The 144,179-nt window shown below is 45.1% G+C and overlaps 1 protein-coding gene and 1 pseudogene across 2 annotated transcripts in view; both read right to left on the reverse strand.

Moving 5' to 3' along the window:
- Window positions 1-36,830: 36,830 nt before the first annotated feature.
- On the reverse strand, window positions 36,831-104,494 carry BARX2 (BARX homeobox 2; the record flags this gene model as incomplete). The annotated part of the gene is made up of 4 exons (XM_082844495.1): window positions 36,831-37,097; window positions 42,265-42,349; window positions 47,332-47,629; window positions 104,308-104,494. The coding sequence occupies 4 exons, from the start codon at window positions 104,492-104,494 to the stop codon at window positions 36,831-36,833; spliced, it is 837 nt and encodes a 278-aa protein (XP_082700621.1).
- A 38,515-nt stretch (window positions 104,495-143,009) lies between these two features.
- LOC309964891 (membrane protein BRI3-like) overlaps window positions 143,010-144,179 on the reverse strand; it is a 5,575-nt pseudogene continuing 4,405 nt past the window's right edge. The window contains exon 2 of the transcript in view: window positions 143,010-143,507. The product of the transcript in view is annotated as a membrane protein BRI3-like (transcript). The remainder of the gene's footprint in view (window positions 143,508-144,179) is intronic.

Here is a 144,179-nt window from a genome sequence, read left to right on the forward strand (position 1 = left end):
ATCCATATATGCATGGGTTTATTTCTGAACTCTCTGTTCTGTTCCATTGATCTATGCGTCTGCAATCAGGAATTGTGAAGCCTCCAGCTTTGTTCTTCTTTCTCAAGATTGTTTTAGCTATTTGGGGGATCTTTTGTGGTTCCATACGAATTTTAGGATTGTTTGTTTTATTTCTGTGAAAAGATACCATTGTTTTCATAGGGATTGCATTGAATCTGTAGATTGCTTTGGGTATTACGGACTTTTTTTTTTAAAGATACTTTTTTTTTTTAAATTTATTTTTGGCTGTGTTGGGTCTTTGTTGCTGCGCGCGGGCTTTCTCTAGTTGTGGCGAGTGGGGGCTACTCTTCTTTGCGGTGTGCGGGCCTCTCATTGTGGTGGCTTCTCTTGTTGCAGAGCACGGGCTCTAGGCACCTGGGCTTCAGTGGTTGTGGTCTGCGGGCTCAGTAGTTGTGGCGCATGGGCTTAGTTGCACTGTGGTAAAGATTCTTTTTTTTTAATTTTTAAAATTTTTGTTTATTTATTTATTTATTTTTGGCTGCATTGGGTCTTCGTTGCTGCACACGGGCTTTTTCTAGTTGCAGTGAGTGGGGACTACTCTTCGTTGCGGTGTGCGGGCTTCTCGTTGTGGTGGCTTTTCTTGTTGCAGAGCATGGGCTCTAGGCACACAGGCTTCAGTAATTGTGGCTCATGGGCTCTAGAGTGCAGGCTCAGTAGTTGTGGCACATGGGCTTAGTCGCTCTGCGGCATGTGGGATCTTCCCAGACCAAGGATTGAACCCATGTCCCCTGCATTGGCAGGTAGATTCTTAACCCCTGCGCCACCAGGGAAGTCCCAGTACGGACATTTTAACAATATTAATTCTTCCCATCCATAAACATGGGATATATTTCCATTAATTTGTGTCTTCATTTTCTTTCTTCAGTGTGTTATAGTTTTCCTTGTACAGGTCTTTTATTTCCTGGGTTAAAGTTATTCCTAGTTATTTTAATCTTTGTGATGCAATTGTGAGTGAGATTGTTTCCTTACCTTCTCTTTCTGATAGTTCATTGTTAGCATATAGAAATGCAACTGGTTTTTGTATATTGGCATTTATTCTGCAACTTTACTGAATTTATCAGTTCCAACAGTTGTTTTGGTAGAGTCCTCAGGGTTTTCGTCATATAATATCATTTTATCTGCAAATAGAGACAACTCTGCCTCTCTTGAATTCATGCCCTTTCAACGTGTGTTTGTATCCTCAATGCCTGGCATACAGCAAGTCCCTAATAGATGTTTGCTAAATCATATCCACCATCACTGGTATCATCTTTATAAATGCAAGGCAAAGTATATCACTTTTATCAAGTGAATATATATTGAAGATAATGCATATTAAAAAGTCTTTGTAAACCTCAGTTACTAAGGGATTAGATCAAACAACATAGAGTAATCAAATTACTGAAATGCGTAAATAAATTTGCAATTTGATTATATGGATTTCTGCGGAAGATTAAACCCAAACAAATGTTTCAAAAGTTATTGTTGATATTGCTTCTGAAATATGTAAAACTACCTTGTTCGAGAAGAAGATGCAGCTTAGGATGGGGATGTGTTGAGAGAGAGACCTAGAAAAAGAATCCAGAGTGTCAGAGAAAGCAACAAGAGCAGAAAACATTGTTCTCACTTATCTAAACGTGGTTCGTATTCTAGGATAAATCAAATACCTACCCGGTCTCTTCGGGAAAGAGGTTTTTTAAAAAAATTAATTTGAGGGAGGAAAAATCAATTAAGCACATAAAAAATCTTGAGATTGAAAGTTGTGCTGTTCGAACTTTTACCTTTTTCATCTATTATACTTATCTATGTGAATCAGGCATTTCCTTATACCATGTGACAACAGCAAAGTACAAAAGCAAGTGTAGGCTTCTGCTCCGAGAAGATGAAGTAGGTGTACTTTTCCCTATTACTCCTGCTAAGCCCAACTAAAACCCCTGGGCAGTATGTTAAGACAACCACAAGAAGACTCTAATTAAAAGGTAGAGAAGAGAAGACAAACCGGTGGAAACCTTGGGGACGGAGGAATGGGCTCCCGATTGTTTTGTTCTGCCTCATATGTTCCAGACTTGGAGCTAAAGAAGCCAGCAACCTGGAGATGCCAAAAGATACAGATTTAAAAAAAAAAAAAGCCTCAGCAGAAGCCTATTCTCTCAGGCCGAAGGACCAGGAAAGGGGTAGCCTGTCAAGACAGAAACTTTTAGCCCATAACCGCTATACTCCGGTCAAACCCCCCCCCCACACAAAACTCCATTGGTACCACCTCACACTGACTCCAGCAAAGAGTAACACTTAGAAGAATGGAAATGTGTTTACACCAGAACCCACACATGAATGTTTATTGCAGCTCTACTTATAATTGCCAACAAAATGGAGACAATCCAAATGTTCTTCAGTGAGGGAATGGACAAACTGCAGTAGAGCCATAAGATACAATAATACCCAACAAACAAAGGGAATGATATCGATGCGTGCAACAGTTTGGTTGAATCTCAAAGGTATTTTACTGAGTGAAAGAAGCCAGTCTCAAAAGTTTACATACTATATGATTGCATGTATATGACGTTTTTGAGAAGACAAAGCTATAATGACAAAGAAAGCGGAGGAGGAGGGAACGGGTGCAGCTCCTGAGTGTGGTGTATTCTGAGTGTGGTCATGGTTACCTAAATTTATATGGGTGTTAAAATTAAGAGAACTGTACCTTGCAAAGAAGTTGCTCTTTACTACATGTTAACTTGAAAAACCAAAATTTAAAAAGAGGAACGAAGCTGAAAGACAAACTTTCTGACTTAAGGCTTATTGTGGAGCCATGATAATCCGGACTGTGGGCTACAGTCATAATGATAAACAGATAGATCAATAAAACAATGTAGAGAGCCCTGATATAGACCCACATTTATATGGTAATTTGATTTTCAAAAAGATGCCGAAACCAACCCAACAGGAAAGAAAAGTCTTTCAATAAATAATGCTGGAACAACTGTATATCTACATGGAAAATAATTACACCCTCCTACATGTCATACATAATGATTGATTCAAAATGGATCATAGACTTAAATATAAAAAGTTAAAACTATAACACTTGTAGAATAAAACTTAAGAGAATATCTTTGTGACCAAAAGACACGTAAAGATTTCTTCAAGAAGACTCAGAAAGCAATAAGCATAAAGGAAATATTTGATAAGCTAGACTTCATCAAAATTAAAAACTTCTATTCCACAAGAGATACATTTAGAAAATGAATAAGCAAGGCACAGGCTAGGAAAAAATGTTTCGCGAGACATGTATATCTGACAAAAGAATTATATCCAGCATCTCTCTCTGATGGTGGATGACCTTGCAGAGCCTCAGTGAATGTCTGTTGTCACTGGAAGCCCAGTTTATGGAGATGGCCTGAAAATCTGTGTGAAGTATCTACTGAATCCAGAACATACTGGAGGAATGTGATTCTTTTCCAGGCAATGAAAAGCTCCGTATTGCCAACCCTACAGTGCATTTGTTTTCTGAGGATCTTCGCTTCCTCCCTCCCTCCCTTTCCTTTCCTTTCCTTTCTTTCTTTCCCTCTCTCTCTCTCTCTCTTTCTCCCTCCCCCCTCCCCGGCCTTTCTTTTCCTTTTTTTTCTTCCTTACTGTGGAAGCCATAAAGCTGGTTCCTACTGTGGAAGCCATAAAGCTGGTTCCACTGAGAGGCCTGTTTAAAATGTATAACCGAGGGTTCGAGGGTTCGTTGTATCAGTCAGGGTTTGTGTTTGCAAACAATAGGATCCACCCTGGCCAGCTGATACAGGAAAGGAATGTGTGGAGTTGTTAAAGGGTATTAGGGAGCTCACCAAATTTCCAGGAGAGCCAGAAAGACAGAATCTGGGCCAGATGCTGCTTGGCACCCGTAATGCCTGGAACCAAACGCCACAAAGGCTACCACTGTGACCTGTGAAGAATCAGCTCCCTTCCCCAAGCATGCATTTCAGATAAGCCTTCCCCCACATTGTAGCCACCTCCTTATGTGACTCACTTCTGAATTCAAGTCCCAGCAGAGTGGATGGGTTGATAGAATCTAGATCACATTCCTCCAGGCACCTCAGTTGGTTTCTTCCTTAGAATAGTAGGTCTTAAAATAAAGGAAATTAGCAAAATAGTGGAAGACGTTTTAAAGTGCTGGCTGCTAAAACAGTCTCTCCTCTAAACAAAGCAAACAGTTAAGTGGGGACATAATAGGAATCACTACACCTACATTTTTAAAGTCTTTAAAGTGACACAAATCTCTGTGATGCCCTTGGGGATGTAGAATTGCTTGTATTTCAAGCTGTGAGAACTGGGAATTTGGTAAGGTCCCCTGACACTCTATTGTAATTGCTAAAGACACACCTCTTTTCATCAGACCTAGGACTTGTTTTCTCTTCAGGAGATCAAATAGAACAGGAATGGACTGACCGCTTATTTCAGCCCTTGAGAACCTATGATCAGTTAGTCACTGCTAATCATCATTCTAGGTACTCCTTTAGCCCTGATAAATCATGCTACTTATTATGGTGGCTATACATTTCACCTCCTTCTTGTACAACAGAGGCTGAAAAGCTAAAAAAACCAAACAAACCAAAAAACAACCTTTCTCAGACACCTTTGCAGATATGGAGTGTGTTCTGGGCTCCTTCAAGGGTATAGGTTAGGGTTTGCGAGTGGGTCAGATATGATAAATCCACTCCAACATTCCTTTCCTTCCTGAAGTCTTAGGATTTCTTTCTCTCTACATTTTCCTTAACAATGTCTAGCATCTCAACTTCCATTTGCTGTAGATCCCTGCTGAGACTAAATTCTAACCAACCAAATGAACCAGTAAAATTACTCCCAGCTATTTCAGCTAGCAAATTCAACCCAGAATGTCCACTCAGTGAACCCATATTAGTGAATTTGGCCCAATCTAAAATTCATTTCTACCCCCATCTTCATCCAGCCCCTTATTATCCATTTTTATGTATATTTCCCAGTTTTTAACCATATAAATTAGCAAAATCTTGTCATTATTTTTGTCATGTAAGATTTCACTTCTCCAGATTGACTTTGTAATCCCTGGCATATCCTGGGATCTGACTTTAGTTACAAGTCTAAAGGCAATAAGGGGTGGTTAGCATAGTACATGAGGACAAAATGTTACCTCTAAGGCAATATCCTTCACCAAGGTCATTACAGGTATTTAATCAAGGCAGGAACAGCCTCAATGAAGAAGGGAGAAAAGGCCTCTCCTCTCCTGCTGAGATTTTGGGAATTGAGATATTCTCAGATGTCCCATACCAATTCTCCACGTCTCACTCTTTCTCAATCGATGTCCTAATTTCCACATAAGAATCCTCTTAAAACTGTTAATTCAACCAATTCCATAATTCAGCATCCCAGTGTGAGTTTGATTTTCAGCTACAAGAGATAGCTTCAAGAGATAGCATAAAATTACCTGGCTTCAAGAGATAGCATAAAAGCCAGGTAATTGTAAGATAGTTTCAGGAGCTAAAAATTCTAACTTTTGACTTCACGTTTTCTTTCTTTAAAATGTCCAACAGAGTCAGAAGCAGCAAGCTCAGCCCATGGTACTTGCATTCCCCGAGCCTCCATCATGTAGGCCACCAGAGCCTTGAGCAGGCAGGTCAGGTGATAATTTAAATAATTGTTTCATGACTGTCCATCATGGACTACCAGAACCCATCCTCTAAAGCTAACTCAATAATCATTGCCTTGCCTTCAGATCCAACCACTTCACATAACCAACCATCATGCCCCCATTTTCTTGACAGTCTGTTGTTGGTAACCATTCCAAGTACCAATCAGTGCATCTGTCAGGGTCTTCTAGATGCCAACAGCAGAAGCTGTTGTGGCACTTTAAGCTAAAAATATGGTTTAAGAATTTTAGGTAACTCATCTAATCTTCTGGAGGCCAAGAGAACCAGACACAGAACAAGGTCCAGCCAGTTGTTCTCGTAACAGTTTACAGCCGGAAACCAGCACTGCCACTGCAAAAGATCTGGTATCTTCTGCTACCGCACCTTCTTTGTACGCGGGCCTCTCACTGTTGTGGCCTCTCCTGTTGCGGAGCACAGGCTCCGGACGCGCAGGCTCAGTGGCCATGGCTCACGGGCCCAGCCGCTCCTCGGCATGTGGGATCTTCCTGGACCGGGGCACGAACCCGTGTCCCCTGCATCGGCAGGCAGACTCTCAACCACTCCGCCACCAGGGGAGCCCTGCTGCACCTTCTTGAAGAATGGTTGCTCATGTGTGGCTGTCTCCTCGTATTTGTTACTTCTGAATACAGATCTCATGAGGATGTGTCTGATCGCCAGAACATCGATCATATGACTGTACTGTAGTTGGGTGAGGTATGCAGTTGTGAATTTTCTGGCTTCTACCTTGAGAAGAGAGGATTCATAAAATAGTAAGTTACCAGAATCTAAGGAGGAATTGAAAGTTGTAGGATGACCACTATACTATGTGATCATTCATATTATATATCCATTTGTAAACACCATTACCATAGCGCACACTTATGAGTTAATAGACACAGACACACACACACACACAATTTCAGTTGCCTGGAGGTCTCTGAGCTTTGGGGATCAGTAAAGACCTCAATTTAAGATTTTGTGTCCAGGGCTTCCCTGGTGGCACAGTGGTTAAGAATGCCTGCCAGTGCGGGGGACACGGGTTTGAGCCCTGGTCCGGGAAGATCCCACATACCGCAGGGAAACTAAGCCCATGCGCCACAACTACCGAGGCTGCGCTCTAGAGCCCACGAGCCACAACTACTGAAGCCCACGTGCCTAGAGCCCGTGCTCCGCAACAAGAGAAGCCACTTCAATGAGAAGCCCACGCGCTGCAATGAAGAGTAGCCCCCACTTGCCAACTAGAGAAAGCCCGTGTGCAGCAACGAAGACTGAATGCAGCCAAAAATTTAAATAAAAAATAAAATAAAAAGATTTTGTATGCAAATACTACTTTCCTCCAGTAAAATGGAAATGCAGGTGAGATAAAGAAGCCAAATTAGCCCACAGTGCAATCTTGCCTGAGACAGGAAGGCTAGATGTGTTGTCAAGAATGTCCCTCCTCCTGGAAATTCCATCGCTCTGTCACCATGCAGCATGCCTCAGTGACCCTTTGTCGCCGCAGTCTTGCATACTGGTTCCTCTATTTATAAAGCAGAAGTTCTGGGTAGAGGAGCCTTGGCGAATATTGGGCTGCCTCTATGCCAAACTAGGATTAGGATTCTCTACATCTTGATCACACCAATTGCTCCCAGAATAGATAGAGTCAGGCTGTGGCTTAAATTACAGTGTCCAGCCCCGCCTGACCCCCAGTAGCCAGTCCGTCGTGCCCACTTCTGGAACAGCTAATGTTCCCTGCCCCTTCTGGGGATTAGGTAGCTGGGGACTGCAACCAGGGCTGTTCCGCATGGTGATGGGGACTCCAGGGTTTGCAGCAGAAGCAGTATCACCTGGGATTAAGGGATTGCCGCTTCTTTAAATCTGATCTCTCTGAGTCATTAGTAAGGCTGTTCTTTGGCCCATTTTCTCCTACCATCGTTCATTCAGGACTATAATTTGATCCAGAGAGATAGATCTCTGGGTTCAGGAGGATCTTTTCAAGCCAGGAGGGTTGTGTGGGAAGATCATCATTAGCAAGATAAATCAGATACCATATTACCAGGTGGTCTGCCAGGACTCTGCGCAACGAGAAGCATGAGGCACACCCCCTGCCTCGGGGGCATATGGCTCGGTGCAGACATGAGGGCTTGGACAGGTCTGTAAAGGACAGACACGTGATGGAGAAGAGCAGGGAGCAGCTGACTCATAGCCAGACCACAAAATATGGTGCTGACATCGAACCCACTGCTGTTCACCTCCTGCAGGTCCTCATTACCTCATCCTGGAGCTATTTGAGTGGCCTCCTCACTGGTGTCTCCACCTTTAACAGTTTCCTTCCTTAGTTCACCCTGAACGTCCATCACGCTTCTGCTCAAACCCCCCCAGGACTGCCTTTTCATATTGTTAATTGTTTCTGCTATGCAGAAGCTTTTAAGTTTGATGTCCCATTTGTTGTTTTTTGCTTTTCTTTGTGCTTTTGGTGTCATATCCAAAAAATCATTGCCAAGACCAATGTCAAGGAGCTTTTCCCCTATGTTTTCTTCCAGGAGTTTTATGGTATCAGGTCTTATGTTTAAGTCTTTGATCTATTCTGAGTTACTTTTGTGAGTGGTGTAAGATAGGGGTCCAATTTCAACGTTCTGCATGTGGTTAACCAGTTTTCCCAACACCATTCATTGAAGAGACTATCCTTTCCCCACTGGGTGTTCTTGGTTCCCTTGTTGAATATTAGCTGACTGTATATGCCGAAGTTTAACTCTGGGCTCTGTATTCTGTCCCGTTGGTTTCTGTGTCTATTTTTATGCCAGTACCTTAGTGTTTTTATTACTGTAGCTTTGTAGTATAGTTTGAAATCAAGAAGTATGATGCCTCCAGTTTTGTTCTTTTTCCTCAAGGTTGCTTTGGCTATTCAAAGACATGTCTGCACCCCCATGTTCATAGCAGCATTATTTATAGTTGCTAAGTTATGGAAACAACCTAAGTGCTCATCACCAGATGTTGGATAGAGTCGATATGGAAGTGTGTCTGTGTGTCTGTGTGTGTGTGTGTGTGTGTGTGTGTGTGTGTGTGTGTGTGTGTATAAGACAGAATACTACTCAGCCTGAGAAAGAAGGACATCATGCAATTTGCAACAACATAGATGGACCTTGAGCACATCATGCTAAGTGAGATAAGTTAGACAGAGAAAGACAAGTACTGTATGATATCACTTATATGTGGAATCTAAAAAAGCCAGAGTTGTAAAGCAGAGAGTCAAATGGTTGTTACCAGGAGATGGGGGGTGAGAGGAAAGGCCAGATGCTGTTTAAGGGTACAAATTTGCAACAAGTACTACATAAGTCCTGCACATTATAATCATCAAACTTGCTAAGAGACTAGAACTTAATTATTCCAACCATCAAAAAAAAGGATAATGATGTAACACAATAGAGGTGCTAATTATTGCTACAATGGCAATCATATTACAGTGTAAAAATGTATCAAGTTAACATGTTGCACACATATTTATATGTAAAATATATTTCAACAAAACAATTCATAAAAGAATGATACCACCCAAACAGGTGAACAGATCTCCAGGGGCTCCCCCTGAGTCCACAGGCCCTTCTTAATCTTTTGGTTAAAAGAATTCATAGCCTCCCACATTATGGAAATTGTACTGTATGATCTGCTAAAAATAACCAAACGCTACTTATAATTCAGGAAATCTTTCATGTATATTATGTTTTGTTAATCCAAACAGTATCCGTTTGAAGTAGTACACAGAATGTTACTTTATTCTTCCCAAAGACAGCGATTGTTGCGTATAAGGATTTCAGTCGTTTTCCTTTCCTTGCCCTGTTCTCCCTTGGAGGTTCTACCGTTCTCGGTAAAGGCTCAGTCTGGCACAGTTTGACCACCACCTACCTTTCGGCCAGCACGCCCTCTGCTCCCTTTCATGGGCCATCTAATCCGTGTGCTCCACCAGCCACTCAAAAAGCTTGCTCTCCATTTCTCCACCTTTGCTCACCCGTTTGCTATGAAGGCCTCTTCCTGCCAATACCTCCCTCCAACATCAGCTGTCCAAACTCTCCCAATTGTTTGAGGCATAATTTAAATGCCACCCACTATCAAAATAATCTGCATCTTTTTTTTTTTTTTAAAGCACAGCTTCCCTGGACTCTCATTTTCTAGTTCCTTAGTTCTGGGACAAGGTCCAGGAATCTATTTTTTATTGTCCTAAATGATTCTTAAGTCCCGCAGACTCAGGACCCACCCACTAGGGCTACAGATCCAAGACTTTTGGATTTCACATAAAACCAGCAGAGTTTACATATGCATGTACGTACACACACACACACACACACACACAAAATCAAGGGACTCAATGCAGGTGCCATATATTTTGCTCAATAAGGATATTATAAAACATCAGGAGGAAAGCACATTGCCATTTATGTCTCCTGGATAAAACTATGACCCCATCAGCACTACTTGGTGGAGCCCCTGAGTGTGGGCTCAGCCCTGGCCCAGGTCCTGGTGGGAGGTGGGGGACACTGCAAGACGATCCCTGCCTGAGGGGCCTATAGCCTGGGAAAGGTGGGGCACGGGGTAAGAGTCACTGACTAAAGAACAGTTCACGTCTGTTTCAGTGACAGGGAAGGTCGGAGCAGAAGGTGGCTCTACCAGGCCAGGACCACAGGGCAGGACTTCACAGCTGAGCCTTTCACAGCTGAATGGGAACCTGGGAGGGGAGAGGAAGGGGTGATGTGAGGGTGAGGAGGCGGCCTGGATGAGCATCACCAGCCCAAAGAGCCTTGTGTCCTCAAGAGAGAACTTAACTAGCCTCGTCCCCCAAAAGAACTTAAATAACCCAATGGGAAGGGAACTAAAGGCAGATACCAGCTGAGCCCTAAAATTGGGCTCTGTAACTCTGCTGTGTATCTATAATTTAGCAACTGTGTATGCTTCGTATAAGTATAGTAGAGCATAAAGCGCTGTGGGCCTGGATTCAACGGCCAGCTCTGCTTGGACAGGTCACACGACTTCACTGAGTCTGCTTCCTTCTCCAAACGATGGAAATAATATCCGCCTCCCAGGGATGTTGTCAGAATTAGATGAGTGACTCAGGTCAACCATGACCCTTTCTGTGAAACTTCTCTGTTCTCAGCCTCCTGATCCCCTAGTTGGAAATAATCATTGACACTTTGTGCTCTATTGTACTTCGTAGAGATTTCTAACACATTTTGTAACATGTTTGTATCTCTCTACTAGACTAAGAGCTCCTTGAGGAAAGAATTTTATCTTACTCATGTAATCCCCAGTGCCTAATGCACTGTCTGTTACAACTAAAAACTCAATAAATATCTGTTGAAAGATAGAAAGAATGAATATGCTTTATAATACATACATATTTATAATGCATATGGATATTATTATATAATATAATATGTATAGTATAAAACATTATAAAAATGGTAGAAACTACTTCCATTCCATGTATGAACTTGCCCCTTTTGCAGTATTTCTGTGCTTCTAATGACCAAGTGGTATAATGACTAAGTTTTCACATGACAAAGGAAGTTTGCTAAAAGAGAATTCAGGGTAAGGACTATAACTTTAAAGCTCCCCCCACCCCATAGGGAAGAGCAGCCCCTTGAATCTTTGGGGTGGTGAGAGATAATCTTTTTGTGAGACCCCCCCTGACGTTTTGTAATTAAGGGTTAGTATAAAGACTTCTGTATTAAGGCAGCTATGAGTCAGAGTGTGTTGTTAATGCCATGGCTAAGGATTCAACAAACACTAGTAATTAGTAAGTGTGTTCATTGTACTTTAGTTTATAATTTCATCACCAGAGGCAACTATTCACTTAAGTAAATATTTTGGCCTGATTATAGGTAATAATACACAAAAGTATACTCACATTTCCTCAAGTATGCCTGAAATTCAGAAATCTATCCAGGTTCACCAAACATTTGTCATCACCTCTAATCACAGTGCAAGCCTTACATAAACAGCTAATTGGCCTTAAGAATAGAAAGGCAAATGGAGCCACTATTTGCTAACACGTTAATTATCTTTTATGGTTATGGCTATTAGTTGACCTTTAGTTTTCTCTGAGGCTACCAATATGTAACCACCTCTCCTCCATCAGATGGACCCCAAGAACTTCCAGTGACAGTGTGCTCTCCTTTTCAGATAGGTATAGTCATCGTGAAAATCATCCTTGTTTTGGCAAAGACTGGCTAAATGTCAGCAAACCTATTTCCTCTTCTCCCTTTGAACACAGCTAGACTGTATTTCCTGGGTCCCCTTCAATTAGATACAGCATGTGACTAAGTTCTAGCCGCTCTAGGTACAGGAACGTATCCCGTTTGTAGGCTGGAACTTCCACTGTGTTCTCTGCCCCTCATTTGCCAGCTGGATGCAGAGGAGTCAGAGAGACATTAAGAGATGACAGAGCCCCTGGAATGAGGTCCCTGAGGCTCAGCTTGGAGGCTACATCAGTAGATGTAATCTACTTAGGCTAGGTGGGGAATTCATGAATATTTATCATGTTTTATAATTTACGTAAACGTTACATTTTATTTTTTGCACATACCTTGGTTAATAATGATAGTTAAGTACACACTTTCATCATTGGTTCATACAATTCATTTCTCAAAGAAGAAAAAGAAGTCAGGTGCCAGGGTACTTGCTGGCTTGAAAAAGGAGAGATATTGGAAGCAAGATAACCACTAGAAGGGTGATTAAAACAGTCCAAGTGAGAGAGGATAGGGGCCAGAACCAGAGCAATGCCCTGGGAATGAGAAAATTGTTGGGTCTGAGGGTCATTGAAGTCAGGACCCAGAAAACATGGAGAAAATGTCCACATTTGGTAATCAGACTCACAGTAGCAAATTCTGAGGCCTATGTTGTAGTTAATGGATAGCTAAAGAAATGTAATCAAAGCTAATTCTATACTTCTACTACTTAGAAAACTGTTCTTAAACATTAATGGTCCAACTTATTGAGTTAGTTGATATTAATGACAGACCAGAACACCACATCTACTTCCTAACTACCCTCCAAAACACTTCTATAGTACATGGAACAACAATTTCTATTTCACATGCAATAACGTTAAGCCTATTTAAAAAATAAATATCAAAATGAATAATATCTAAAATATAATTATAGAAACGCTCATATTTAAATATTTATGCTCAAAATTTAAAACTGACTTAGGGCACAATCACAGACCACATCTTTAGAATTACAAGTCCACAAAAATAACCAGCTTTGTTCTATCGTATGAAAAATTCAACATATTCTCACATTACTCTAATTGTGTTTTGTTGAATAATTTCAACCTGAAGTTCTAGCATCAAATAAGAAATAAAGCATATTCTTCCCTGGGAAACTTCTTAAATTAGTTTGCGGACCTAAGAAATATTGATGTTAAAGAAAGACAACTGAATAATGTTTTTAAAAATTATTTATATATATGAATATATATTCTTTATAAGAACACACCAGAATCATAAGGACACAAAAAGTGAAATTAACACTTACTGGAAAATCTATATTAGACAAATACTTTCGTATTAATTACACATACAGTATTTCTAAAAACTGACTACTCCTATACTGCAGAGCAAATCTTAACAAATATCGAAAGAATTGATATCACAAATGATATTCTCTGACCATAGTAAAAGTATTTTTTTAATATTTAAAACATACTCCTGAGTGCATCGCATGTCAAAGAAAAAACAAAGATTGAAATTATAAAATAATTAAAACTAAATCATAAGAAAAACAAGATAGGAACTTATAGGATGCTGTTAAAGCAGTAAGACAGGAAAATTCATAGCCTAACGTGTATGTATTATAGTGAAAGATATTCTAAACATTAATAAGATAAATAGACAAAGAGTTAGAAATAATGCAAAGGACTAAACACACACACATAGGCATACAGAGGGGGAAAAGAAAAAAGTATAATAAAGGAAAGAGCAAAACTTGAAAAAATGTTTAAATACAATAAGGAATAACAGGAATTTTAAAAGTGAAAATAAATACAAATAAAATAAAATTTCTTTCTAAATTTAGGAGAATGCTGTGAAAACAATAGGCCAGGGACTTCCCTGGTGGTACAGTGGTTAAGAATCTGCCTGCCAATGCAGGGGACATGGGTTTGAGACCTGTTCTGGGATGATTCCACATGCTGCAGAGCAACTAAGCCCATGCGTCACAACTACTGAGCCTGTGCTCTAGAGCCCGCGAGCCACAACTACTGAGCTCACGTGCCACAACTACTGAAGCCCGTGCACCTAGAGCCCGTGCTCTGCAACAAGAGAAGCCACCACAATGAGAAACCCGCATACCACAACAAAGAGTAGCCCCTGCTCACCGCAACTGGAGAAAGCCCACACGTAGCAACGAAGACCCAATGCAACCAAAAATAAATAAATAAAAATTAAAAAACCCAAAAAACAATAGGTCAATCAGTTTTTAAAAAGGCTTAGCCATTCTTGACATTGGTCTTGGTGATGACCTTTTAGATCTGATACCAATAGTAAAGGCAACAAAGAGAAGCATAAAGAAATGAAACTACATCAAACTAAAAAGCTGCTACGCTGCAAAGGAAACCACCAACAAAATGAAAAGGCAACCTACTGAATGGGAGAAAATATTTGCAAGTCATCTATCTGGTAAGGGATTAATATACAAAGTATATAAAGAACTCATACAGTAGGAAGAAAGAAAGGAGATTGGAAAGGCTAAAACGAAACTGCCATTGTTTCCAGAGGATATAATTGTCTACTGAGAATACTTGAGAATGTCTACAATCCCAATATTAGTACTAATGAAAGAATTTTAGCAAAGTTGTATATAAAATCAATATATAAAAATCATCAATGTTCTTATAGGCCAACAATTATCAAATGGAAAATATAATTTTGAAAAGAAATAACATTTGTAACATCAACAAAAACTATAACGTACCTAGGAATAATTCTAACAATGATGCATAAGACATTTGTGGAGACAGTTATTTTAAAAATTATTAAAAGAAACTTAAAGAACTTCAAAGAACGTAAAAACAACTTTAAATAGACTATATGTCTTCCATATTAATGTACAAATTCAATGAAAAAAATAAAATTACCAGTAGGGTTTTCTTTTCACATGATTTGGTCATCTAATTCTAAATTTAATATTTAAAAATATCCAAAACAATTGTGTAGATGAAGAGACTGTGGAGAAGAATTAATCTTATCTTACCAAATAAACTCACTAGAAAGTAAAGTAATTAAATGAGCATGGTATTGTAACATGGATAGACAGAAGACAAATGGGGAGAACAGAGAAACACAGATCTAAGTATATACATATATAAGCTTGGTGTCATTGTAAGCCAGTGGAAAATGGCTAGTTAAGGAATGATGCCTATCCGTATAGGAGGAAAACTGTGTCCCTACCCTACATGATGCACAAAAAAGGCATAATCCAGAGGTGTTAATGGTTTAAAAAGAAACATTCAAACCTTATAGGAGAAACTATAGAAAACATTAAAAACACAGTGGAAAGAAAAGCTACAAAATGGGAAACTATTTTTGCAACACATTATAATTTTAAAACGATTAATATCTATAATATAAACAACTACTGAAATTAGAAAGAAAAATTAACAAAGGATATTTACAAACAATTCACAGAGAAATATATCTGAACAATAAATACGTGAAAATATGCCCCACCTCACTAATAAATAGAAAAATGCAAATTAAAATGATAATTAAATACTATTTCATACCAATTAGATTGCAAAACATTAAGTCTGATAACAGTCCGTTCACTGCTGTCACTTGGTACATCTAGGAGAGTGATTTGGTTGGTGATGTGCAGCCTAGCAGACACTAGAAGGTCTAGGTGTCTGTTCTTAAGATACTGGCAAACATGCTCCAGGAGACATACACAAGCATCTTTTCCCAATTCTTGGTGTTCCAAACTTTCATGACAGTTGCTTTGATGTGGGTCTTTTTTCATTCATGTGCTAAGCACATGGTAGACTTTTTTTTCCCTTAATTTATTCATTTATTTTTGGCTGCGTTGGGTCTTCAGTTGCTGTGCGCGGGCTTTCTCTAGTTGCGGTGAGTCGGGGCTACTCTTTGTTGCAGAGCATGGGCTCTAGGTGCATGGGCTTCAGTAGTTGTGGCACATGGGCTCAGTAGTTGTGGCACATGGGCTTAGTTGATCCGAGGCATGTGGGATCTTCCTGGACCAACGATCGAACCCGTGTCCCCTGCATTGGCAGGTGGATTCTTAACCACTACGCCACCAAGGAAGTCCCAGTAGACTTTCTTCATCTAGAAATTAACATACTTAAATTCTTGGAAATGTTAGCACATTTATTTCTTTGATAAATTCCTTCATTCCAAACAGCTTACAAACGTAGTTTCCCCCCAAAAGAGGCCAGGTCCATGCCTGCAAACCCTACAATAAATAAATCCCACCAGTTGATAACTCTGTCTGCAGTTTCCCTCAACTACCTCGTGCATCATGTATATAGTTAGGCAAGGATTATGGGTGAGGCAAGTCTCCAACATGAAAGACAGAGACAAAGCAAACAAAGAAAAGAGACAATGCAGGGCAGGGAAGCAAGCTCTTCCCTTGCAGCCTATGAATTAGGGGCTGTACACGGGACTTGGGGTCAGTGTTACTCAAGAATCTCCAGAGAAACAGAACCAATGGGAGATATAGATAATCTATAGATAGAGATGATAGAAACAAAGATAGAGATACGATCTGGCTCATGCAACTGTGGACTGGCAAGTCCTAAAACTTCGAGGCAGACTCGGGCTGGAAATTCCAGCAAGAGTTGATTTCAGTGGAGTCTGAAGGAAGCCCCGAGGCAGAATTTCTTCCTTTTGGGGGGGCTCAGTGTTTTTATTTACGGCCCCCAACTGATTGGGTGAAGCCCACCCGTATTATAGAGGATAATCTGCTTTACTCAAGGTCCGCTGCTGATGGTAAATTTTTTTTTTAGTTTGCCTATTTTTAAATTCAGATAGAGTTGACATATAACATTGCTTCAGGTGTACAGCATAATGATTTGATATTTGTGTATATTGCAAAATGATCACTCAAGTAAGTCTTATTAACATCCATTGTCATATATAGTCACAAGGTGTTTTTTGTTGTGGTGAGAACTTTTTTGATCTGCTCTTTTAGAGACTTTGAAATATGCAATACAGTATTATTAACTGTAGTCACCATGCTGCACCTTACATCCCCAGGACTTATTTATTTTATAACTGGGCATTTGTATCTTTTGGCCACATTCACCCATTTTGCCCACTCCCACCCTCCCACCTCTGGCAACCATCAATCTGTTCTTTGTATCCTTGAGTTCAGTTTTTTGGTTTTTTGGGTGTGTGTGTGTATGTGTGGGTTTTTTTTTTTTTTTTTTTTAGATTCCGGATATAAGTGAGGGCATATGATATTTCTTTTTCTGTCTGACTTATTTCACTTAGCACAGTGCCCTCAAGGTCCATCCATGTTGTCACAGATGGCAAGATTTCATTCTTTTTTGTGGCTGAATAATATTTCATTGTGTATATATGATATGTATACCACATTTTCTTTATTCATCCATCCATCAATGGACTTAGGTTGGACTTAGGTTGCTTCCATATCTTGGTTAGCGTAAATAACACTGCAATGAATATGGGGGTGCAGATATCTTTTTCTGAATTAGTGTTTTGGTTTCTTCAGATAAATACCCAGAAGTGGAATTGCTGGGTCCTATGGTAGTTCTATTTTTATTTTTTTGAGGAGACTTCATACAGTTTTCCAATGATTGTAAATGTTATTCATACCTAACCATCTTCACAGCAGCATGTAAACTGGTTTTTGACCAAACAGCTGGGCACTGTAGCTTAGCTAAGTTGACACATAAAATTAATCATTACAGGGTCTCACTGTTGTTCATGTCCCACATATCAAACATTTATGTAGCACTTACTTTGGGTTTTTTTGTTGTGCTTTTTAATTTTTAAAAGAATTTTATTGAAGTATAGTTGATTTACAATGTTGTATTAATTTCTGCTGTACAGCAAAGTGACTCAGTTATACATATATATTCTTTTCCACAGTCTTTTCCATTATGGTTTATCACAGAACTTTTTGTCATATTTTTGGACATTGCATATTTCAAGAAAAATTTATTGCTCCTTTTATTGAGTTTTTAAAAAATTTTTATTTTATATCGGAGTAGAGTTGATTAACAATGTTGTGTTAGTGTCAGGTGTACAGCAAAGTGATTCAGTTCTACATATACATGTATCTGTTCTTTTTCAAATTCTTTTCCCAGTCAGGTTATTACAGAGTATTGAGCAGAGTTCCCTGTGCTATACTGGAGGTCCTTGTTGGTTATCTATTTTAAATATAGCAGTGTGTACATGTCACTCCCAAACTCCCAGCACTTACTTTGCATTAGGCACTTTTCTAAGCACTTTACAAATCTTCATAACAATCACTGAAGTATTTACTATCATTATCCCACTTTTCAGGTGAAGAAAGAGTGCCCAGAGTGTTCAGGTTGTACAGCTAGGTATGCCAAAGATCCCCCACCCCTTCCTCTTTCTTCTTCTCAACCCCTTGAAAAAATAAAGCCATTCTTAGCTTGCAGTCTGTAAACGGATGTCCAGGCTTCCCCCTCCAAAGATTTTAATCTATAGGTGTGGGTACCTGACTGTGACATGTGCTTTAACTTGCCCCTTGGCAAGTTAAAGCACACCCAGGAGCATCCCAAAAGTTGCAGGGCAGCAAGAAGTCATTCCTTCTTTCCTTCAGTCGTTCAACATGTATCTATTGAGCTTCTGTTTGGGACACACAGAGTGAGCAAGGCAGACATGATTTCTGATAGGCAGAGCTTACAGCCTAGCTAGAGACACAGACGAACCAGTGCCTTAAGTTCAGAGAAACCTGGAGGGCCTTATTTAGTGAATAGACCTGGAGCTTCTCGAGAACAGTCATGGGAGAGGAAGGCTTTGTCCAAGCAGGTTGCATTTCTAAGGTGTGCAGATCATCTCCAGGCCAAAGGGATTCCCTGTCTTCCTGTTCTCTGCATATGGACCCTTCCGGCTTTCTGCTGCTCTCCCATTGGCTTCATAATGATTTGAATCTACTATTTTAATACATTTTTTCCTTTCAACTTTTCTCTTCGACTTAATTTCAATTCCTGCCGTAAGCTTGAAAGTATCATGGTATAATTTGAAAAGAATTCACTAGGAAGGAAAAATAGTGAAATGGCTATCCCAGTGAAATCATAGAAAATTTAGAATTGGAAATGCCGCATTTCTCGTCCTGCAACTGTGTTCACTTCTGTGCCTTTGAAAGTCCTTATATTCTCATTCCTTTTCTTCTGGTTTTGAACAAACCGGGTAAAAAGACACACCCCAAAGCTCTGGGAGGGCCTCGTAAACTGGTATCTAGGCAGAGTAAAGCAGTTCTGCTTTCCGGGTATCTGGTTATGAGTTTCTAAAGCTCTTGCTTCACCGGTCTACTCTGATGCTCAGGTCTCTAGAGGCAAGCTTTGAAAATGATCTGCTCCTTTTATAGTACGTGGCCCGTTTTTAATCAGGTTGCTTTTTTTCTTATTACTGAGTTTTAAGAGTTCGTTGTATATGTCGGATAGCAATTCCTTATCAGGTATGTGTTCTGCAAATATTTTCTCACAGCCTGTGACTTGTATTCTCATTTTCTTGGCCACGTCTTTTGTAGAGCAGAAGTTTTAAATCTTAACGAAGTCCAGCTTATCAATTATTTCTTTCATGGATCATGTCATTGGTGGTGTATCTAAAAAGTCATCATCAAACCCAAGGTTATCTAGATTTTCTCCTATGTTTGGAATACTTCTCAGCAATAAAAAAGAATAAAATATTTATGCCGAACATGGATGGACCTCAAAACAATTACCTGAGTGGAAGACAGGCAAAAGCAGAGTACATCTTTTTTTTTTTTTAACATCTTTATTGGAGTATAATTGCTTTACAGTGATGTGTTAGTTTCTGCTTATAACAAAGTGAATCAGCTATATAGTACATCTTGTATGATGCCAGCTATATAAATCTTTAGAAAACACAAACTAATCTACAGTGATCGAAGACAGATTGTGGTTGCCTGGGGAAGAGAGTTGGGGGGGGGGAAGGGACTGGAGGAGAGGATTAGAAAGGGGGTGAGGAGACCTTTTGCGGGGTTGGATGTGTTCACTATCTTGATTGTGGTGATCGTTTTACATGTATATACATATGCCAACACTTGTCAAATTATCTAGTTTAAATAGGTGATGTTTATTGCATGTCAATTATACCTCAATAAAGTTATTAAAATAATACTTATGTGATAGATGCAGGGTTTAAAGAAGAGGGAATGAGAAGGTCTGATCTCTATGGTAAATTTTTCTAAAAGTTGGAGGTGGGGCATCTAAAACACAGGTCAAAGCAGTTTTATATACAGGTAGGGACACCCCTTTGGTTCCAGGAGGGAGAAAAGAGAGGCTGGGGAGAGATGCCATTTCCCGCATCGTGAATCTCTTCAGCTCCTCAGTTACTTCTTCTTCCTCTTGTCTCTCTTCGTCCTTTCTCTGGGCCTCCAATTCCATCAGGTCTTCATTAGTAAGCCCCTCATGTTACACAGCAAGGGGTTCAATGAAGTCATCCTCTTGCAGATCTAGCTTGAAATAAAGATACTGTACTTCTGTACTCTACACAGTACTGCACAGTGAAGTGCACAAAAGCACAACCACTTGTAGAGGATGCACGCGTGTGACAAGGTACGCCAGACACGTGAACTAACTTACGTGATTGGACATGCGAACACACGTTCGCATCTTTGAAAGTTCGCAACTTGAAGGTTCATATGTAGGGAGCTTACTGTAGTTGAATTAAGAATGGGAGGAATTGAAAGCAGTGATCAGAGAGCAGAGAGTAAACGCTTGAACTAGTCACGTTCACGGTAGATAAGCTTTGGATGGTAACTAAGTTCATGGTGTGATTGTTGAGCTGGACACTGGGGGCCTTGAAGTGGGAACTTAAGGAAGTCTATGTGGATGTACTATTGGGAAGATTGTTTGGATTTTGCTGATTGCCATCACTGGAGCATCATTCAACATGTCCTCTCTTCCTTTATTTTCTGTAAATTGATATTTTGATGTAGAAACTTAATCATGTTCAGGTTTGTTTGTTTGCTTTTGTTTCTTCGTTTTTTTCTTTTTTTGCAAGGCTCCTTCACAGGTAGGGTTGTGTACTTTTATCAGGACATATGTGGTGTCTGGTTGTGTCTCTTTCTGTGACACTAGCATACGTTGGTGATCTTCACCGAGATTTGCTTATTTTGAATGGTGACGTTCTAAATCAGTCATTCCTTGTTCACTTACTATCTTCCATAAAGAGAAAACTCCCCTCATCAATTATTTAGTTACCTGAAGATTCAGTTCATAAGGGGTAAATGCTTGATGTTTTCCCTTTATTTACTAATTTTCAAAATCATGAGTTGCCTTCCTGGCATCCCTCCAAAGGTGATGAATTAGTTTTACTTTTAAAATTCTGAAGACGTGGATTTATACATATTTGACGTGCTTCAACCCATTGTAATTTTTATTCTTACCAACACTTGCTTGTCCCGCTTCCGGTCAGTGGAAGCCTCTTCAAGTTAGCTCCTGTGTCCCTTATATCCTTGTCACATGACCTAGTGGCGTTTAATAGTTCCACTGCCTTCTGCAACAAGCAGACATTCCAAGACAGACTTATGTAGTTCCCGCCTCACACCTGGAATGAGCCGTCTCCAAGGAGTCCTGATTCCTTTCAGTGGGAAATAAAATATAGAGACCATCATCTAGGTGCCTGGAGTTTCCATTGCCACTGGGTTAACCACTGTTTCTTGGTCTTTTCCGAAGGCAGAGCTAGGAAACACTTTTTTTTTTTTTTAAGATAAAATTCATCATGAATTCATACTGATGTCAGTCACTTTAACATTCATGGAAACAAAGCATCCAATTTACAAATAAATTGCAAGTTTGAAAAAAGAGATGGAAGGGAAACCTATAGATACAAAAAGACTTAAGGGATATGCCAGCTATGAGAATGTCACCCCAAATAACTTTAAATTAGTGCTTTTTGTTTCAGCATATGTAAAATAATATGTAAAAATGTAAAAGATACACGGAGCATTTTTTGTAAATCTTGAAAGTAAAAAATGCGGTAAATTGAACATTGGAAACTCATCTGAATTGAGTGCATATATTCTCTTATGCTATTTTTGTGAATACTTTTTTTCACCTTTATGAATAAAGCTAGCTTTGAAGCAAACTCTGTGTCAACCAGTGTTTTAAACAGTTAGAACCTGACACTGGGTCTAAAACTGGCTTGATTCTAGAAAGTAAGTCTTGTACAGCTACCTCTGTGTGAAGAAGGTTTTTTTTTTTTTTTTTCCGGTACGCGGGCCTCTCACCGCCGTGGCCTCTCCCGTTGCGGAGCACAGGCTCCGGACGCGCAGGCTCAGCGGCCATGGCTCACGGGCCCAGCCGCTCCGCGACATGTGGGATCCTCCCGGACGGGGGCACGAACCCGCGTCACCTGCATCGGCAGGCGGACTCTCAACCACTGCGCCACCAGGGAAGCCCGTGAAGAAGTTTTTTAAAGAAATACGCACTCATTGAATTCTTTGATTGCCATGACGATACACTGGTGTTCCAAGGTCCAGACAGGCACATAGCCTTGATAGTGAAAGCAAGTATTTGACAATCCTTAGAAAGCAATACAAAACAACCAGCTCCAGCGCATCTCAGGCGTTCGTGTGTGTGCACGAATACTCCTTCTTGCATGTTGAACGTCTGCTTTGATTGTCCTTGTATCTCTGTAGCTATGCTTTGATTCACAGTGACTTTCTCAAATAATGGAATTTATTTGCATTGAACACATACTGCAAATAAAAAGGAATAAATGGCTGAAGGAGAAGCCAAGGAAGAGGATAGGGGGGAACAGGAAAAGGAAGGCTAGCTCTGGGACCTCTGAGGGCCGAAGCATGATGATCTGGGTCCAGAACCGGAGCTCCAAGGCTGGCCCAGACCTCAGGGTTCACCCAAGACTGCCAAGAAAGAGCAGCGCCCACGTCCGGAGCTCAGCACCGCAGGCAGCTCCTACCGAGGGTCTCCCAGCTTCTCTGTACCACTCCCACTTCTCTGCTTGCCACTCCATAGCGAGGACCGGTGCTGTCACTGTGCCTCAGATGTGACCCCTCCCACCGAGCTTCCTCCAAATGCTAGAACCCCTTTCCAAGGTCACTGCTAATGACAACAGACCCCCAAATCCCTACTATTCCCAAGCTTCTGGAAACACAGTAGAAGAGGTGGGAGGAGGACTGGCTCTTTCCCAGAACAGGTGGGTGGATGGAGGGCGTGATCGTTCACACTCGAGGGGCAGACTGAGCTCTGCTGTCTGCACCCCATGCTGCGAGGGCATGCTGAGACAGGTACCCCGGTGCCAGCTGTGGGAGGCGGGGCAAGGGCGCCAGCAGGGGGGCTGAGGACACGGGGCTCTGCCCACCTCCGATCAGGCCCAGTCACCTCGGCCCTCTCGGCAGCAAGCCCAGTTTGCGGGGGGAGAAGGACCCACAGCTGGGTTAGGGAGACCTCACCGCGCTGGCCCAGCTCCCCTGTCTCTGAGCAGAGCTGCTAACAGTGCCAGCTTCACGGGCTGCTGAGGTGTTAGGTGTGATGATGTAAGTGGTCCTCACTGCGGGGCCCGGCGTCTGGTCAGAGTGCATAGAGACTCGGACCAGGGTCTGCTATCTCAGCAGACCTACCTGTGTGTTCAAGGAGCTGGGTGCTTGGGAAGGGATGCCGCCCGGAGGAGGGGAGCCCCGGCAGCACCGGCACGTCGACCGAGGATCCCCGAGGGGCAAGGACTCGCCCGACAGGCCTTGGGGTTCTTGGAACCACTTGGGGCAAGTGCACGCAGCCGAGACAAAGGGGTGAACGCCAGACCCCGCAGTCCTGCCGGCCAGATGACACCCGTCTTGACGGACAGGGTGAACGTGAGGCAGCTCCCAGGCCCTGGCTGCATTCTTGAGCTGCAGGAGAGGCCGCCTTTGGGTTTCGGGTCGTTCACTGACCCGGGGCCCTACTTCCTCGTCCTCTCCTCCCCCAGTCCCTCCCCACCTTCTTGTTAAAACTGTTTCAAGGGTTCTGTCAGTGAATGATCTTATTCATAAAGCAGGGGTGATGACAGTTTGCAGAGCTAAATGGGCACTTAACTGTGTGTCTAATAAATCTGCAACCAAAGTAAACAGAGGGAAGAGGGTTTGGGAAGGAAAGGAGGTCGGGTATGAAAAGAGCCTGTCACAGTGATTTACCAGCCCTCGCAGCAGGCAGCGTCCACCCTGCACCCTCCTGGCCACCGCGGGCCCGGAGCAGCAAGGGACGGATGGTGCACGCGGCTGGACGGGCACACACGGCTGGACGGGGGAGGAGGTGGGGAGGGCGCACATCCACCACCCACTGGAGAGGCAAGTGCAGGAGCAGACCGGGAGGCCGAAACATGCTGGTGCCGAGCCCCATCCTTTTCAGGATCCGCACCCGGATTACAGCTGTTGTTACCAGGACCTTTCTGCTGCCCCAAACCACCCTCCACCCAGGATTTGGGTGACAGTCTGGGATTAGAGGCACAATTCAGGTGACTTACCAAACACCTGTTGTTCCAGCGCTAATCACCCTCCCAGGTGCACAAGGGGCCAGCTTAACCCTCTCGTAGCGGCCCAGCCTGGGGAGGACATCGTGCGGATGCATCTTCCATGAGTCACCTTCCTTGCCCAGAAAGAACACCAGCTCACAGGGTAGGGGCAGGGGCAAACACCACAGAAATCTACCTGGAACCCCTGCCTTCGCTCTGAAACTCACTGAAGTATAAGTGTCTCCAGCAAGATGTTCGTTTATTTGAGGGCAGAGGCATATTCCTTGGCCCCCTCCTGCCTCCCCTGCCCTGGGCAGGCACAGGGGAGACACTGAGGAAGCACCTGCTGACGCTGGTGGTGGCCCTAGAAGCCCGGGCACCCGGCTTTCTGAGGGCAGAGGATGCCCCTGGCTTCCCACCTGGCTGCTGGAGCCTCTCTCAAAGGGCTGCTGTCTTCCCCAGCCCCCCCCAGCCCCTGCCTACTAGTAGGAAGGGTGTGTCAGGCTGCTGCCCACCCGAGGCTTTAGAAGGAGGCGCCATGCTTGGAGCTGAGCCCCGGGTGCAGCTGTCACCTTCTGCCCTTGACCTGCCCCAGCCCTGCCCCATCCTCCAGGACCCACTCAGCCCCCTTCAGCCATCTCTGCACAGCACCTGTGCGCCAGGTGAAGCCGCCTCTCACCCACCCACCACCAGCTACAAATATGATTTTGGTCTAAATAGGATTTAATTTACTTGTTTATTTCACATTTCACATTATTTTTTACTGTGTATAAAATATTTATGTTACAACTAACTGCTGAACAATTATCGACAAGAAGACACTGGAACTCACCAAAAAAGATACCCCACATCTAAAGACAAAGGAGAAGCCACAATGAGACGGGATGAGGGGCACAATCACAATAAAATCAAATCCCATAACCACTGGGTAGTTGAGTCACAAACTGGAGAACACTTATACCACAGAAGTCCATCCACTGGAGTGAAGGTTCTGAGCCCCATGTCAGGCTTCCCAACCTGGGGGTCTGGCAATTGGAGGAGGAACTCCCAGAGAATCAGACTTTGAAGCCTAGCGGGATTTGATTGCAGGACTTTGACAGGACTGGGGGAAACAGAGACTCCATTCTTGGAGGGCACACACAAAGTAGTGTGTGCATCGGGACCCAGGGGAAGAAGCAGTGACCCCATACGAGACTGAACCAGACCTACCTGCTAGTGTTGGAGGGTCTCCTGCAGGGACGGGGTGACTCACTGCGGGGACAAGGACACTGGCAGCAGAGGTTCTGGAAAGTACTCTTTGGCATGAGTCCTCCCGGAGTCAGCCATTAGCCCCACCAAAGAGCTTGCAGGCTCCAGTGCTGGGTCGCCTCAGGCCAAACAACCAACCCGGAGAGAACCCAGCCCCACCCATCAGCAGTCAAGTGGATGAAAGTTTTACTGAGCTCTGCCCACCAGAGCAACTCCCAGCTCTACCCACCCCCAGTCCCTCCCATCAGGAAACTTGCACAAGCCTCTTAGATAACCTCATCCACCAGAGGGCAGACAGCAGAAGCAAGAAGAATTATAATCCTGCAGCCTGTAGGACGAAAACCACATTCACAGAAAGATAAACAAAATGAAAAGGCAGAGGACTATGTACCAGATGAAGGAAAAGATAAAACCCCAGAAAAACAACTAAATGAAGTGGAGATCAGCAACCTTCCAGAAAAAGAATTCAGAATAATGATAGTGAAGATGATCCAGGACCTCAAAAAAGAATGGAGGCAAAGATCGAGAAGATGCAAGGAATGTTTAACAAAGACCTAGGAGAATTAAAGAACAAGCACCTAGAAGAATTAAAGAACAAACAAACAGAGATGGACAATACAATAAGTAAAATGAAAAATACTCTAGAAGGAATCAATAGCAGAATAACTGAGGCAGAAGAATGGATGTGACCTGGAAGACAGAATGGTGGAATTCACTGCCACAGAACAGATAAAGAAAAAAGAATGAAAAGAAATGAAGACAAGAGACCTAAGAGACCTCTGGGACAACGTTAAACGCACCAACATTTGCATTATCGGGGTCCCAGAAGGACAAGAGAGAGAGAAAGGACCTGAGAAAATATTTGAAGAGGTTATAGTCAAAAACTTCCCTAACATGGGAAAGGAATTAGCCATCCATGTCCAGGAAGTGAATAGAGTCCCAGGCAGGATAAACCCAAGGAGAAACATGCCAAGACACATAGTAATCAAACTGACAAAAATTAAAGGCAAAGAAAGATTATTAAAAGCAACAAGAGAAAAATGACAAATAACATACAAGGGAAATCCCATAAAGTTAACAGCTGATTTCTCAGCAGAAACTCTACAGGCCAGAAGGGGGTGGCATGACATATTTAAAGTGATGAAAGGGAAGAACGTACAACCAAGATTACTCTACCAGGCAAGGATCTCATTCAGATTCGATGGAGACAAGCAAGAGCTAAGAGAATTCAGCACCACCGAACCAGCTCTACAACAAATGCAAAGGAACATCTCTAAGTGGGAAACACAAGAGAAGAAAAGGACTTACAAAAACAAATCCAAAACAATTAAGAAAGTGGTAATAGGAACATACATATCGATAATTATCTTAATGTTAATGGATTAAATGCTCCAAAAAAAGACATAGGCTCACTGAATGGACACAAAAACAAGACCCATATATATGCGGTCTACAAGAGACCCACTTCAGACCTAGGGACACATACAGACTGAAAGTGAGGGGATGGAAAAAGATACTCCATGCAAACGGAAATCAGAAGAAAGCTGGAGTAGCAATACTCATATCAGATAAAATAGACTTTAAGGGCTTCCCTGGTGGCGCAGTGGTTGAGAGTCTGCCTGCCGAAGCAGGGGACACGGGTTCGTGCCCCAGTCTGGGAAGATCCCACATGCCACGGAGCGGCTGGGCCTGTGAGCCATGGCTGCTGAGCCTGCGCATCTGGAGCCTGTGCTCCGCAATGGGAGAGGCCACAGCAGTGAGAGGCCCGCGTACCACACACACAAAAAAGGAAAATAGACTTTAAAATAAAGAATGTTACAAGTGACAAGGAAGGACACTACATAATGAACAAGGGATCAATCCAAGAAGAAGATATAACAATTATAAATATATATGCACCCAACATAGGAGCACCTCAATACATAGCTATAAAAGAGGAAATCGATAGTAACACAATAATACTGGGAGACTTTTACAGCTCACACCAATGGACAGATCATCCAGACAAAAAATTAATAAGAAAATACAAGCTTTAAATGACACAATAGACCAGATACATTTAATTGATATTTATTGGAGATTCCATTCAAAAACAGCAGATTACACTTTCTTCTCAAGTGCACATGGCACATTCTCCAGGATAGATCACATCTTGGGTCACAAATCAAGCTCAGTAAATTTAAGAAAATCGAAATTGTATCAAGCGTTGTTTCTGACCACAGCACTATGAGATTAGAAATAAATTACAGGGAAAAAATGTAAAAACACAAACAAATGGAGGCTAAACAATACGTTACTAAATAACCAAGAGATCGCTGAAGAAATCAAAGAGGAAATCAAAAACTACCTAAAGACAAATGACAAAAAAAATGATGATCCAAAACCTATGGGATGCAGCAAAAGCAGTTCTAAGAGGGAAGTTTATAGCAATACAATCCTACCTCAAGAAACAAGAAAAATCTCAAATAAACAATCTAACCTTACACCTAAAGGAACTAGAGAAAGAAAAACGAACAAAGCCCAAAGTTAGCAGAAGGAAAGAAATCGGTCAGAGCAGAAATAAATGAAATAGAAACAAAGAAAGCAATAGCAAAGATCAATAAAACTAAAGGTGGTTCTTTGAGAAAATAAGCAAAATTGATAAACCTTTAGTCAGACTCATCAAGAAAAAGAGGGAGAGAACCCAAATCAATAAAATTATAAATGAAAAAGGAGAAGTTACAATGGACACCACAGAAATACAAAGCATCATAAGAGACTACTACAAGCAATTCTATGCCAATAAAGTGGACAACCTGGAAGAAATGGACAAATTCTTAGAAAGGTATAACCTTCCATGACTGAACCAGGAAGAAATAGAAAATATGAACAGACCCATCACAAGTAATGAAATTGAAACTGTGATTAAAAATGTTCCAACAAACAAAAGCCCAGGACCAGATGGCTTCACAGGTGAATTCTATCAAACATTTAGAGAAGAGCTAACACCCATCCTTCTCAAACTCTTCCAAAAAATTGCAGAGGAAGGAACACTCCCAAACTCATTCTACGAGGCCACCAATCACCCTGACACCAAAACCAGACAAAGATACTAAAAAAAAGAAAATTACGGGGCTTCCCTGGTGGCTCAGTGGTTGAGAGTCCGCCTGCCGATGTGGGGGACACAGGTTCGTGCCCCGGTCCAGGAATATCCCACATGCCGCAGAGTGGCTGGGCCCATGAGCCATGGCCGCTGAGCCTGCAAGTCCAGAGCCTGTGCTCTGCAACAGGCGAGGCCACAACAGTGAGAGGCCCACGTGCCACAAAAAAAAAAAAAAAAAAGAATAAAGAAAATTACAGACCAATATAACTGATGAATATAGATGCAAAAATCCTGAAGAAAATACTAGCAAACGGAATCCAACAACACATTAAAAGGATCATACACCATGATGAAGTGGGATTTATCCCAGGGATGCAAGGATTCTTCAGTATACGCAGATCAATCAGTGTGATACACCACATTAACAAACTGAAGAATAAAAACCATATGATCATCTCAATAGATGCAGAAAAAGCTTTTGACGAAATTCAACACCTATTTATGATAAAAACTCTCCAGAAAGTGGGCACAGAGGAAACCTACCTCAACATAATAAAGGCCATATACAACAAACCCACAGCAAACATCATTCTCAACGGTGAAAAACTGAAAGCATTTCCTCTAAGATCCTATAAGATCAGAAAGAGAAATCCAGGAAACAATCCCATTCATCATCGCAACAAAAAGAATAAAATACCTAGGAATAAACCTACCTAAGGAGGTAAAAGACCTGTACTCAGAAAACTATAAGACACTGATGAAAGAAATCAAAAATGACACAAACAGATGGAGAGATATACCATGTTCTTGGATTGGAAGAATTAATATTTTGAAAATGACTCTACTACCCAAAGCAATCTACAGATTCAATGCAGTCCCTATCAAATTACCAATGGCATTTTTTACGGAACTAGAAGAAATCTTCTTAAAGTTTGTATGGAGACACAAAAGACCCCGAATAGCCAAAGCAATCTTGAGGGGAAAAAAACAGAGCTGGAGGAATCAGACTCCCTGACTTAGACTATACTACAAAGCTACAGTAATCAAGACAATATGATACTGGCACAGAAACAGAAATATAGATCAATGGAACAGGATAGAAAGCCCAGAGATAAACCCACGCACCTATGGTTAACTAATCTATGACAAGGGAGGCAAGGATATACAGTGGAGAAAAGACAGTCTCTTCAATAAGTGGTGCTGGGAAACCTGGACAGCTACATGTAAAAGAATGAAATTAGAACACTCCCTAACACCGTACACAAAAATAAACTCAAAATGGATTAAAGACCTAAAGGTAAGACCAGACACTATAAAACTCTTAGAGGAAAACATAGGAAGAACAGTCTTTGACATAAATCACAGCAAGATCTTTTTTGACCTACCTCCTAGATTAATGGAAATAAAAACAAAAATAAACAAATGGGACCTAATGAAACTTAAAAGCTTTTGCACAGCAAAGGAAACTATAAACAAGATGAAAAGACAACCCTCAGAATGGGGGAAAATATTTGCAAATGAATCAACGGACAAAGGATTAATCTCCAAAATATATAAACAGCTCATGTAGCTCAGTATTATAAAAAAAAAACAACCCAATCCAAAAATGGGCAGAAGACCTAAATAGACATTTCTCCAAAGAAGACATACAGATGGCTAAGAGGCACATGAAAAGATGCTCAACATCACTAATTATTAGAGAAATGCAAATCAAAACTACAATGAGTTATCACCTCACACCGGTTAGAGTGGTCATTATCAGAAAATCTAAAAAATGCTGGAGAGGGTGTGGAGAAAAGGGAACCCTCTTGCACTGTTGGTGGGAATGTAAATTGATACAGCCACTATGGAGAACAGTATGGATGTTCCTTGAAAAATTACAAATAGAACTGCCATATGACCCAGCAATCCCACTACTGGGCATATACCCAGAGAAAACCATAATTCAAAAAGATGCACCCCGGGCTTCCCTGGTGGCGCAGTGGTTGAGAGTCCGCCTGCCGATGCAGGGGATGCGGGTTCGTGCCCCGGTCTGGGAGGATCCCACATGCCGCGGAGCGGCTGGGCCCGTGAGCCATGGCCGCCGAGCCTGCACGTCCGGAGCCTGTGCTCCGCAACGGGAGAGGCCACAACAGTGAGAGGCCCGTGTACCGCAAAAAAAAAAAAAAAAAAAAAAAAAAAAAAGACGCACCCCAATGTTCATTGCAGCACTATTTACAATAGCCAGGTCATGGAAGCAACCTAAATGCTCATCGACAGACGAATGGATAAAGAAGATGTGGTACATATATACAATGGAATATTACTCAGCCATAAAAAGGAACGAAATGGGGTCATTTGTAGAGATGTGGATGGACCTAGAGACTGTCATACAGAGTGAAATAAGTCAGAAAGAGAAAAACAAATATCATATATTAATGCATATATGTGGAATCTAGAAAAATGGTACAGATGAACCAGTTTGCAAGGCAGAAATAGAGACACAGATGTAGACAGCAAAAGTATGGACACAAAGGGCGGAAAGCGGGGGTGGTGGTGGGATGAATTGGGAGATTGGAATTGACATGTATATACTAATATGTATAAAATAGATAACTAATAAGAACCTGCTGTATAAAAAATAATTTTAAAAAGTAAAATATGTTGCATAAAACATTTATTTACTTTTGGCCACATGGCTTTATTTTTATTTGCCATGGCTTGTGAGATCTTCATTCCCCGACCAGGGATTGAACTTGCACCCTCAGCAGTGAAAGAGCGGAGTCCTAACCACTGAACCACCATGGAATTCCCTAAATAGGATGTTAATTCTCTTTTAGACAAACGCTTCTGTATGCGTCTTTTTCCCAGGCTGCTGGCTGCAACCCCGTCTGCGATCTCCTTGAAGGGGAATCTTCCGAGGGCATCTTCTTCAGAGCCCCATCAACACCTCCTCCCCCAAAGAGTTAACAAGATGGGGGTGAACTGACCCTTGGCCTTGCGGGCCACCAAGTTGGGGCTCCCCGTCACCCCCTCCACCTTCTGTCCCTGGGGAAACAGCCTGACACTGCTTCCCTTGGCAGACGGGACTGTTTCTGCAGACGACAGAAGTGTGTTGCTCGCCTTCTCTCGTCTCTGAAAAATGCTGGCACCCCCCCAGCCCTGCAGCCAGCGAGCGAGGCCCTAACAGGGGTCAGTGCCCGGGAGAGCTGCTTCATGGCCAAGAGCTGGACCTTCCCTCCTGCTGAGAACTCAGAAGCTCTGGGCCAGGAACGGTGTCAGCAGGACACCAGGAACATCTAGATCCTCCAAGTGCCTTGGGAGTCTCCGTGCAGAAAAAGAAACTCTGAAAAACAGCCTCGAGGAATTTACGTTCTAACAGGGAAACAAAACAAATCCGTGTGCTCTTTGGAAGTATGGCAGGACCACAGTGATGATGACAAACGATGCAGTTAGAGGAAGCAGCGAGAGACGAAGGAGCAGGTTAGACTGGGATAGAGGTGAGGTTATTGAAGGGACAGAAGAGGTGGCTTCAAACTCATGCTGAGGAGGGTAAGGGAGCAGAAGCAGGGCGGGCAGGGAGAGGGCATTGTCTCCTGGGCACAGAGCAGCTGGGGCGCAGCCTCACAGAGCAGGGCTGAAGGATCAGAAGAGGAGGGAGAAGCCTGGAAGGTGCAGCACGCGGTGAGGGTGGTGGAGAGGAGAGAATCGCAGGGGAGGTTTGTGTACACACAGCAGCAGCCCCCGGTGCACTAGGCAAACAGGTAATTCAGTGCATAGAAATCCTGAGAAGCAGGTGTTCTGTGTGTGTGTGTGCAAAGCACATTTCAGCTTTCTAACCCCAATACTTCCTGCTCTTCAAATAGGATGGGGGTAAGGTTTAGGCAGCACCTACAGAAAATTACCAGTGGATCAGGCAAATGCCTAGAGGCTGACCAGGGCTGCTGGGGAAGCCACGGGGACAGTCTTTAACCCGGTCCTGCGAAGTCCCAGCTCATTTTCTGCTGAGACAACACGCGACCAGGCTGACAGAGCACAGCTTCTTGAGGAAAGAGCTTCGTGCCCTGCAGTCCAGCTCCAGCCCAGGCGCGGCCCAGGGCATGGGGCAAGGCTGGGTGGAACGAAGTTGAAGGGTGGTGAGAAGGGCAGGGGAATCTATAAACAACTCTGAGGGGAGGTCACTGAGGTCTCCAGGCCCCCTCTCTAAGACGGTTCTAGAACCGACCAGTCTCTGAGACAAACCTGAAACCAGCCCAGTTAAGGTTGGTTTCTGATAGATCTGTCTGGTCCAGCTTGAGGGCCAGAAGCTCACAGCGTGAGACCCACTGGGGGCGATCGTCTGAGTCAAGCTGGGTGAGTGTTGTCTCAGCAGACCTTTGTAGACTGTGGAGAAGGGGCGTGTAGGCCAGTCGGGGGCGCCGTGACCCAGAACAGGAGCGCAGTGCTCGGCAAGCACCCCTGGGCACTCTGGGAGGCTGGGACCTGCCCCAGGAACCCAGGCGGTGGAGCAGAGGCAGGGAGGCCTCCTCCAAACCCCTGCTTTAGGACGAAGCTAAGTGCAGGGAGCCTGTTGCCGTGGAAGTTTTTCCAAGCCCTGAAAAGGCGCAGGCGGTTTCCAGTGGGGGAGAGAGGGCACGCTAACCGTGAAAACCCTCTGCAGGGACTCAGGCCCCCTGGCTTGGTTTTCAGCATGGCCCCCGACCAGCTACACGACCCAGGGTTAGACGCTGAACCTCGCTCTGATGAATGGGGCTTCCTGTAAAACTGGAAGCAGCGGCCCATCTTGCAGCCTTAGGGGCAACACCAGCTAAAAGCGCGTGTAAAGAGCCTGTCGCGTCCTCACAGGGAGGCCGGGATGCCGCGTGGTCAGCTCCCCTCGGTGGTCAGTTTGCCTCGGCCCTCTCCCTTCCTCTGGAAAACAAAGGCAGCAGGTGACCGGACTCTAAAATAAGACCCTGAACCCTCAGGGGTCACCATCCTGGATGCCGGAGAAGGGAGAGAATGCTTTTGTTCAGCACGGTCCTCAAAGGTAGATGACTGTAGGGGAACAGATGTCCAGAGGCCTCTGAGAAAGAAGGTGAAAAATAGAGGACATGGTCCCCCGTAGGAACCTGTGGAGCTGGTTTCCGGGTGCCGGGGACTGGAGGGACGAGGGAAGGATGGTGTGGAGAAGGACCAGGGCGTGGCCCCAAATCAGTGCCCACCTGCGCCGGAAGGGCCTCGCTCAGACCCATCTTTGATCCACGGGGCTGCGCTCTGCCGAGCTGTGGCTGGAGGATAAGCCCAGGGCTTGTCAGTGGAGGTGACCTTGGGCTCGGGGCTTCCAAAACAGGAGGAAAGATAATCCAGGCTCTTCAACTCCCCACTCATCCCTTGAACCCTTAGGGCCAAGAAACAATACCAAAGATGACAGGCCAGGAACTCAGGGCTGGAAGTCAGAAACAGGGCCCAGAACTAGGCTGGGGAAAACCGAGTGTGTGTACGTACATCTGTACCTGTGCAATGGCAGTCACCGTCAGACACCTGAGAGAAGGACTGTGAGAGTCCAGACCCAGAGAGCAGAAACCAGCCTAAGAAAACAGTGTCCAAATGATGGCCTTTCTGGGGCGGGAGGGCACAGACCCACCTGCTTGCTTTGGCCACGGTGACACCACCTGGCGGGCAGATCACAAAGCCGCGTGTGGGGCGGGCTACACAGACTGGTTCTCGGACGCCAGGCCCCTACCTCCTCGGTGTATTCACGGAGTAAGAAAGAGACTGCGTTCTCTTGGCTGATCTCAACAGCCAGGGGAAGGAAGGTGCGGCCTTAGCAAAGTCGAAATGGTAGTCACTAGGCGGCTTGAATCCATTCCTGTCCAAAGGAGTTGTATGTTATAAGCTCTCAGGCTTATGAGTTTTTGATATTGAAATTTTAAACAAAAGCCACCCTGAATAGTCACCACAGTACCTGAAATTTTTAGCACTAATAAAAGATATAAAAACATGTGAAAAAGAAAAGCAATTGAAGTCACTGTCCGTGTAAATGGAGGGAAGCAGGAAGCCAGATTACTAAAAACAAGCAGATATTCCCGCTTAACTTTTTAGAAAGAAGTATATGATTTGTTTTACAGAACTAGTGACAGGCTTTACTTCCTAGTTGAAGCAATTATTAAAGTCAGTTTGTATTTCCCCAGCCCACAATCGGGAATTACTGAGTAATTAATAATTGGGGGTCCATAAAAGGGGCCCTGTGCCCTGTAGGACATCACACATGAACATGTCAGGGGAACGGTGACACAGCCCCCGTGAGATCAGGCCTCAGGCCCGTTTGCAGGATAGTCGGGCAAGAAGCAGAGTCAGAGTTTTCTCTTTCGGAAGCCTGGAACCCACCTCTTTCCTGGTCTTATTAAAAGTAGGACGTGATTTTTTTTTTATATATAAATTCGTTTTATTTATTTATTTGATTGCGTTGGGTCTTTGTTTCTGTGTGAGGGCTTTCTCTAGTTGCGGCGAGCAGGGGCCACTCTTCATCGCGGTGCGCGGGCCTCTCACTGTCGCGGCCTCTCCTGTTGCGGAGCACAGGCTCCAGATGCGCAGGCTCGGTAGTTGTGGCTGATGGGCCCAGTTGCTCCGCGGCATGTGGGATCTTCCCAGACCAGGGCTTGAACCCGTGTCCCCTGCATTGGCAGGCAGATTCTCAACCACTGCGCCACCAGGGAAGCCCTAGGACGTGATTTTAAGTTTAAAACCACAGAGCACATCTAGCCAAGTAGTTCTCAGTTTTTCTTTTGTTAAAAGTTGTAGAGCCCATCATTCAAATGGCTACTTACTATAGAAAAATACACAAGAACCAGTAAAAACGGTTCCCTGTAGCAGGTGGGGGCATTGGGTGGAGAGGGCGGGAGGGAAACGACTTCTTTTCATATAGCTTGACTTTTGAAACCTATGAATTTATTGTCTCTTTGAAAAAGTAAAACACTTTTTGAAAGCTGGAAGCTCATCGTGTAAAGTGGCTACAGCAGAGCCCCCTGGGCAGGAGACAGTGGGAGGTGAGGGGGGCAGAGGCCCTGCTCCCGTTTCTCTCGTGCTGTTTCCATTTGCTCTGCACTTGGACACCAGTGGGCCTGGCCTAATCTTACATGTTCCTTCTGGGGAAATTAAAGCCCAGGGAGCCAGGCCATCTCTCCGTCTCTCTTTCCATAGGACATATTCAAGAAGGGCTAAGTTAGTACTCCATTGTATATAGGTACCACATCTTCTTTATCCATTCATCTGATTCAATATCCTGTGATAAACCATAATGGAAAAGAATATGAAAAAGAATGTATATATATGTATAACTGAGTTGCTTTGCTACATACAGCAGAAATTAACACAACACTGTAAATCAACTATACTTCAATTAAAAAATAGAGTAAGAAAAAAAGAAGGGCTAAATACACTCCCCAGAAGAAAGAATACACCCAATCCTTTTTTGAAAGATTTATTTTTAATTAAAAAATAAAAGTTATCTTAACATATCTGCATTGCAGCTTCAGGGATGGAAACTTAATGAAGCAAGAAAAACAAGGTTTATCAGTTCTTGGGTCACCTGACCACCTTACAATGGATACAAAGGCACACGTGTCTTCAAACAAACGTTATTCTATTAACTCAGAACTCCCTTCCCCCAACTCTTATTTGCCCACCCTCACCAACCCCGTCCTGCCAAAAAAAAAAAAAAAAAAAAAACAACCAAAAACATTAAATTCTCTTTTAAAACTACAGAAATAAGTGCTGAGTCAGCAAGGAACCTGGGCATGCTGCCCACTCCTGCATCCCGCTCTGCTTTGACGGCTGGCTGTCCAGAGGCTGGCTGGAGCATCCTCTACCACACCGGGGGGCTTGGACCCGGACAGCCCCACGGCATCACCCCAGCTGGGGTCGGCAGTTCCAAGGCACTGTGTCCCTTAGTCAAGGGCATCCGTGGCTAAAGCAGCCTTTCAGGAAGAGCAGGCCAAAGGCAGCAAGTCTTCCTCAAAGTCTCGAGGTGAGACCTGTGGGCAGGAGGGAGGGAGCCGGCGGTGGTCTTCTCCCCCCAAGTTACCGGCTATCGGAAGCTTTCCTCTCCCTGGTCTCCCTGCATTCTCTCTTTCCCTTCTTCCCAGTCTCCCCCTTCCCGCTCCTCGCAAGAGTTTTATTTTAGCTTGATGGTGGGGGTTCCAAAGAAGCTACTGGCAACTCCTGGGGCTGGTGTAGGGGCTCAGCCACCTCTGCGGGGACACCGTGCACTTTCGGTTTCTGCGTGTCACAGAGCCCCTCCTGGCCCTGGGAGGGCTCCCAGAGCTCCTTGCTCTGGGCCTGGCTGTTCAACTTCTCTTCAGCTTCAATCTCTTCTGATGTGGGGATGGAGTTCTTCTTGGGACGACCTTTGGGTTTTGTGGGCGCTTCCTGTCCACCTTTAAGAACCTACGTGGGAGAAAAACAGTCATCAGACCTGAGAAATAACTCCTTCCCTCCACTTTCCCACTCCCAAGGCCTCTAAACCATTTCTTCCCAGCAGTGAAGTCGCAAGTTATGGCAAAAAGTATTCTCACGGGTCACCTGCAGTCTACAAAGACAGCTGCATCCATGAAAGACGCAATGCACTTTTAGTCAATATCACTTCTATTGGTATTAAATACGATGATCATAAGCACAGGAAAAAAATCCAACTTCAACGACGGGGAAGGAAATGAAAATTACAATATGAATGTGATAAGTTGACAAGTTATAAGGAAAAGACAATACTTGTAGCAAACAGGAAAATTAACACGCATATGCTAGTGTAAAAGTGTAATTGGTACAGCTTTTTCAAAAGACAATCTGAGACTGCAAATCAAAAGTCTGAAAGTGTTCATACCCTTTGACACAGAAATTCCATTTCTAACAATTTAGCCTAAGGAAGTCATCAAAGATTGGGACAATGACTGATGTGCAAAAATGTTCATCACAAAATTGGTTATAAGCGCAAAAATCGGTTCTAACAGCAAAAATACTCTAAGGCTTCCACCCTATGATTGAATACGTAATTATAGTATATGGCAAAGAGAGAACACGTGAAAACCATTACAGCCATTATATAGGAGAATGTATAACAACATGGGAAATGTTATTAATATATTTTTGTGAAAAACGGGTTCTAAACCAGCATAATTTAATTTGGTGGCTAGACAACTGCACACCACCCTGTTTGTAGTCTCAGGATCATGGATAATTTAACATTTTTTCATTGTTTTTTTTCTGTACTTTCTAATTTTTCAACAATGCTCATGTATAAGTATTTCTGAAATCAGAAAAAAAAGACGTCATGAAACATGGTTTTGTAGTGTTCAAAGAGGCAGTAGTGCACAGAAGAGAGTGTTCTAGCTTTGAAAGTGGAATAACTAGATTAAGTTCTAACTGTGCTCCTAATCCACTTTCTCTCTGGGACAGTCCTTTAAAGACTCTGAGCCTCAGTCTCCTAATCTGTAAAATGGGGATAAGCATACTTTCCTGCACAGGGCGACGGTGAGGGGAACCAACAGGTAATGTAGGGTAAGGGCCAGAAGTGTTCCTGAGTGTTCCAGAATCTGCCTCCCACCCTCCTTGCCTGGGTGACTCCACTGAGACAGTGCCTCTCCTGGGAGCCTGACCGGACCTCCCAAGTCCAAGTTAAATGCCCTGTGAGCATCCTATCAGAGCACTTTTCAGATACGCCTGTCACTGCATGTTTACTTGCCTGTCCCTCCCACCCAGTCCCTGCACACAGCAGGCGTTCAACGGCTGTCATCCAATGAACTAACCTTTCTCAACAGGCCTTTCCATAGAATTGAAGAAAGATATAAAGTGAGCAAAATAATGATAACCCAATGGCCTTCACTGATTGCAAATGACTTGCACATTTATTATCCCAATTCGTGACTTACACAAGAGTCCCATGAGGTAGGCAGGGATAATTTTTAAAATATTTTTATTACTTTGGGTTATAACAGGCACTCCTTCTTCCACTGGCTCTGAACTCTGGCTGGTGCAGCTGTTGACCTGGGCAGCTCGTGAGAAGGGCTTCAGGAGGACCTGGATTAGCACAGATAATCAGAAGTGGGATGTACTTTCGCTACTTCCACACCTTTTGTAATCTCAGCTTCCTCGTTTGAACAGAAGCTCTTCGAAGGTAACTCCTGCATCTGCCCCTTGCTTTGTGCTCCAAGCATCTAACTTGCACCTAACTTTCTATGCAGTTGTTAAATATTTACTGACTGTATCTCTTTCGTCTAAGAGCAGCAGACCTCCGGGTGCTGAATGGTAAGAATGAATGTAGTAACTTGATAAACCATAAATTCTTTTTTTAGAAAAAGCTTTATTGAGATACAATTCACATACCACACATTTCATTCATTTATAGTGCACGACTTAGTGATGTTTTGTATAGTCACGGAATTGTGCAGCTCTCGTCAGAATCCGATTTTAGAACATTTTCATCACCCCCAGAAAGAAAGCCCGTACCCGTTAGCAGCCTCTCCCCACTTCTCCCCTGCCCCCCAACCCTAGGCACCCGTGACTCTGCTTTCTGTTTTTACAGATTTGCCTGTCCCGGACCTTTCACATGAAGGGAAACATACAACGTGTCGTCCCGTGTGACTGGCTTCTTTGACTTAAGTTTCCAAGGTTCATCCATGTTGTGGCATGTGTCAGTACTTCATTCCTTTTTTTGGCCAAATAATATCCATTGTATGGATATACCACAATCTGCTTATCCATTCATCAGCTGATGGCCACTTGGATTGCTTCTGCCTTCTGAATACTGTGAGTAACGCTGCTGTGAACGCGGGTGTACAGATACTACCTGTTTCCGTGCCTGCTTTCACTTCTTTTGGGTATATGACCAGAAGTGGAATTGCTGGGTCAAGTGGTAACTCCGTGTTTAACCTTTGGAGGGATTTCCAGGCTGTTTTCCAAAGCAGCTGCCCCCTGTTCCATTCCAGTCAGCAGAATATGAGGGTTCCAGTTCTGCCCATCCTCGCCAACACTTGTTATTATGTCTTTTTGATTCTAGCCATCCTAGTGGGTGTGACCTTGTACTGCATTTTATTTTTATTTTTTTATTTTTTTATTTTTTTGTGGTACTCGGGCCTCTCACTGCTGTGGCCTCTCCCGTTGCGGAGCACAGGCTCCGGACGCGCAGGCTCAGCGGCCATGGCTCACAGGCCCAGCCACTCCGCGGCATGTGGGATCCTCCCAGACCAGGTCACGAACCCGTGTCCCCTGCATCGGCAGGTGGACTCTCAACCACTGCGCCAGCAGGGAAGCCCTGAATTTTATTTTTTAATGGATGGGTTGGTGTCTTATGGTCGCACCTCCATTGCCTGGTGAAAGTAAGTGCTCACGAGATGAAATGAAATGGAGTCTTGTTTCCCAAAGGGGCCTGAATCCGGTTGGCCTGTGGAATGCTCTCTGAAGTTCAATGTGCGAAGTTACTTCCATTTTGTTTCATACGACATTGATAACCATTGACACCCCGGCCACGGCTGCGCCAGCAGCGCAGTGGCTGGTGGAAAACAGGTGACGTCAGAGGCAGAGGCACACGTGTCCCCCACGGGCACCGGGCGATGCTGGCACATGGCAGGCTGTCAGTTCGTTCACCGTCTGACGCATGAAAAGATCGCTGATAACCAACTTAAACAACGCCTCTGCCACTCAGGAGACATTGATTTCGATGATAATGATGGACAGGGAAGGAGGTGGGTGGTGGAACTTGCACAGAAAGCAGTGAAGGGACTTGCCCAAAACCAGCCAGGGAGGGGCACGCCTGGGAACACGGCCCAGTGTTGCCAGCTCCCAAATCTGGTTCCCTTAGAGATCAATCCCCCAAAAGGTTTCATGGGTGTCTTAGTCTAGAAGTTGGGGAGCAACAGTATATTTAATTGAATCTTATTTATCCTTCAGTTGCACCTTCTCCCTGAACCTGTCCCAATACCTCTCCTCTGGACTCTTATGGGGTTCTAAATCTATAAATAAACAACCAGCACTTAATTACAATGTGCTCCTTTGCTGCTTCCTGGACCTTGCTTCTTCAACTGGATCATAAATTCCCGAAGACAGGGCTCTATTTTGTTTCATGACTTCCTATAGTGCCTAGGACGAGGCGTGGTTCACAAGAGACACTGAATACGTATCTGTTGATGCATGCAATATATGTGTGTTTGTACATGTGTCTGGCGTTGCCGCGTCACTGGGAGAGCATTCATGGGCCAGGCCGCCTCCATCTGAAAATCCTTCCACCTCGGGGGCAAGTCCCCCCAGAGGAAATGATGAAATTTGCCCAGGAATTTTTTTCTAGGGATATAATAAATGCTGCCTTGGTGGCTTTCTTCCCATTTCCATTAATATTCATTTGCAATTTATTTATTTAGTCTTCTCTTTCTTAGCAGGCAATAGCAAGAACTAAAGTTTTCAGAAGAAAAATATTGGACAGAAACAAAATTGAGAAAACTCAAAATCTATTACCTATTATCAAAAAACACCAACTTTTTTTTTTTTTGTCTGAAAACTAGGTGGTAGGGGGACCTTAGTTATTTGGTAATTGTGAAAAAAAATTCATATTCCATCCCTTGAGACACCAGGAAACATGGCTTGTGAGCAGATGCCTTAGCAAATTGTAACGTCATGCAGGCAGGCCTGAGCTCCTGAGAGGAGAGGGGGCCAGGGGCATCCAGCGAGGGTGTGCAAAGGCCTGGGTCAGAGGCCACGGTGCACATGGTCTCTAAAGAATCGGAGCAAGGCTTCTTCCCACCCTCATCCCACCCTCCTCTCTTCTCTGGGCTTTGACCTTGACCCTTGGGGTTTACGAAACTGGAAGTGAAACCCAACTACTTTGGATTTAACTGTGCTTTTTCAAAAAAAGAGGGGTGGTAAACCATTATGAAATAGAGTTCCTCAAAATGCAGAGATGTTTATTCTTTTTTTAAAGAGATGTTTATACTAATAAGTTCATTTAAAAACCAAATATGGAAGAGCTCATCAGCTAGGCACAAGAGCAGCACTAGGGAAACCAGTCACTATACCATGTGTATCAGAGGAACCTGGGTGCTGGTTAACACCCCCTGTCCTGGGAACAGGACAGGGAAGCAGAATCCTGGAGGGGCCTCGAGTTCTGCATTTGTACCTGCCACCCAGGTTACTCTGACCCCGCCCACTAGAGCTGAGAATCACTGCATTGGGGGACACACAGCTACAAGAGCAGATGTGCCCTGTATATCCTCTAAACAAAGAGAACTGGCTTCTAATTCTTAGCTGTTGGTGGGAGGGGGAAGGAAGTTCTTTGAAAAGTCTAGCAGGTGGGGTTAAAACCCACAACTGAGAAGCTTGGGGGCTTTCTTTTTATTTTATTTCTAATGAAACTGTGAAAAAGAATATCCTTCTGGTCAGGAAATCCAGGTCAGAAAGAAGGGCTTATCCTATTAATTCAAACAGCCTCCCTCCTAGCCAGCATCTTAAAAGGCCTTCCAATCTCTGGAGCTCAAACCACCAAATGGTCCTTCCTGCCTTCTTAGCAGCCCTGTAAGAAGAATTTCTCGTGTCACGATGGGCCCGTGGTAAGACCTACTCTCTTTCTTACCATTTTCTTCCATTTCATCCTGCGGTTCTGGTACCAAGTCTTCACCTGCAGTTGAGTGAGTCCCAGAGACTGGGCCAAGTCCAACCTACAAGGCACGAGAGACAGAGGAAGGATGAGGAAGAGGGGAAAGGGCAGCAAAGGTGGGGTCCTGTTGGCTACCTCTAGGCACTGCTACCAACGCGTGGACCTCCCCATTAAACCAATTCCTCCCCGAAGAGCTTTGCTTTCCTTCCAAGAATCCTATGGAGGAAACTCTGGGAAGCTAACAAACAGACGCCCAAGCCCAAGGACTGTCTACACTGGAACTGAAAAGCATTTCTGAGCCTTCACTGCAAAGCCCTCTTCCTGACCCGACAGGCTCCTGACTCTGATCCTGTACAAAAGGAAGGCTCTGCTCCAAAATCCAAACTGGGGAGAAAAGGTAAAGCCGTATTTTCCTTATCAGAATCCCGCTCATCACTCAGTCCGGCTCAAGCCCCACCTCCCGGGGGTGAGCCTGCTGCTGCCCCTCCCACCAAGCAGGTTGCCTCCTCTACCCAGGTTACCCATCACCCAGGTGGCTCTGAGTTCTCGCCGGTCTCTGATTGCTTCACATGAGTTATTTCTGCCTCCCTAACTGAACTGCAAGAGTTGACTTCCTAACTCAACTGCTGCTTTTACAGTCGCGAAAGTGCCGACCGCACTCTGAATCCAGAACAAGGGCTCACAGATACCTTTCGATGGATTGACTCATCCACCACCGCTGCCCTCAACTGTTATGATGCCAGCTTCCAAAATAAACATTACACCCGTAGCGCCGCCTCCTTCCCATTTCACGGCTGAGCGTGGTCCTGCATTTCTCTGTAGCCTCCTGCAAAGCCCTGAATGTCAAAGCCGTTCCCCGGGGAAGTATGCAGTTGGAGCTAATTCTAACAACATGGCACCTGTTTCCAGAGCACCACCACGTCCCAGGCTGTGTGCAGAGCCCCTGACATGTACCACCTTGTTTCTTCTTTTTTTTTTTTTTAACATCTTTATTGGAGTATAGTTGCTTTACAATAGTGTGTTAGTTTCTGCTTTATAACAAAGTGAATCAGCTACATGTACGCATATATCCCCATATCTCCTCCCTCTTGCGTCTCCCTCCCACCCTCCCTATCCCACCCCTCTAGGTGGTCACGAAGCACCGAGCTGATCTCCCTGTGCTATGCGGCTGCTTCCCACTAGCTAGTTGTTTTACATTTGGTAGTGTATATATGTCCATGCCACCCTCTCACTTCGTCCCAGCTTACCCTTCCCCCTCCCCATGTCCTCAAGTCCATTCTCTACGTCTGCGTCATTATTCCTTTCGTTTATTCTTTTCACGTCTATTCCTTCCTGCTGTGAAGTAGGTATGATTATTCCCATCTTACAGATGAGAGATCTGAGGCTCAGAGAGACTAGACTCGCTCAGCGACCACGGCGAAGTCCTGTCCACCACCTGTTTTTTGTAAATAAAGTTTTATCGGAACACAGACACATTCATTCGTCTACATATTGTCTGTGGCTGCTTTCGTGCTACAACCTCAGAGCTGAGTAGTTGTGACACAGACCGCATGGCCCACAAAGCCTAAAATACCTACTCTCTGGCCCTGCACGGAAAAACTGTGCTGACCCCTGCTAGGTGGTCCTAGAGAAAGAAGTTGAGGTAGGGCTCAAGTCTGCTGACGTCTGTGTGCCTCCCCCTGTACAGGGGCTCCCTCCACTCATCGGCTTTTTGTACAAGGTAGGTCTGTCGGAGGGAGGCTCTCGCTCAGGCCTTCGGGGACGCTGCATCCGAAGGAGCCGCAGACAACCCGAGCGGAGCATATGAAACGGGAAAGGGAGCCAGGCTGAGGTTGTCCACCTCAGTCCCTGAGACTGTTGGAAGTGTTGACCTGTGTTTACTGATGACAACCCCAGGTCCACCTGAGCACCCGCTGGAAGGACCACCTCTGGCTGGAAGGAGCCCACACCAGCTGCGCCCCCCCCCCACCCCCCGCCAAGGTCCCAACCCTGCTCCCTGGAGCAGCGTGGACTTGTCACGCAGCACCCCTGACACAGCTTGAGCAGGGACCACCACTTTGGGAGGCCCCGGGGTATCTGAGGGTTGAGCTGTGGATGTAACGTCCACCATCTCACAGCAGCCTGCACAGCCGCCAGCCTGGGCTGCGGGGAATCTTGGGCGCGGGTCCTCGGCTGCAACTTTCTCTAAGCTGAGGAGTAACGAGCGACATCTCACCATCAGGGAGACCAGCAGGTACCGGAGTGAAGGTTCCAGGTACAGCTCCTGGCACTCCAGGTGCAGCGGCCCAGCCCCCCTGCCGTGACCAGAGAGCCCAATTTCAATCTCCGATAATAAAAACTGTTCCAGGAACTTCAGCTCCTGGCTTCAGTCAGCATTCACACATACCTGTTTGTCCCAGTAAAAGGGCCACTGGAAGGTGACAGTTTCACTGAAAGTGATTAACAGACTGAAGCTAGTACATTCCCAGTGCCAGCAGCCCTTACTCTCCCCACTAACGAAGCCCTGCTTCCCAAGGAGCTGTTCGTTAAAGCATCAAGAGCCCAGGGGGCCATCCCACAGGTCTCCCAGGTCTCCCCCGGCTCCCCCTGTGCCTTCCCGGCCGGTTCACCTGAGGCCATCAGGTGCATTAGTGAACGGAAGGTTCAAGTTCACAGCTCTGCCACCGCATGAGCAAACGAGGTGAGCTCACTTGGGAAAAATGCGCCCCTGACTCACTCTGGCTCCAGAAACATGTTTCACTGTCATCGGCCTTCTCTCATTACCTGCCACCCTTACAGATTCTCACTACCCTGCATATTCGCTTAGATGGGGTCACCCAGGAAACCGGAGAAGCAAACAAAGGGGAAGAGGGAGTGCACTGTGGGAGGAGGGCGTGCTCATGGCCCCGGTCACGTATGAGGTGGGGAACAGCTGGCAGGGCGGCTCGGGCTGCAGCCTCCACGCCCACCAGAGGGTTCTCCTCCCCCAGCAAGTGGAGGAAGCCCGCGTAGCTCACCTGAGAGGCGCCTGGGCAGGTATCAGGAAGCCCCAGGAGGTTTAATTAGAACAAACGTTTCTGCGAAAACAATTTGCTGACTTCCAAAGTAGGCCTAAAACGTCACCTGAGCACGTTGATTCATAAATCGGGGTGCCCACCCTTCCTGGGTGACAAGTACATGAGGCTCCCCATTACACGCTCGGGGCATCGGAGCAGCCATTCGATACCTAGAGATCCCGTTTATTAATCCCCAATTCACAGCCCTGTCTCCGCTGTCTGCCCGAAGGTGCCCCAAACTGCTCACGTCCGAAACAGAACACGCTCCCCTCCAAACCCACTCTGTCCTCAGTCTTCCAGCTTCAGATAATGTTTGTCCCCCTTACCTGGTGGCCCATCCAGGAACCACAGAATTCTCAGCTCTCTTCCTCATGCCAACATCTGTCTGTTCCAGCCTCAGAACTGTTCTCCGATCTAGTCTCTCCTCTCTGCTCCCACTGTCACCACCTTATTTCAGGTGGTGACATTCAGTGACCCTCCCTGGACTCTGTCCACCTGCTTTCCCTGCTCCATCTCTTCCCTAACAGCCACCTGTGGTGCTACCAGTGTGGGGATTTGAAAAGTAAATCTGGCCATGTTGCTTCCAGCTCTGCTGCTGACGCACGGCCTACATGACACAGTCCCTAACCTTTGGCCAGATGTACAGGGTCCTTCCCGCCTCTGCAGCCTCATCTCCCACCATGCCCCCCTCCACACCTGAAGCTGGAGACGCCCGACCACCTGCAGGGCCCTCAGCACGCCCGTCGAGCCCATCTGTGCCTTTTATGTGTCGCTCCCTCTGTGGAGGGCTCTCTCCCTCCTGGGATGAAAGCTCTTTTGAAGAGGTTGCCTCCTCCGAGAAGGCTTCTCAGCCTCCGCCAACATGCTCAGCAACACCTCTGTGCTCCTGCAGCCCACGGGAACCTGCCAGCACCCACACCCGGCGTCGTGATGTCACTACCGCAGCCTCGTCCTTCCCCGTGACCTCCTCTAGAGCAGGTCTCTTGTCTGCTACTTTCTGGACCCATAATCCCTGCCACAGTGCCTGGCACACAGCCGATGGGTGCTCAACTAACTGAATCGGTAAACAAGTTCCCTTCCAGTCAGTGATCTGCAGCCTCCTCGCTCACTTAAATTTTGATCGAACAGCTAATAAAATAGCTTAAGAGATGCATTTGAGTTTCCTTCCCTTCTCTTCAATAGGAGTAGGGTCAAGCCTGATACGGACAAGGCAGTGAGCAAAAGAAGGGAAAAGTACCTGCAAAATCCCCCCAATAAACAGGATCACACATTAGCTCAGCCATTCCAGAGTGAGTGTGAAGGACAAGGCAAGACACACACTCTTGCAGCGTAGTTTTTTGTTAAGATGCTGAACTAAAGAAAGCGGAGAGGCATTGAAGCCTATGAGTAAACCAGGCGTCACAGCTGCCCTCGCTGGGATCTCAGAAGGGTTTAAAGAAGGGCCCCTCTTCCAGGTCCTCTTAGATCTCAGCCAAATGCTTCTGACTTGCTACCTGTCAGATCTAGCGAGACACCTGACAGCTCCACAGTCCCGTCAATCTGGCGCGTCCAGGCAGGAGCCGGGCCGACCCACTGAGCCAGTTGGGGGTTGGAGGCTGGGGAGGGGCCTGAGGAGATCACGGACCCCAGTTGTGGGTCCAGTCCCACTGCATCTGACCCTAAGTGCAAGTGGCTTTCAACACCAAACCTGTTTCCCAACGGAGAGCCTGGGTAAGCACTGGCTAAGCTTTGCTTTGCTGGTTGTACTGGAGAAGTTAATATCCAGGGATATAGTGAGACGTACAAATTCAGCAGCAGGCAGGGTCCCGGGCTGAGATGAACTCACGTGGGCCGGCTTCTGTTAAACCCAGGCTGAGGCGGCACGAGCCGAGGGATGGACAGATTCCTGCCATACCGTCCTGCACAAACTCTAGAACAGTCCTGTGGCTCTCCGTCGCACGCCGAGAACCAAAGGAGTCCCCCTGCTCAAGGGCCTTCCCGGCAGACAGTCCCCTCCCCGTGTCCTCACCTGTCTGGGGTGGACAAGTACTTCTGCTTCTGGAACTTCTTCTCCAGGCCCATGAGCTGCAGCTCGGTGAAGATGGTGCGGCTCCGGCGGGGCTTCTTCTGCCGGGGCGTGGGCTGCTCCGTCTCCGACTCGCTGCTGCCGTGGTTCTCGCCCGCAGCCTCGGCAGAGGTGGCCTCGGCGGCCGGGTGGTGGGACACAGCCTGGGCGACTCCCGGGGTGGCGGGGACCAGGTGGGGGATGACTGTGGGCTGTCGGGTGATCACCGAGAGGAGAGGATATGCCCGAAGGGAAGCGGGGCCTGGAAGACAAGCAGGGAGGCAGGTCGCACAGGAGCCGTGGGGGAAGGGGGCCAGAGGCCCTCAGAGGACCCCGGGCCGAGACCCATCTGTCTGGCAGGGCCTCCTGTTCACAGGGACGTATAAATGGGGGAAGGCTGGGTGGGCAGGGCACGCGCGGATCTGCTCAGCCTGGTCTAGTTTGAGGTGAACCTTTCCCCATGTCTCCCGTTTGAACCCCTAAATGCTGGTTTCAGAGATACGGGTCAATGGCACTGAGCAGATGGGAAGAAGTACTCAGATATAGCTAGAAACACAGACTTAAGGAAGCCGAAAGGGATCTGTAATACACAGTGCACCTGAGAAGCACCTCCGGTCTTTATAAAAATACATGGCTGTAACTATAAATTCTCCCTGAGAAGTCTACATACCTTGAATCGTAACATTTTTCAGAGCTGGAAGGATGCTTAAGGGTTATTTAATTTCAACTCCCTCATTTCAGAGACAAGAAGACAGCCCCAGAAAGCCTGAGGGACTTGATGGTGTCACAGAGCTAGGAACAAGCAGACTCAGGAGTCAAACCAGGTTCTGGCTTGAAGTCCAGGGCTGTTACCACATCATGAATCACACGGATGCATCATTTAGAAGAGGAGGCCAAAAAGATTTTAATTCACGTGAAAATTCAGATCCATTATACTGGCTGCCTCTGGCACTGTGTTAAGGAGGATTCTCAGGCTGGGTCGGAGCCTGGCTGAAGAATTCGAGCTGGGGTTGATTAGCAATGTCTGTCACGGGTGTGCAGGGGTAGGGGGTGTGGTGGCCTCCACCCTAGTTTTGTGCCTCTTCTGCTTTAGGAATTTCAAGGCAAGAGGACTTTTCTGTCCAAGAATCTGTTCTGTCTTTTGTCGACTGAAAAAAATTGCACAACCTAAAAGTTGAGAATTATGTTTTATATTTTTGGACTTTCTGAGGACTTCAAGCCAGGGAGGCAGCCTCTCAGATAGCTCTGGGGGACTGCTCTGAAGAGGTGAGGGGGCACTAGGATATACAGGAGTTTTTGCAACGAAGACCAGGTGGTCAGAACATCAAAAGATTAATTCTGTTAATTAAACAGAACCATGGATAGACCTAGAGACTGTCATACAGCGTGAAGTAAGTCAGAAAGAGAAAAACAAATATTGTATAATATCACTTATGTGTGGAATCTAGAAAAATGGTAGAGATGAACTTACTTACAAAGCAGAAATAGAGACACAGATGTAGAGAACAAACGTATGGATACCGAGTGGGGGAGGGGGGCGGTGGGATGAATTGGGAGATTGGGATTGACATATATACACCACTTTGTATAAAACAGATAACTAATGAGAACCTACTGTACAGCACAGGGAACTCTACTCAATGCTCAGTGGTGACCTAAATGGGAAGGAAATCCAAAAAAGAGGGGTTATATGTATACATATAGCTGATTCACTGTGCTGTACAGCAGAAACTAACACAACATTGTAAAGCAACTATACTCCAATAAAAACGAAAAAAGAAAAAGAAAACAGGACATCTCAAGTCAATGAATTTAGCGCTTTTCTGTGTATGGGAAGAAAGAGTCTGGGCTCACTGAAATCATTCCTTTGATGTGCACCTCAGCTCTCTGGGGCCAGTGTCCTGTTCCTTCCCATCCTGAGTCCCCTCAGGGGGCACCGTTGGGGGCGGCTGCAGTGGCCGAGGGCTTGGCAGCAGGTAGCCGGGCAGCCCGTTTGTCTCCACCCTGAGTTGCCTCAAGGCTCACCATCAGGGTGGAGATAGATAGTGGCTGATGGTTGATGGCTGCAACATCCTTTGTTTGCTGATACTTTAAAGTTCAAGTGAAAAAGCTCTTCCTTTTCATTGTTCCATAGTATTGGGTTAAAAATGTCACCATCATTACCTATGGAAATAATTTTATCCCTCTGGGGCTCAGTTTTGTCATTTGTACAAGTGAGTAAAAGTAGGTAACTTTGAAGAATTTTTCAAACTCTAATATACCGATGTCACAAAAGCACATCATCCCAAGCCCATCTTGATATCTGATGAAAACAGAGAAGATTCTGTGGCTGCCCTTTGGGACTCAGCCCAGACCTGACAGCTCACTAAAAGGGCAAGGTGAGCATCGGAGCCAAACATCACTCACACTCGTCCCGGGTTAAAACCAACCGAGGTCACAGAAGCACCCAGGTGCTACGTTCAAGCTCTCTCTCCTCTGGGTTGGCATTTCTCTTCTTACTCATTTCCATGCTTCTGTTTTGGACCCCAGTCATAGTTATTAAAAGAGATAACTTCTCTTGTTCTTTGACTACATGTCTAGTAAGGCCCAGTAGAAACCACAAAGCTATTAAACAATAAATCACGACTTCCATTGACTCTCCAGCCAAGGCTAACACTTGAGGGTTTTTGTCGTGGATTCTTTTAATGAAAAAAAAAATGATATTTTATAATGAGAAAATCAGGATACCTGGGACAGTAGTTTTGGATCTGTATACATTATGAAATGCTACTTCTCCAAAAAAGTATCTAGGTCTTCCCTGGTGGCGCAGTGGTTGGGAATCCACCTGCCAATGCAGGGGACACAGGTTCAAGCCCTGGTCCAGGAAAATCCCACATGCCGCGGAGCAGCTAAGCCCATGCGCCACAACTACTGAAGCCCACGCGCCTAGAGCCCATGCTCCACAACAAGAGAAGCCACCGCAATGAGAAACCTGTGCACCACAACGAAGAGTAGCCCCTGCTCACCACAACTAGAGAAAGCCTGCACACAGCAATGAAGACCCAATGCAGCCAAAAATAATAAATTAATTAATTAATTTTAAAGAGAATAAAGTTATGGGGCTTCCCTGGTGGCACAGTGGTTGACAGTCCGCCTGCCAATGCAGGGGACGCGGGTTCGTGCCCCGGTCCAGGAAGACCCCACATGCCATGGAGCAGCTGGGCCCGTGAGCCATGGCCGCTGAGCCTGCGTGTCCGGTGCCTGTGCTCTGCAACGGGAGAGGCCACAACAGTGAGAGGCGCAAAAAAAAGAGAAAAGAATAAAGTTATAATATATTTTAAAAAGTATCTAAAAGCTTCTTATACTGCTATTTTGTTTTCATTACCAAAGTAGCACAATTTCTTATAAAAAAATTTTTAAAACAATTCAGAAATATATAAAATAGAAGTCTCCCCTCCCAGTTTTCAATTCCAAATCTGAGGTAGACTTCCATAATTGTTCCTGTGTATATACAGACATATATGTGTTCCAAATCTAGAAATAATGTATTCTAATCTACTGAAACACATAGTTACAAAGTGTTTATTTTGTAAAATATAAACATGTCACTTTATTTTTTCTAAATGGATAGCCAACAACCCCCAAACCCTTTATTGACTAGCCCATGACTTAAAATGCCAGCCTTAAGGTACATTAAGTTCCCAATGAAATGAAGTTGGGAATTTTTGTTTATCAGAATTCTGAGAGTCTACTGGGGAATTTTAGTCACCAGGAGTCTGAGAATCTCCTGCTTTCTAGACAAGCAGCCAAACTGGGACAAGAACCACCCTTCCCAAGGGCTGCCCTCTGTCGGGATGGTTACAAATAGGTCAGGTGCCTCTACGTGAGGGCAGTGGGTGTGCGGAATGAGGAGGGGTCGGGGAGAGAAGAGTTAGGAAATCAGGTGGATCGGAGAGGGGGGCAGATTTTTTTTGAGGCCGTCATGAGTCTGCAACTCTGGGGAGAGTGAAGGCTACTTTGAGAGGATTTCTGAAAAACATTTTAGGGGTGTACTGGGTAAAATCCTTGAATATATTCCTTTAAGTAAAACTAAAGATCTTCCCGTTCAAGGCTTCTGTAATCAGATTTCTGTTGTCTTTGAGTATAATTCTACAGATACTGGGCCATATGGGGCCCTAGAAATAGCTGGGTTACGTCATGAATGCATGTGTCTGTTTCTGGACTCTATTCTACTGAACTAATGTATGTCCTATGATAGGACCATTCCACTTTTATTATTGTAGGGTTTAGGGAGTTTTATTATCTGGCAGAACAAATTTCCCCTTTTTATCTTTTCTACAGAGTTTTCTCGGCTATTGTCATTAATTAATTTTTCCAGTTGAATTTTAGAATCAACTTGTTAGTCTCTTAAAAAGCAAATCCCACTGAAAATTTATTAGACTTCCACTGACCTTATAGATTACTTATCAGGAAAGATGATTCTTTTGATGATCCTGTTCTCTGATAGGTTGAAAGAAATTGCTAGTAATTAAAAATAGCTTTTGGAGATTTATGCCATTTGGTTCCATAAAGCTTAAACCCAATGAAAACCTTCATTAAAAACCAGAAACAAAACAAAAAACTTCAGAAGAATGGTAGTGATTTAAGGCAACATTCTAATCACCAAAGTCTATCGTTTCAGGAATCCTGACCCAATGTTCTGATGCAGATTCAGTGACAAAATTGCACCTCTCCCCAGGGGCAGAGAGCACCTTCTGATGTTGGAGATGCACCCACAAGGCCACTGTGATGCTGATAAATATTTGGGGGATTCAGGAGGACCATCGTTGTAGTAAATAAATACAATTGCCGTGAAGCACTGTGTTGAGGTTTTCGTATTTGACATGTGTCCCTAAGGAAGGAACAAGCGTGGCTGGACCAGGACACAGGGTGGGTAATGCGTGTGCAGCAAAGCACTGCGTCTCCTGAGAGGCAAACCAACGGGACCAGAAAAGTGGGGCCAAACATATTCTCGCCAGCTGCTCTATGTCTTTCTTGTTTTAAAATACGACCCGATTTCCAACAAAATAGGATCGGCCCAGAGCTCTCATTTCACAGAGCACTTACACACCCGCATCTGATATTCTCACAAAAGCACTGTGAGATACTCCAGCCATCTATTTATATTTTGGCTAAAAATCAAATTTAGATTTTAAAAATAGGGGGGAATTATAACTTAGCTCATACATTGTGGGGTGGGGGACTTGGGTTACTGAGAAGGCAAGTAATGTATAACACTATGTATTAAGTATGTCTTTCTCTTTTCCTGAGAATTATCACTATGTGAAAATGTTGACTAAAGACAGCTGTCCCGCCACCCTGGCTCATTTACATACACTTGTGAAATTCAAGCACATTATCTGCTACTGAGAGGGAGTCATGACTGTCATGAACCAAAGACTTCGTTTAAACATTTTTAGTTGACAAAAGGAGTGTAAACATGACCACAGTGAATGCACTTTCTAAGAGCTGCTTTCCTTCAACCCATCCCCCGAACCAATGTTTGGCTGTGGGATGGATATCACATAACCGCGTGTAGCCTATACCTAGAATAGCTGCCTGCCAAATGTTTGGCCGTCTTGAGAATCTGTCTTTGGATTAGAAAACCTGAGCACATTCGTGGTAGGCTGATGCCCAGGGACATCCCAGGGAGCCTGGGGAGATGCGGACCATTTGGGAGGCTAAACAGAATTTTCCGTCATGTGGATTCTGCAAACTGAGTGTAGATCACGCATACGAACGCACCTGGGCCAAGCATGGGCACAGTCCAGGGTGGCAGATTCCAGGCACATCTCCCCAACATAAGTCCTCCTTCCCCGCGGAGGTCAGTCGCCCCAGTTACAGCTGGACGTGAACCCCAGAGCAGAGTCCCCAAAGCACAATGTTGGCTTCCACACACCTCCTGGGGGCTCCTCTTCCATTGCTCCAACACGCCAGTCCCCAAAATGGCTCTCCACGCCCACTATTCCAGTTGACACAAGCGAGGTCCAAATGTCTGAGTGGATAAGGATCTCTAAGCTGCCTGCTTTACTGATTTACGTCCCAGGAATGTGTGACCTGTATACCCGCAGAAAGCTTCCAAGGGACAAGCAACACACACAAAGCCACAGGTAGAGATGGTATCCCTGACGGTTAACCTGAAACAAAGACTCAGTGGAACAACTGGGTAGCTCTGGCTGAGTGTCCTGGGAAAAATCATAAAACTACCCACACCGAAGTATTCCCATCGGCTCACGTCCCTGCAGACTGACTGGTAATTTGGGGCAGTGGAAAGAACAGGACCTCACTGACTTGTGGAGTGAACTTGAGGTTATCAAAACTTTCTCAGTTTCAATTTCCTCTTCTGTAAAGTAGGGCTAATAACAGTTCCCTCTGGTAGCTTACCGGGAAGATTAAATGCATTAGGGTATGTGAAGTACCTGGTGGGCATTTCATCACTGTTAGTTCCCTTTCTTTTCCTCTTTTCACTTTAGTGGTTGGATGCTCTGTGAATGAGCCAAAAGAAAACAGATGGATTTTCTTATCAAGAAAGCAGACCTGCTTGTGAACTATGCAGGTGCATCTTCTTATCCTCCGTGCATTCGTATGCAAAGTAAGATGGAACAGCACTAGAATCTGCTAGCTTCTCTTTGCCAAATGAGGGTCTTCAAATGCCCTGACAGCAACAAGAGAGCTAAAGGATATCAGTGGGAGGGCTGACCGGCCAGACATCCCCCTAAAATCATCAAGACTCCAGAAATAACTACTGTGGTTTTGCAGACCTGTAGAAACAATTCACAGCCCTTCCCAAGATGAGTCGTAGGAAAAGAAGGATGAAGTTAGTGGGACACAGGACTGTACCCAAAGTCAATTTCTGAACACTGCAGAGAAAAGAGATGGGGTGGTTAAAATGGACTTGCCTGGTCGTATGCTGAAGGTGGATTAAGGAAAGGCTGAGCTGAGGGTAAGTAGCAACCAGACATGAAAGTTCAGTGCTTGTTTGTCTATATGCTAATCTGTAAGAATGTCAAGGAAGGGAGGAAATATAACGAGGCTGAGTGGCCTTTTAACTTTGTGATACACTAAGTTTCTAGCCCAGTAAGAGTTAATGGAATACGTGCCCCCTTTACAGGTTATGGCTTCGTATGACTAAAGAAAAGAGAAAATGTTTTAAGAGGCCAACTCAAAGGCTGACAAAACATCTTAGCCATTAATTACCTCATTAAAAAAGAGCGGGTGGGCATGTTGATGAGTTAAGTGTAAATGAATTAGAAACATGTGAAGTACAAAGTTATTCCAAAATCCACACGCGACTGCCATAATGTAGACTCTGGAATAGGATCTAGTTAAATTAAAAACTGAAGAAGGTTCACAAAGGTTGATGAATAAAGGGATGAAAACATTTCTGGGGATTTGGAAAAATGAAGAGTTGGGAAATAAAGAGGAGACCAGAGCAATGATAGTAGGCTTGACTGCATCACGCCATCTTTTCAGAGTCCTGATTTTGCAAAGAGACAAGCTCGGTCTTACCATGTTCAACCTGCAATGTCATCAAAATTATAGACACCCACAAAAACGCTGGGCTGCACTGGGATCTCCGGGAAATCAATTAAGCTAGCCTGGCAGATAGGTTTATGGTCCTTCCCACGCTGCCTAAAATGCCCTACCGCCCAAACGTGGTCATCATCCACCCTCTAGCCATCACCAATCCACATCTCCCTCCGCCAGAGAACACACTGGAAATGGCACTGTCTTTCTCCTCCTGGCCATTCTGTTGTCTCCACACACCCACACCTGCTTTCAGCCATACCTCATAACCACTCGCGGACAGAAGGCTTCCAGAACAGCTGTTGTTCAGTACAGAGACCGAATTAATCACTCCCACCTTCATGCACCGCCAGCTTTGCGTTTGTGTCCTTATTCACCCTTACTTAATTCAAACCTTGGAGCAAGGGTTAATGTGTGTACCCATTTATTTCTCACTAGACTGCAAACTTCTTTAGGACAGAGTTAAAAAGTGCATCTTCCGGGCTTCCCTGGTGGCGCAGTGGTTACGAGTCCGCCTGCCGATGCAGGGGACGCGGGTTCGTGTCCCGGTCCGGGAGGATCCCACATGCCGCAGAGCGGCTGGGCCAGTGAGCCATGGCCACTGAGCCTGCGTGTCCAGAGCCTGTGCTCCGCAACGGGGGAGGCCACAACAGTGAGAGGCCCACGTACCGCAAAAAAAAAAAAAAAAAAAAAAAAAAAAGTGCATCTTCCTAGTGAAAACTCCATGCCTGACTCGAACTGATTTTACCTGGAATCAGAAGACTGGGGCTGGAGATGTGGTTCTGACACCTTTGACAACTTTGGGCTCCGTGGCCTTGGTTAAACCATACTTCCAAACTTCTGCTTTCTCTTCCAAAAAAATGACACTAATACTACTTCTCCCAAGCTTGTTGAAGGATCACATTGGATAATGAGTATAAAAAAATTTTTAAACAATGAAGAACTATACCCAAAAAGGCAGTAATTTTTTCCAGCAATCAAAAAGCACTAACTTTCCAAATTTTAGAGATGTCTTTATTCACTAAGAAACCATACTCCTGCTTCCTGTGCTAACGTAAACCATCCCTTTGTCTCGTCCCTTATCCTTCATAATTTCTAGTTAAGGTCCTATTGTCACAGGGACAGAGGCTACACAAAGCTGACCAGGAGAAATCTTCTGGTTCACTGTCACCATCATCTGTGAACTCTACCAAGTAGCTACTCAGGTCTGTGCTAACTGCTAGAGACGGGAAGAGAAGCGATTCCTCATCTCTGTCCTCAGAAGCTAGTTATCACACTGGAGACATGAGACATTACAACAAAAGGTAAATAAGAGAACAAAGAAGTTTTTGTGTGGCAAATGCTGAGTGGCAGAAGACCTACAGGAATTCAGGATGGATTGCTGCACTCCAGAGCGTACAGTGCCTCGTTGTGGAAAGAGGAGCCGGGGTTCTTCGGGGAAAGGAAGAACCCACAGGACCTGGAGAAACACTAGAGTGCAGTGGGAGAGGCGGGCAGACACACAGAAGGTGCCAGAGGACTCAAGACTCCAGCAGTGTAAGCTGGGACGAAGTGAGAGAGAGGCATGGACATATATACACTACCAAATGTAAAACCGATAGCTAGTGGGAAGCAGCTGCATAGCACAGGGAGATCAGCTCGGTGCTTTGTGACCACCTAGAGGGGTGGGATAGGGAGGGTGGGAGGGAGGGAGATGCAAGAGGGAGGAAGATGCGGGGATATATGTACATGTATAGCTGATTCACTTTGTTATAAAGCAGAAACTAACACACCATTGTAAAGCAATTATACTCCAATAAAGATGTTTAAAAAAAAAAAAGACTTCAGCGGTTAAGTGCTGGGATCGGAGCACCTCTTCCTCTGCCCAGTGACAACGTTTGGGTAGAAAAGATAAGGCTCGCAAAGGCTTATTAAGTGTGCAGTGAAATCAGACAGTGAAGTGATGATTCCTGGCAGGCCTGGACGGTCACAAACTAGGGTTCCCCGAAGGACTCTGAGATGGGTCTGTGGATTTTACACAGAACAAGAGTTGAAGGGTTGAAAGCAGAATTTGTCTCCCAAGAAGAAAAACTTAAGACCAACAGAGGATGAAAGACTGGGTCTTGGGGTACATCTTCATCAATGGAGCTGGAAAAGGAAATAAGACCAATAAACCAGGCAGACATTGTAGCCTAAGAAGCAAGTAGCAGAAGTAAGTGCACAGGGTCAATGAAAATGGCCAGAGAATTTCAAGAAGGATACACTTTCGACAAGGTCACTCACTAGGAAATCTCTTGACGTAAGTTTTGAAAATTTCCCCCCTTCTCTGATACTTCCAGACCTGTCTTCACGGTATAGGAATCTCCACAAAGCAGGCTGGGAAAATGTGCGTTGTGCCAGGGCCCAGGGTGGTTTCCAGGAAAAGCCACAGGACATTACTTTCTGCAAGTGGCCCTGTGGGTCCCAGGCAAGCTCTTGATTACCCAGGAGGAGAAGCATCCACTAAACTCAGAACATCTCCTGCCAAAATGTAATTTTCTAAATTCAAGTTAATTTCCCTTGTCTCCCTATGCATCCTAATTCTGGCTTAAATATATTCTCTGTAGCTTGCCTTTGGTTGCAAAGAATTAGAAACAAAGTGGCATAAAAGAGAGTAAAATTCAATTAAGTTTAACAAATTATGGAACACTTAGTGTAGACACTATGCCAGGAACTGGGGATAAAAGAGTACACAAGACAGACCAGGTCCTTGCCCAGCCCAGCTGATGGACAGCGGACAGTTAAGGAAGAAGTACTTCAGCAAGAGGATTTAACCAAGTATAGGTGGTGAGGATCCACCTGAAAGAGTGTCATTTAAACCGAAGGATGACGTTAGCTGAGATTCTAATCAGAGAATAAAAAGAAACAGGTAAAAGTCTACAAATTTGCCAAATACTAACTGTGAAAAGAAATTTGTTTTTTATGTATGTATTTATTTATTTATCTATCTATCTACCTATCTTGGTTGCACTGGATCTCTGTTGCTGCGCGTGGTCTTTCTCTAGTCGCGGCGAGCAGGGGCTATTCCTTGTTACAGTGCACAGGCTTCTCATCGCGGTGGCTTCTCTTGTTGTGGAGCACGGGCTTCAGTGGCACACGGGCTCAGTAGTTGTGGTTCGTGGGCTCTAGAGCACAGGCTCAGTAGCTGTGGCACACGGGCTTAGTTGCTCCGCAGCGTGTGGGATCCTCCCGAACCAGGTCTCGAACCTGTGTCCCCTGCATTGGCAGGCGGATTCTGAACCACTGCGCCACCAGGGAATTCCCGAAAAGAAATATTTTTAAGCAAAACAAAAAACACAGGATGAAAAGGCATTTGGGCCTTACTGGAGAATATCTACAGAACTTCTGATGTTGAAATTGGCTCAGCTGAGTGTGGACAAGTGGGAAAATTCTCTGCTGGAACGTGAAGGCAGAACAGTAAACTGGAGGCCTCTCAAACAAACCAGTGTCTGGTAAGGCCCCCAAGTACTGTCAATGACCAGAATATCCCCCTCTGCTGTGATGACCAGCATAATGCAGGCAGTTTCCATCAGGATGCCTCCATGTCATGCAGACGGTCATGTGATTTCGATGGTTAAATCTCTTCTTCCTGGTACCCCACTATTTTCTTTTTTAAAAAATTTAGTTAGTTAGTTTTGGCTGCACTGGGTCTTCGTTGCTGCGCGCGGGTTTTCTCTAGTTGCGGCGAGGGGGGAGCTACTCTTCGTTGCGGTGCGCGGGCTTCTCATTGCAGTGGCTTCTCTTGTTGCGGAGCACGGGCTCTAGGCGCGTGGGCTTCAGTAGCTGTGGCTCACGGGCTCTAGAGCGCAGGCTCAGTAGTAGTGGCGCACGGGCTTAGCTGCTCCGTGGCATGTGGGATCTTCCCGGACCAGGGCTCAAACCCGCGTCCCCTGCGTTGGCAGGCGGATTCTTAACCACTGTGCCACCAGGGAAGTCCCCCCATTATTTTCTGATAAAAGTGTGCCCTTAAAACTTATGCAGATAACTCAGCCCAGGGGACAGAACTATGTTGCAAAATGGACTCAAACTCTGGAGGAACGTACTTATTGAAGATAGGAGGATGGAGCACTGTACTTGGGGGAAGGCTCTTGTTGGAGAGAATGAAAGAACTCCTCTCCTTTCTCTTTTACTCAAGGTGTTAAGATTGAATGGCAACGAGTGTACCTCCAGACAGTAGCGGGAAAATTATACCACAGACATCAATATTTATTTGTTTGAGTCTTGCTCTTGTAGGTAATAAGGGAAAACAGTAATAAGGAGTATTATAGGAATAACAGTGACAAGACTCTGCAACACAGTGACTGTGAAGCATGTGGACCATGGTACCCAACTGGCCAACCAGGACCAAAGACAGTTGCTCCCTGCAGCAAGATGCCCCCTGCACTGAGCCACGTCCTGTCTATTTAAGATCCAACTCTACCCTCAACAACGCCATTCAGCTTGCTTTAGCTTCAGTCCACAATGAGGTCTCTCTTTCTCTGAATTTTCCTCATCAGTAGATGGGGGGAGTTGGCTGGGTTTTAAGGTCCCTTTTGGTACCAAGATGCAATGACTTTATCAGCAATATCACACTCAGACACAGTTGAGTCTCTCTTACATTTCTCAACTCGATTGTAAAGTCTTTGTCTTATATTTCAGTTTCCCACAATGTAATTCCCATACTTGGCAAATGGTATCAACTAAACAAATATTAGCTGAATTTAACGAGTGAGCTAAGAGAAAGAGTATTAATGCCTTCCTGCACGTAAACCTCCTCAGTACTACTAAATCTTGTCAGTTCACAAGGGAGTAGAGTGATGAACTAATTACTCATCTGATATCCTCTTAGGTGATCCAGATCTAATTACGAAGGCAAAAGACTATCTTTGCATAAGTCTCACTAGGCACAATTAAGACTTTGAGGCTATGTGATTTACAGCGAATGACACATTGAATAACAAAACAGAGAGATTATTTTTTTCTAACCCAGGCTTTGCTGGGATAAGGTGTTAAAGTCACACAGAAGGTCCACGTCTGAACTAGGAGCAGAGCGATTCACTTCGTTACGCAGCAGAAACTAACACACCACTGTAAAGCAATTATCCTCCAATAAAGATGTTTAAAAAAAAAAAAAAAAAAACCTCCAGAGGAAAGGACCAATGTGCTGTTCACGTCACTGTACTGCGTTTCTAGGCAAGGGCCACCAAAATGCTGAGTACTGTTTGGCCTCAGATAACTTGTTTTTCCTCATTCATGTGGTCTATTTATTTCTTTTAATGGTTAACTCTTTCAGTCTGCAAGCCAGTGTGAAAAGCACTATGATTTAAATAATCTGAGAAGACATGGTAAATATTAACCTTGGAAGTTTCTGGGCTTTTGCAATTTCTCTCCTTTTCTTTCCAGCTTTACTGAGGCCTGATTGATAAATAAAAACTGTATATAATGAAGGTATACAGCGTGCGATTTGATGCATATATATACATACACTATGCAATGATGACTGCAGTCCAGCTAATTCACACATCCATCACCTCACATAGTTACTTTCTGGGGGTGCGCTAAGAGCCCTTAACATCTACTCTCATGACAAATTTCAAGTATACAATACAGCGCTGTTGACTGGAGTCAGCATACTGCACATTAGGTCTCCAGAACATATTCATCTTATAACTGAAAGTTTGTACCCTTGGATCAACATCTCCCCATTCACCCCCACTATCAGCTCCCCACAACCACGCTTCTGTTTCCGTGAGTCCTACGATTGTAGACTGCACCTGTAACAGGAGGTCATGCAGCCTTGGCCTAACTTATTTCACTTTGCATGATGTCCTCCAGCCTCATCCATGCTGTCACAATGGCAGGATTTCCTTCCTTTTCTTTTCGTTTTTCTTTTCTTTTTTATTGGGGTATAGTTGTTTTACAATGCTGTGTTAGTTTCTACTGTACAGCATAGTGGAGTTCCCTGTGCTATACAGCAGGTTCTCATTAGTTGTCTATTTCATACATATTAGTGTATATATGTCAATCCCAATCTCCCAATTCATTCCACTCCCCCTTTCCCCCCCTTGGTGTCCATACATTTGTTCTCTACGTCTGTGTCTCTATTTCTGCCTTGCAGACAGGTTCAACTGTACCATTTTTCTAGATTCCACATATAGGCGTTAATATGATATTTGTTTTTCTCTTTCTGACTTACTTCACTCTGTATGACAGTCTCTAGGTCCATCCACCTCACTACAAATAAGTCAATTTCGTTTCTTTTTATGGCTGAGTAATATTCCATTGTATATATGTGCCACATCTTCTTTATCCATTCGTCTGTCGATGGACACTTAGGTTGCTTCCATGTCCTGGCTATTGTAAATAGAGCTGCAATGAACATTGTGGTCCATGACTCTTTTTGAATTATCGTTTTCTCAGGGTATATGCCCAGTAGTGGGATTGCTGGGTCATATGGCAGTTCTATTGTTAGTTTCTTAAGGAACCTCCATACTGTTCTCCATAGTGGCTGTATCAATTTACATTCCCACCAACAGTGCAAGAGGGTTCCCTTTTCTCCACACCCTCTCCAGCATTTTTTGTTTGTATATTTTTTGATGATGGCCATTCTGACCAGTGTGAGGTAATACCTCATTGTAGTTTTGATTTCCATTGCTCTAATAATTAGTGATGTTGAGCATCTTTTCATGTGCCTCTTGGCCATCTGTATGTCTTCTTTGGAGAAATGTCTATTTAGGTCTTCTGCCCCTTTTTTGATTGGGTTGTTTGTTTTTTTAATATTGAGCTGCATGAGCTGTTTGTATACTTTGGAGATTAATCCTTTGTCCGTTGATTCATTTGCAAACATTTTCTCCCATTCTGAGGGTTGTCTTTTTGTCCTGTTTATAGGATTTCCTTCTTGTTCAAGGCTGAATAATATTCCACTGTGTACAGAATAGTTATTTATTTATTTCACATTTCTTTTTCTATTTATCTGTCAACAAACACTTAGGTCGTTTCCATGTCTTGGCTGTCATGAATAATGTTGCATTGAACATAAGGGTGCATTTTTCTCTTCAAGAGAGAGATTTTATTTCCTTTGGATATATACCCAGAAGAGGGACTGTCAGATCATATGATAATTCTATTTTTAACTTTTTTAGGAACTTCCATACTTGTTTTCCATCATGGCTGTAATCATGTGGTCCATTTTTTAGGAAGCTTGAGCATGTTAGAGATTAACAGCTAATAATCTGATATTTTAACAGCCAGTCTGAAAGACTTCTGCTTCGAAATTTTTCCTAAATTGGACTAGTAGATGTTTAAGAGGGAAGGAGGAAGTAAGGGTAGACCTCTGACTATATTACAGTTCAATGGCCCACAACATTGGTATTGATTTGTTCCTAAAAAAATAATAAGTCACCCTACGGTAAGGGTCTGAGAAAGGGTCAATCTCTCCAAAAGAAGAGAGGCGCAACAAGCTGCTAAGTCAACCTCATGTCCCTTAAATTCCACCCATAATCTCAAGGCGATGGACTGACGGAAGGGACAAAGGAAGGAAAGCTTATTGCGCACCACCATGGGCTAGACTTTGCACACACCACATCTCTTTTACTCCTCACAAAAATTATCCAATGACGAGGGCACACATCTGGAATCTGAATAGAAATCTGTTTGATTCATGGCCATGCTCATAATTATAGCATGCTACCTTTCAAAATCCTAAAATGCACCTTCCCAGGGACTTTCCTTTCTGACATTCTAGTGTTCCAGACAGTTGATGTACAGTCATGCACCATTCAAACCCACCGCCTCTTCCTGGGTGTGCTTGTGACTCAGGTCCTGGCATTGGCTCACATGGCATAAAAATAGTAAGACCTCATAATTTTCATGACTCAGCACCCTATTCCCCCTCCCCAGAAAAGACAAGCAAAGGATATAGTATTTTTGTTTCTTCTTAAATCACAGTAATTTTTTCCCAATAGAAAGCAACATGTTTCAATGTAGAAAATTTAAATCTACAGAAATATAGACACCAAAAAAGGTTGTGTACACTCCCACGTACAGAAAAACCAGTGAAGCGCACAGATTCCTGGAAGATGTAGGAGGTCCTATTTGGAGAGGCTGTGCTGTGCCCGGAAGAAAGATGGCATCATGGTTTTAGTCCAGCAAGAAAAAGAGGACAAACAGTTGTGTTTCCTGGGGAACAGCTTGGGTTGAAACAAAGTATGAGTATGACATTCTGAAATCCATCTAGCACAGAAATAATGGGCCTATTACCAAGACCAAAGAACTGAGCCAAGCCACACACATGGGCAGAGAACTCGAATTTGTAGCCAGATGCCCAGGTATTTTCTAATTTTCCATGAGCCATTTCCCCACTGACCATGTGAGGAGTAGAGAGGCATTTTTATAGAACTTGCAACTACTCCTAGAGATATATGTCAATACTGCTTCTCCCAATTAGTCAAATTTACTTCCCCAGCTGGTAGCAAGTTAACAAATGCTGTGGACAAGTTGTACAAACACAAATAAATACTGCCTCTCCTCACTAGATTCTGAGCTCAGGATTATTGGTTCAAAAATTGTCATTCTATTAACAGAAAAAAAAATAACGTCGATAAATAGCAGTGCAGAATTTTACCAAGATTACTTCAAAGCACAGGTATTTTTTTAAACTGAAGTAAATTTACAAAAACACAGATTTTTAAAATAAGCATATGTAATTCAACATCCTGAGATAAACCATAATGGAAAAGAATATAAAAAAGAATATGTATATATGTATAACTGAATCACTTTGCTGTACAGCAGAAATTAACACAACGTTGTAAATCCACCATACTTCAATACAATAAATAAATAAGGATGTATATTTTTTTAAATTAGGATCTTTTCTGCCTATTTAATAAGATGAACATTAGAACGAGATTTTGAAATTTAATCAGAAAATGGAAAATTATACAAATGTCAATGTAATAATTGATATATTTCACTTTAAATACATACTATTATAAACTGAAAAGGGCAATACACCTGTAGGCTGATAGCATCATCTGGCCGGGACCCCTGGGAAAGCACAGTCCTTCCCAGAACATCTCCCTTCCTGCTGTCAACACTACAGAACCCAAGCAAAGCATAACTAACCACCAGCGCAGACTCAGTGCGACTCTGCAGTAGGTCCACATCCCTCCAACAATCGGAAAGTATTCACCTCTGCTGTTCGGATTCAGCACAGAAAAGACGATTTTTGACCAAAGCAACTTCTAGGCCCCAATGAGAAGAGCTTAACACACATTTTGTCCTGCAGGCATGAGCTCTCTTCGGGTCCAACCCCGAAGGCTCTGTACCCAGCACCCCTAGGTCCCTTTTGGAGGCCAGATCCTGCCTCCCCTCTCTCATCACGCATCTGACAGCTGAGGTAAGGACTGCCCCAGGGAAGCATCTTCCCCGTCCAGGAAGCGGAGCTGAGAGTGAGTCAGAGCACAGCGGGGTCCGTCTCTGGTCCGCTGTGTCCACATCATTATCCCACTGCTCAGCAGAGGACCGGCAGAAGGCAGGAGTGTGGCAATGTTGTTCAAAGTACAAATAAAGACATTGGATGGGTGTACTCCCAGGACACTGCAAAAGCCTCCAAAAAGCCTCACACCGCAGCCAATCTACACCCCACCAGTATCTCAGTGGCAAAAGCATCCATTCACAGAGGAGAGGAAGAACCGCAGTTGGTCTTTTATATTTTGAGGTCTATAGCGAAATTATCAGCGTCAGGTTCGAGCTGTCACTCTTCTAAGGTAGCAATTAAATACAAACAAGCGGTGACGCTTGTTAACGCGCTCACTTACTGATTAGGGCACCTGGCCGGTCGGAGTTCAGAGGGGAAATAATCAGCCCCAACACGCCAACTCCAAGTACAGCTGACGGGCGCTACATTTCTTCTTATTCTTAACTAGCAAGGATCTAGAGGATCCTTAGTTTCAAAAATCTCTGGGCATTACATCCAAAGAGAATCCTTCAGAAACACTGAGGCAGCTCGTTTCTCCTGAGGAATTTCTGAGAACGTTCGTGTAGGAAGGGCCTGTCCTGACAAACTTCTCCATCCCCAGCGCTACTGTCCACACACTCACGTTTGCTGCTGTTTCTTAACCAGCTTTCCTACCTCCGCCCCTAGCCACACCCAACTGCCCCTACACCAGCGTTACCTCCTGTCAAGGCTGGCAAGCAATGTAGGACCCAGACACGGTATGACTCCCAAGCGCTGAGAGACACGAGGCCCAGCTCAGAGTCACATGTGAGGATTTAAAAAGCACCTCCAGCCTTACCCTCTGTGCCAGCCCTGGCTCTGAACCCACCTGCAGACCAAATGGAGTATCCACGTGGAGGTCAGCCAGCCCAACTACTCCAATCCTTCCCGCAGACAAAGATGAAACAAGAGACAGGAGATGTGCAAAAAACCCACATCTCTGAAACTGGAAACTGCGTGTGGATTCAGCCTAAGAAGGGAGAGAAGAGCCCCGGGGAGGTCGGATCCCGGAGCAAAGAGTTTCCAGAAACAGCATCCTTGGACGATTCAGGGAAATTAGTGGGTCTGCAGCCACACTTTTACTTCAAAACCATCTAAGGTCAGCTAAGGCTTCAGAGAAGACCTAAAATGGCCTGTTGGCCTCTTTCCTGCAGGAGGAGGAGAACAAAGAAAAGTTGGGGTGAGGGGAGAAGAGTTTATTAAAACAAGTCTTGATAAGTGCCTTGTCCAAGCGTATCTTGTGCAGTGAAGGACATGGTCCTCCTTAGTTTACAACTCTTCGAACAAGTTAGTTACAAAAAGGAGACAAAAGATTCCAGGACTCAGTGCTGTGCGATCTGGGAAACGGTTTGCAAGCATCTGGTCTTTCTTGAGGAGAAGGGAGAGAGGCCGAAGGTGATGGGAGATGCGCTTAATGTACAAGTTAGGAGAAATGGGCTCAGCAGAGCAACACACGTTGCCCATCTGAAATCTCTGGACAGCTGGAGAAAGGGGAGCTTGCTGCCCGGAGTAGTTCTGTGGGGCACTTCCCATGACATCCTGGAGGTCTGCCTAAAAACGTCAGGTGAAAGCCGTTTCCTGATGCTCCTGGATCTCAAAGGGGAAAAGGGCTCCGAGGAGAACAACGGGCCGGCCGGCCCGACAACAGGAAGTCACAGAAACATCAAAGGGTCGGTCTTACTGGGCGATGCTAGCACGCTGATAACTCATCATCATCTCCAACACCATCAAAACGCCTATTAGGACCCTAACGATGGGGCCTGTCACAGGGAAGGAACTGAAAAACTCACAAAGCACCAAAGTCATTCTTGCTTGTAATGTTTACCATGGGGTGGGTGTGGGGGATGGAATCATCTAACTTTCTAATGAAAACAAAAGACTTGATATTAAATTAAAAGTAAAAGAAATGAAAAGTAAAACAACTATTAAATAAAGGTATAAATGAGCAATATTGTACTCGTCATCATGACTTAAAATGCCTCAGAGCCAAAAAGAACAGTGAGCCCATTCATTAACTGCTATCTCATCATTCGGGAGATTTGTTGACAGCTCTGTTGCTAACTCTAATTATTTTTGGCCCGAACACTTTAGCCCTTAGGAAAATCATTAGTAATAATACACTGGAATTTCTCACACCTAGCTGAGGTCGTATTTTCACACACCCAGGATCCTTGTAACCAGGCACAGGGTCTTTCTTAAGCTAGCACAGGACAGCAACTGCAGAGAGCTCCAAGCAGGCTCTATCTGTCCCCTGCTTTCCCCTGCTGTCACCCCACGCAATGCAAACACAGGACTTGAAGATACGCGTATCGACAGAGCATTATGGAAGTCTAAGAAGGGAACTGGAGACATTTCCCATCCAAGGCATGGAGAAGAGCTCATTCGGTGAAGTCTTGGGTTGTTAAAGGAAGATCTGTACCCAACCTAAAGAGCTGTAATTAACACTAAAGAAAGGAAAACAGAGGAAATGAGAACTAAGGCTTATTAGCTCCCTGAGAAACATTACCGGTCCTACAACAGAATGAAATATGGAACTTAAGTAATTCCTTTATCTCAGAAGCTTTAAGATAAAGCCATATAAAGTAGCTGAGTCACAGGGCCTAACTTAAATAATACCCAGAACTGAACTGAATCAAAGGTCATATAACCCTTACAAGCCTAGAGCTAATTTACATAAAAGTCAAACAATTTCAGAAAAATGGTCATTTGCCTTTTTCTTTCTTTTTTTTTTCTTCCGTACGCGGGCCTCTCACGGTTGTGGCCACTCCCGTTGCGGAGCACAGGCTCCGGACGCGCAGGCTCAGCAGCCATGGCTCACGGGCCCAGCCGCTCCGCGGCATGTGGGATCTTCCCGGACCGGGGCACGAACCCGCGTCCCCTGCATCGGCAGGCGGACTCTCAACCACTGCGCCACCAGGGAAGCCCATCATTTGCCTTTTTCTTAAAAGAAGGATACACATTCTCAACTCCAAAACCTCCCTACCTTAGTGAAATATAAGGAAATTCAAATTCAAATCAAACCAAAATAACCCCCGAGGTATTTGTTGTCCAATCCCACATGCCCTGCTATCTTTGGATATGAAGAACGGTCATTCTTTTCCAAAGTGCCCTACACCTTTCCCATCCTTCCTCATCCCTCTGTCACTGACTTTGTTCAGGACCTTAGGCCTTCATGCCTTGAGCACTGAGACATCTTTTTTTTTCTCTTTTATTTTATTAAAGTATAGTTGATTTACAATGTTGTATTAATTTCTGCTATATAGCAAAGTGATTCAGTTACATATATATATACATCTCTATATATATTCTTTTTCATACTCTTTTCCATTATGTTTTATCGTAGGATATTGAACATAGTTCCCTGTGCTATATAGTAGGACCTTGTCGTTTATCCATTCTATATATAACAGTTTGCATCTGCTAATCCCAAATTCCCAATCCAACTCTCCCCTGCCCAACCCTCCCCTGCCCCCTCCTCCTGGGCAACCACAGCCTGTTCTCTATGTCTGTGAGTCTATTTCTGTTTTGTAAATAAGTTCATTTGTATCATATTTTAGATTCTACATATAAGTGATAGCATATGGTATTTGAATTTCTCTTTCTGACTTACTTCATTTAGTATGATAATCTTTAGGTACAACCATGTTGCTACAAATGACATTATTCCATTCTTTTTCATGGCTGAGTAGTATTCCATTGTGTATATGTACTGCATCTTTTTGATCCATTCATCTGCTGAGAGAGCTTTTTAACTGGTCTCCATATCTTCAGGCTTTAAGGTCTTCCTAAAAAATGCTTTTTATCATGGAACTTCCTGCCTCAAAAACCTTCACGGACTCCCCAGTATCCAGATATAAAGTTAAATCCCATGTAATGGCAATCAAAACCCCTGATACATTAAACTGGGCCCCAACTCACCTTTCCAATCAAAGGTCTACTCAACCTCACCTGCTACTTACTCAATGTGCAAGAAATATACTTTGCCTACCCTGGCCTCCCTTCTCTGCTCACACTGGCCCTATAGATGGTGGTTATAAGCCCAGCCCAAGGGCCCTACCGCCCTGGTTTTGAGTTTAACTCCACCACTCAGTACCTGTGTGGCCTCTGACAAATGTCTCTAACCTTGATAAGCCTTGGTTTTGCCACCTGCACAAGAGAGATAATAATAACACGTAGCTCGGAACTATACTGTGAGATTGAATGTGAGAGTTCCCGTGAAGTGCTTAACACGGTTCCTGGGAAGAAGTATGTCCTCATTGTTTGCCCCTTAAATTGTACAATTAAATTAATTATTTGCAGTTCTCTGAGGCAAAATTCAAATTCCACCTGCAACTAGAAACTTTTTCCAAAGATATCTAATGATATATCTTCAATATCTTTTTTTTTTGCGGGGCGGGGGGGCATGCCGCACACCTTGCAGGATCATAGTTTCCCAATCAGGGATTGAACCCGGGCCCACCACAGTGAAAGAGCTGAATCCTAACCACTGGACCGCCAAGAAATTCCTCTTCAATATCTTAAATTCTCAACCATAATTTAGCAGCAGCAAATAGCCTTCTGGTTATTTTTGTTTTCCTCTATTTGAAACAGAAGTCTCTCGTGTGTTATTCTCATCTGTATCTCCTTCAGAGCTTATCCCATGGCTGGGTACATACTTGGCATTCAATTAATTGTCCCCAACTATCCCAAGTGCAAAAATATGTCGCTATTCCAACCTCGTCCACATGTGTTGCAAACTACTTATGTGGCGTACCTTGTATTATTACTTAAGTTTTTCCTGTTAAATTCCAAGATCCAGTCAAGCACGTTAAGGACAGGGGTCCTACTGTGTATCTGATTATCTTCCAAAGAGACTCCACGCCTGTGCGTCTCAATCCCAGTTGCAAATTAAAATGATCTTGGGAGCTTTTAAAAATATTAATTCCCAGGCCCCACTCCCAGAGGTTCTGATTTAATTGACCTGAAGTGAGGCCTGGGGAGTCTGTTGTTACAGCCAGGGTTGAGAAGTAACTTATCACCAAGTACAAACCGTAAGTCAACAAATTCTTATTGATTTACTGATTGACATGCTTATAACCTATACTGAAGCCTCCCAGTCTTCCTGTCTCTAAGCTAATAAACCTCTTTTCTCTGAACTTTGCCTTACAGGAGCCTCAGGACAATTCCACTCCTCCCCTGATCCCACACAGCCCATCACCCCAAGATTCCATTACAAAATCCCCATATAAGCACAGCTCCCCAATGATTTAAAGGGCTACTTACTGAGCGTAACTCCATCATGTCCATATCATTCTCATTTATATCTACTCTCTGCCTTTCTTTATAGACTCAGCTCTACAGGGAGGGTCACCATAGCACAACCAGAGAGACTGTGACATCTTCTGAATCACAGACCTATTTCAAGCCTGTCCAGGAATGTACTTGGAAAGAATCTTGCTATAATTCAGCCTTATCTATAATATGGCCATCACTCTGGATTCTGGATAATAATTAGACTCCTCCTTGCTTAGCCTGAAGTCAACAAAGGTCATTGTCCATATCTTAGGGCTCATGTTCAATCATATTTAATGGGTGTTCATGTAGAAACCTCCACATTTAATAGCACCTAAATAGGGAGTTACCTGGTGGTCCAGTGGTTATGACTCCACGCTCCCACTGCAGGGGACACGGGTTCGATCCCTGATCGGGGAACTAAGATCCCACATGGCCAAAAAATAAATTTAAAAAAAACAGGGGCTTCCCTGGTGGCGCAGTGGTTGAGAGTCCGCCTGCCGATGCAGGGGACACGGGTCCGTGCCCCGGTCTGGGAGGATCCCACATGCCGTGAAGCGGCTGGGCCCGTGAGCCATGGCCGCTGAGCCTGCGCGTCTGGAGCCTGTGCTCCGCAACGGGAGAGGCCGCAACAGTGAGAAGCCCGTGTACCGCAAAAAAATAAATAAATAAATAAAAAACAGCACCTAAATATTTCCTGAGCACTTGTGGTAGACAGAAGAGACATGGTCTCTCCTCTCAGAAAGCTTACAGTCTAGAGAGACAGCACATGGATGAACAAATAATACAATAAATGAATATATAATCATACTTACAATAAGTACTATGAAAGAAGTATTCAGGTTGAGTGGTGGAGAATATCTAGGTGACGTTTGGGGGTAAGAGGGCTGAGATACAGTCTCTGAAGAGGAGACCTTTTAGAAGAAATCTGAAGGGTGAGACGAACCAGCCATAGAAAGAACGAGTGTTTCAGGATGTGGAATGACAGAGGCGAAGGACCAGAGCGGGGGGAAAAGCTTATTAGCACATTCCAGGAACAGCAAAGAGGATGTGCATGAAGCAGAGCGGGGCTCTGGGGAGACGGGAAAAGCCAGGTCGGGCGGGTGCAGCAGGCTCTGCAAGGCCTGCACGCTGCTTGCCGACCGCCCGTGTTCGGCGCTGTTCAACGGCTACCTTCACGTTAGGGGCCTCCGTCCTTGTTTTATTATTCCTTTTCCAACATTTTAATCCACAATTTGTCTGGAAACAGAAAAGGTATTCTTATCAAACCCTCTCATGTCACAACAAAGTGATAATTGCATGACATCATCAGAATTTGTAAAGCTTGGCATGGGCTAAAACCAACAGATATAAATATACAGTTCAATGGCTTCTCAGGACAAAATCCAATCTCTCTAGCACAGCGTGCAAAGCCCTGCCCACCTCTGCAGCTTCCTCACTCATCATGGAACCTGTTCTGGTCAGTCCTCCAAACACCCCCGGCCTTCTCACACCCCAGCTCTTACGAAGGTTGTTCTGTCTGCCTGGTTCTCCTCCTTCGCCCGGTTAACTTTTTTTAATGCTCCAAGCTTTCACAGAGGTACAAATCCTCCAGGAATCCTCTGCCCTCCCCCCAACCCTCTTCCATTCCAAGAGAGCTGGTTAAATGCGCCTTCTTCGTGTAACATCTTGCAAACATGTCTATCACAGCACTGTCGCACTCTATTGGTAATTTCTGTTTATCTATGTCTTTCCTACTAAACGGAGCTCAATTTCAGAACTGCATCTTAGTCCCGAACTGTATCTTAGAGACAGCACCTGGTAGAGTACTGAATATTTAGTGGATACTCAAAGTTTACTGAATGAATAAATGAATTAAATACACGTAACATGGAAACCATCTGATTTATCAGCTGTTTGTGGAGTGTGGATGGGTGAAAGGGGGGATGTGAGTTGATCACATTTCAAAGAGAGCCAAGCCAAGGCTTCCTTAATAGAAGTGCTAAACACAGACCACTGCAGAGCGTTGGGCCCAACTGTTGAAAGCAGTTTTTAAAGTCTCCTTTAAAGGAGACTTCACTCTCCAGGAGAGGGTGATGGGAACAGGGTAATTAGAAACAATGTTGTAGCAAGACTTGCTAATTGAATCAGGCTATGAGCTCTTGGAGGGGAAAAAGCCACGTCTCAATAAAGTTGGAAAAAGAAATGATGGGCAGGCACAAGGGCACAAAATGATGGGCACGAAAATAATATTATTTTTTAATTGTATTTTAAATTAATTTTTATTGGAGTACAGTTGATTTACAATGTTGTGTTAGTTTCAGGTGTACAGCAAAGTGACTCAGTTATACATACACATATATCCACTCTTTTTTAGATTCTTTTCCCATATAGGCCATTACAGAGTATTGAGTAGAGTTCCCTGCGCTATACAGTAGATCCTTATTAGTTATTTGTTTTATATATAGTAGCGTGTATATGTCAATCCCAATCTTCCAATTTATCCCTACCTGCCTCACACACAAGGGATATTAGATGAATGTGTGGTCATCATGGTTGGTACCGTCCCTCTGTTTTTAAAGTATTTATTTAGGAGTTACCTTATGCAGGGCACCATGCTATGCTCTGTAGGTAACAAATTCGTTTAAGGGAAAAAAACTTCCATCAACAGATGACTAGTTTAAGAAGATGTGGTACATAGATACAATGGGATATTACTTAGCCAAAGAAAGAATGAAATAATGCCATTTATGGCAACAGGCGTGGACCTAGAAATCATCATATTAAGTGAAATAAGTCAGGCAAGACAAATATTATACAATATCAGTTATATGTGTAATCTAAAAAATAATACCAATGAACCTATATACAAAACAGAAACGGACTTACAGACATAGAAAACAAACTTATCGTTACCAAAGGGGAAAGGGAGGGAGAGGAGGGGTAAATTAGGAGTATGGGATTAACAGATACACACCACTATACATAAAACAGATAAGCAACAGATAAGCAACAACAACAACAAAAAAAGAAGTTCTAGAAATTCAGTAAAGGGAGTGAAGACTTCTGCCTGGAATGTTCTGGAAGGACATGGCCGTGAGCCACTCTGATTAACAGAGAGGATTTTGATGGGCAGAAGGAAGGAATGAATGCAAGTATTCTAGGCAGAGGGAGCATTGTGACACAGGTATAAAGACAAAAACTTGCAGGACAGGTCAGGGAGGAAAAGCCACAGAAAATAACCAGAGACCAATGTTAGACTGTGAAAGTTTTTTTTTTGTTTTTTTTTTTGCGGTACGCGGGCCTCTCACTGCTGTGGCCTCTCCCGTTGCGGAGCACAGGCTCCGGACACGCAGGCTCCGCGGCCATGGCTCACGGGCCCAGCCGCTCCGCGGCATGTGGGATCTTCCCGGACCGGGGCACGAACCTGCATCCCCTGCATCGGCAGGCAGACGCTCAACCGCTGCGCCAACGGGGAAGCCCTGTGAAACAGTTTCTAAACGTTTAACCTCTGCAATCTTTTGAAAGTCATTGTTTCTTCTCTATTCCCCCAAGCAGCGTCTAAAGGGTATGTGTGATCTTTCTATCCTATCATATTATTATCCAAACAATTTTATGTATCATCTTTAAACGTTAAGTTATATTATCAGTTAGGAAACGGTTTCATTAGTCCTGGTCAGGTCCACGGCCTGAACTCATAGTGTCAAGGAAGAGACAGACTAAAGAGAAAATTTTCGGAGACCGCTCCGAGGTTGGGAACAAAGGAGACAAATCTAGGGCACTCCAGAGCTTTGTGCCTGTCAGCAGGCACATGGTGACCCCATGAAAGAAGTGACAGGTGTCAAAAGAAAGACCTCCTTGGGAGGGAGGGGCACAGAAAAGAAGAGGAATTTGGCTTCAGACTTGCAGACTCTATCATCTAAGTGGAAACTTAATCACCTCTACTGGACAATCAAGTTACCTACCCTCTAGAGTGTGAGTAGACTGCCTTTGGCATATTAAGGAGGGCTGTCTTATTATACTTGTAAACACTGCAGTTGGAATGTCTCAGAACTGCTGCATGTCCAGGGGAGAAAAATGCTTCTGCCCAAATGCTCTGAGGCCTTAAACCCGTCGAAGCATTAAGGGACTGGATTTTACTGTATCCGATGGAAATCTCTCTCAGATCAAACAGTGGTCACAAGGATGCAAGACCAGATCAAGAGGATATACGTACGAATGTATATATAACCCACATATTTTTTGCATACTTCCAAATTGCATTGTTTATACAGCTGTTCACAAACTCAGCTTCTCTGTTTATTTTTGTCCTTAGAGGAAACAGAGAAGAGGGTTCTGCCTATTAGGCAAAGGGAGATCAAAGAGTCCCCTTCCCAGCCTGAGAGGGGATCCCACTAAACCCTCCCATCTGAGCGAAGATCAAAACAAGCCTGGTGCCCTCCGAATGGCTCCCCCACTGAAAGCTCCGGAGGGCACCTGGTGGCCTCCTCCTTCCACGGCTCACACCAAATGGACAGGCTCTGCGTGCTCCTGGGAAGGAAACGTGCAATAACAGCTAGGCTCTCCAAAGAGAAAAGCATTTCCCACCGGGTTCATTAAGACAACGTGACTCTCACTGAGCAGGTAGCATCTCGGTTGTTTTATGAACCAAGGGGGAGAGGAGCCCGGAAAGGTCAGCCGACAAGCTGAAGGTATCCAGCAGTTCACAAGGGCGCTTGGGAAGCAGGCAGATGGCAAATGCTTGCTCTCTCTCTTGGGCCAAGGGAAACAAATCGACACCCTCTGTGTTCTCCTTCCCCATCTCTGCTATGTGTCACCCTCTTAATTGGTTCTCATCACCTGAAGCAAGACAAGAAGAGTGACATCTATTCCCAGCACCATTTTGGTTGGCTCATGAGACAGGCCTGCCCTTGTAACCTGTGAATAGGGCATTGTTCCCCAGGTGAGCCTGCAGCCTCCTGCGATGACCCCTCCGATCTGGGTTTCCTTCAGGATGTGACAAGAGCAGTCAGAAGTGCAACAAAAATGGCTGTGTCAGCAGGTGTGGCTGTGAGTCTCAACAGTTCTCCTTCAGGAAAATTGCAGGGTGAAATGGACACTAGATAATCTTTCATGGAAGCTTCGATCAAATCGTTGTTTAGGACAGCTTCCTGCAGACGTTTGGTTGCCGAGGGGGAGGGGAGGTGGGGGAGGGGAGGTGGGGGAGTGATGGAGTGGGAGTGTGGGATCAGCAGATGCAAACTGGTATGTTTTGGATGGATAAACAACAGGGTCCTACTGCATAGCACAGGGAGCTATATTCAATAGCCTGGGATAAACCATAACAGAAAAGAACATGAAAAAGGATGTATATATGTGTATAACTGAGTCACTTTGCTGTATGGCAGAAATTAATACAACATTGTAAACCACCTATACTTCAATTTAAAAGAAAAAGAATGGGTTCCTGGTTCAGCATCCCATCCCTTGTTCTGATGCTGTCCTTACCCCTACTGACCTTTTGTTGCCTACAGAAAAGTACAAATTTCCATTTGATCCAAAATCCACTTGCAGTGGAAGCAATCATGAACGATCTCAGCAAGAAACAGGGATGGAGGCTAAGCTCCTGCTTTCACATCCGGCACCCACAGTTCCATATCAGTTCTACAAAAGGAAATGCCAGTCAGTTATACGGGAAACATAAGATGGACTCATCACCACCAGCTTGGGAAATACTCGTGCTGAGTGAGCACTGTGACCAAAGGTGGGGGGACAGGTTGGGAAATGGTGGTCCAAGAATGGAGGCTGCCACCTGGGAGGCTGAAGCTTGAGAAACCAGCAGCAGCCTGGTGGATGAACTGGGAATAACAGTTGCGAGGGAGATCCAAAGTTCACACAGCCTTCAAGGATGGCCAAGAAGACAAGGCAGCAATCACCCCATTACCATGATAAACATGAAGTTTGCAACAATGTCCTGTTATAGCCACGCCTATTTCTCCCACCACCTATTCTGTAGGTAAGAAGTAGTGGAAAGGAAGAAATTTCAAAGGAATCGACCAACAGTGACCACCATTCCAAACCAGCTCATTGCTAACTACGAAACATAAAGAGGTTGAGGAAGCCACTGGGCTCAGAGCTCCGCAAAGCCATGGAGCTGCCAGGGAGGCCATCGCAGCTCAAGGGACGCAATTATTCCAAGGACACCACTGGTCTTAGCACCTGCCAATTTCTCCAAACACCATGCAGTTGCAAAAAGAAGTGATTTGCAAACGCCATCCTCCTCCTCTAAACAAGTTCTTTACTGTGAACCAGTGGAGCTCCTGACGTGGCCAGAATCACTTCCTTCCTGCAGTGTCCTGTCTTTTGTTAGACTTTAAGCTCCCCGTGGGTTCTCGCTGTTGTTTGTTTTGGATCTCCCTCAGTGTCTAGAATGTTCTCTTACATACGTTAGACATTTGATGAGCAACTGCTGACTGATTAATTGATTTCTCTTTTAAAGGATCTACCAGGAAACTGTTACAGAAGGAGGTAACCAGCCAGTCAATCCTCAGTACTGCGAAATGTTTCCTTTCACTTCTGAAACATTAAATGTCATCAAAGTGTTTCATAAATAGCTCCGTTTTCTCTTTATAAAATCCTGTAAATGAAAGGGCACTACTATTCGCCCTTTTCCACAGATGGGAAAATAGCAACATTCCAATATTAAACAGCCTGCCTGGTCATGTGCTGATTTTTACATCAACTCCCTTAGACATTCCTTCATACGGTTGTTGAGTGCTTATCCCATCTATGCTAGTATGGGACACCCAAGAGTTTTCATACACACTCTATTATTTAATCGCCATGTTCACTCACCATAGTGCGTATTACTATGCCTTTTCTAGAAACGAAGAAACAAGTGTTAAGAATGTCTAAATAGGGCTTCCCTGGTGGCACAGTGGTTGAGAATCCGCCTGCCGATGCAGGGGATGCGGGTTCGTGCCCCGGTCCAGGAAGATCCACATGCCACGGAGCAGCTGGGCCTGTGGGCCATGGCCGCTGAGCCTGCGCATCTGGAGCCGGTGCTCCGCAACGGGAGAGGCCACAACAGTGAGGGGCCCGCGTACCGCAAAAAAATAGTGTCTAAATAATTTGCCCACATTTACACACTTAATGGTGAGGGACTCAGAATTCAAACCAGGTCTGTGCCTTAAAAAGCTGTGGGTTAGACGTAGAAAATAGACTTGAGGACAAGGGGAGGGGGGAGGATAAGCTGGGACGAAGTGAGAGAGTGGCATGAACATATACACACTACCAAATGTAAAATAGCTAGCTGGTGGGAAGCAGCCGCATAGCACAGGGAGATCAGCTCAGTGCTTTGTGACCACCTAGAGGGGTAGGATAGAGAGGGTGGGAGGGAGACGCAAGAGGGAGGAGATATGGGGATATATGTATATGTATAGCTGATTCACCGTTATACAGCAGAAACTAACACACCATTGTAAAGCAATTATACTCCAATAAAGATGTTAAAAAAAAAAGCTGTGGGCTATTATTAATACACAATGTATTATGAATACACAAGGTTTCTCAAAGAAACCTTGAAAAACAGAGCCAGATCTAAACTCCAAGCCTCACAACCCCAGGGCAGCAACCATTTCACTCCATCCCACTACAATAATTCACATTTATTCATATACTTCTATGGAAGGATATTTATGTCTTCTACATATTTGTTTGTTCTTTATCCACCTCCTTATCATAAAGCTCAATCTTCCTACTTTCCTTTAAACCGAAAAACAGGTGCTCAAGTCTTGGCCAATGCTAAGAAATGTGTCTTCTTGACTTACTTCCATCTCTAACAATTTTGCTTTCCTATCTTGTCCAAGTTTCTTGCAAGGCGATATTATCTCCACTTTCTCATTTTATATCAACTCCCAAATTGTCTGCAGTGTTGATTCTGTCCCAGCCATTCCAATGAAAATTATCTGTCCAGGTCATCGACAACCATCTCCACATTTAGACTGTGTCTCTGAAGTGTGGGTCACGAGTTTGCTTTCGTAACCAGCTCCCAGATACTGCTGGCACTGCCAGGTCACAGACCACCGCTCTGGACACTTCTCAGCATTAATCAACTGGATCCCTCAGACTCGTTCCTTCTGAAATTCTCTTCTTGACACTCTTTGCTGATTCTTTCTTTTATCTCCCTGACCAGGGTTTTGCTTAGGCTCCTAATTTTCTCCTGCCCGTTAAACACTGGGATTCCCCAAGGCTCCATCCTTGACCCAATCCCACCACCATCCTAGCTCGTCATCTTTTCCCTGGATGATGGCAAGAGCCTCCTAACTGGTTCTCCTGCCTTCAGTCTTGTCCCTGTCAAAGTCATCCCCATAGTGATTCTCCTCAAACCCACATCCAATTGTTATTTCCTTGCTTGGACCCAGGCAGGGACTCTCCAGAGCCTACAGAACGAAACCCCTGTGGCATGCGCCCCTTCCTTTCTGACCCCGCCTCTCAGCACGTGCTCTCTGCACTTCACACCCTGTTACTATTGAGATGCCTGCAGTTCCCAGATGCACACTATGCTGTATCAAGCCACCTCATCTTTTTTTTTTTTTTTTTTTTGCGGTACGCGGGCCTCTCACTGTGGTGGCCTCTCCCGTTGCGGAGCACAGGCTCCGGACACGCAGGCTCAGCGGCCATGGCTCACGGGCCCAGCCGCTCCGCGGCATGTGGGATCTTCCTGGACCGGGGCACGAATCTATGTCCCCTGCATCGGCAGGCAGACTCTCAGCCACTGCGCCACCAGGGAAGCCCAAGGATAATTATTTTTATCACCAGTCTTTATATAATGTTGTAGATGAAGTTGTATCAAATGTAATAGAATATTAATGACAACACTGTCTGAAATGCATCTTTAGAAGTTGTGTTTTAAAAATAAGCCAGCAGAAACTCAACATCCTATTTGTGTAGTAGAAGAACAATGCAAACAATTAGGGTGAATTGTGTGTTTTTGAATCATGACTTATTGTTGCTTCATAAATCCATTTTGTTTGTTTTTTCCTTTTCGTCATTTTTGCCTTGGAAGGTCGGGATATTATTCATATCTCTTGATGAAGTTAGGGCTTTGTGTTTTACCAGGAATGGAGGTTCATTTGCTGTACTGAGTTTACTTTTGATTTTGTAATGAGCCCCTAGAGTGACCGGGGTAAGTTGTTTCACTTCTTTTGAACTCTATTCCTTTTGAACAGAGACAGTATGCTCGTTAGTCAAGTGCTTGGAGGTCCTTAAATATCAAACAGGAAACTTAGGAGAATGCAAAATATGATTCTGTACATACAGTTGTTTTCCTCTTCCAAGCAGATGTTCAGTAAATGTGTCCTTATGTAAATTTGATTGAGAATTTAACAATTCACAGTTCATTGTAAAGCATTGGAATCCTAGTTGCAGCAGGTGAAAACAATATCTCATTGCTGTTCCCATTGGACTTTCAGGTGTGTGAGTTTTTTTTTTTTTTTTTTTTTTGTGGTACGCGGGCCTCTCACTGTTGTAGCCCCTCCCCTTGCGGAGCACAGGCTCCGGACGTGCAGGCTCAGCGGCCATGGCTCACGCGCCCAGCCGCTCCGCGGCATGTGGGATCTTCCCGGACCGGGGCACGAACCCGTGTCCCCTGCATCGGCAGGCGGACTCTCAAACACCGCGCCACCAGGGAAGCCCAAGCCACCTCATCTTTGATCATATTTCCCCTCTTCCCAGGATGCCCCCAGACTCACCCCGGGACTCTTATTCCCCTGGCTAATTCTTTTTTTTTTTTAATTCCAAGATTTATTACCATAGGTGTATCTGATAGTTCAAGTTTGATGGAAGAATTCTCCATTCCATGATATGCTATGCATGGCAATTAAAATAAAATAGCACAGCAATTATTCCCAGGAACCTGAAATGTCATATTACAATGAAACATTTAAACCTTATAAGGTCAGAGCTACTTTATTTTAGGAGACCGGTGTCAGCATAATAAGGACTAGTTAAGTCTTTTGATAATAAGGTTAAATATCAGCTAAGGTTCAATTTGCTTCCTATGAAGTTTTTAAGTTAATAATGTGGAAAATGAAGCCACATTGTCAGAGTGAATCATTTAGAGATGCTACAGTGAAAATTAGGGGCCCTGGGGCTTCCCTGGTGGCGCATGGGTTGGGAGTCCGCCTGCCGATGCAAGGGACACGAGTTCGTGCCCCGGTCCGGGAGGATCCCACATGCCGCGGAGCGGCTGGGCCCGTGAGCCATGGCCGCTAAGCCTGCGCGTCCGGAGCCTGTGCTCCACAACGGGAGAGGTCACAACAGTGAGAGGCTCGCGTACCGCAAAAAAAAAAAAATTAAAATTAGGAGCCCTGAGGACACACTGTGTGGAGATTAAGCCTAGATTCCCCATTTACTAGTTGTGCGACCTTGGGGAGAGCTACTTAACCTCAACCACAAATGGTTGTAGAGACCCCTGGCTCATTCTTATTCATCCTTTAAGGTTCAGCTCAGGTTTTCTCATCCATAAAGCCTCCCCCAGCCTTTCCTGCTGCTTCCTACATGGATGGGGCTGAATCCCTGCCTCTGTGCTCCCACAGTGCCTCCGTGCTGACCTTTCACAGTGCTCTCCACAGAGTATTTAAATGCACTTATAATATGCTTATAGCCCTTTACTACTCAGTAAGCTCTTTGAGGGGATAATTCATATTGTAGCTGCTCCCTCATCCTGGCAAAGAGTGGGCGCTCCATGAATGTTTCCGGAGCTGACGCACACCTGTTTCTCCTCCCCCAAATAAAGGTGCTTGAGACGATCCGCATTAGTACATGTCAGGTCTAAAGGTCTATGGTTCTAATCAAAGAGCCACAGACGCTCCAGATGCGGGAGACGCAGCAGCTGGCTTACAGTCTAATCTGTTCTCTTGGCTCTCCAGAACCACTGGTCCATCCACTCTGCCCCTCCAGTCAATCTGGAAGTCTTCCCATAAGAACAGTAATCCAAACAATAAGCTGTCTAATTAACTCCACTCCAGGAAAGCCTAGTGTGCTGAGGCATGTGTGTTACAAATGCAGTACTGATGGGCTACTCTACCAGGTGGGTGTGAGCTGGTCCATGGACGGTCAAGTGGTCCATATGATGTTCCTTGAAGAGCTATTGAAAAAAGTGCTTATGCTTTTTCCCTTTCTGAAAATATCCCTAGAGTTGAACTGTAATCCCAAAAATGGTAGGTTAAGGAGGTAAAGTAGTCAGAAAGGATTTTCTCCAAACCACTGTATTACCAAGGAACAAAACACAGTTATCTCAAGCCTTCTGAGGACAAGAAAACTCATAGCTGCACAGCCCTCTTCTCTCACAAACCCCATCATGGCCACTTGGCTCGCTTGAGGTTCCATAAGCCAAGTATTAGAACTCAAATCAAACTCATCTTTCGCAAATGGTGCTGAGCTGTGTTCTGTACAAAGTGAGCTAATACATTTCCTGACTTCCCATGCAGGATCTGATGAACTGAGCTAACCAAATGATGAATGCACCAGAATCAAAAATACTCACACAGGCTTCCCTGGTGGCGCAGTGGTTGAGAGTCCGCCTGCCGATGCAGGGGACACGGGTTCGTGCCCTGGTCCGGGAAGATCCTACATGCCGTGGAGCGGCTGGGCCCGTGAGCCATGGCCGCTGAGCCTGCACGTCCGGAGCCTGTGCTCCGCAATGGTAGAGGCCACAACAGTGAGAGGCCCGCGTACCGCAAAAAAAAAAAAAAAAAAAAAATACTCACACACCTGAAAGTCCAATGGGAACAGCAATGAGATATTGTTTTCACCTGCTGCAACTAGGATTCCAATGCTTTACAATGAACTGTGAATTGTTAAATTCTCAATCAAATTTACATAAGGACACATTTACTGAACATCTGCTTGGAAGAGGAAAACAACTGTATGTACAGAATCATATTTTGCATTCTCCTAAGTTTCCTGTTTGATATTTAAGGACCTCCAAGCACTTGACTAACGAGCATACTGTCTCTGTTCAAAAGGAATAGAGTTCAAAAGAAGTGAAACAACTTACCCCTGTCACTCTAGGGGCTCATTACAAAATCAAAAGTAAACTCAGTACAGCAAATGAACCTCCATTCCTGGTAAAACACAAAGCCCTAACTTCATCAAGAGATATGAATAATATCCCGACCTTCCAAGGCAAAAATGACGAAAAGGAAAAAACAAACAAAATGGATTTATGAAGCAACAATAAGTCATGATTCAAAAACACACAATTCACCCTAACTGTTTGCATTGTTCTTCTACTACACAAATAGGATGTTGAGTTTCTGCTGGCTTATTTTTAAAACACAACTTCTAAAGATGCATTTCAGACAGTGTTGTCATTAATATTCTATTACATTTGATACAACTTCATCTACAACATTATATAAAGACTGGTGATAAAAATAATTATCCTTGGGCTTCCCTGGTGGCACAGTGGTTGAGAGTCTGCCTGCCGATGCAGGGGACACAGATTCGTGCCCCGGTCCAGGAAGATCCCACATGCCGCGGAGCGGCTGGGCCCGTGAGCCATGGCCGCTGAGCCTGTGCGTCCGGAGCCTGTGCTCCACAATGGGAGAGGCCACCACAGTGAGAGGCCCGCGTACCGCAAAAAAAAAAAAAAAAGAAAATTATCCTTGGGGTTAGCAGATGCATCCTATCCATAGACAGGATGGATAAACAACAAGGTCCTACTGCAAAGCACAGGAAACTATATTCAATATCCTGGGATAAACCATAATGGAAAAGTATATAAAAAAGAAATTATATATAAGTATAACTGAATCACTTCGCTGTATAGCAGAAATTAACACAACATTGTAAATCAACTATACTTCAATTAAAAAAAATACTAAAAGGGATTCCCTGGTGGTGCAGTGGTTAAGAATCCGCCTGCCAGCGCAGGGGACATGGGTTCAATCCCTGGTCCGGGAAGATCCCACATGCCACGGAGCAACTAAGCCCATGCGCCACGACTACTGAGCCTGCGCTCTAGAACCCGGGAGCCACAGCTACTGAGCCCGCATGCCACAACTACTGAAGCCCGCATGCCTAGAGCCCCTGCTCCGCAACAAGAGAAGCCACCGCAATGAGAAGCCCATGCACCACAACGAAGAGTAGCCCCCGCTCGCCGCAACTAGAGAAAGCCTGCGTGCAGCAACAAAGACCCAACGCCAGCCAAAAATAATTAATTTAAATAATAAAAATAATTTTTATTTCCAAATGGGTCTGCACTCTTAAATGATGCTTTCAACATTTTTCGGGCATTTTCCCATATCCACTAGCTTAGGCCAGATTCTTTCATGGAAAGATGTTTAATGCCAGTTATGTTCATTAAGTGACTTAACTTCTTTCAATTTCTTATCACTTTTCATCTCTGAAAGTTTTAAAAGGTTTTGCAGTTATCCTGATCATCAACTTTATGGTTCACGAAGGGGGCAAATCTGTATGTCTCTATCATAGGGAACTTTAAGGAAGAAAGGAACAGGTGGTGTGTGATGACAGAGCATAAAGGTTCATGAGCTGTACTGGAACCCTGCTGGTAATTCCAGCAGCCCTTCTTCTGGGGCTGCAGGTTCAGGAGCCCCGTCTTTGGAAGCGCAGTCATTGTCTGCAACTGTACGTGCACATCCCATGTCCTGTAGCACTCACCGTCCTCACCAAACTCCAGCATATTCTACTATTCCGACTCCTTTTTCATGTTTAAGCCTTTGTGAGGAGGTGCTATGCACTGTTTAACAGCTGCCATTCAACTCCGGTCCCCCAGCAAACAGGTTACACTTTAGTCTCACAGATTAACTTGAAATGAACGGTTATCCCTCATGGTAAAGTACAATCAAGAGGAACTGAGAGAATTAAAAAAAAAAAAAAAACAAAAACAAAACAGCGGACACTTTAAAATAGGTAAATCAGGCCTTCAACTTAAGGATTCTCACGCTGGAGCAGGCCATTCCAGATAATGAAGTCTATTACCTAGACGTGGCAAGCTGCATGTTATAAATAATTAGACCAAAAAAAAAAAAAAAAGTGGGTATGGAAAGGAGCAGCTACATTTGAAAACCACAAGTGTAGGATCGGGGTGGTCCCCAGAAGGGGAGAAAGGTCAGTGGTGTGGAGGAAGCAGGGAAGATTGAGTGAGAGAGAAACCTATTAACTACAGTAAAAAAAAGTCCTGTAAAGAAACACCAGGCACAGACAAATCTCAACAGTTTAGTGACTTGTAAAACTACACTGCTTTTAGCACCTCCCATATGACACTAATATGCTAGACGCTTGAGGCACAAAGAGGAATAAGGCACAATCTTTGCCCGATGGAAGCTCAGAGCCCCACAGGAGGGTCGGACACAAAGTCTCAACATACTGTCCCGACTGAGCCCGTACTGCTGGGGCACAGGGAGGGGGCGGCTGGTGTGTGACGGGGCTGGACAGACTGAATCCAGACACCACTCCCACTCTGGCCTCTGGCAGATGGGCTCCTGTCTTTGATGCAGAAACATAAGGAAACACGTAGGATTTTTTTTTCTTTTTCTTAGATGTAATTCAGAGGTGAAATCCTTTGTACGTATAAGATTCAGGGGATTCAGATCATTCAGATCATTCAATCTCTACAGCAAACCCAGGAGTATCGGTGTTATTATACCCACTTCACAATGGAAAAGGAGAGGCTCAGGAAAGGACCACGATTTTCCAGAGTCACCAAGAGAGGAGCAGAGGTGGAAAATCAGTCTCCACGGTGGGACTCCAGGTTCCTATCAGGTTCTTTTTGTGTGTGTGTGTGGTACACGGGCCTCTCACTGTTGTGGCCTCTCCCGTTGCGGAGCACAGGCTCCGGACGCGCAGGCTCAGCGGCCATGGCTCACGGGCCCAGCCGCTCCGCGGCATGTGGGATCTTCCCGGACCGGGGCACGAACCCTCGTCCCCTGCATCGGCAGGCGGACTCTCAACCACTGCGCCACCAGAGACGCCCCCTATCAGGTTCTTAAAACAGATTTTAAGCTTTCAGGGATTCTCCCGAAAGGAGAAGAAAGTAAAAACCCATCCCCTTGGCAAATGCAGGACTCACCAGCTCCTTAGTATTAGAGGAGCACATTTCTTCCGTGCTGAGCCATGGCTATTTCAGGATGGGGCAGCGGGCGAGGGCTGGAGGCGGCACTGGCGGAAGGGATGGGAGGGCTGGGGCGATTCCAGGAGCACAAAAAGCCTCACACCCCGCCCCAAATGCACGGTACCCACTGCCCACGATCGAGGCCTGATATATACACACTACCAAATGTAAAATACATAGCTACTGGGAAGCAGCCGCGTAGCACAGGGAGATCAGCTCGGTGCTTTGTGACCGCCTAGAGGGGTGGGATAGGGAGGGTGGGAGGGAGGGAGACGCAAGAGGGAAGAGATATGGGAACATATGTGTATGTATAAATGATTCACTTTGTTATAAAGCAGAAACTAACACACCATTGTAAAGCAATTATACTCCAATAAAGATGCTAAAAAAATAAAAAATAATAAAATAAAAAGATTGCTCCTGCAAAGCTGCTGCTTCCTTAAGAGGGAAAGCCCCAGGACCAGCTGCTGAGCCAGGCCTGGGCCATTACCTGTTGACATGACCCAGGATCCTTCGAGCTCTATGTCTGTCTTCCAACAGCTTCAGCGGCCAGGGTGCAAAACAGTGGGAATATTGTTCACTGCCAGAAACCGGGCTCTGGGAACCAAGTGGAAACCTCTCCAGGGTCAGCAGTGGACACGGTGCAGAAAAGCAATTTAAAAAATCAAACCTCAAATCGTCATGATAGATTGTGTTCATGGTTTTCTTTTTGGAAGGATACTAAATAATTCAAGATACATTGAAGCAAATATACACGTTTCTATGAAAAGAAGCGGGTGGCTTCTGATTTAGAGATGAAACTACAGATCACATCGCTGTTTCAGAGAAGTTGTATTGAAAAGGCCGACGGGCCTCGCTGTGATCGTGGTTAAGTCATTTAATTACTCTGAGCTTTGGTCTTCTTTCCAGTCAAAAAAAGCAGACTGGACTCTAGTTCCTTACCAGCTTTAAATCTCTGTGCCTTTGCACAACTCTGTAAGTGATTTCAAAAGCTTTTTCAGGCCTATCTTTTTAAGTTGGAAAATGTTAAGAATTTCTTTTCTAGTCTCCAAGTAAACAGGAGTGGGCAAAGACCCTCTGAGCTACAAAATGCAATAGTGTTTGTTGCTCTGGATGACAAAAGCTTATCTAATGTGTAATTTAGAGAAGAAAGTACTTCACGTTCTAATTTACACTAAGTATTTTCAAATTTGTTTATCAAAATATTTACAGAGCCTTTACTGTAAAATTGGGCAGAGTGTTTTGTCCGTGATTTTTACAATAAATGCTTCGATTTGTTTACAAAATAAAATACACAGATCATTGACAATTCTGGAAAATAATTAACCCAAACGGCAATTAAAAATAAACCCACCGGGGACTTCCCTGGCAGTCCAGTGGTTAAGTCTTTGCCTTCCAATGCAGGGGGTGCGGGTTCGATCCCTGGTCAGGGAGCCAAGACCCCACATGCCTCGCGGCCAAAAAACCAAAACAAGAAACAGAAGCAATATTGTAACAAATTCAATAAAGACTTTAAAAATGGTCCACATCAAAAAAAAATCCTAAAATAAATAAATAAACCCATTTAATATGTAGTATGTGCCCCCAAATGAAAACTACATTTATCTGTGCAAGGAATAGACATTATAATTTTCATTAAGCTCTAAGACTATGCTTTTTCATTGAAAAACTAATTAAATAAGTCCTCCTGGCCACTGGTTTTTAAAAAAGAATTTAACAAGAATGTTCAAGCAGCAATATCTATACTAAGAACTGGAAGCAACCCAAAAGTCCATCAATGGAGTGGGTAAATACATTGTGTAATATTTATACACTGGATTCTATATAGCAATGAATATGAATGAATTGCAGCTACACACAGCATAGGGGATTCTTGGAATCTATGTGATTCCAAATCTTGGATGCTACATGAAAAAGCAAGTCACAAAAATACATGCGGTATGATAACATTTATGTCAAGTTCAAGAACGAGCAGAGCTAAACAACATGTGATTAAGAGATACAAACATACGGTAAAACGCCAAACAAAAGCAGGCTATGCACAGAGAACTGAGATGTGGGTTCCCTCTAATGGGCAAAGGGCTGGGGACAGTGCCAGGGAAGGGCACAGGCAGACTCAGACTAAATGCCCTTTTTCTTAAACCAAGTGGTGGGTACACAGGTGTTCGCTGTATTGTTATTCTTTGTGTTGTATTGAAGTATAGTTGATTTACAATGTTGTGTTAATTTCTGATTCAGTTATACATGTGTGTATATATACTTCTCATGTTCTTTTCCATTATGGTTTATCGCAGGATATTGAATATAGTTCCCTGTGCCGTACAGCAGGACCTTGTCGTTTATCCATCCTATATATAATAGTTTGCATCTGTTAACCCCAAACTCCCAGTCCATCCCTCCCCCAACCCCTCTGTATTGTTATTCTTTCTTTCCTACATATATTTTATAAATACTTTTATCTACCCAACATTTAGTTTTTTTAAATATTAACAATCAGGTGAAATTTATTTAAATCACACGCAGCCTGGAACAATGCCTAAGGCAGTGAAGCATCGTGGATAAAATAGTGAACCTCATCCGTCACTAACTCACTTGGCGAATTTAGGCACCAAGACATTCCCTAGGGCTCCAGCTGTGTAAGAACTTTACTGCTCCTTAGGAAAAAACAAAATAAAACAAAAAAAACATGTCCTCACCACTCTAGGGGTGTATAGCCTAGAAGTAAAGAACTAGGTAAGGAAAGTCAAATGAGTTGTAATATAAGAAAAAGTATTTTTAATATTGCTGAAGATCTACTCTGTACCCAATCCCATGCTTTTGAAAATAAGTAATTCTTCAGGCGTCTAAGCTCCAAACGAGGCAACACAGTTCCCTACGTGTGACAAGGTTTGACTTCTCCTCTGCTTTTCCTCCTGTATCTTTTGCGTAGGGTTTTTGTCTTTCCATGTTAGCATCATGGAGATCAGAGATTCTCCCTTCATGTAGTCAGTCTGTATATGACTTAGAATGTTACTGCCTGTCCTCTTCTTTTCTGTACTCTCCACCCAAGAAGAGGTCTATCTCCCTACTTCTTTCTGCTTCCTTCTCTATTAAATGAGAAGAATAATAGTACCTCATGTGATTGGGGTAGGAATTAAATAAGTTAATTCATGTAAAGCATTCAGAGCTGTGCCTGGTACATAGGAAGTATTATATAAGTGTCTGCTGTTATGTTCATTTGTTTTTATATTTATTTTATTACTGTTATTATTGTCATCTTGTGGCTTCAACTCTGATCTGGTGCAAGAAAGTCAGATGTAGCGTGTCCCACACGTACTTCTCTTTGAGGTAGAATTTTACCTGCAACATCAATCACTTCTTCCTCTGAAGGTACTCTACCTTCCTCTTGTCCTTACCCCTCTCCACTCCATCCCAGCGGGAAGGGCTAAACCTAAAGGATTCTCAGCCTAGTGGCTGGAGAAACCCAACAACGAATAGGAAGTTATCGCCAAGTCAGATTAATTTCAATCTCCCACTTAACTAGCGCTTCATGACTCAGGGGCTGCCATAGAAAATACTGAAGCCTTACCCATTCCCAAGTGCCTAAACAAAAGTGAGAATGGGACAGAGGCACCGAGAGAATCATGCCTGGTCCTTCCCAAGAGGCCTGGCAGCCCTGACCCTCACGAGTTGACAGTTCTGACAGGCACATATAGATGTGCATTTCCACCACAGAAAGCACCCCAGCAATAAGTGCTTTATCCAGTGATGCACACCCTTCCGGATGGGCCTGTGTGATTACACAACGTTCAAGGGCCAGGAAACAAATTAAAGTCAAAGAAGAAGCATATAAAAGTCACCCAAACCTCAAATGGAAAAAGGTCAGTAATTCTGATGCTCCCAGTTGCCATCAGTTGTCATCCTCAGACTTCCTCTGGGAAAACCAGGGAGGGTTAGAAATGCAAAGAAAAGTCCCCCAAATTCAGTGGAATCCCAGCCACCTTCCTGTAAATATTTTTCACCCCTCTCTCTGTGCAGAAAAATCTAGTGTTATTTCTAGAAAGGTTTGGGAATGTTTCCGTAGAGCTAAGAGCCTGATCTCAATTTCAGAGAGTCCTTGTAAAATTCCCTACCAAACTGACTTTCACGCCTCCACACATCACGGGATGACAAGAGACCCCGATCTGTGACACAACAAAGGAGGTATCTGGGGGCTGAGAATGACATCCCATGTTGTGGATCAGTAACAACCTCATTTCACAGCCGAGGAACCCTGTTTCCAACAGTCTCGTTCAAGGGTCTGTAAACTTCTCCCGAGAAGGGCCAGACAGTAAATAGTTCAGGCCCTGTGGGCCACACTCTCTCCGTCAAAATGACTCCATATGTACACAAAGGAGAGTGGCTGTCGCCAGTAAAACCTCGTGGACACCAATATCTGGACTTCGTATCATTTTCACATGTCACAGGAGATTGTTCTTCCGATTTCTTCTCTTCTGTGCACAGATGTAAATGCCATCCTTATCTCGTGGCAGCAGGAAGAGAGCTGGCCATCCAGGTTTGGCCTCCCTGGGGTCCAGTCGTCTAGAAAAGTATGGAATGACCCTGACACTTAACAGCTTCCCTCATGTGGAGTCTGTGCTTGTTCACCGCACCTTGATCTCCTCAAGGCATTACACTAATACTCCTTAATCAACCCCTCTTCCCCACACACAGGGGAGGAGGGTCTGTTTTATCAATGGCAGAAACTGAGGCACTGAGCCGGCCCAGAATGAGCCCGTGCGGAGCCCTGGGGGTGGCTTTCTGACAGCTCTTCTACCTTGAACTCTGCATCCCCAGTGCCTGCTCACTTCAAGTGCACACACCTCCTGCACTGGGCTGCATGAACACTATTACTGCATCTTAATAGGACAATAGTGATCTTCTGTGACCTGGGATGGTGCAACTCTTTATTGCATCATTAATATATATCATCATAATATATATGATGATGAGACAACTGTGTGGCTAGGCGGGCCCTGGCCCAACCCCAAGCCATCGGCTGGCTGTCAGTTCTGAGTTATGCCTCTGAGAAGAAGCACGTACTCACGGGGCAATTTCCCAAATGAAATGTTCCATTCTCATTTTCAGATTTGGACAACAAATGCTGAACAAGCACGTAAGGATCCCTGTGTCAGGAGGATAATCATTTCGTTGCCCCCGACTCTCCTCTCCCCATCATTGCTTCTCACTCCTCACCCGCTCCTGCCTACTCCCCTCCTACCAGAGTAGAAACACTTGGCTTCTCTGAATTCGCAGATTGAACAGAATGGTCTCAACAAGTTGCCAAAGGTGCGTATCTCCAGCTCAGTCCTATTTCCACAATGGTTCTGAGGCACTTAGGGGACCACGTCGGAGTTCTCTCCACGAATCAATACCACCCCACGGCACCAGAACGACACATCCACGTGTCTTAGCCCACCTGCTTCCAGCTGGCCCCCACCCACCCCTGAACCTGGATGATTTCACTAGAGGTTGCTTGAAGGAATCATCAGTATAAACGGTTGGACGGGGTTGCTGCCCTGGTCACCGGGGCTTCCTTCAACCCATGGAAGAATTCCATTCACCCTCATCAAAAGGATTTTTCTCGGGCTTCCCTGGTGGCGCAGTGGTTGAGAGTTCGCCTGCCGATGCAGGGGACACGAGTTCGTGCCGCGGTCCGGGAAGATCCCACATGCCATGGAGCGGCTGGGCCCGTGAGCCACGGCCGCTGAGCCTGCGCGTCCGGAGCCTGTGCTCCGCAACGGGAGAGGCCACAGCGGTGAGAGGCCCACGTACCACAAAAAAACAAACAAACAAAAAAAACTCATAGCCTCTTCCAAAAGAAAAGACTATCCCTAACTCTACTCTTCAAAGGAAAAAAAAAAAGTTAAACGTGCTGAGAAATTCTGCCACTTTTCTAAAAACGGTTCTTGAGAGGCACAGCTACGTGATGAAACACTTCCTAGGGGTAATTAATCCTGAGCAACTCTTGTAAAAAAAAAAAAAAAAAGAATAACAAAGCACATTCTGTGATGCTGTAGTGTTTGACCAGTTTTTGCCACTCATGTATGAATTTACAAAATTCTGAATTCACACTATAAAACAGAAAGATGGGGGGAATGAAACATACCTATTCATGAAGCCTTGAACTTCAACAGCTCACGGACCCCACCCAGGCTGCAAGAGGAGGCCCTAGGAGGCAGCCAGTGTCATGACATAACCCACAAGAATGCCCTAGAGTGAAGTGGTTTTTAAAGGATATCTAATTTTTCTTGAGCTTCATTCACCACGAATAGTAATCTTTCTCTAAAGGGCTGTGCTTCGGCCAACCAAGATGAGGTTATTATTACAAGATAATCATTTGTAATAGAAGCTATCAATTACTGAGTACTTATGTGCCAGCAACTACGCTAAGTGCTTTATACACACTATTTCATTTAACCTACATGACTAACCCTATTAGGTAGTTATTACTATCTTCCATTTATAGATGGGGAAGTTGAGGGTCAGAAAGGCTAAATGACTTGCCTAAGGTCACACAGACAAGAAAACACAAAGCAACCCAGGACCATCTGACTCAAAACCTATCCAGTAAGATCACTCCACTAAACTGCTTCATAGATTTGAGTCACGGCTGTAAATTACCTCAGGCTCATATTTAAGCCGTCATCTACACTACAGTGATTCTCAAACTTGACTTTTCATTATAATCTCTTTTTAAAAATACAGATTCCCCAGAACCCACACCAGCCTGGATAGAATGTGGGCGAAAAAAATTCATTTCTTATTCTTTTGTTTTCAGCCATGCCAAACAAATGGCCAGACTTTTTTTTTTTCCACTGAACTTAATGAGTATTTCGTGAAAAATATTCCAAGTCTTAAGTCTCAAGGCGATTGGCTGGCATTCAGTTGTTAAGTACTTTCTCTCTGGTTCACAAGAATGAATAAATGAATGAACGCACGCGTGCCTGGGAATTCCACCCTCGACTCCCATAGAAAAGCTTTATCCGGAAGAAGCTTCCAAAGCTCGTGGAAGCACTGTGACCAAAGGAGACTTGGGAATGTTACACAGATACGGACACTGACGTCCAGGAGCAATGGGATGAGTTCAGGGTCGCCCAGCCGGACGGCAGCAGGCCCAAAATGTCCCAACCACCCACTTCCTCCAAAGACAGAACTGCTGCTTAGAATTCGTCTGGAATCATTCAGAAACACAAATAATCACAGGAAATGAAAGACAGACTGGCACATGTCAAATGGTTATAAATATGTGTAAAGGAGTCAACAGGTTCAAAACATGCCCCTCGGCAGCCGGCACACTCACTGGACCTTTCTTTACATAAAGCATGGGGCCTCCGTGGAAGAAGACAGATGTGACTTCTAATTGACATACGATTGTGTATATTGAAAGAGACAGACCTGAGTTCCAACCTCAACTCTGCCACTTCCTCATGTGGCCGTGTTGCCATTTACTCAACCTCCCCAAGTGTCGCTTTCCTCCCCCAAAAACCAGTGGTAATAGTAACTACTTCCTAGAGTGTCTCTACGCAGTTTAAATTCCTTAGTGAAGAGAAGCACCCAGCGTCTGGCTCACAGTTACCATTTATAATTGTTATTTTTACTTTCCAGTTCCCTGAAAAGTGAAACACATTCTGTTTACGCAGCTAATTGTTCTGTCAAGGCTCAATGTCCCAGTTTAAAAAAATCAGCCCTCCAATAGGACATAACTTTATGCCACCCTCCAAACCGAGGACTGAAAGCATGCTTCCAAGACACACAGCTGTCTAACGTGCTAAGAGCAATAATGAATTGCATAATATCCAGGGATAACAAAATTAACAACATCTTCCCCCAAAAATCTCCTCTGGGGTGATTTCAATCAAATGTTTCAACCAATTATTTCAGTCAAATGTTCAGTCATGAAAAAGAGAGGATTTGGATTGGAACCTTATTAAAATATATCCCTCTCCCTCAGTGAAACTTGTTCAAAGTTAACCATAAATATCCCCAATCCTCACCTGTACTTTCCCAAGTCGTTCCAAAGAGAAGATCCACGGTGGAGCTGTCGGATTTGCTGCCAGTGATCGGACTGTCAGGGCAGCAGGGGCAGCACCTGCATGTTATCTCCCTCGGATGCACACAGCCCTTTGGAAGATCTCTCCTGATAACATTCACTCCTTTCATAGCCCCGAGCCTGGAGAGTCCATTTTACGAGGAATAAGGTTTCACCGGAGAGAAGCAGGAAGGGGACAGAGTAAGGCACAAATGAAGTTTCAATCTGTTCCTTTCACTGCAGCCGTCCTGTGCACCCATCCAGGTAAGACAACATGCAGAAGCCCTCGTTCCTGCAGCCCTGAAAGTCTGTCCACTGACAGCAAATCTGATAGATCCACCGGCCTTTCGGTCATGTCCAATTTGGCCACCCTCCTCTAGATGCGGTCATTAGATCCTGCTGACCACGGCTGCACTGCCAAGCACCAAAGACAGCACAGCGACCCTGGCTGTTGATAGCTGGCGTGGGACGTGGGCTCCGAGGGCTTTGATCTATTTGCTTCTCTGTTTACATATGGATTTAGGACAAAGAGGGGTGGTCTCAGAAGGAGAAATGCTTTGGCAAACTCTTGACTGTACAAACTGTTTCATTCACACCAAGGACTATTTTCCCTCTGAAGGGACACAGAAAGAGCTCCCAAAGGACCAGGTTTTTGTCACAATATCTTAAAGCAATATTTCTACATTGGAACTATTTTGCAGAGAAAAGAAGAATGCCTTGGCTGTTAAGATAGGCTGAACAAAACACCTGTCACCAGAGTTGTCGCTGGGGAGTAATGTGGTCCAGGTTACCCTCTCCAAACCACAGGACCACCATTCATCATCCCTAACAGACAGCTCTCTGTGTGGTTACCATGGTAACAGTTCTCATCCCTTCCTAACCATCCCTGATACCACACACCAAAGTTTTAAAATCAAATCATGTTTACAGAATATAAAGAAAACTCAGCCAGCTTACATGCCAATACCAACATGATTCTTCCCTGCCAAGAAGCTACATTTTAATATATTTTTGATTCTTTGGTATTCACAGATGTCCCTAGACAATTTTTTAAGTTAAATTGTCAATAGCAGTGACCATTGGTCAAAAGCCAAGGGTGGGGCTTCCCTGGTGGCGCAGTGGTTGAGAGTCCGCCTGCCGATGCAGGGGACACGGGTTCGTGCCCCGGTCCGGGAGGATCCCACATGCCGCAGAGCGGCTGGGCCCGTGAGCCACGGCGGCTGAGCCTGCGCGTCCGGAGCCTGTGCTCCGCAAGGGGAGGGGCCACAACAGTGAGAGGCCCGCACACCGCAAAAAAAAAAAAAAAAAAAAGCCAAGGGTGGTATATCATTTGAGCAGTTACATATCAAAGCAAGATGCAATCAAAGGCAATCTACTGGGATGTGAAACATCATTAAGAAGAAGGGGAAAGAACCTACTGACTCTTCCTTGCATGCTCAGTAATGGATATTTGCAGAAAACAAACACACACTTCATCAGCACTTCCTTCCAGCCCTAGTGCCCAGATCAGAGCCCATTTATTCACATGCCGAAGCATTACCTGGGGGAAAGCGGTTATCTTGGTGAAAAATGACATCCCCACCCAGCCAGGGGAGGTAAGTGAGATCCAAAAGCCAATTTCAGAAGCCGCAGTGGTTGTTTCAGGGTGAGTTGTACACATGTGTCTAATTATAAAGTTCTTTCCCCACTGTGAGACTGTATACAAGAAGCTTGTACTTAACAGCTTCTCTCAGGATAGAAAGCTATTAAGAAAACCATCAAAAGTCCCACAAGGGGTCTCCCTGGTGGTGCAGTGGTTGGGAGTCCGCCTGCCGACGCAGGGGACACAGGTTCGTGCCCCGGTCTGGGAGAATACCACATGCCGCGGAGGGGCTGGGCCCGTGAGCCATGGCCGCTGAGCCTGCGCGTTCGGAGCCTGTGCTCCGCAACGGGAGAGGCCACAACAGTGAGAGGCCCGCGTACCACAAAAAAAAAAAAAGTCCCCCAAGATCAAGAGTTTTATGGATATGTGGGGTCTCCCATACTATCATTTTTCAATGTTTATATTATAGAAAATTTCAAACATACAGAAAAGTACAAAGAATAATGTAAGGAACATCTTGTGCCCATGACCAAGCTTTGCCCAATCTTAATGCTTGGCTGTACTTACATTAGGCCTTTTCTTTTCCTTAATAAATTACTACACAGGAAAGTAAAAATCTGTATATAGCCCTCCCAATCCCATGCCCTTGCCTCCCTAAACAATATACAGTATTGGCCTGCATGTTTTCCAGCGTTATATAAATGGTATCAGACTGTAAGTATCAATCTACAACTTGTGTTTTTTTTCCTCAGCCTTGTATTTCTAAATCTTATCTGTATTAATACAAGTAGATCTGGGTCATTCATTTTCATCACTGCGTAGAATTTCACTGCTTGTATATAATACACAGAATTCCGTCCTTTTTCCTCTGAAGGGCAGTTAGACTGTTTGAGATTTTTCACTATCATAAACAACATAGAAATGACCATTCCTCTACCAGTGTCCTATTGCACACATGCAGTGATTTCTCAGGGCATAAACAGAGGTGGAACTGCTGGGTTGAGGGCATGTGTGTATCTGCTTCGAGGTGTTGCCACGCTGCTTCCAAAGCAATTGTGCCAAATAACCCTCCCACCATCGGGGAGTGAGAACATCTATTGTTCCACAACCTTGTCATAGAGCGATACCATCAGAGTCTTTCATGTTTACCTGTCTGACTGGTATGAAATGGTACCTCGTTTTCATTTGTGTTTTCCTGATTACCAGGGACATCCTTTCATGCTCACTGGACACCTAGATCTTCACTTCTATGAGTTGCCAATTTTTCTACGTGCCTTTTTTCTTATTGCTTTGGAAGAGATCTTTATACCTTCAGTGACTTTATAAAGTTACTTAACTTCTCAGCTTCCATTAGTAAAGCAGAGATACTATCTCTTAGGAATGATTGGAAGCTGAATGAAAATCACTGGGTCCAGTGCCTGTAACATGCTAAGCCTCAAAACAAGTCACTATTTCTATTACAGTAAGTCCCCTACATACGAATGAGTTCCATTCCGAGAGCACGTTTGTAAGTCCAATTTGTCCATAAGTCCAACAAAGTTAGCCTAAGTACCCAACTAACACAATTGGCTAGAGAGTACTGTACATAATAGGTTTATAATGCTTTTCACACAAATAATACATTAAAAAAACACACAAAAAAAAAGAAAACATTTTTAATCTTACAGTACAGTGCCCTGAAAAGTACAGGAGTACCAGCTACATCACCACTGCTTTTACGCTTGCTTCCGGACATCCTAGGCTTGAAATAAAGATACTGTACTACTGTGCTCTACACAGTACCGTAATGTACACAAAAGCACAACCACTTGGAGAGGATGTGCGCACGTGACAGTGTCTGCCAGACACGTGAATAACGTGATTGGACCTGTGAACGCACTTTCGCATCTTTGAAAGTTCACAACTTGAAGGTTCGTATGCAGGGGACTCACTGTGTCGTTGTGAAGATGAATAATGAGGTTCAGGGTTGAGAGTATACGTTTCTAGCCTTTCTCCCCAATTTGTAGCCCCCTTTAGGATAAACACTGCAGAACTCGGGAAGACGACCCTGAGTACCTCTGGCTCCGATTTCCCCAGGACACAAAGACATAATATTAGGACTCTGTTGTTTATAAGTTACCATGAGGAAAGTGTGCAACGTTGACTCTCTCAGATAGTGCTTAAAAGAAACATCAGAGCTACACATCCTCCAATCTACAAGTGGCTGTGATCTTGTCTGTGAGACCATGATCCTGAATTTCAGCAATGGTTAAGTACCTGCATGAAAAGACCTCTGGGAAGAGGGAAGTGGGCGGTGGAGAATGGCAGGTAAATCAGTATTAGGGACCTGTCCGGTATTGCCGGGGTGGAAACACAGCCATGACTACATGCGATACCACCAGGCCCAAGACCTCGCCATGTCCCCGCACATCTTAAGTGATCCTCGCATAAGAAAAGTGAAAGGACAATCATCCTATCGCTTATCACATACAGAAGTGTGTTTTTCAATAATGACCAAAAGGACATTGACATCACTTTGGTGGCAGGCACACTGTGAAAATACTTCTCCAATATTTATCCAATATCCAGAAGCACGTGTTCCTAAGGACATGGTGGTGAGCTAGAGAGATGCAAAAAAAAGGAATCACATAAGCTTCTCTGCCTGGACCCTTAAGATATTTACTTTTGTGCTGAGATCCTCCAGATCGGCTTCTACTCAGTTGCGTCCTGGCCTCTCCTTGGAGAAAGGCCATGTTCATTTTTATGAACTCTGCCAGTGGAGTCAGGGAGCGTATAAGCTGACCTCCAGGCCGATCAAGCAGTCCTGACACCAGCTTCAACCGGTGACTAGTGGAGTCCCTTTTTACACGTACTTGCAGCTCGTCTAACATTCAGAATGATCTTCCTCCATATTCAATTTCCACCGGCACTAAAGGAACCAGAGACTTTCCTTAGTGACCCTCTGCCTGTCTTTTGCATAGTAGTCATAGGTAAGAGTCAACTCCAGACCAAATATAATTAAGCCATCTTCTGACATCTATCTGGGTGTACTGCTTTCTTCCTTAAATGTGTGCCAAGTTTCCACTTCCAAGAAGTTAAACTGCCATGTAGCAATGCCGTGGTGATAAGTAATTAGACACTGTAATGGAAAATTAACTGTGTTTTTATTTAGAGCATTCATTTTAACAAGACATTTCTTTTTCCAACTGTTATTAAGCTGCAATAAAAATAAATTAAATCCTAAGGATCTGCAAAGGTTTTCTGGTTAAATAAAAACAAAAACAAAAAAGACGAAGAAAAACCGCCTCTTCTCCTAGAGTCAGAGTATTTCTTATTTTGTTAACATCACTAAGTTGGTACACGGTCCTGGTCTGAACCCCACTCCCGGTAAATTCTAAGGCCAATTCTAACCCTGTCACCCGTGCTGTGGACAGAGGAACAACCCTTCCACCGTCACGGCAGCTGACCCAGAGGCAGTCACGCCAGGCGGGACGGAGGGCCTTCGCCACATGTGGGAAGTCTTCACCCAAATGTTCTCTCTCCTTCTCTCTCTTTTTTCCTCCCTGTTTTGCTGCTCCCAAGAGACCTGCAGCCAAGTGATTCGCAACAGCCTGGCTGTGGGCTGTGGGCTTTGGCAAGTCCTGGGTTAGAAGGCGGCTAATCCAGCTCAGTGGGGTCCGTCTCTGATGCCCCAGTACAAACGCCACCTCCTCGAGACAGGAATGGAAAACGGCATTCCCCAAGAGAGAATGCAAAGTGAGGCCTCCACCTGTCCACCTCATCCAAAGCCTTGCAGCCCTCTAACCATGTTCCAGCTAAGGGTTCAGCAGCAGGTGTAGCCAAGGGACGCGAACTGACTTCACTGGGGGCGGAAGAGTGGCCGGCGTGGTCCGTAGGCTCCGCAACCCCCACAGAAGTTCCCAGGCTTTGTACTAAGGCGGGAGCCTCAGATCTGTGCCCCACCTAACTTCCGTCTCTGTTCCTCTTCCTCCCGACCTCAAAACAAAGTGCAAACAGCACCTAAAAATGCTTCTGGGTTAACACTGATTCAGTCACGCTAAATGCTGGGCAGGGCACTCCCCACCCCCCCACCCCTACCCCCGCCCCCGCCAGGCTCTTCCCTGAAGGCGCCCCAGCAGGTGTCTAAGTCAAATCAACGTGGGCATTTACTCTCCAAGCAGGGACAGAAGAATTTCAGAAGCCACCTTCGTGTTGCCCCCAGGGTCATTCGGACGCTGAACTACATACCAGGCGGAATCAAGTGGCTTCAAGAACTTCAAAGAAACCCACCCTTTTTCTTTTTCCCTATTCCTTCCCTTTTTTTGTTTTCATCTCTCTTTACAATCTAAACAACAATTTACCGTCCTTACTGCTTTTCAAATAGATTCCTGGGATGGAAAAACCTAACAATCTTCTCATTTAGATTCCTGAGGTACGTTAAAACCAGCAGCTATATACCAGCCACGCTGGGATCACAAATTTGATTTTCAAGCCAGAGGTAACAACCAACACTGCAGGAAATTGGTTTCATAAAAGATCTACTGCATATACAATTTCAGTTGAGTTGTATTTAAGGAGGTTAATATGACAATTTTGGTGTTGATAATACCCTTTAAGTGGAGTTCAAAGAGAAAATTCCAGACGGTAAGCAAAAGGATTAAATTATCATAATGTTTCACAATTCCAAAGTGCCCACATAGACTCTAGAGGACCACAAAAAGAGCTTGGCAGTGGCTCTACAGGTGTTTCAGAGAAAGATTTAAAATATCCCAACTGTTAGCCAAGACTTAGAATAAACTTAAAAATAATGGCAGTGGACTTCCCTGGTGGCTCAGTGGTTAAGAATCCGCCTGCCAATGCAGGGGACACGAGTTTAAGCCCTGGTCCGGGAAGATCCCACATGCCGCGGAGCAACTAAGCCCCGTGCGCCACAACTACTGAGCCTGCGCTCTAGAGCCTGCAAGCCACAACTACTGAGCCCATGTGCCACAACTACTGAAGCCTGCGTGCCTAGAGTCTGTGCTCTGCAACAAGAGAAGCCACTGCGATGAGAAGCCCGCGCACCGCAACGAAAAGTAGCTTCTGCTCACCACAACTAGAGAAAGCCCGCGCAGCAACAAAGACCCAACGCAGCCAAAAATAAAAAATAATTTAAATAAATTAAATAAATTAAAAAAAGTAATAATGGCAGTGCCGTCAACAAGCAAGTGTAAATATTTGTTGAATTAAATTATTGAATTAAATGATACTGAAGATTATAGACCTTTGGAAAGGCATTTTAACTTGCTAAATTTCTAATCATTTTCCCATTCGCTATTAGAAAAATGAGAACCAGCGAATAAATTGCTAATAAACTATTCACTCATTAAAACTGACCCCTAAGGAATCCCTCAGTGTCTCTATTTAACAAAGGTGTCATAAAATTTAAGGAGTAAGGAGACAACAGCTGAGGATCCCGAAAGAGCTCAGCTCCAAATATATCCTGACCTTGGATGAGTCCTCTATCCTGGGCTTCCCTCAATTTGTTTACCCTTAGAATGGGAACAGGAGAGGCAGTGATGAGTGATTTGCTAATGAAAGCGTATTTGCCTCTGGTAGAAATACAAATGCTTGTTAATAAAGATCATTTTCCACACCCCCAGTTTGCATTTCTCTATCAACGTTCCAGCACCCAGGATCCAGGTTCCCAAGATACTCCAGGTTTTGGTCTCCAACTAAAAGACTGAGCTAGGATTGGGGGAATCACTGGAGCCAACTCATGAAGTGGCAGCAGACTCCCTGACCCCCATCGCACAGGTCCACACCTCATTTCATTTTTCACCAGGATGACACCCAATCTTTGTGATAAAAATGAGCCCAAGGACACCACCCCAAAGAACTTGTTTCTCTTGGACCCACCAAAGACTAAAAGGTTCTCAAAGCCCGCTCCTAAGATAAACACCCTTCCCCACATGCCCCTTTCAAATGGCTGGTTAACTGTCCCTCGGGTGTGACCGCACAGCTTTATCCCGGGTGTGTAATGGAGCTGGAAGAATCTTCCTGATTTCTCAGTACCCTAATATGAAAGACGGCGGTGTACAGTGCGGGCTGAAACTATGTTTAAGCCCTGATGTGACCCTAGCACTTCGCAAAAAAAAAAAGTATGTTCTGCTTAGGAAGGCTGGTCTGTGGTCACTGTGATTCCTCCCAGTCAGCTCTGTAAGACTGGCCACTGGAGGTCACGGGGAGAGCCTACAGAACCCTTCTGCCAGAGGAGACAAAAAGAATTAAACTATAGGTTTTAGTGAAATCACTAAAAGTCATGCAGGGGCCATGGGTTGTAAAATGTACAAATACCTATATTCACCTCCCCCCAAATGTGCGTGTACAAGTCCTAGGGCAATTCTAGGTTATAAGTATCGGTAATTATAATAAGTTATAAGTAATTACGCACAGTACTTAGGTTTCTCAGTATCATCTTATGAAAGCTCTTAGGGTAAATTGTTACATCCTTGTTTTTGTGAAGCAAGTTACTCATTTTTTCCAAACACCCCTCAAATTTAGAGAGTCTGCCTATTTCTAAAGATCAAACTGAAAGAGAGATCCCTCAAAACGAACCGTGCCGCTACCTCTGCAATCTATTCCGTCCTGAGAAGCCAGTTCAAGGGACTCTTCCACCAAGAAACATTAATCACAACCAGAAAAATAAAACAATGCACCTGAGAGTTAAACAATATTTATGATATCATAAACTGCAAGTCATTTTTGGCCTTCAATCACCGTCAACGTTCTAATGTTTATGAGAGATCATCACCGGCTTCTAAGGGGCAATACAGTTCCATTATGAGTGACGATTACTGTTACCAGATTTTAACGTAAGAACGACATGTCATAAACTAAATTCATTCTAAACACGTTCCATACCTCCTCAACAGTCTGAATAACAAACTTGTTTTTCAAATGGAGGATCTCTTTGGGCTTGGTTTTTTAATTTTATTTTAAATTTAATGACAAATGTTCTTTTAGTTTGGCTTTAAGAGGAGGATTCCTTTACTCAATATCTATTATGTGATGCAGGAGATCTATTAGGAAACTTAAATCAATCTGGAGATTGCTCCCTAAAACTGAAATTACTCTATTTTAATAAGGAAGGGCCTGTTCAAATAAACAATTGTTTTTGAAGATGAGTAGTCCGTCAAGGTTAGGGTGTCTAATAATAAATGACTGTCAAGTGATTACCTACCAGATGAGAAATGTTTCCATTTCTCAGTTTACTTGAATATACATGCTCTTCTGCCCGAGATCAGCATCATAAACTGACATTAGGATTTTGCTAAATCTGAACGACATGGTTTGCCTAATTATGTAGCAGCTTTTTAAACGCTGTAGCTTTTTTTCCACCACAATTTCATGTATTTACTGTGCACGGTGGTCACTTTATTATCTTAGTTTTCATTATTTTAGCTGACAAAAGTCACTTCTGTTCGTTATATAAATCTTAAAACAGCAAACCAAAGGATGAGATAGTTCAGTAACTTTAATTCCAATTTATGCCTTTCACTTGATTTGAACATTTTATGCATTGGTTCCACCAAAAGTGCTAAATATTTATCTCTATCCAGAAAAAAAAAAATATATATATATATATGTTTCATTATGAATGCCAGCAACTTATTGCTGTTTTTTTAATAAAAAAAGATTAAGTTCATCCAATTTAAGATTTGTGATCCTGAACATAACTGTTAAAAGCAACAAAAATGCTTTGAAAGCATGGTGTTTGCAAAACCTTTGAGAAGTCGCTAATGGTATTCCCATGATCTAATACATGTAAGGCTTTAACTGTAATCGTAAACCCACTGAAAGCTTATGATCTGAAAGGATGGACTATTGTAGCCAGTTTTTATCGGTTTAATTCCACTGGCAAATCCCAGTTTCTATATTTTAAATCTCAACTAGAGCAAAATCACAACACATTTTCAAAAGAACAACCTAAAGAAATCAAGCATGGGAACAATAAGGCAAGAACGCCAGTGCCAACAACCACCCTCTCCCACAAACCATCAAAGAACTTCAAAAGCACGAGGCTGAGCACAACTTTTAGTTCGTGAAATATGTGCGATTCACTTTTAACCCTCACGAAAGTACATATGAATCACTGTATTTTCCTCCGATGTATGTCCCACACAAGGTTCAATAAAACACAAAACTTACTCAGCCTCGACTGATGACTGGGTCATTGTTTTTGGAGGCTGTTTATTACTCTTCCTCTGGCATGATTTCTATGATCCAGTTCTGTGACTGCTAAATAGGCCAGGAAAAGCTGCCTTCAAGTCAATGCATGGCGCGAAGTCGCTAAAAAGTTTGCCCGCATCAGGCTATGCCTAGGTGCTTAGGAGAAGCTGTCCTAGGGACCTCCAGGTACGCAGTGTCTTTTCAGGGTGCGAGAGATTTACGATTAAAACGGATCCTCTCTTTTTCCTTTAAGGGATTTGAGTTCTCATGGCAAATGATTATTTATGCTCAAAACAAGAATCAGCCTAGTTCCCCGCTCCAAGATCTATGCAGACAACTCATCCCAGGTGTAATGCATGGCAGACATACAAATGTAACAACATCAACCATATCTATCTTGTTTTTCAAATTTCTTCTTCGTATCTTGTTTCGTATATTTCTTGGCTTTTAAAATGCAGTATCACAAGTCTTGTTCTGGGCTACCAGGCCTAATTCCACCTTACAGACAAAATGTATTTTACAAAGGAGTAATTGAGTATAATACTCATTTTATTACCAAACACATGTAGGAACAAGTTGGTTGTAAAAGAACTTTACTGTATGTACTTACACACGTATTTACTGATTGTCCTAGAGAGCCTATCAATGGAATCAACAGAAAAGGCAGTATTCCAAGCACAGTGTACAGCTCTTGGCCTGAACGTTCCAAAAATATCTTTCAAAACCACTGCTATCTTTTCAGTTTACTTTTTCAAAGTAAGTACAATTAAATTCATTTATTTCATGCTACCCATGCAACAAATATACCCTCAAAGGGTCTTTCGGTTTGGAAATACTAAATTTTTACCTTCAGTTGAAAGCAGGGTCAATAACTTTTTTGATAAAAATTGCTTCAATTTTTTTTTTCGCTATACCCACGTCTGGAGAGCCTAAATCTTTATAATGCCAGGGCACTATGAAACTTAGAGCTTCTTTTAATGCAAGTTTTTTAGAAATAACTTTGGATTTATTTTCTACATAAACCTATGACTTTTCAAGTATATCTATTAAGTGTTCTTTATTTTTACTACGGGTCTCGTTCTTGTGGAGAAAGCAAACCAGATTTGAGGAGTGTTTTTATTGTGATCATTGTTTTTTAGTCGCTTAAAACTCACAGGGTTGACCTCCTCAGCTGGCTCCACAACACGACACATTCCAGAACTACTTCCCCAGAGGGAGATCCTTTTAAGTAAAGTTCAGCGGATTTTGCGGGGAACCTCGGGATACTGACTTACTTGCAAAATTCCCAGTGGAGACAGGAAGAAGTTGGACGAGTTAACCCAAGGTGAGAAGCAACGCCACTTCCTGAGACAATGATTTAAGTGCTCAACCGGGTCAAGGGTTTGAACTTTCTTTCTGAAAACCACAGCAGCGCTGGGAAGGAGGAAGGCTCTCCTGCCAGCAGATCCCAGGCGCTGCGGGGCGGCCGGCTCTCGGGGGCGCGCTGCCTTGACTGCCTTTGTAACCTTGCCATTGACACCTTGCCGGGCCCCTTCCAGGTTGCAGAGGCCTCTGCAATGCTCGCCTCGGACAAGTCTAGTCCTCTTGCAGGGGCCCACAATTCCCGGGCCCCTTCCTCTCGCCCTTGGGTGGGAGGACAGAGGTGGTCAAGCGCCCGACCCCGGCACGAAAGCGGCCACACCCCACTGCGCTCCCGCGGGCCGTCTTACCGGTACAGGAATGCAGGGGCTTGGGTCGCACGACCAGCGACGGGCACATGGAGTAGAGGGAAAGTTTCTCAAAGTAGTCGCAGGTCTCCTTGGAGAGGATCTCGTCGATCATGAAAGTCTTGTAGCGCCTCCTGGCTGCTTTGAGCTGGCCGGGCGAGCTCAGCCTCAGCTCTGCGTGGCAGTGCATGGTGAGCCCGGGCGAGCGCCCGCCGCCCGAGGCCGCGGGGCTGGCGCGCCGGCGGGGCCCTCCGGCCGGCTCCTCGGCGACCGGGAGGCGGCGGGGCTCACAGGTGCGGAGGGGAGCCGGCACCGGGCGCGCGGGCTGCGCGTCTAGACCCACCCGCGGATCAGCATCTTCGCCGAGCCTTTTGGGGACAGTGCAGCTGTCAATCAGCGCGCGCTTCCCGCAGGGCCTGGTGCTGAGCCGCGCGGAGGGCCGGCCGCTCGGCGCCCACCCCGCCCAGCCCGCCTGTGCCACCCGGGGCGGACCTGCGCGCCTCGTACCCGCCGCTCTTGATAGCCTTCTCCAGCCTCTCAGCGTCTCACGCTTGTCTGCGTGCCTATTTTAAGACACTCGCTCCGGCTCTCCTCCCCGCCCCCCTCCTGGAACGAGCTCCAGGTGTGTGTGTGCAGTGTGCGCGCCCGTGTGTGCGCGCGGTGCGGGGAGCGCGCGCCGCCCCCGCCAACGGGCTAGGCCTCCGGGGGCCGCTGCCCACGCGGAGCCCCGCGCGCCACCCTCGCGCCGGGCCTGCCGCGCTCCCAGCCGTGCTCCCATCGCCGGCACCCGGCGGGCGGGCACGTCCTGGTCTGTTAGTAGAAAGAAGTCGAGACTTCGCCGAGGCTCCCGAGACTGCGGACCCCAGAACCGGCGCCCCCGAGGAGCTGAGTGCCTTCCTGCCTCCCCACGTGGACTTCCGCGCGCCGTTTCCCAAGGACGGCGCCCGCCCCTAGCGTCCCCTACGCTCGCAGCCGGCTCCCAGCCCGCGCGTTCTGGCACCCGGAGCCTACGCCGCGATCGCGAACTTGACCGTTCCACGGAGATACCAAACCATCAATGACCTTTGCCCTGTCCGTTGTCCCCATAGTAAACTGTTAAAAAAAAAAAAGTAATCAAAAGCACGTGTTCCCTTTTTATTTTTGAGCTCTGTTTATAAACCTTTTTTTCGTCCCCAGAAGGGCCAGCGCAGCGGGACTGCCGGGTGCGGCGAGTCAGCCCGGTCGTGGCTCCTGGTGCCCGATACTCTGGCACCACGGCTTTCGTCCCCCGGGTCCCTGGCGACGCGTAGGGCTGGGGGAGCCGCGAAGACACGCGTTCATTAGGTGGTTTGTCTTCTGCCTCTTGGGCGCCTAACTTCCGAGTCTGTCCCAATCAGTATCTGAACGAACTTTTGTTTTCAGTTGGAATTGTTGGGCGAGGGGCGAGGGGACCCCACCCAGCCTCGGCACCCGGACCGTCCCGCTGCCCGCGTCCTGCCCCCTCGCCCGCGCTCGGCAGAAACTGCCGGTGCTGCCGGTTTCGCGCAATTATGCCTGGGAGTTAGTTTGCACGGGCCCGGAAGGGAAACGCACGGTAAGCAGACTGAGAATTACAGACGCGGATGGTCTTCTCCGAGACCGAGTTTGGGTATGGTGACATCTCGCGGCCCCGGGTAACGGCGGGCTCGCTGCAGAGCTGCTCGCCCTGCAGCCCGAGTCGCCGCGGAAGCAAGTGGACGCGCGCGCCAGGGCCAGTGGTTCAATTCAGAGGGAAGGGGAAAGCCTGGAGAACTAATAGGCACTGAGAGAAAATAGTAATAAACCGAATCAGAGCCTTGCATTAGACGTGGCCCGCAACGCGCCTTTGAGGAACTTCATTCCCGAGGTGTTTGCGTGCGCCCTGGCTCCCCTCCCCTCCTCCTCTCCATTTAGAACGGTTTTCGTTTATTCTCATGGTATCTCCTTATGCTTATTCTTCTCCTCCCGGAGCGGCGGCTTGAGGGCCCGCGAGAGCTGCGGCCGGGTGTCCCGGTGGCGGCGCGCGTCCCGCCGCAGAGCCCAGAGGTTGCCGCGCTGGGCCCGGCGCGTCCGCGGCTGCGGTGGCCGGTCCCAAGGCCTGTCCGCTGCCCCGCGCGGGGCCGAGAACGCTCCCAGCTCAGCCCGGGCAGCGCCGCTGGGCGCTGCGACCCAGGGGTCCTCCTGGACGCCGGCGGAGCAAGGACTCAATGCACCACGAGCGGGGGACCGTTCCCAGGGGCGTGGGGGTCGCACCGAGGACATTGTTGGGTGGGGAGTTATATGTCCCGCTGGAAAGTGCAGAGCTGTCGGCAGCGCCGAGAAACTGCGTGTTTGGTGGGATTGGAGGGCGCAGCGTGGGGGAGACCCCCGAGCCTCTGCACCGCACCCGGTGACCCTGGAGAGGGACCGAGCGTTAGCCCTTTGGACCCTCTGTCGGGCCCTCACGTTACGCGCGCGCCCCGCTACTCTTCGGGCCCAGTCTTTTCCTCCACCTCTTGCCCCGTCCTCTAGCCTCGCCGGCTCTTCCGGTTCCTTCCACCGCCACAGGCCCCTTTCCTCCGCTTCCGTCCATTTCCCCTTCCCCACTGTTCCCAGCACTCCGGGCCTCCGCTGCTGGATCGAATTCCCCCATCTCTCCTCCGCATCTTCCATGTCTCTTTTCCTTTCTTTCCTCTCTTCCTTCCCTCTCTTCAGACCCAATAAATTAAATAATAGCTTATTGGATTTTCCATCTTTTCTATTTTCTACCACAGAGGCAAGAAATCTCATAGGGGGTCTGAGAGCACAAGTCCCCAGGTATTGGAAAGAGAGATTCCAGATCTTGGGAGTCTGGAACCTTCAGCTTTCTGTCGCTTATAATCAAAGCTGAGCCTCAGTTTTTTCATTTGTAAATGCTAATCATAGTACCTACTTCACAAGGTTAGCCTTTCATAATCCATGACTACACGGCTCTTCCCTTCAGTGGGAATGCCCACGGCACCCCATCCCCTCCCTCCTTCGCTGCCTGGAAAACTAATTCAAGGCCCATCTCAAATGTCACCTCCTTTGGGAAAGATCCCACACTCCCTAAGGCTGTCCTTGCTGTTCCTACCTCTATCTTAGAGGTTCCTTTACTGTATTATTGCCTTCTGCATATTTCTTTCACCCACTGGACAATTCGTCTTGTATCACCTATACCAGCATAGCACTGGCACATAGTAGGTTCTCAGTACCCGTCATGAATAAATTAATGCATGAAAGCTGGGATAATTATATAATGTGTGTAAGACCCGAGCACACGATGGGACTTCAGATCTTCACTAGTTGTACTACATTTGTCTTTCTCCTTAAATGAGCCTCTCTTTCCTTTATATTTTTTGTTTTTCAGCCCAAATTTTTTTTCATCAGCCCAATTCCCATTTTGCACTCATCTCTCTCTTTTCACTCCCTCTCTCCTGATCTCAGACTGTAAAGGGCTTTCGTGGGAAGACGCACACCCCAGCTGTCAATCATGAAGTGGGGCTTTGGTCAGGAATAGTCAGGGGTTTTGTTTCCAACATTAATGAAGTGGCTGAAACAGCAAACATCTGCCTAAGAGCCTCAAACCTTTTCCAGCTGCTGGAGACCCACAGACACTTCCCAGCCTCCTGTGACTGTACCCCGGCAGTGTCTGCCCCTCTACCGGGAGGAACACACATGGAGAGGAACAGACCTGTCTGTACCCAGCCACGCTTGCTCAGGCAGGAATGGAAGGGGATAAAAATGAACATCACCAGGAGGCTTCAGGAGATCAGCTCCCCTCCCCCATCCGGCGCCTGATTCCTGGGGATAGAGCCCAGCCAGAAGGAAGGAGGCAAAGACACCTGTGCAAAGTTAAAAGGTTCTGACAACTAGAAACCAAAGAATCACTCTTTCCCATTTCAGCTGACAGCCAGTGTCTCCATTCAACTAGAACACATGAAATTTATTAAAGCAAAATGGTATTTAAAAACCCTAGGATGGCATTTAAATAGGATCTAACCCTAGGTAAATGAGCTCAGCTTCATTTTTTGTGTAACTATCCTTTTATAATCCTGGGCTTTGTGTCGAGGTAGATGTCAGAAGCGGCCGGGGCACAAGTCTTCCGAATACATGAACTCATTTGCAATCATCTTCTACAAGTGGGGGGAGTGGAGCGGAAGCCCTCCTTACACTCCAGTAAAGTGTGTTTAATAACTTGTATTTCAGTTGCTAAGATTTGAAATGGTTTCAGACATGTAAAAACAAAATAGGGAAAGCCTTGTAAGTTAATATTCCCCTGGGCCCCAGGGCCATGCCAAAACTCCTGCCTGTGGAGCCCAGCACCGCAGACTTGCACAACAAGAAGTTGAAGGAAGAGAAGAAAGCCAGCTTATTTTTAATGATGATATTAATTTACAAAAACTGCTCTCATACACCGTAAAGCATCTTTTTAAGAGAGGGCACAAATGTAATCCACTTGACAAATGGGCTTGGAAATGTCTGAATAGGTCTTTCTTTCTCAAAACATCTTTCTGGAGCAAAAGTTTACAGAAAAAAAAAAAAAGACGATGGCTGTATCTACAAAGCACCTAACAGTTATGTGCAGAGTGAAAATGCAGTAATCATCCCAAAGTTTCCAACTTTTTAGAAGCTTGGTATATAGATTAAAACCATTCGTTAAAAAATTTTTTAAAAAGCCATTTGTTTTGCTGATTATTTCCCTTTTAAAATTGTGCTATCCTGACATGAAACAGCCTTACTTCTGCCTGTGTGTCTCAATTATCCCATTGGATATAGCCAGGAAAATAAAACTGAATCACTCCTATCTTTTCCATAATATTGTAGAAATGGATATTGATGTTTGGAGTATCACTGATTTTGACTTTTTTTTTTTTTTTTGTACATGATACCCCTCACTAATGAGAAAGCTTCCACAAGAGAGGAGAATCACTTTGAACGTGTCATGGAGCAGTGCCCTGGCTGCCTGGGGCAAGTGGAAAGAACTTTTGAGTCAGGCGAACCTGTGTTCCATTCCCAGCCCAATCACTTAGTAATTTCCCTGACCTCTGGTCTTCAACCACAACATGGGGTGACGATAGCCAACTCAGCTTTACTGGAGGATTCCATGGAAGATTGTGTGCACCGCACTAACTCATGAAATGCCAGGCTTCCCACTGCCTTCACGTTGAGTTCAATAAAATAATCAATTCGCTTTCAAAAACCATCACAAAATAAAACTGCCTTTTTAAAAAAGCATCAGAGCCACTGCTGTTTCATGTGTTTGGGGTTGGTTTTTGTTCAGTGTTCAGAACCTGGGAAGCAGTTCTCTTTCAAAAACCATCACCATATAAAACTGCATTTTTAAAAAAGCATCAGAGCCACTGCTGTTTCATATGTGTTTGGGATTGGTTTTTGTTCAATGTTTAGAACCCAGAATCAACGAAGAAATAAAGAGTGAGAGGAGCTGGCGTTAGAGTGAGGGACTGTCGTTAACCGAAGGAAATGGCCCTGGCCACCAAGCGTCCCTAAGTGCTACTCAACATCTGGCACCTGCAGCCACAGACTCAGCACATCTGCAGGCGTCAATCATTCTAACCAGCACTTCACAAGGGAATGGCTCATATATCGTTGTTATGGCTTCTGTCTGCAGAAAAAACCCGCCATGATCCTGCACCCACTGGGTGACATCTCATCCAAATCATCTCGTAAAGTATTTTTATTCTCTTCTCTGCATCACGCAGGCCTCGATTAGGTTTCATGTGAATTCTCTGTAATCCGCCCTAACACAGCCGGCCAGCAGCAATGAACCCAGCGAGGCAGGGTTGCAAAGAAAATGAGCAGTCAGTCTGTCGTTGGCATGGGCTGTTATCAAGGACAAGAAGGTTCCTGTGTCAGCCAGCGCAGGAGAAGACTTGTGGAGCCAGTCTGCCTCTGACCATACGAAGGAAAAACAACGCTCGAATGATTAACTTGCTGGTGTGATTGTTATTATGCTAATACAGAACAATGTTTACCAAGAGCACTGGGTGCAGAGTGCCAAACAGAATGGAATGGTCTCTGCTCTCCAAGCTCTAAGGAAAAGGAAGTTTGTATGCACTCTTGGACACAGGTGCTAATCACCCACTTAGGTCTAAGTGTAGGGGGCGGCGTGTGCACGCCTGCCTGTGCCTAGGTTCTATAAACGCTTTTTTCTTTAATATAGGAATGAAGAGAGGGGTAGGAAAGGACAATGGAAAAAAAGGGAAATAAGAAACATTCGGAAACCTTGTTTACTAAACAAATTCAAGAGGAATCTTTAATCTTAGAGGAGGGAAAAGAAAACCGAGGCTAAGTGAGTCGTCCAGCCCAAAGTTTGACATTTGTTGTATCTTTCCGTCCCACGCTCAGCCTAGGTTAGCAGGCTTTTAGACATGGAAAGATGTGCAGACTGTTTCCTTTTCTAAGGAATAAACCACAATTTGAAATCTTTCTTCTGGTGATAGGCTTTTAAGAGAAAGTTGACCTCGGTGAGTTATTTATAATGAATATTTTTATCTTCACTAGAGATTACAACACAGCAATTGTGCTCAAAGCAAAATGGAGAATCAAAAAATAACGTGGAGAATTCTGGCATTAAACATTCTCATAAAAAACACTCAAAAACTTAAGGAAAATGCAATTGTATCATTTTCTAGATAATCTGAGTCAAATGAAATTCTGCTGCAATCTTTTCATCTGGGGATTTTTCTGCAGAGAAGTATTTCATTTCACTTTGAGCAGACAGCCTCACAGATAATTTTTATAGGTCTCTAATACTGAAGCTTTTCCTTGCTTTCTTTCAAAAGTTACAGAGATGCTCAGATCTAAATAGGCTATAAATTACTAAAGTAAATGACTGAGATGGTGCCAATCTCTGCGCATTTCAATTACACAAGCAGCCTGCCTTTTAAAAAAGGGATTTGAAGTCATCACAGAACAGAGAATCCTCAAATTCTATTGCCAGTCCACATCCTGATACGTTTACTTAAGTCAATTATTGAGTCTCTTAGATTATGTCTACATAAGCTGCAGAAACATCTGGTCATTTCAATCAGTTCAATAAAAGATTCTGCCAAGCCAGGGGAAAAAATTAGTCAAATTAGTCGTTTGTACAGCAGAACAATGGGTTGTTTTCTCAGGGTAGACAGTAAGTGGATATAGCTCAAAAGGTTTTAATTTTCTCTTCTGAAATCAGTTCCTGAAGGAGGTTTTGATTTTTATCAGTTAATGTTTGGGAGGGGTTCTGACAGATCTTCAGTCCAAAATGTCATGGGTATGAAGATGGCGTAGCCACGTCTCTGAGACAACTCTGTGCTCATTTGAATTCTACATTCTCAAGGTTGAGACCACGCCAGAACTAAGCCAGACTGGTGTTTGTTAAATGTTGAAAAATAAAATCAGCAGTACTAGAAATCACCGAATAGTGTTTATTCTCCTGAAATTTACTAGCATTCCTGTTCGCCTGTGTCCTCATTTTCGGGAAATCTGATACATTATTTGAATGACCAAATATAGGCGAATACAGCTTTTTCTTTAAATCGCTGTTGCACAGAATGCTTCTCTATAAAATCAAAACCATACAATCCTTTTATTTTTTTTCAGTCTCATGTGAAATTGTCAAAGAATATTTGGAATTTCAGCTCACTATCTTTCCAGATCACATAGAGACAGCCCCAGGGAGAAACAAATGCTCAGAGAAGGGAAGAGAAAGTTTCAGGTCCCCAGCCCAACATTCTGCTTGTATTAACCCATTTTTCCTTTCACATTCATGTTCTCATTCATGGATTTAACATCCTCTGATCCAAAAGCGTTTATAAAATGATTTGGTTCAGAAAGCTGTATTAGAATGCAAGCTCCCACTTGCATAAATGTATTAGAAGAAAAAGACATTTTTGTATTTTTTTGGGCAACATGAAATACAGATAACTTACCTATGTCTAGTTTTACACAGCTTTATTCTCTGCATAGATTTAAAGGTTGTTTTTAAGACACAACAATTAGAAATAATAATTGTCATAAACTGACTAATGTAAACTTTATATTAAGTCTGAGATGACCCACCCTCCTACTAAATATTCCAGGGTACATGACCTCTTAGGCTGCTGTGTATACCTTGTAAGATGTCTGTATCTTAATTGTCAAAGGTTAGTTGTTAATGAATTAGTCAAAAAAAAAAAAAAGTCTTTCTGTCTCCTTTAGGAGAGGAAATAGCTGTTTACTTTGAGGACAAAGAAATTCAAAGAAATCTAGTTTCCTAGGTAGGAGGAAGATAGTTTTTGAAAAGGAGAAAAAGAGTTTTATTTAGAACTTTAGTACGAGGAGAATCTTACTTTACAAAATCTGGAGTTCAGTAAAGGAATGATGCTTACGTAGCTAAGGGGAAGGATTTTAGTTCTGACATGGGGAGACTGGAAGTTGGTAGGATTAAGACTTTGGAGAATTCAGCAGAAGGACTCTAGATTAAGAATAGGATAAACTAGGGGGATCCAACGGGGGGCAGAGGGTAGACTGTAGTTGACTTCTTGTGGAAAGAACGAGAATTTGTTTCCATCTGGAGGTACTAATTGTGCAGAGTTTATACCTTCATTTATCCAGTATAATTTTAGAAAAGTAGGTTTTACAGCCCCGAAGACCGGCTTAGAGACCAGACAGAGAGCAGCACGTGAGGCAAGGTGTTGAAGAGATGAGAGAGAAAGAGAGGGTATCATTAAACAGAATATGCAGAAAGCCTCCTGAACCTCAAAATAATTAACATATTTGAAGAAAACTGCTCAACCTCAAATTGAAACTTTAGTGGGTGCACACACACGTGCGCTAAATAGCCTACAAGTACGTTACTGTCCTGACGACAAACTAGGAAGCAATGTACAAGGTAATATCGTGGAATACAGAGAGATCCAAACAAAAGAGGCTAAATTAGTCACACACGGTTTGTGGGAATGGAAACTGGCTGACATTTCTGAAGGGCCGTTTGGCATTATGTCTCAAGTTCAAAATCGATCCAGCAATCCCAATCTAGGAATTTAAACCAAGGTTGTGGTTCTCAAACATGATTGTACATATAACAACCTCCAAGGACAGCTTGTTTAAAAATTCTCAACCCATGTCTCTTCCCCTAGAGATTTGTAGGTGTGAGAATTGACATTTTGGAACAAGCAGCCCTCTTGATTTGTCTACTAACAAACAGAATGCTGAAGACATAATAAAAGTGGGAAGAGCTGTAAGCAGAAGCAAATATGTTTGTTGTAAGATTCCTTAAAATGGCAGGAAATCGGAAAATCTGTTATTTCGCTTCTCTGAACCTCAGTTTCCTGTCTTTACAATAAAAGTACATACTCAGACAAAAAAGTACACACTCAATGCCACTGCTCTGAGATTAAATAAGGACTCACTTAAAAGCCTTAGACAAAGCCTGACGCATTATTAAAGATCTATAAATATTGGCTATTACGCAATGTTGAGGGTGTGGGGGGAGGCATTTAAATATCAGAATGTATAATACAATTCAATTTTTGAAACATTGTTTATATATATGTGTATATATGTACATGCAGAGTTGTCTGAAGACATGTTCAAATGTTGACAGTGATAATTCCTTGATAGTGAAATTTTGAGGGATTTACATTCCTTTCTGTAGTTTTGAGTATTGTTTGAATTGTTCTACAATTAACCTCTATCATTTTTCCTCAAAAACATTTAAGTTCAAAAGTATAAAGTGTAATTCAACAATACCTTACATGTGCAGAACACTTCCACGTACAGAAAAGTTCCAAATACCTTGCTTCATGGGAGCGTCACAAAGTCCTGTGAATGAAAAAAGGACATATCTCATCGTTTCTGTTTCACAGATGAGGAATCAGGGTAAGTGGTTTACTTGAGGACCCCATGCACAGCTAATGACTTTGCAGACCCGAGTCCAGCCCCAGGTCTTCTGAGTCCAAGTTCACCATACCTCCCACTGGACAGTGATTCCTCAATGATCTCAGTTATAATTTTCAACAACAACAAAAGCGGGGGGAGGGATTACAGTTAAACAAATGTCTATTTTTCATTTATCCTCCACATTTGAAAAAATGCCCAGCACTAGATAAAACTGAGATATATTGAATACTGAGAAGGCTGATACGAAAACATATTAAAGTCAGGAGATACCCAAGTTAGGTCTCAGATAGTAACCCTAAGCATCTCATGTGTTCCGCAGCTTTGGTTACTCTAAGTACAGACAGTCTCAATCACGTGTTAAAAGTTAACAGAAATCTCATGAGCAAGGAAACTGATTTGATAATCATGTAGAGTGTAGACTGTCAAGCGGGCTTTCTCTGAGTTCTCACAGGTTTTTCACCTCTTAGCAGTTCAGCCCGGCGCCCGACGGAGGTTTAAGGCCGAACCGCCTCGGCTTTGTTTGGAGCGACCCTGTGCTGGAGTCAGGAGCGGATTGTCAGGGAGCCGCGGTGTCTCGGCCTGCGGTGTGGCCTGCACTGCCCCCTCCCGGAAGAAAGCCAGAATTGCGTCTGTGCTGTGGAGCCACGTCTCCCCCTATCAGCAGAAAAAACTCCATCACCGAAGACCGGCTTCAGCGAGGGGCCCGTAGGCTCAGAGCATCACCTGGGCCCAGACCAGCTCCCGAGGTCCTCAGGAGGTACCATTCGATTGGTTTTCAATGCAGACGTTTAAGGAATTCCCCCATTGGCTAACAAGTTCCCCTCTTCTCCACTCCGGGGCCTCCTGGACCCCAATTCTGTGTCAGAAGTGCCACGAGTTGCTATTCTGTCCTGCAATAGTGAAGCAGGTCAAGGGACACATTTTCTTTGCTGGTCCTAAACTCTAGTTTCCTTTCTCCCATGAATCTGAGTTGGCCTTCTGATTCATTTTGACAAGTCCTACAGCAGAAGTGGCAGCTCTAGGCCTAGTGCTTCAGAGAACTGGCAGTTCCACTCTTACTCTCTTGGAAGCCACATACCAGGTCAGAAGTCCAGCTACCCTGACAGACCACAAAGCTGTGAGGAAACCCACATCAGCCACGTGGCAGGAGAGTGGCCGTGTGAAGGAGCCCTGAAGAGCCCAGCATGTGAAGGAAGCCCTTTCAGATGATCCAGCCTGAGCACATTCATGACCTCACAGCATAGAGACGATGAACTGCCCAGCCAAGTCCTGCCTGAATTCCCAGCCCACGGAATCATGAGAAATAACAAGCCCTTGGTTTTTGTTTTTAATTGGAGTATAATTGCTTTACAGTGTGTTAGTTTCTGCTGTACAATGAAGTGAATCAGCTCTATGTACACCTATATCCCCTCCCTCTTGGACCTCCCTCCCACCCCCTCCCCCATCCCACCCATCTAGGTCACCACAGAGCACCGAGCTGAGCTCCCTGTGCTATACAGCAGGGTCCCACTAGCCATCTGTTTCACACATGGTAGTGTATATACAGATGAACCTATTTCCATGGCAGGAATAGAGGCGCAGACATAGAGAACAGACATGTGGACACAGGGTGGGAAGGGGAGGGTGGGACAAACTGGGAGATTAGAATTGACATATAAATAAGTGCTTGTCTTGAACCACGAAGTTCTGGGCAGTTTCTTGCACAGCCATAGATAACTTGAAACACTTGGGCCTTCTGGGCGTGTTCAGGCTTGACCTCATAGATACTGTTTCCATCCTACACTGTCATGCTGCTCTGTAGTTGAATTTAGTTGTATTATGAGTGTTGTAGTTTAGTCAAGCAGTTAAGACTCAGTTCAAGGTCAGTAGTTCAGGCTGCATACTCACTTGATGTCCTGTAAGTCAGACATCTCGTCTCTACCAGGGCCCAGCTGCAAGTTGGCTGTATTTTCCAATAGAGAATCGTTGTTCACGGAACAGGCATGGCCTTGCCCTGGGGTCTCGTATGGGAGCTGGCTGGAGGTTGCATCTCTGTCTGCCAGAGATACAATAATTTTAGGTCTGCTGGATTTTACAGTGAAATTTGTGGGACAGTTTGAAATGAAGACTGGACCTCTGCCAATGCTTCTTGTATTGGGCTCCACTCAAAACTGGCGACCTAACGGGTTAGCCAGTGCTTGAGTCAGAGCAGCACGGCCAAACGTCAGATATGAAGCCCCAAAATCCAAAGAGGCCCACAAACAGCATGTCCTTCCTTTGTGGAGAGCAGTGCGAGGTGCAGCATGTGCCTCGCTTACCAGTTCCATAAAAAGGAACGAAACTGGGTCATTTGTAGAGATGTGGATGGACCTAGAGTCTGTCATACAGAGTGAAGTCAGCAAGAGAAAAAAAAATACCGTATATTAACGCATATATGTGGAATCTAGAAAAATGATACAGAAGAACCAGGGCAGGAATAGAGACACAGATGTAGAAAACAGACGTGTGGATACGGGGGCGGGGAAGGAGGGGTGGGATGAATTGGGAGATTAGGATCAACACATATACACTGCCATGTGTAAAATAAATAGCTAGTGGGACCCTGCTGTATAGCGCAGGGAGCTCAGCTCAGTGCTCTGTGGTGACCTAGATGGGTGGGATGGGGGAGGGGTGGGAGGGAGGTCCAAGAGGGAGGGGATGTATAATTATACATATAGTTGATTCACTTCATTGTACAGCAGAAACTAACACAACATTGTAAAGCAACTATACCGCAATAAAAACAAAAAACAAAAAAACAGTGGCTGTTCCAATATGCCCCAGACCACAGGACCCTAGAAGTTTCATTGATAGACCAAGCACTTTTGAGCTCCCACCCTCTAGCACACATGCATCTTACCAGAGTGCCTTGTAATTCCATCTTCCAGATGCAACTAGAAAAATGTCATCAATGTCAAGGGCCAGCATGATGTTCTGTGGGAGATCAGGATGGTCAAGTCCTTCTAGACTATATGTGCCAGAGAGCAAGAGACTTGGCGAGGCTCTGAGACAGAACTGTAAAGGTCATCCTTTATTCCTCCCAGGCGAGGGCAAAATGCTTCTGCTTATCTTTTCTGATAGGAGTGGAGGTGGGGGCTTCTCTGGTGGCGCAGTGGTTGAGGGTCCGCCTGCCGATGCAGGGGACGCGGATTCGTGCCCCGGTCCGGGAAGATCCCACATGCCGCGGAGCGGCTGGGCCCGTGAGCCATGGCCGCTGAGCCTGCGCGTCCGGAGCCTGTGCTCCGCAACGGGAGAGGCCACAACAGTGAGAGGCCCGCGTACTGCAAAAGAGATGGACGAAATTAACACCACCTGCTACCGGATGCGATCCAAGGGGAAGAGCCCAGCATCACTTTTGTGATATTCCTGTTATCAAGTCAAGAACACAGGGAGTATGGTTCTCATGAGGCCTCCTTGAGGACTCTTTAAGAGAATTTGTTTCAGGTGACTAAATTGATTAGCGAGAGAATGATACAAGGACTGTTGAAAGAAAATCTTAAGTGTTCTCAGAACATACACAAAAGATGACCATGTGAAGTGATTCATGTGTTGATTAGCTTGACTGTGGTAATCATTTCACAGTATAGATACAGATATAAATATTGTATATATATTAAATTAACATATTATACACTTTAAATAAATACAGGTTTGGGAGACTTCCCTGGTGGTCCAGTGGTTAAGACTCTGCACTTCCACTGCAGGGGGCACGGGTTCAACCCCTGGTCGGGGAACTAAGATCCCGCATGCCGTGTGGCACAGCCAAAGAAAAAAAATTAAATTAAAAATAAATAAATAAATACAAGTTTTACTTGTCAATTATACGTCAGTAAGGCTGGAGGAAAACTCAAGATCCTGGGCACCAGATGCATAGAAAAATAAAAGATGGGTGATCAGCATTAAGCCCATGCTTACTTGTAAAAGTAAGTCTAATGAAGATTAAAAGGGAGAGAACATTGTGTAATGGCAATTCTGTGCTCCGTAAAAATACAGTACAGCTATCTGGGGAAAGTATAGGGAAAAGGTTTCAACCTTTTAGTGATTATAACTAAATCACTTTTTAGTGAATTAGTGTTTAGTGACAAAAATATTCTATTATATAATCTAGTTGGTAGTTTCAGTGTTTTTATCCTGGGGCTGTAAACTGTATAATGTGGAATAAAGTTTACTTGGCCTTGTCCGTTAAAGAAGCTAGAAGTAATCACCAATCCAGGAACAATAAGCACCCCTAGTGTATTAGTCTGCTCAGGCTGCCATTAAAAAAAAATAAAATCATGGACTGGGTGGCTTAAACAACAGACAATGATTTCTCACAGTTCTGGAAGCTAGAAGTCCCAGATCCAGGCGCTGGCTGATTCACTTCCCTTCCTGGCTTGTACATGGCCACCTTCCTGCTTTGTCCTCCCATAGTAGAACTCTCTGGTCATCAGACTAGGGCCCCACTCTTATGAACTCTTTTAACCTTGGTTACCTCCTAAAGGTCCTGTTGCCAAATACAGTCACATTGGGGGCTAGGGTTTCAACATATGAATTTGGGGAAGTGGGTGGACACAATTCAGACCATAGTACCTAGTATCAGATTTCAAATTGAAACACTGTTTCCCACTAAAAGAAGCTAGTACTTCTTGACAAAAACAGCTGACTTTCAGGTCTAGGGAAGGAAATGTATAAGATAAGCCTAGAACATCTTGTCTTTCTAGATAGCAAGGAAGCTATCAAATACTACTAGGATTTTGCCAAAAAGAATCAGGAACCAAAGTAAAGAGGCTTTCGCTGGTCAAAGAAAATACAATTTGAGCTTCAAAAATGAAAATAATTGCAAGTGTTTGGAACCCCTCAAACAGGTTTAAGTATATGAGTTCAAAATTCTATTTTTTAAAATTAATGAGTTATCGTTGGAGAACAGTTAGCTCTCCACATTTGCAGGTTTTGCATCTGCAGATAGAGGGCTGACTATCCGATGCCACTGCAGAAATGAAAGAGGAGTCATCACAACTGATACCACACAAATAGAAATGACCATAAGAGACTACTATGAACAATTCAGAAGAAGTGGATGAAATCCTAGAAATATACAGCCTACCAAGACTGAATCATGAAAAAAAGGAAAATCTAGACAGACTAATTAGTAGTAAGGAGATTGAATCAGTAATCAAAAACTTCCCAACAAGGACCAGGACCAGATGGCTTCACTGTTGAATTCTACCAAACATTTGAAAAGAATTAGTAGCAATCTTCTCAAACTCTTCCATAGAATAAAAGAGGAGAGAACACTTCCAACTCATTTTACAAAGACAGTATTACCCTGATACCAAAACCAGACAAGGACACTACAAGAAAACTACAGCCAATATCCCTGATGAATATGAATGCAAAAATTCTCAACAGGGACTTCCCTGGTGGCACAGTGGTTAAGAATCTGCCTGCCAATGCAGGGGACATGGGGTCGAGCCCTGGTCTGGGAAGATCCCACGTGCCGTGGAGCAACTAAGCCCATGCGCCACAACTACTGAGCCGGCGCTCTAGAGCCCACGAGCCACAACTACTGAGCCCATGTGCCACAACTACTGAAGCCTGCGCGCCTAGAGCCTGTGCTCTGCAACAAGTGAAGCCACCGCAATGAGAAGCCCGGGCACCTCAACAAAGAGTAGCCCCCACTCGCCGCAACTAGAGAAAGCCCACGCGCAGCAACGAAGACCCAAGGCAGCCAAAAATAAATAAATTTATTAAAAAAAAAATTCTCAACAAAATACTAACAAACTGAATTCAACAATACATTAAAAGGATCATACATCGTAATCAAGTGATATTTATTCCACCTAAAAGTTCATTTTTTTGGTTCTGATTTTAAAAGAATTAAAACATTTTCACAGGTCCCTAAAAATATTGTGGAGTCCAGGCACTGGGCCTTGTGTACCCAGTGGATTAAGGTGGCCCTGGTCTTTCCATCTCTGTGCCCCTAGATGCCAGTATTGAGCATGATCAATAGTCAATAAATTTCCGTTGAATGAGGGTAATATTCTAGACCAGCCTACTCCAAAAATCTGTTTGAGGATCAAATGAGAGAGTAGTTTCAGAAGAAATTTCTAAACTGTGAGTTCTATGCAAATAAAGGGAATTTGGGGGAGGGAGAGAGATGTTAATTTGGTGAATGGGATTCAAGTTTTCATCCAAAAACAGGGAACACCAGGCTGCTAGCATCATTGAAAGGCAAAGCAGGAGAAAATCAAAGACAATTGTTGCCTCCTGCAGTATTTTGCAAAGACCTAGACCTGCATGGATCTCGCCCTTGGATTTGGACAGCTGTCAGGAAAAGCAGCAGGAAACGGGAACAAACATATGTCAAGACACAGGCGCATCAGACTGTGAAAGGCGGTCCACAGGCCCTGCTCCACCAGATGGCAGTGTGTCAACAGGGAGTCAGAGAGTTTCCAAGAGGCCCCAATTAAACGACCCTGTGCTGATGCCAAAGCAGGGGCACTGTTTGTCTGAATTATTGCTGATAATTTCTCTTTTTATCATGTAATGAAGATTTTTTATTGACAGCAAAGAATACATAAAGGAGTACATTATTATAGTCCTTGCCAACGACAAGACTACAATCAAGATAAAGACATGCAAATAAACCAGTAATATTTATCGACCGTACCCAAATTAAATCACCATCGTTATTATCAATGAATAAATACCATTGGTGTCGGCTTTTCATTGAGTTGACTTGGTGAAACTCCTTCGGAGTCTTGTGGGTACCAACTGATTCATAGGGTGTGGTTGTACATTGTGCAGGCACTCATTCCAAGAGTCTTCCAGGGCTGGAGAGAAGGGCCGAGTGTCAGAGGCCTCTCCCTGTGCCGAGTGCAGGCCCCCATCTCCCCTCAGCAGCTGAGGACTTGCAGAGAAATCCTGCCGGGCATCCTGGCCTCATCTTACTCATCTGTAGAGGTAGTTACAAGAGTGTGAATCCGGCAGTTGGACATCTGTATTAGTTTTCCAGGGCTGCCATAACAGCCCACCACAGATTGGGTGACTTACACAACAGAAATTTGTCTTCTCATCGTTCTGGAGGCTAGAAGTCCAAGATCAAGGTGTCAGCAGGTGGATTTCTTCTGAGACTTCTCTGTTTGGCTTACAGATGGCCATCTTCTCCCTGTATCTTCACATGGTCTTCCCTCTGCCGGTGTCTGTGTCCAGTATCTCCTTCTAATAAGGACACCACTCACATTAGATTAGGGCCCACCCTAATGACTTCATTTTAAATTGATCACCTCTTTAAAGATCCTATCTCCAAACACAGACACATTCTATGCTCCTGGGGGAAGAGGACTTCAACATATGCATTTGGGGGTACACAACCCAGCCAATAACAATACCCCAGTTTTCATCCTGGCTCTCCCACTAACCAGGTGATGTAGTAATGCTGAGCAAGTTACTCTCTGGGCCTCAGGCTTTTGGCTATAAAATGAGGTCACTGGATTATGTCATCTCTGTGGTCTAAAAGTCTGTGATCACGACAGTCAATACAAGTCTGAACTTTACAAGACCAGGAACAGGATGATTTCCAAACCAACCACAAAGGACAATTGTCTCCATGCATAGAAACTGGCATGCGTGTGGACATAGAAGTGTCTATATACTCTTGTAGGTATAAAGACAGCTTTCGTCAGCTTATGGGGGTTGCCTTCACATATACACATGCTATCAGTGCTTTCAGGGCAATGGCAGAACAAAACACAGTAAGAGTATATTTTCTCCAAGTAAGTTGGTAATTTTCCCTTTATTGCATCTTTGAAAGAAAAGAAATGTATTTAAGGACCTACAAGTAATCAGTCGACTGTTAGTCTTCCAGTCACCCCATCCTCTTTCATGAGTCCTGGTTCATGCATGCGATGTTCTGTCTGCATGGATTAACCTCTCCTGTACCTATTCCTGCCCTATCTCTGCCAGCAAACAACTATATTAAGGCTCAACTCAAATGTCATCTCCTCTATGATCTTCCAGAATTATCTGTTCTTTCCTCTGTGCCCATATGGTATACTCGTCTGTAATAATAACTATTGTTGCCAACACATACATAGCACTTACTTTGTGCCAAGCAGAAGTCTGTATGCTTTATGCATAACTCATTCAATTCTCACACTTACCGGACGAGGAAAAACGATACTGTGATTATCCCCATTTAATAGACGAGGAAACTGAGTCACAAAGAAGTTAATTAACATGTTTACTCAGAAAGTTTCCATTCATTCCCAGTTATCCAGGGGAATCAAATTAAAAACACAATGGTCTCATCAGCCTCTCCCTGCTCTCCCCTATCCCCATGTCTACATCAGGCAGATGCACCTAGAGAATAGCTAGACATAAAGCATAACCAGTTGCAACCTGCCTACTCTATACTCACCTTGTATTTTTCTCTTGGGCATCCTCCACACCAATATTCCCCACCTGATTTAGATGATGTGTTAGAAATAGTCCCTAAATCTCTCTGCGTGGTCTTCACATTTCTTGTAGAAAAGGCAGAGCCTCTGTTCGTTCCAAGTGTGTACACTTGTTGTAATTAAGAGGAGGCAACACTGGAGCTGGGGAGGAGAGATGGAGGACTGGGAATTCTGGCACAGAAGACGAATTACCCAAACAAACGCCAGAAGTCTACGAAAAGGCATTACAACACTCTCTTAAGTGACTAACAGCCGGCTAGCAGCTAGCTGTGTAACTGCAAGCAAGTAAGCAATCTCTGGTCCTTTCATCTGCAATGAAATAATGGTTGAACTCAATGATTGCCAAGACACTGATCTAGCTATGGAAGCCTCGTTCTGCTAAGCCATCCCAAGGAGGTTTTTCTGAAGAAAGAAATTTTCGAGACAAAGGAGAAGAGATAGTGATAGATAGGGAATTAGAGCCTCACTGCTTTCTCTTGATGAAAAGAGACCAAATGCACAGCAAATTATCCTACCAACTGACCAGGAAAAAAACTATAGGTATAAGCCAGTTATTTCTATTTCAGCTTTTTACTAGTGAAAATATTTGCCTATTTGAATTGAATTGAAGACTGAATTTGCTTAACTAATAGGCTGGCGTTAGAATAGGAGATCTAACATGTATCTCTGTAATTTATCATTTTTTATTCTGAATTCAATCATACATTTTGTATAAGTGCAAATGTAAAACATTTTGATGCAAAATTCATAGAGCAGAAGCCTATGAAAATGAAATTAAAATGGAATCCTTTTTCTTTGACAGTTAAACTCAATAACTGTAGCGTCAGATTTAGTTCAGAAGTTGCCATTTCGAAGACTTTTTAAGCACTGGACCATGGGCGAGGGGAAGGTTCTCTCGGCACCCCTCTCTTCCCCGTCACACCCCCAGGCCTTTCCTCTTGGTCTCCTGGCTGGGATGACCTCCCCAGGCACCCCTGCTCCTATTTCCTCTTTGACTTTTCGGGATCCCTTCCCTTTCCCCATTTCTCCGCCCGTGATAACTCCCAACTCGGCTTTGCCTCTCCCACAAAACTCCAACTCCCCAGATAGTTCTCCATCCTATTCTCACCAAAACTCAGCCTCCCTGTCCTGCATTTCCCCAGGGCTGCATTCCTGTGAATCTGCACTCTATTGTGGTGGCCTCTTAAAAAATCGAAGTGCTCTGCAGGTTCCTCCATCAGTCCGTAGAAAAAGAAAGCAGAAGGCAAAGGAGGAGATTACACCCAGCTACTCCGCCTAGGTGAGCCTGCCCCAAAGCCTGGAGGGCAATTCCTGGCACTCACCTTAAAAGGGTTATTAATAAGCAGGAGTGGGGCTTCCCTGGTGGCGCAGTGGTTGAGAGTCCGCCTGCCGATGCAGGGGACACGGGTTCGTGCCCCAGTCTGGGAAGATCCCACATGCCGCAGAGCGGCTGGGCCCGTGAGCCATGGCCGCTGAGCCTGCGCGGCCGTAGCCTGTGCTCCGCAACGGGAGAGGCCACGGCAGTGAGAGGCCCGCGTAATGCAAAAAAGAAAGAAAGAAAAACAAAGCAGGAGTGGTTTCAGGGGAGACTACTCAGACATATGCTCATAAATATGAACAAATATTCAAAGAGAGTCACCCAGGCAATGAGCACCAAGAAAGCTTGTCATGTAAGCGAAAATTCAAGGAATTAGAAATGTTTAACATGGAGAAGAAGAGACTTAGAATATCAAATATCACACAGGAAGAGGTATTTGATTTGCAGTTTTGACCCCAGAGGGCGAAGTAGGAAGAATATTTGAAAGTAATAGAAAGGCAGATTTCAATTCCATGTAAGAAAAATCTCCTAAAAAGTTAATAAGTGCCTGTTAGTGGAATTGAAACAGGAAGGAAGGGCGCAGGGTGCAACCTTTAAAAGAATGACGTAGCCATAGCACATGACAAAAACTGGTTAGAACCAACTAGGTCCAAGATGGTGGAAGATTCAACTTCCAGTGGACCTTGAGCCTTGTTATATGTTCACTGTAATGCATTAGCTACTGACACACCTACCAACACCGTGACAGTTCCGAGGCCAACCCTAAAAGGCCAAAAAGTGGGCGGTGGCCCAATTCCTGGAAACCCGCCCCTTCCCCAAAATAGTTGGAATAATCCTCCCACTCATTAGCCTATGAAATTACCCAGCCCATAAAAGCTAACCACGCCATATTTGGGGGCCTCTCGCCTTCTGAGATGGCCCACACTGTCGGTGGAATGTCTTCCTCCCAAGGCCGTTCTTGCCTTTTGAGATGGATCGCATTCTGTCTATGGAATGTGCATCTCTCTAAATAAATCCACTGCTTACCTATCACTTTGTCTCTCACTGAATTCTTTCTGCGATGAGACATAAAGAACCTGAGCTTCGTTAAGTCCTGAGACCAGATATGTGATCCCAATTAGAAGACAGTGGGCTCAAGTCCCGATCTGAATTTTGGCTGGTTTCGAGTGCCGACCGGTGCATTCGAGGCCCATCTGAGTTGTGCAGTTTCAGCATGGGCTAGTCTGTGAGGTCAGAAACTTGCCCTGTGCTGCAGATAATCACATAGAGTTAACCGGTCACATTGAGGGATTATTTTTGAAGAGGGAAATGTGTTTAATAACCATTCATTGAATACTTTCTATGGTCAAGCACTGGGCTAGCTTCTGAGGATGTAAAGCTGAGTATGGTATGGTCTCAGTCGGGTAGGAAAGTAATATCAACAAGTAACAGTGCCACAAGTAATTCATATGCCACTGGAGAACAGAATGATAGCCCACTCACTTCTCTTTTTTTTTTTTTTGAAGGTATATAAACTTTTTTTGGCTGCGTTGGGTCTTCGTTGTTGCGAGCAGGCTTTCTCTAGTTGCGGTGAGCGGGGGCCGCTCTTCGTTGTGGTGCATGAGCTTCTCACTGCAGTGGCTTCTCTTGTTGCAGAGCACGGGCTCTAGGTGCGTGGGCTTCAGTAGTTGTGGCACGCAGGCTGAGTAGTTGTGGCTCGCGGGCTCTAGAGCGCCGGTTCAGTAGTTGTGGCTCACGGGGCTTAGTTGCTCCGCGGCATGTGGGATCTTCCCAGACCAGGGCTCAAACCTGTGTCCCCTGCGTTGGCAGGCGGATTCCCAACCACTGCGCCACCGGGGAAGTCCCCCACTTACTTTTTATATACTAAAGTTATTTCAGTACCAATCCCCACCTACCTAAATTCCAGAAATAAGCCTCCTTTAAAGTGTCTCTCCGGTTATTTCTCAGTCTCCTAGGATAAAGCCTTCTTATCTGGCCAACCAGGAAAAGGAGGCTTAAGAACTGAAAACCGTGGCAATCCTTGCAGAGCAAGCTCCGGAATTACAGTCACAGCTGGAGGGGGAAGCTTGCTGGGGAACTGGTGTGGGATTGGAGGCTACTGGATGAGGCCAAATCAGCATATTGGAGGGTGGAAAAAAGAGCTTCAGAACTTAGTGGCTGAGTAGATGCAGTGTTGACCTGGAACTGGGCTTGGTACCTGAATCCCAACCCCAAAGAACCTGGTTTGCCCGGAAAATTGGGCCAAGAATGTTGGAATCACAGGGGAGAGGTGTGGACAGGAGAGAGGCACCTGAATGTGGTGAGCTTTGGGTAGCAGACGGTTTCCAAGCCAAAGGTCTGTTTAACCCTCAAATTCCTCCCTTTTACAAACACTTCTTAATGGCCAACCAAGCAGAAATGTGCTGATGACACCGACCTGCTGAGGACGGAAAAGAGAGCAGACCATGTTTGAAGGTCTGAGACAGACGAGGACCAAACTCTAACTGCAGACGGCAGCCCTGCCAGGAGCCCAGGTCCGGGAGCTTGCCCCGTGGGTGGTTCCTCACAGCTCTGTCATGTGAGTTAACAACCAGATTTTCAGGAGAATCCCCTGGTGGATTTTCTTTATGCATGAGAGTGACTTGCCCGGACTTAGGGAAGTGGAACCGGCCTGGGCAGTCCATTTTCAGTTCCTGAATCTCAATGGCTAACACAGTCTCGTGGCCTCTGGCCGTCCCTGAATCACTCTCACCTGCACCTACTCACATCACAACCCAAACGTGAACCTGCAAAGTCAGCATCGCCTCTGCTGGTACGATTTCCCTTTCCAGTCCAGACACGTCTCCTGGGTCAAGATGCCGACCCAGGACAGATGGGATTCCTTCTGGCAGAAGTAGCCTGAGGCTCCTTAGTGATCCTGAGGGGGGGATCTCATTTTACTGTTTGCCGTGCAAACAGGATGCCACCTATTTCAGGCACAACAGAATAATATGTCTCACGGAAATGCCAAGAAGTCCTTGAGGGGGGAGAATAGCCTTGAATATGGAGAAAAGGAAAAATTGTAATAATAATACTACCCCCAAAGAAACCACTTAGAGAAGTCAGATGATTTTCTAACACAGAGAGGCCGAAGTAAAACACCATGACCTAGAATGGATGCCAAAAGGAGGTCCCTTGAAAGAGTCAATATTGTAACATTAATATCCAGATGGCTCTCTCTAGGGCAAGCAAACTCTGTTGGAGAAGGAAGCGTGTAGGAGGCAGGGTGAGAAAGGCAGCTTCACACCAGGCACGGAAAGGGAAATATGCATTTCATTTTAAGCTGTCCTCCCGGGCTCCCCACTGCTTGAGCCCACCAGCGAACAGAGGAAGGGAAAACAGTAACATTCTGGGCTCTGTGTGTGTGTCCTTTTCTCTCCGAACTGTTTGTACAGTTCACACATGTACCAGGGCGGTGGATTCCAGAGGGGTCCTGCCCAACAGAGGCTGTTCTTCGAGATGTTCATCTGTGTTATTGCTGGGGGATGAGGGGGAGGGATGTCCTGTGATCAAACTATTTCAGAAGTACTGGATTTATCAACATTTTAACTATTTGTTTACTGCAGAGTTCTTAGACTGATTTAACCTGTTAGCGTACATCATGACTTCTCAAACAGGGAAATACGTGGCATTTCTCAAATTTAGATGAACAGGTACTTTTCATGTCATGGAGTGTTTCTGGATCTAGTGTTCTAGAAAGTGCTGCTGTGGAAATTTTCAGAAGCAGTTCTCTTCCCCTGTATCTGATCTGTCATTCAGTCTCGAGATCTGTCTCGCGGCCGCCCCACCCCCATACCTTGATCCCAGCAGCAGCCCGGGGCAGGTTCTTCAACCCAAATTCTATCCGGTACACTCCCCATCGCCTTATCTGACCAAGCCCAGCCTAACTCCTCCATCTGCCTTTGAGAGGCCACAAAATCTGCACCAATTTACCTTTACTCGAATATTTCTTGAGCGCTACGTGCACAGAACTATTCTCAGTTTACTTCTAGTGGCTCGTGCAATTCCTGCCCCACCCTGCCCCCCGCCACGACCTCTTTTAAAACCTGACAAATGGGAAAACCCAGATACAGAGAAGTTAATGGACCAAGGTAGGAAACTCTGCAATCCAGCTGCCGGACCAAGGCTTACGCACAGCCACGAGCTGCTTGCGTCTGCGTCCACCTGCCTGTCTCTGCGTCTCAGGAAGCCTTCCCAGCGGGAGGGCCCTCTCTCCCGGGCCTCGTTCCATTGCATACGATGGATGAAACTGGGTCCGACCTTGGAGGCTCTAGTTAAGCCCTGTTGAGGAGTTGGGACTTTGTCCCGAGGTCAACGCGGAGCCAGCAGAGGATTTAGGGAGGTGTGTGACAGCATTCAATCTGTACTGTGGATGGCTCGCTCCGGAGAAAGAGGAGAAAATAGACTGGGCTGTTTGACAAAATTAGAGAAAGCTAGAGAATAAGGGTAACACACACAGCCTGTAAATGAATGAATCATTCTCTCAGCCCTATGTGTGCCCGCTCTCATCGCCCCCGTTTCATCAGTGAAGACACTAAGGTATAGAGCAGTCAAGGAACTTGCCTCACGTTACCCAGCTGGAAAGTGCTAAAACCAGGATTTGAGCTGAAACTGTTTATTGCTAAAGAGATTCTCTCCTACTAGTTCCCAAGTGAGCCTTACTGCCTCTCCTGACAGTTTTTATACTATTCCTTAAACTTTTCTCCGTGCTCACAATATTCTGAAACTGTTTTTAAGTGGACAGGAAGGGGGCAGGTTGGCTGCAGTGAACCTGGAAGAAGCTGCTGCAGGTGACCCCTCGGGATGCCCTCATGAGGTCCTGAACTCGGGCAGAGGCTGGGAAGATGCAGACGAGTGGACAGACTTGAGAACAGACCAGGAGGGAGACCCCACAGGGACTGAGATTGAACGAGATGTGAGGAGAAGAAGGGAAGGAGAAGAAAGAATCAACCTCAGTGGTCAGGCTGGAAAATTGGGGGCCTCTCAGCTCTCAGTGCCTTGTGCAGGGGTCACTACAGCAGCCTCCTGGCAGGATCACCTGGCTCCCCGTTCTTCAACCGAAATTCTACTCTGGATGGCCAGTAGGCACATGAACAGATGCTCCACATCACTAATCATTAGAGAAATGCAAATCAAAACTACAGTGAGGTATCACCTCACACCGGTCAGAATGGCCATCATCAAAAAGTCTACAAATAACAAATGCTGGAGAGGGTGTGGAGAAAAGGGGACCCTCCTACACTGTTGGTGGGAATGTAAGTTGATACAGCCACTATGGAGAACAGTATGGAGGTTCCTCAGAAAACTAAAAATAGAACTACCATATGATCCAGCAATCCCACTACTGGGCATATACCCGGACAAAACTATAATTCAAAAAGATACATGAACCCTTATGTTCATAGCAGCACTATTCACAACAGACAAGACATGGAAACAACCTAAATGTCCACGGACAGATGAATGGATACAGAAGATGTGGTACGTATCTTGATGTGGTACAAAATACAATGGAATATTACTCAGCCATAAAAAAGAATGAAATAATGCCATTTGCAGCAACATAATTGCAACTAGAGATTATCATACTAAGTGAAGTAAGTCAGAAAGAGAAAGACAAATACCATATGATACCGCTTATATGCAGAATCTAAAGTACAGCACAAATGAACCTATCTACAAAACAGAAACAGACTCACAGGCATAGAGAACAGACTTGTCATTGCCAAGGGGTGGAGGCAGGGAAGGACTGGGAGTTTGGGATTAGCAGGTGCAAACTACTATATATAAGATGGACAAACAACAAGGTCCTACTGTATAGCACAGGGAACTATATTTAATATCCAGTGATAAACCATAATGGAAAAGAATATTAAAAAGAGAATGTCTCTATGTGTATAACTGAGTCGCTTTGCTGTACAGCAGAGATGGGCACCACATTGTAAATCAGCTATACTGCAATTAAAATATATATATATATATATCACACACACACACAAAGAAATTGTATTCTGCACGCAACTGACAGCCTTTTCTTTACCAAATATGAGTCAACTATGAGTATTTACAACGTGTCCCCTTATTATTTTTCTTTTTAACAGAAACCGAAATTACCAGGAGGCCTATATTGTATGCCATGCACAGTGCTAGCAGTTAGAGAGGATGTGTGGAGACATGGATAAAAGTACTAAAAAAAAAAAAAAAAATCTGCTCTATTGATAGCCTAGCAGGTCCATGGGAGACATGGTTGCCTACTTACGACTTGAAGGAAAAGGGAGTTTTCTCTGCCCCCCAAATATCTCCCTACTGTTGCCTGAAATCCTCCATTTGAGTCCATAGAACCTCCACACAGGAGACCTTGGAGCTCATGGTATCAAATATTCTAATTATTCATATGAGGAGACGGGACCCAGAGAGATTATGGGATTTGTCCAGCATCACCCAGATTGGTACTGGACCCAGATTTAGAGTACCTAAATTCCCTTGATGTTCTCTCTCTAGAATCTTCTTGGATAATGGAAGGAGAGGCAATATTTTGACATTCCCAGGACCTTGGAGTGAATTCCTGAGAGGCTTTCCTCTCTTCCCAAAAGAAAGTTTGCACAGGAAACGGCTTAAGAGGCCACCGATGTTTCACCAGAAGAATTCCTTTCTCCACAGCAAGCAGCTAGGATGGTTCTTCTGGTTCTTCGCCAGGTTGTGAAGGGACATTGCCCTCGGAGACACCACTGATCCCTCTGCTCAACCGTTTGGGGACAGTCTGCAGGCCTCCTTTAAAAGCCTAGGAGTCCAGCTATGCCTTTGCCCAAGCAGATGGGCCCCAGTCCTGGAATCATAAATCTTTAGCAAGGAGGGATCTCTATCTAGCCCAGATCCCTGCCTGGAGATAAGATTTTATTGTCCCTAATTTTGCAGATAAGGGCCTGAATCCCAGAGAGGTTAACCGACTTGCCCAAGGTCATATCTTGAGTAATTAGAACAGTCACTTAAGGCTATTACCTACTTAGAATCCTATAGTGGCATAGAATGTCAGTGCTGAAAGTGATCTTAGAAGTACAGGGACCATATTTGCAGAACCCAAAACTAGGACATTCAGTCTGGCAAACCCAAGTGTACTTACAGGGACAGCGAACAGATTATTTGAATTGGTGATGCCCCAGAAAAGAGGGATTTATGGCTGTGGTTCTCAGAGATCATCCAGTCCAATCCCCTTCATTTCACAGTGAAGGCAACTGTAACCCAAAGAGGCTCAGTGACTTGCCAGAGGTCCGTAGGCAGAAATGTTTGCTGTTTTCTCAACTCTGAAGGTTGAGTCAACAGGGTGTGGGTGGGAGGAATAAAGAAGGGGCTGTTGTTGCAGGCAGCTTGCCCTCCAGTGGACTGATCTGACTCCACAGTGCCTGCTTTAATCCAGAGTGGGTGTGGCTGTCCCCTACACACCAGAGAAATAACATTCGAAGCCAGATAAATCTCGGGGTCTTGAGCTCTTCCAGACCTAGGCAGCTAGGCCGAAAGGGATCTGGAAAACTAAAAGTCCTTTTCCTTCAGGGGGTGGCATTCTGTGGAAAGGAGATGTTATTTTCTGGGGTTCCCTTTGTTTTTTCCTCCCAGAAACAAGATGTTAAAATGACAAGATATAAACTAATCACTCCTCTGGCTTTCTAAATTCTGGTGTAAATCAAAGAAACAAGTCAAGTTGACAAGTATTTAATAAGGATCTGCATAAGCCCTGTCATGAGCTAGGCACTATAAATATGTATTATTAAATCTTCAATTTGCCCCTAACTCTTGCCTCGTGCACTGTGTGACCTCATTTTATATTTAGTAGGAGAAAAGCAGACCAAAAAACCAGCTCAAGGGCTCAGGGTGAGTCCATTCCCAGACAGTTCCTTTGGCCTGGAGGCCCCCAATCTCTAGATCAACACTCCTTCCCATATTAAAAGTGCATTTCATCGTGTCCTTTTAACACTGTGGAGTCCAAATTAGGACTCCAAGTAGCAGATGGACTCCTTCCAAGAGTCTGCCTAACCTCTCCTCTATGCAAATGCAGAACTACTCTGCTGATGGAGAAATTGCTTCCCGGAAAACCATTTTCCTCCTTATTGTCCTACAGGCTGCTGGGAGACACCCCGCTGTGTAGGATGGGGCTCCCGGCTCGTTTATTCCTCCCCCCCAACCCCAGAAAGAGGAATTGCCGCAAACACACGCCACTCAGACTGAGATTTAGGAGACAATTTTGAATGGGAGCTGTGTTCCCACTCCCCAGTTTAGAAATTGTTTTCTTGATGCTTATTTCCCAGTGTTCCAGTTGCTTTGCACCCTCCGAAGCCCTGGAGCCAGCTTTCTCAAAGCGTCACCGCCCTCTATCCACCCGCTATTGTCGGGGTTCAACAAGTATTTCATTCATTACTTCGTTCATTCATTTCCTATGAATTTGTTTCCAAAGAACCGTAACCTGCCATTCAAGCCCACCCTCTATTCCACTGGCAAAGAGTCAAGACGGAGGTGAATGGCTGGCCTCCACAATGGGCTCCCCAACTCTGTCCAAATGAGAGCACGTTTCCTTGTCCACCATTCACCCCAGCCTTCAATCCTGCCTTGGTGAAACCAAATAACGGTGAACTTGAGAAGAGCTAATAAAAACCTGATCTCCCAGATAGCAGCTTCTTTAATTATTTAAAGAAAGGGACAGTCGGTTTAAAAACCCTTCCTGTTCCAGTTCTTTTGTTAAAACTTCTCTTAGAGTCAGTGACAGGTTGCGGAGCTGAGAGCCGGAAGGGGCTGGCCCTGGGGAGGGGGTCCAGCAGGAAAGATGCTTTCTGGATGTAAAGGAAGCGTGATGCAAAAGACCCTTTGTTTACAGGGCAGTTATGCACACGGTTTCTCTGACAACCAAAAATGCCAGCGAGGACACCTTATGTATTTTAAAGAGCAGATTGGAGAAGGCCAAGAGAACAGTCAAGTGTAACTTCTATGGGAACTTGCTGGTTCCTGTGAATATAACAGAGGAAGCATGACCTTTGGAAGCAGGTTTAAGGACTGGCTCTGCCACTGACTAGTTGTGTGACATGGGATGGGTTATTTAACTTCTGTAACCTTCAGTTTCCTCACCTATAAAACAGACATCATAACAGCTACTCTATAGAGGTGATTTGAGGATGAGATGGGAAACGGCTTAGGGCGCACCTGATTCATAGTAAAGGCACCGTAAACGTTATCTTAATCATGAATAGGGCACTCTGTGAATTGGGAAGAAAGAAAGTCAACAGAGTGACTAAGTGGACTGTTCTAACACTGTTTCTGGGGGATTTGTTTCCTTGCTGGACTTCGTACCCTGGAATATGCATTTGAATTCCTCACCCAAATTTAATAAATATGTACTTCATAAGGATGAGACACTTCATTCAGTGGAAACTCTGGGTCTTTCAATCTGAGGTCACAAAAGGAAATGCAGATGGAGAGCTGGACAGTCACAGGCTTTCTCAGTAGATGTGGGGAGCCTGGAGTCAGCTGCTGTTCCTTCCTTAAAAGATGAAGTACCAGCCAGGGGGAAGAGGGGAGAGGGCTGGTGGGAGGGTACAGACTAAGGAACCAGGAACAGCAGAATAAGCAAGGAGAGGGAGAAAACAGAAGCCTGCTGCCCAGTCGAATCAATAGCCGCCTTCCTCGTCTCTTTCCTGAGCTTTATGGCTGCAGTGGACTCATGTCAGCAACACTTATGACAGCCCCTGCCTGGGCAAGGCAAAGTCCAGATACTGTAGAAAGTGACGGGAGGATGAATTTTACTTACTAACACCATGTGCGAGGCACCTTTCTAAGAACTGTATAAACATGAACTTAGTTAATCTTCAAAACAACTCACAAAGATGGGTATTTTATTATCCCTATTTTACAGCTGAGGAAACTGAAGCCTGCCTATAATCGCTACATTTATTAAGTATTTACGATGTGGCAGGGTCTTGATGTATCTTAAACATAGTCCTCAGGACCCTATAAAATGGAGTTATTATTATTCCATTTATTATTACTTGTCTTTTACAGATGAAGAGCTGAAGTTCACGGAGGCCCAGAGACTTGCTTGCAGTCACGCAGACACTAAGTGGTCGGATTCCACCGCTCCACATACCCCCTGCACCTCCAGGACACACTTGCTATCCTCAGGAGGCTCAGATGAGACCAGGGATAGTGACTCCATCTGAGACAGACACAAGCGCCATCAAAGTGTAGCAAGAATGTCCTAAATCCTATCCTTCCCTTTCCCCTCACCACCCCCTTGTAGGATTGAAGCCCCTGTCTTGCTGTGGGAGGCGGGGGTGGGGTGGGGTGGGGAACGGAAATAATCAGACTTACAGAAAACCTTGAAGTGAGATTCTCTCTCCTCCTCCCAAAATTGCCCTCTGTCCTGGAAGTTTAATGACAGACATTCCATTCTGTTGCAGTCACCACTGTGACCCCAGCCTCTCGCTCCCCACCCCAGGCTTTCTCTGCCCTTACTCGTCCTTTATCCCGAAGTCCACGAGATTAAAAAGTAATCATCTGGGGCTTCCCTGGTGGCACAGTGGTTAAGAATCTGCCTGCCAATGCAAGGGACACGGGTTCGAGTCCTGGTCCGGGAAGATCCCACATGCCGTGGAGCAACTAAGCCCGTGCGCCACGACTACTGAGTCTGTGCTCTAGAGCCCGCGAGCCACAACTACTGAGCCTGTGTGCCACAACTACTGAAGCCCACGCGCCTACAGCCCGTGCTCCACAACAAGAGAAGCCACCGCAATGAGATGCCCGCGCACCGCGAAGAAGAGTAGCCCCTGCTCGCCGCAACTAGAGAAAGCCCGCGTGCAGCAACAAAGACCCAACGCAGCCAAAAATAAATTAATAAAATAAATTAATTTGTTAAAAAATAATAATCATCATCATCTGGACACAAGCCGCAACTAAGGAGCCTGACAGCCGCAACTAAAAAGCACCCCTGCCATAACCAAGACCTGGAGCAACCAAATAAATAAAATAAATAAGTATTAAAAAAATAATCATTTGGGAAGGGAAGGGATCTCAATGAGGCAAGAGAGCCAGGAGGAGAGCGATGGCTGGGAAGGGTGAGAGGGTGGGGAGCCAGGGACCCCGAGGTGGGGCTCAGAGGTGCGTTCCCTGCGAGACAGCCAACCCAAGGAGGGTGAGGCCACAGCTCACGCTCTGCGGGCAAACTGCAGCCCGGCTTCCAGAGCTGGAGCTGGGGACCTGCACTGGCAGGTGCCTTCTCCAAGGCAGAATGCTCCTCAGTTATGAGGCAGGAAGGGTGAGAGGACGGCCAGGGTCTCTAGGTTGGGCGGTGGTACCTCTCGCGCTCTCTTCCCTCACGCAGTAACTAGAGGTCCCAAGTTTAGCCCATGCTGCTTGCAAGCCTCGCCCTTTGTCCATTCCGCAGGGGCTGAGGCAAACCTGGCGCAGCAGGTTGGCGCTGGGGCGGAGCCCTGAGACTGACCTGACCCAGGGCAGTTGTTACCCAAAACAGCCAGAGTGCAACCATAAATCACGCCTCACCTGCTGTTTACACTCCCTTCCCCCAACGCAGGGGCTTGGGTCCTTCTGGGTGGGACTGGGAGGCGGAGTCTCTTAGCCAAGGCTTGGGGAGGATGAACTCAGACGATGGGAAAAAAGATGGCACACAGCAGAAGGTGGGGCGTTAGCAGGGAGTAACCAGTCTGGGACAATTGCCTAGAATAAACACTATTGTCTGCCACAGGCTTTTCTGTGCCAGCCAGGGCCTGCTGAGCTGACCATGCTTAAAGGGTCAGTTGCCATGTTCACAGAGGCAAGCTGAGATCAGTCCTGGAGGAGCTGATGGTCGCAGGGAAGCTGAGGGCGGGGGCTCGTGGCCGCAGGAAGAGTCAGGAGATGGGGAGGGAGTCACAAGGCAGAGCGTGGTCCAGGAGGAAGACTAGGAGTCAGGCTTGGTGACAGATCGTTCTGACCCCAGGCTGTCTGCCTGGCGTCATCTCGGATTGTTCCGTTTAAAAGAATGAGACACGACCAGAAACCTGGCAGCCTCTCTAGATGTTTGGGGCTGGACTTGCCATGTGCCCGCTGCTTTCTCGTGCCTGGGAATTCACATGCTTCTCTGTTTGCCCCTGTGATCCCTCCCAGCTTTCATCCTCCTCCCAAGTGCTCTTCTTTTCTATCACAGGAAACTTGCATCCTCCTATTCTTTTTTTTTTTTAATAAATGTATTTATTTATTTTTGGCTGCATTGGGTCTTCGTTGCTGCATGCGGACTTCTCATTGTGGTGGCTTCTCTTGTTGCGGAGCACAGGCTTCAGGCATGCGGGCTTCAGTAGTTGTGGTGTGTGGGCTCAGTAGTTGTGGCTCACGGGCTCCAGAGCTCAGGCTCAGCAGTTGTGGCTCACGGGTTTAGCTGCCCCGCGGCACGTGGGATCCTCCCGGACCAGGTCTCGAACCCGTGTCCCCTGCATTGGCAGGCGGACTCCCAACCACTGCGCCACCAGGGAAGCCCTGCATCCTTCTATTCTTATCTTCATTCCTCTGAAACCCAAACGGTGAAGACGAACGATTTAACCATATTAAAATCCACCCTTTACCCTCATTTTGCCCACAGTGATGTAATCCATCTCCTACTTCCTGAGGGAGGATTTATGGCCTCCTTCTCCCTCTCCTTGAGTGTTGGGAAACTATTACCTGGATTCAAGACCCATTGACAACGGTGCTGTGCTTACCTGGAAAGTGATTTGCAGGAAATAGCCATCCTGATCTGAATAGGGACTGGTTGGTCTTCTGGCAAACTGGTCCCACCTCATCCCCGCCCCGCCCTGAGGATATTTTAATTCAGGACCAGTAACAAGGATGTTCTCGAGCAAAGAGGTTTCTTAACCACAGTCAGTCAGGTGGGAGTTCATGTGGAGGAAAGAGGGTGTTCTCTAAGGGAGAACCAAGGAGATCTATCTGTATTGTAAGAAAGAGTAAGGCAGAGAGAAAGCAAGACAGGAAGAACGGAAGAAAGAAAGAGAGAGGAAGGGAGGGAAGGAAGGAAAGAAGGGAAGGAAGGAAAGAAGGGACGGAGGGAGGGAAGGAAGAAGGAAAAGGAAGGAAGGAAAGAAAGAAAAATGAGAGAGGAAATGGGGAAGAATAAAGAGTAAACACAGAGTAATAAAGCAGGGGTAGCTGGGTGCCACACAATTCTAACTTGTCTGCCTGTTTTCAAGTTACAGCTTTCACCTGAGAGGTAGTTACAGATGAACAGGAACTACACAGGGCAGAAGAAAATCATGGGGGCAGGGCTTGGGGGGAGGGCATGGTCCGAACAGTGGGGTTATACTTCCTTTTACTTATTTCCAGCCAAAGAACAATCAGTAAAACCCTCGATGTTTCCTTTCAGGAAATATGTAGGACTTGCTCTGTTTCAGCTTCTTTGCATCTCTTCATGGGAAACGCGGCCTGAATGAATGTTCCTGTCTTCCTTGAAGGCAAGGGCCCACCTGCCTAGCCTAATACATCGCATACAAGCAATTAATGAACATTTCTAACTTGAAGACTGCCTGGCTCGCTGGGCTCCTTTAATTTGGCTTCACAGTAGCCTCTGTTATGACATTCCCTGGCAGATGCTCTCAGACACCTTAGCCATGTCTAATCTGGGAGCTGGTGACAGAAGGAGTAGCACGCTCCTCATTAAACCTCTTTGCACTTTCCCACCTACCAGGGTAGGTACCACCAGCCCAGAGGCCAGCGCCAAGGCACCAAAGGCAACTTCAGAGTTTTTGCCTAAGTGCTGGCAGAAGCAGCTTCCCAAAGGACCTACGTGCTGGTTATTGTACGAAAGTTCTGCGCTAAAAAGAGGAAACTAAATATGGTGTCTGATGCCCCAAAAGGCTCTTGGAAAAGTTTTTGCTGCCAGAAATGGGTCTTTTCTTGAGGACAGTACTCAGCCAATCAGAGTTTTTTCTGATGATGTAATGCTCTGCCAACAAGTTTTATTGGTGGGAAAGCTCTTGGGTGTTTTGAGGGTGTAGAGTTTCCACTGCAGCTCAGGGAAAATCGTCTGTGGCTTCCTTTAAGGTTCTACAGAATTCCATTGTGCTTATATTTCCAACCAAGCTGAGTTTGTATTTGGCACTTGTTAAAAATTTGGGAAATTGAGAAACTTTCCTTTTCCTATGATGTCAAAAGCTGCTGATTTCTCAGTGGTTGCTATTTCCCTGGACACACCTTCGGCAGAGGGCTTAGGAAGTTGCCCAGCAGAGAATCAGTATATGACAGTGGGTAGAAAATGATGTCACCACAAGTTAGGTTGTAGAAAGGCATCTTTTGGTTGGAGAGGACATTAGTGAGCAGGCTGTACGTGAATATATTCCCATCTGATGAATTTGCAGGCATGCACGTGCCTCAAGTGCGCTCTGTGCAGAGATGCAGCACTAAAAATAGCTCAAAGCTCATTTCCCTCCTTTCCAATGTGTTGTCTCCAGCTCTCCTAGACAGAGCCCCTGCTGTCTGCCAGCCTGGGCTGGAATTAGCACATCAGTGTCTATGCTGGAGGCTGATACTCTACAGTTTACCTTGAGCAGCTGTGGAGTTCCTTGGTTACCTGCATCCAGGAGACTGGGAGCGCCCACCCTTAACCACAGGTTAAAAGGATGTCACCGACAGACTCACTGTCTCTGTTATTTCAGACAGCAGGCTGTTCCTGCCACTACCACCTCTCCACGGGGTCCCAGCCTGTCCCCCCCGGGATAATCAGCTCCACCCTCACCTCATCCGGGAAAGCTCAGAGGAGCTCCACCTTGCTTCACCCTCCCCACCCTTCAGTCAATTCCCTCTCCCAGCTTTTATCCTTGTCAGCCCCCTTCCCAAATACGTGACACTTAATTACGATGTGTCAAGCTGTGTTAGTGACTCATGAGTATGTTTATGTATCTCAGCTCTTCACGCTTCTGTGTACTGACTACATTACTCCCCACCCCACCGTAACATAGTAGAAACAGTGCTGGGCTTGGACTTGAATGCCCTGGGAATAAGAACTGGGATAATAATACTTATATTATTATTATGTAGGGATTTGGTAAAATTAAATGAGATGATAGATACTTAACACATGAGAGGAGCTTGGTAAATAATAGTTGAATCTGAATCCTAGAATGTAAACTCTATAGGAATTCTCCATATATATATATATATTTCCCCCAATGCCTAGTCTCTCTGAGGATAGAGACATTTAATAAATACCAGCTGGCATACCCTGATTTTTATCTTATTTATTTATTTATTTATGGCCAAGCCGAGCGGCCTGTGGGATTCTAGTTCCCCAAGCAGGGATCGAACCCAGGCCCTTGGCAGTGAAATCGTGGCGTCCTAACCACTGGACCACCAGGGAATTCCCATACCTTAATTTTTAGGATACCTTTTTGGATCAGCCATCCTTGGCAACTGGGTGATTTGGGGCATCAACAAATTACAATGACAATGAGTTAACACCATTTGATAATTAAGCTTCTGTATCCAATGGTCCCCGTAGTTTGGGAAGGGGAGAGTCAACTACTTTCGGTGGCGTATTCAGGACCCAGGCAAGCAAAACTGCAGTAAGCACATCGTGATGCACTTACTTGTCATGACAAAGGACCTTTTTCTCCAACCACTTCCTCCTCCTCTTCTGATCCATTCTTACTTTCAGCTGACACTCAGCTAATTAATTCCTAGGGAGGTGTTAAGAGATAAGGCATGAGTGATAAGGCATTAGTTGATAAAGGCTTGAGAACCCAGCCTGACTTGTTTTGCTAGACCTCCTATCACACCTGCAAAGTGGCTTCTAAAACATGAAAATCTTTTGCAGTCTCAAAGGAAACATTTTACTCGGGGTCATAGCGGAGGGAGGGGCAGTGAGACATGTTGATCCCTAAGGCCTGCCATGTTGTGGCAGCTCAGAGGCGGAGGGAGGTTTTCTCAGCCAGGAATGGTAGGTGAGACCGTGCCCGCTAACCTGTCCCTTCTGGCCCTTCCAGGCATCCCTTACTCACTGCCAGGAGGCCAAATCACACTGACTCAGTTTACTGGGCTTCTCTCTGCCTCGCAATCACCTCAATTCTCAGCAGCTTCTGGAAGGGTTACTTTCAGAAATCTGACCATTCCAGACAAGCCCCGCCCACTGCTCTTACTCCTGGAGTCCCAGCCCGGGACACTTTTTCTGAAAGGCTGCCTGGTCTTGCACATGGTTCTCATTCACTTAGCAGGGTCCCTGCATGACCCTGGGGTGAGATGCCCTCGGCACCTTATTCGTATCACACTAATGCAAAGTTGCTGGATGGGTAGATACCCACACGCACCTCATTTTTCGATTACATTGGGTCATTTAAACATTGCTTTCTTTGGTCCTCACTAGAACCATATGAGAATTTGGAATCTTTGATTCTTAATCCAGAGCTTTCCTTCCACACCATGCTGTACTGAGCACTCAAGCCCAGGCATTCATGCACAATAGATACATTCAGCTAAAGAAGTAAAAAAAACCAAACAAACAAAAAAGCTAACTTTTTAAAAAAAGGTTATCTGTGTCTTAAAATATCTTTCAAGGAGACAAAACACGGGATTTTCACTCAAGGTATTCAATAAACCAATAGCAGTAGCTTGGTAAATAATGGTAACTCGGCCAGTCTAAGTGTTTCCTCCCACCCTACTTCTCTGTGTCAGTAACTGGTGATACCTAGCCACGTGGACGTTGTTGTTGGGTGAGTGGAAGAACCTACCTACAAGGTGAATAACCTCTTTACAAGGCTGTCTCGGAAAAGCTTTTCTGAATTGTTGGGCAAGTTCTGTTAGTAGATATGCATCCAGCCTCACCAAACCTGCTTTGATTCAGGTACTGAATTCAGGCCTTCTATCCATGGGCCCAACTCTACTCCATCCCGAAGCCAATGCAGACCAAGTCAGGCAGGAGAGAAGCTGCCTCATCTATAGATCTTTCTGTCCTACCCCTTTATCAGAAGTGAAGCTCTGGGCAACCATATACCCTCAAAGCTGCGGTCTCCCTTTCTCCTTTGTTCTTGCCTACGATGACTATTTTCCTTGCTTTCCACACAGGTATTCCAGTTCTCCTTCTCGGGTGGCACTTGTTGTGAAGCCCTGTCCCTTAGTAGGACCCCAGTCACAGTCTCTCTTGCTAGAACCTTTTGGGGAGCTGGACCCTCCTCTCACCATCCCCAGCTGCTTGCTGGGGTCCTGGTCCAACCATTCAGTTCACCTGGAGTCACTGCTGCCTTCCTGATGTCAGCCATCTATCCCCACTGTCTCCACAGCCTGCCCCAGTCTATGTCTGGAATGATGTCTGATTCAGCCTTCAGTTTTCCATGTAGCCCTGGTCCCTAATTTAGACTGTGGGCTCTTCTTGTAGGCCAGGATACTGCTGAGTTGGTTTCTGTTGTCTGTCTTACCCATGTCCCTTTAACTCAAACTGATGACGAGTCGCAACCTGCAGTTTCTTGAGAGTATGAACCAAATGGTAGGGCACATTTGAAGGGAGTTGCTCAAATTGCACTTCCATCCCCACCCCACATTCTTGGCTTTTTATTCTGACACTAATTCCCACCTTGGGCACTGCCCAGATCTGGCCGTCTTCCTAACTTTTTCCATCCTACTTGGACGAGCTCTCCTCCCCAGTTTCTAGCCAGCTCACGCTTCTGCCTGGTATTTCCATGGTCTACGAGGAGAGGTCCATGTTCTACCTCCTAGTCCCTCAGAAATCCTCATTCTTTCTCCTGGCCAGCCCTTTCCCGTCTCAGTCCTGTCTTCCCTCTCTCCACTCGGACTACGGTTGAGACTTAACTTTATGCATTAAAGAGCTAGGAGGGGGAAGAGGACACCTTTAGTCTTGGCCTCATCTTTTCCCAGTTTCCTCCCCCTTCCTCACAGCCGAGGCCATTGTTGACTATTTTAAAAACTGTAGTAAGCACGCAACCATTTATTCTGTTGTGTGTGTACTTTTAAAAATCAGTTTTAGAGTCAATTATTTACTCGTCATGCTTTAAATTTGGGGTTTTGGATGAGCAAAACGTAATCACCGTACGTGTATGTGGCAGAGACAGTGCTCACTTAGTAGACCCCATAGACTCCCCCAATTTCCCAGCCTCCCTTGCAGGTAGGTAAGGGCTATGCGCAAGCTCTGACAGGTCAACTAGAAATGGAAATGTCTTCTCTACCTCTCCTTTCCCCTGCATTGACCTTGAGACCTGCAAGCTGAGATGGATCCCTGAGCCACACCTGGTGGACAGATGTCCCCACTGACCCACACATGCATAAGATATCCACCTCCGGTGTGTTAAGGCACTGAGATTTTAGGGGTTTGTTTGTCATCACAGCATAACTTGACATCGCTCTGACTCATGCAAGTGTAGAGGTTTATTCCTGCCACCACCTAAGAATTGCCTTTATTTTTCGGCCGAGCAGCATGTGGGATCTTAGTTCCCCAACCAGGGATCGAATCCGTGTCCCCTGCATTGGAAGTGTCGAGTCTTAACCACTGGACCACCAGGGAGGTCCCAAGAATTGCTTTTTAAACAACTTAAAATGTATATAAATCATATGTGTTGATCATGGAAAATTAGAAAATACAAATAAACAGAATAAAAGAAAATAAAAATCATCTATAATCCTACTAGGCAGAGATAAATACTGGTAACATTTTGGTTTCCGTAGCTCCTGTTCGTTCTAAGTCTATATAAATATGTATTTATTTATTATACTGGAATCTTTTTTTGTTTTTTGACAATGGTATGGATCTCATTTATTTAAAACACTATTTCTCACCTTTCTCAAATGGAAGACTGTGAAAAATAAAAGCAGTGCTTTACTGAGCTGTCGTTGACCTGGGAGCAGTGCCGTGCGCGTCCACACTCCCGACCGCTGTGCCCTCAGCTCCTCCTGGCAGTGCCCAGTCCCACCTCACTTTACAGAACAGTCCTGAAGCTGAATCCCAAAAAGCTATTGTACACGACATTTACATTAGAAAAAGAGAGCTGGGTGTGGGGAAACCAGGTGTGCTGTTCCCTTTAAGTAAAGTTTGCTCCACAGTTGGGCCATCTTCGCTTCCTCAAGGCAAAACAGCAGATGAACCCAGAGGGGCACAAGACGATGGCCAGGAAGATGCCCAGGAAGGTGAAGGAGTCCTCCAGAGCTCCGACCCTGCAGACAGGGCAGCCTCCAACGACAACGATGGAACTGGCACGGTGCCGGCTGACATTTCGACTGTGGATGTTGCAGACCCTGGGGTGGTGATGGGGTAACCCTGTGACGAGGCAGGGGGAGGGCGGCCGCGGGGAGGGCGCCGTAGCGGTGCGGGCCGCACGCTTAGTCGCCCTGGCCGGCCTCCAGGTGGTAGGCGGGCGGCCGCTCGGGCAGCAGGGGCTTGTGGTCCAGGGCGGGCGGCTCCCGCTCGCGCTCGGGCTCGGCTCCGGCTCGGACTCGCGGGGACGCCAAGACGCCCGGCGGCGGGTCTGGGCCCCCTGGAGGCGGGCGCCGCGGGCTTCCCCCGCCGCGCCTCCCCACGCCTGGAATCTACTTTTTCACTTGACAAAATATCCTGCAGATTTCCCCAAAGCAATACATGTGATTCTAGAACACACTCTTTAATCATTGGGGAGCTTTGCATTATGGCTGTACCATAATTTACATACTGCTGGAGTCTTATCTTCCTCTGCCTAAACTGCTTTCAGTAACATTGCTGCTCCTTTTCCACGTATTTTATCCCTTACTTCCCTTCCCACTCCCAGAATGACTCTTAATCATCTACATTTATAGAATGCAAATGAGACCTTCCAAAAACTAAAGTGGCCGTGAAATTCACAAGGTGATATTTTCCGATGGGGAAGGAAGAAGCAAAGTTTTTGCAACGTATTTATCCTTTTGATTATTATTTTTGTCATTATTATTCTTATTTGCTTGGGAAACCTTAGTTTTTATTCTCTGAGTAGTAACAAATGACTTGGAGGGGACAAAGGAGATGTCAGGACGGGTAGCAAGACGAAGCCATTTAAGTTAGGGTTAGGTGTGGCTGCAAGAAAAAAAGCCACAACAAACTCAAAACTAACAGTAGCTTAAATGAGCAGAAGTTTATGTCACTCTTATATAAAAGTCTGGGGACTTCCCTGGCAGTGGGAAGACTTCACGCTTCCACTGCAGGGGGGCACGGGTTTGATCCCTGGTCAGGGAACTAAGATCCC

Source organism: Leucopleurus acutus (genome assembly GCF_964270905.1).
Source record: "Leucopleurus acutus genome assembly, chromosome: 8".
NCBI lineage: Eukaryota > Metazoa > Chordata > Mammalia > Artiodactyla > Delphinidae > Leucopleurus > Leucopleurus acutus.